Below are 144,179 nucleotides of genomic sequence, written 5' to 3'. Positions count from 1 at the left end.
GAATTTAAATATATTTTCACATCATGTGTGATGATCTTAGTCATACATCATACTTATGCCAAAAACAAGTAGAATACAATTTAAAGCTAAAAAAACGAAATTAAACATTTGTTCCGACCTTAATTCGAGATAGCATCACTTTTGCTTTAAAGTTTAGCGATTTCGTTACGGTGTTAAAAAATATAACATAGTTGAAGAAAGTACAAAGTAAAGAGTACAAAGGACGCGAGAACAAAATTGATGTCGTGAGCACTTACATAATATTGCCACCAAATGCGCGAACATAGAAACAAAGCTTACTCAGAAATTTGTTGCTGGTGATAGTTGAAACACTCAACTGGGAATAGACACGATAAGCCAACTTTATGAGTTCATGACTCACCAAGAAACTGATAACTACAATATAAAACAGACACTTTCTACTATTTTATATGTTCTTTGGAAAAAATAAGGAGGGTAGCGTAAGAAGTTGAAACAAATGAACAAAGAATAATATAGTACCAATTATCATGTTATCTAATGAGAGTGACTTAGCTAGAATTTTGGAACGTGGAGGTAGAGAAAGACTCGTGGAAACACAAATATTTGTTTGTATTTGATTTCTGGAGCTTTGGAAACTATACACATACTTTCTATCATATATATATATATATATATATATATATATATATATATATATATATATATATATATATATATATATATATATTTATAATAACTCCTTCTACAGGGACACTATGATATATTTTTTTTCAAAATATTATAAAAAAAAAACTATTGTAATGTATAAAGAGAGTTAGAGTGATGTTGTTTGAATAGCTAAAAAAATTAATATAAGGATAAAAAGAACTATACATAGTTGATGTAATTTATGATAGTCTTTTTTTAGTACATTTTTTTTAATATATTGCTTTTATTTAAAATTTAAGAAAAATCATTTAACTGTGTAGGTTTCACTTATTATTTTATAAGTATGTCTTCTGATTAATTTTATATTAAATCTTATTGAATAAAAGACTATAATTGGACACCCTAACAATTACATCAGCATTGCTTAAAAATTAAAATAACGATGAAACTCGGATATAAAGAGAGGGAATAAAAGAAATAAAGCCCGTGAGCTCATACTTGAAATTCACTATTTCTTTTCAAGGCTTTTACTTCTTGTACCCTCACATCGTCTCCGCGCACCCCTGAAACAGTGAAATGATATTTTGTCCTTCATAAAATAACTTTTAGATTACAACAAATTTTTCGGAATTTTCGAAATAATATTTTCGGAATAATTTTAATTGAAATAAAAATTTTCAAAACATGATTTTCGAAAGTTAATTTATGTGCTCTGGAATAAAATTTTTTTGGAATGAAATTTTTAAAATTAGCTTTTTGATACTCATATAATGCCTTTTAAAATGAATTTTCTGAAATATCCATTATGAAATATGTTTCAGATAGTTTTTCGAAACAAGTTTTTTCTACATTTTCTCTCTTCTTCTTACTGTATAATATTTTTTCTTTCCTTCTTCCTCCGCATTAGTTATGCGACAGTAGTAGTGAAAGCGGTGGCCGTGATGTTGTGTTTGATGAAGGGTGTTTAAGTCTTTTTACAGCACTGTGGGAGTGCAGTTAGTAATTGCAGGATTGGAAGAAGCAATAACCTCTTTTGGATCAGAGATTTAGGCCTGGGAAAGATAACCTAATGGGGTATGAACTAAGAATATGGCCCAACCTTATTGTTTTTCGCTGATTCGATGCTATTCAGTTTCCATTTTATGTACAACGAAAAAGAAAAATCTTCTTTTCTGTTATATTAAAATAAAAAATAAAAAATAAAAATAGGCCTTTTTATTCTCTTTTTATACAAAAAGACATAAATAAATACAGAGAAAATAGGAAGGATCAAACGTGAATATCACTGCCCATAATATTTTCTGAAAAAATATTAAGAAAATAAATATTTAAAGAACAACCCACATGCCCATATATATATATATATATATATATATATATATATATATATATATATATATATATGTATACCCTTTTCTAATTAAATTTAGCTTATTCATTTAAAAAAATAGGAAGGATCAAACGCGAATATCACTGGCCATAATATTTTCTGAAAAAATAGTAAGAAAATAAATATTTAAAGAACAACCCACATGCCCATATATATATATATATATATATATATATATATATATATATATATATATATATATATATATATATATATATATATATATATATATCCTTTTCGAATTAAATTTAGCTTATTCATTTTAAAATGCAAAACATGCCTTTTCTATATTTTATCTATTTTTTCTTGTGTGATTTTTACTAGCAGGCACATAGTAAATATTTTATTTTCACACTCTTATTATTTCTACGTAGTTCTTCTACTTAATTTTACGTTATAGAAATTTAAATAAATAATTACTACTAACTTTACTTTTCATTGATGTAAACTCTCTCTTTTCTTTCTATCTTGTTATTGGCGTCACTCTTTTTTTCCTTTTTTTTTATGTCTTGGGCTTACCATATGGGCCGGCCTTGTTATACCCTTCATATTACGTTACTTAAACTCAAATTTTTTTATAAAAAACAAAATTACAAACATAACCTAGTTTTAATGTAATGAAAATCTATTCTTCTGTTTTTTTTTGTTCTAACGACTATTTATGTAAACAATAATCTAAACAAGATGTCAGTGATAATGTAAAACATTGGAGAAATTGAAAAAGGGTTTTCTATAATTTTTTTTTTACCAACAAAACTCATGGAAAATTGAAGGTATCTATTCTTTGCTATGACAAAAGTTAAATTGAACATAAAAAGTGGAATCAGTTTAGCTTATCGAGAAACTTCTTAATCTTTAATTATTTATTTAAACTAATGAAAATGTGAAGTATCCAAACATTGGAAGTCACTAGATAGAAGCATGTGAGCTAATGACTAGCATTTACCTTTAAATAAAGACATAATCTATACTTAAATAATCATGTGAAAGTGACTCCATATTTTATTATTCAAATATTATTATTATAATATATAAACTATAGTATTATTTCTATTTGTGAACCTTTCATCCTAGATGTCAACCTCGCACTACCACTCAAACATTATTCCAAGTCTTTTTAGATTCATCATAACTTTGCTTTTAGGTTAGATTTTTTTTTTCACACATAAAGTTTATTATAAGTGTTAAATTTCTGTCTATGAAGAAAATTCCCTAACAAAGTAATTTATATAATCCATGATAGCATTATGTAACTGTTGACATTGCTAAAAAAGTGCACTGAAACTGTTTTTCTATGTTAATCATCATTATGGCTTTTTATATGAATGATTATGTGAAGAATTTATTGCGAAATTGTAGAGTGGGTGAACTGTTTTCACCTTAAATGTCCTTATAAAAGCAAGTTGAACCATCCAATGTTGTTTTTTTAGGATTGGTTCACGAGTTGACATATTAAGAACTAAAAGAAAATTGTTTAAGTGAAAAAATAATTGAAAAACAATTATTTTTATCATCACTTAATTAATGAATAATTTATATTAAAATTTTGTTATCATTAAATTATCCGTGCAAAAAATTAATTGATAAAGAACGAAAACGGTAACAATTATTTATGTATTTAATTATATAGATTTGAAAGATCAAAATAATGGGTCCATTGCATGTCAATTCCTGTTATAAAGTAGACTTATGTCGTCCCACAAACACAGCGGAACACTTTTAAGACACGATAAATCTCTTTTATAATAATAATAATATTATTATTATTATTTCTTGAATGAAAATATTAAAAATATGTCTCGGCTTATTTTTGCTAAATAAAAAAATCACATCAGACTAAGTGATTTAATAATAAATAAAATGACAAATTCAAAATTTATTATAATAAGTTTTTAATTAGCTTTTACTTCAACTTAAATTTTCCATATATAAAATTTTGTTTCTTAGTTCCAATATTTCGGCCAGGTTGTTTTTGTGTGTTTTCAACCTAATAAAAGTCGACTATTAAATAAAATTAGCAATGTCAAGAAGAATGAATAATTAGAGCAATTAATGATGAGATTAATTTCTTTACAAAATAATATTAATGTATATATAGATAAAAAATGTCAAAGTTTAATATTGTATCTCGAATTCAGATTCTCTATTAGTTTTTTTTGTGTGTTATTCTCTGTTAAATATTAAAAATATATTGTGTTGATATTTTAAATATTATTTTAATATATTTTAAAACAAAGTCAAAATTAATAATAATTAGTATATTATGAAAATACAGTAAAGAAACAGCATAAATAAACTCATAGAAAATCTAAATTTGCTGAGAACGAAAAAATACTTAAGAGACCAGAGAGCAAGAGAGATAGAGTTTTATTTTTTTCTCCAACTACAAACTTTTCTTGATCTATTAGTTTAAAAATTAATTTTATAGTATTGTTAGTAGGTGCCAATATAGTTCCAGGAAAATAGAAAATGGAAGTAGTTACATTTTGAAGTTGGTTTTATGATGAGTAATTCACTTTTTTTGTTAGTTTAAAATATAGTTAAAGATAAAATAAAAGTGTAAAATGTGTATAAAAAATAAAGAATCTCATGTTATAGATAATTGTTGTCCGTTTAATATTGTTTTAACAATGAAAAATCAAACACAAATTTGATATTATACACTATTATGTATTGTGCTATACTGTGCTATAGTTAAGTCTATTTATCATTCAGTATAATAAAAAAAAACCTTAAATTATATTAAATTGAGTTTTTTTTTATATATTTTTATCCAATCTAATATAACTCATTTTTACTCATATTTATGTTTTTAGACCAAATTAGATTTATCTAACCCAATAAAATTCCCATCATGAGGTTAATATTACCCCGTACAACTTCAATTATTGATCTGATTTTAATATCCTAAGAAGCATGCAATAAATGAAAATAAAAAAAGAATTGGCAAAAAACAAAAATGAATATAATAAATATATGGGGAACTTGCAAGTATACGTGTTGAAACCCTAATGAGTGTGGGTGTGGGGGTGGCTGAAATTGATATTGTGATTTTAGAAGGCTAGAATTAGGTAGGGGTTATTGTAGGCGTGCTTCACGTGAAGTTGCAATCTTTTGAGATCCTTACAAATCAAAATTGTTCAGCCACTTTTGTTGGAACACTTTTGCAGAGTGCAAACGTTAGGAATTCAAATCATTCAGATCACTGTTTTTCAGCCTTGTGTCTTGTTAGACAATTTTTTAATAAGTAAAAATTAAAGTTTATCTAACAGATCTTTTACCAAATTAAAAAAAAAAAAACAAATAGATCCAACATACTTTATTTTCTAAATTATATCAGCAAGGTTAAATTTCCTGATGTACGTTAAAGAAGGGAGACATGTTGATGTTGAAGTTTTTTATGATGTTCAAGTTAGGTTTTACTATAAATAAGTGTCTCACTTAGAAAGTTTTGTACGTGTCTTGTAAGTCTTACATGTGTAAAGCTAAGAATTAACTATTTTAATCAATGTGATAATCTATAAGTCTTAAATTGGGGTGCATTTTCAACATTTTCAAACATAACTATAAGAGTTGTCACCGATTAATCGATTAAGCTACATGTTAATTGATTAGAAATTTAATTAGTTGGATGATATTCATTTTATTTAAATGTGTCAGTTTATATCCGTTTTTAAAAAAATGTCAATTGAATATCAATTTTTGAAGAAATGCATCAATTAAGTTCTTTTTAGGAAAAAATTATTAACACCGTTAATGATATTGATATTTAAAGTTACTTACAAAATTAAGTATTGATATTTATATCAAAATTTAGTAGTAAAAGTCATGAATTAAGTTAAAGACTTTAGTAACTTTTGTCTGAAAAAGACCTGATTAAGACACTTTTTCAAGAGTTGAAACTAGATTTATACATTTTTAAAAGCGGATTCCAAACTGATATATTTAAACAGAAGTAAATATCATCCGACTAATTAAACCTTAATTATATTAAGATAACTGAGTAAGTATTTATTCCGGAATTAATCGGTTAGGTCCAATTATAATAAATTAACTTTGTAAATTGGTAAAGGTACAGCTTTCGCAAAATTAAATGATTAGGTACTTAATATAGTTGATTAAACCAGAAACATGAACCAAGTAGGTTTTCGCAGTTAATCGATTAGACCTAATATTAATCGATTAATATAAATTTCATCTAGTTCATGATTTTGTGAAAAAAACAAATTAATCGATCAGACTTTTAAGATAATTGATTAATTTATGCAGTTATGCTAATTTATTAAAATCTTGACATCCTTTTTCATTTGATTAATATATTTCGCTAAGTATCTTATAAAAAAACAAATTCGTTTTAAGATAAAATATTAACATATTTCGCTAATGATATTTTATTGGTTTGTTATTGTACTCCATCATTAATTTTCAACTTCTAACTAAACAAAATAATTTAACTATGTTTTATCTAATTTACTTTTCCTTGGGTAACTTAACTGGCAAGAATTTAAGTTTAGATTTCATAGATTTTATATTTAACATTAATTTATTTTCGAGGAATCTACACAAAAGCAATATCAGTTTAGTGTAGCCATTGGCTTCTTCAATAAAGTAATAGAAAATTCAATGTTATAGGTTATAATTCCAATGTAGTAATTTGAGACACCTATTAATTTAAAATTTTTCATCTAAATTATGGAAAATATTTTTCCAATGTTATATTTCTTGTAGTTTTTATTTTAATATACGTTTATTTATCATTGTATTTAAAAAGCTGGTAGTAGGAAAGGAAGAGAAAAAGTATATTACATAAATGATTTTTTAACGAAAGATTTCATATTAAATTTAATCATGTAAAAAAATTATCAAACACGTAGAAATTAGTATAAAAGGGTGTGAAGGTAAAGTCCATTTTCCCTTCAATTTAACCCATTTTACATCATATTTACACTTTTTTACATTTTTTTATAATGTAAAAAATATCTATTTTATATCTGAAAAGAATTAAAAAAAACTTGATTTATATATGTTGAAGTGTTAAAATATTGTAATATGATTCATATGGTATTTTAAAAATCTAATAAAAATTCATAAATATACAAACAAGAAAAAGAATGAAATTTAAATGTTCCATCCTTTATCTCAACCACACACCAACAGTGTATTCTGAACATATTTAAAATGAGTTGGTGTTAGGTGTCTGCAAAGTATTGTATTTACGAAAATATGTGGCCAACTTGTCACATGCAGAAAACACGTGAATAGAGATTTTATTTTAATAAAGTATAAGTAATTAGGATTAACAAACATGTATTAATTTATATTATTTTCCAATAACAATTGAAGCATATGAATCTGCTTCTTAAACTAGTTTTAACCCATGATACATTTATATTTTAATTTATCTCACGTATCTATGTTAACATGTATACGTATCAGATATGTATCTATCTATATATATATATATAAATGAATGAAGTATCTAATATATAGATCTAACGATAAATGAATGAAGTATTTAATATATAGATCTAACGATGATAATTTATAAAATTTTATGTTGAAAATATTTAATATATGTGATTTAAATTTAGATCCACATAACAATAATAACATATTTATTATGTTTAAAAAAATTGTGTATTTTTTAATATGTATATATAATGTATTGTGTCCTTATTATTTTTAAAATAATCGTATTAACGTATTTGATATATGTCATATATTATACAAGTATATTGTGTATCATAGATTTAAAAAAATCACAAGTACGATGAAACTTCTATATGATTCTCTTAATTATGTATTTTTTTTATATTGTCATAATTAAAATTTATTTGTACATGTCACAGATAAAAAAATAAAGATAAAGTAAAATTTAATTATTTTCATTCTTATTCAATTTATTTAATTTAATTTATTATATAAGTTTATAAACTTTTTTTCATAATAATGTTAAATATATTTTGAATTCATAAAATAAATTTAAATTCTTAGAATGTCTTCGTTTTTGTTTTAAAATCTTAATTGGGTCTTCATATTTCGTCCAAAATGTGTCATAATTTTTTAAAACGTGTTCCAATTTATCCCTTCTGTTAATATAATACTGACGACATTAATTATGTGCCACATATCAGCTCTTTTTTTAAAAAAAAAGAAAAACAAATGCCACATTTTAAATTAAGATTTTGTCATGTATGAGTTCATGATTTTTTTATCTTTTTATTATTAAAAAATTTGTCATGTTTCAACTTAAAATTTTGTCACGTGTCATTATTCTTTCTCAAAAATTTTCAAACACATCCTAATACAAGTCCATCCAAGGTAAAAATTAAACTAAATTATTCTTTAAGAAAAAGATTAATATAATTATACTTACTTTAGCACTAATTTCATCGAAATTGTAATGCTCCTCACATAATTTTTGTGTATCCTAACAATCTGTGAAGTGATTACATTTTTTTCATCTTTCTTTTGTTCCAAAAATGGTTGATTTTGAGAAAGCAAAAACCACTGAATCTGGACATGGAAAAAGAGATAAAGAAATATTAAAATAAGAAGGAAGTGGGAGAAGTGGAATAAAAATAAGATTGAGGATTAAATAAAAATAAAAGTTTGATTAAAAAAATGTTAGTGGGAGAAAACTACAGGAGAAATGTTAATAGAGTACTTTCCATGAATGGAAGAGAAGCATCCACGTCAGTGTTGGATTCAACCTCGTACGTCTTGCCGACAACGAATCCATAAAAAAGTAAACCAAACCAAACCTACTATCCTATTTAGCTTCACTCAAATTCAACCTTTACATTGTTTATTCCTAAATGGAAAAGACAATGATACTTTAACCTACTTTTTTTGACCCACTTTTAATCCACCACTTCAATTACCATTAGATTATCACATCACATCACTAAAAAAAATAAAAAAAGATGATCTAATGGTGATTAAAGCAATGGGTTAAAAGTGGGTCAAAAAAAGTGGGTTAAAATATCATTTTTTAAATGGAAATTACAACACTCTAATGTCCTTGTCAACATCTTCAAATTTCTATACATGTTTGAAATATAGTTAAAAAAATTAATTTTAGTCGAATGAAATTTAAAAAAAAAATTAATAAAAAAGTTTTATAATTTTATTTTGAAAACAATTCACAAATTAAAATTTAATGAAACAGACCAAAAGTATGTCAAATATTTATGACTTTCAATATAAAATAAATTTGGATTTGATCTGGCAGACAGAAAATCAAACATATATACTAATTAATCACTTATTTTGTATTTTAACACGCAAATTCTTTCACGATCTATAATCAATTTCACACAAAAATTGCTAAAATAATATATTTAAATTATTTTTCGTACAAAGTTAAAAAATTTACTATCTACATACATATTGTAAAGATCGTAAAAGTATGAGAGTTTTGATTTTTTAACGCACGTACTAATACTGTATCATTTTTATTTTCCATGTAAATAATGGTATAAATAAGTGTCTTTCTTAATCATCAGTAATATTGATTTTGATTTTATTTTTATGAAAAATATGATAAATAAAATTACAGAGTGATACTAAAACTATTCTCGTTTGAATAAAACCCCAAGAGAGAAAAAACCCTCTTTTTCTATTTGAATTAGGTTAAATATATATATTTTTTATTATATTTCATAAATTTTGATGCAAAATTATAATTTATTACTTTTTAAACATTGATATAATTTGGTTTTAAAATTTTAAAACATTAAAAAATATAATTATTGTAAGCTAATTATATAATTTCTTTTAATATGTTAAAAGATATTTCACGTTAGTATTTAATCGGTATTTAAATTGTTTATATTATTTGATACGTTTCAGAAGTTAAAAAAATTATATTTATTTATTTAAAAAATTTAAATTAAAATATTTTCAAATTTTAAAATAGAAACAAATATTAACTTCATATTTAATAAAAAAAATATATTTAATTCTTAATATAATATACACATCACATATATATTTTTTAAAAATATAAAATTAAGCATTAATATTTTATCTTGTTTTACATGTTATTATAAAATGAAAAACAAATTTGAAAGAGGTTTTTCATTTGTGTTGAATAAGAAGATAATATAAGGTTTGTTAGAAGCTGTACGACCGGCTATAACCGGTTGGGGTGTCAAATCGAAGTGTTGGGTTGACCGTATTACGAAGGTTACCCGAATTGGAAATGAAAGCTTAGCAAAAGGTTTTAAGGTAGAAGGATTACCGGAAGAGGAACTTGTAATTGTGCGAATAAAAAAAAGCATTATTGCCTCGTAAACCTCGTATTCTGGCTAATATTTATTGCCATTTGCCGAGTTTTTTTTATGTGTTTCCGCTGCCACGTGTAGGTATAGCTTTTTGGTCTTTCCCTATATTTGTATGGTTGGTTGCAGAAAGAAAATTCAGGAAGAAAGGTGGGACCAAAGGCACCTTTCACCCATTATTATTTTGTCCCATCATTCCACTTCGACAAGACATCTCTTTGCCCTTTTTTATTTACACCATCCACGCTGCTCTACTTATTTATCAGATTTAATTATGTTTTTGTCTATTTTTTAGTCAAAATCTTAAAATGATACTTAAACTTTTAAAAATTTTAAAATGGTTTTTTTTTTTAAATGTTTCACGTTTGTCTTTTTCGTTAAGTTAAAGTTGACGTCGTTAGAGGGAGTGTCACGTGTCAGTTCTTCGATTTTTCAATTTTTTTTTTTTAAATTTTTTTTATTTTGAATTTTTATTTTGAATTTTTTTAAAAAAATAAAAAAAATTGTCACGTGTCAAGCTGTCATCGTGCCACGCGGTAGTGACAGTGACACGTGTCAGTATTACGCCACGTATCATTTCCTTAGTCTCAATTTGGTCCCTTTATTTTAATTTGTCTCAATTTAGTCCTAATTTTTGTAAAAATTAGCAATTTTGTCCCTATCCAAATTGAAATCAAATTTAATTTCTATATAAATATACACAAATATTTTCATCAAAATTGATATTTCAAGTAAATATTTTTAACCAAATTAAGTTCATTTAATTAATATTTTGCATTGAACTTTATTTAAAATGGTTTAAAAGTTGTTAATAGAAAATAATGTTAATAGAAAAAAATTCATAAATTAACTAGTTCATGTAACGATAAAACACATATAAATTTAAAATTTGAAAACAATTTTAAGTAAAGTTGAATGTAAAACATAATTTTAAATAAACTTAGCTATGTTAAAAATATATAATAAAAATATCAATTTGAATAAAAATATCAAATTTAATAAAAATATTTGTATAACATTTATATAAAATTAATTTTTGTTTCAATTTGAAGAGGGACAAAATTGCTAATTTTTACAAAAATTGGGACTGAATTGAGACAACTTAAAATAAAGGGACCAAATTGAGACTAAGGAAATGACACGTGTCACTGTCACTGCCACGTGGCACGATGATAGTTTGACACGTGGCAATTTTTTGATTTTTAAAAAAAAATTCAAAAAATCGAAGAACTGACACGTGACACTACCTCTAACGGCGTCAACCTTGACTCAACGGAAAGGGCAAACGTGAGACGTTTCAACAAAAAAATGGACTATTTTGAGACTTTTAAAAATTTGAGTACCATTTTGAGATTTTGACTCCAAAATGGGGACCAAAGACATAATTAAACCTATTTATTACCCTCTTTTTCCTAACAAAAATATTAATAAACAAAATATTATTTACAAAAATACAAAGACTAAATAATAAATAATGTAATTTACTATGATTTATATGTTTCAACTTTCCGTAACAATCTCATTTTATCTTATGTTTTTTAACTAGTCGTAAATAAATGTAAGATCATTGTTGAACTATTAGGATGAGTATTTTTACGTCTTAACAATTATATTCGTCCTCTTTAAAATCTTTAAAATATTTATAGTACCTTGTTAAATTTTGATTATCAAATCCATAACATCAAACATAAACGCATGTATAACACTAATTATCCATAACACTAAATATTATAATGCATGTAAAATCTTCAAACATCACTAAATCATTACTTTTTCTTATATTAGATGAAATTATAAATTTGTTGAACTTACATCACTAAATCTCTTTCAATCTTTTTCCTTTTTTACATTTTACCTATTTTACCTCTTCTTACATATTAATTCCATTCGTCTCTCATTCTTATTTATAAGAATTAAAATAATCATTACTTTTAGTTTAAATTTAACAATATTTCATTAACACTATTTTTTTATATTTATTTTTATTATTTAGTTCCAGATTTGTTTCATTAATGATCATTAGATGAGATCAGGTTTGCAATTTTTTATGTGTAACCTTATCACTCTCTTTTTCTTTTATAAGTTATATAAACTAATAATTATGTTAAAAATAATTTTATAATATATATATATATATATACTATATTATTAATTTTACGTTTCTTATTTATTGAATTCTTTTATAACAAATGCAATTATGTGTGATTATTTGAAGTTATTAGTATTTAATTTGAAATATATTATTTTTATAATATCAATATTAAAATAATTGATATATATATATATATATATATATATATATATATATATATAAAACTAAACGTATAGTATAAACTTAATTAGTCCTCTATATTTATAATTATTATATTTATATATTTACAAATTATTTTTATAGATATATTGTTATTTATTGTAATAATATTTTTTGAATAATATATATATATATATATATTATTTTATTTTATTTTTTGGATGTTACAGCTTTACCTTATTTATTTTTTATTTCTGCCTTTTCTATTTCGTTTGGCATAAATATCAATTAGTCACACTTTCGAAAATGACATCCACTCTTTAGTTGAGAAAAATGAAAGCTCCATTTCTTATTTTATCTTTAAGATAAATAGTAGAAACTTAATAATTTTATCTTATTTCCCTTTTTAAATTTCGTTTTGCTTTAAAACAATTAACTTAACATGGAGGTTAAATACAGTGTATTGACACGTTATAAGATAATTAATAGGGGCCGAACTTTTAAGGGCCGGGTGCCATTACCCCTAAAATTTTCAATTTTTTTTATTATATGTTTATATATTATGAATTTTTCATGTTTTTAAAAAAATTTAAATTATATATAGTATATATTAAAAGTTAATGAAAATTAAATTATATATATTTTTATTTCTTTTATAAAAAATAATGTTTAAGGTTAACAATAAATAAAATATAAAATAAAATATAATTATTTATTAAAATATTTTTTATTTATCTTTTTTAGTTTTCCATAAATTTTACTCATTTTTTAGTAGAGACCTGTTATCTCTTAATTTCTTAAAAAAAATAGTGATTATCAAATAATATATTATTTTTCAATTTATTAATAAATTAAATAATAATTAAATATATAAATTTTAAGTTAAATATTTTCAGTTTCGAACATTGTTGGTGAATATCCAGTACCGTAATTAATGTAATAAAAAGTTGGTTGCATGCACACAACAACCCATAGTGAATAATAATGAGATTAACACAAAGGAAATTGTTGTTGGATGGTGGACTCAAAAAATAAGTTATGGGAGAAAATTGACCACACATCCCTTTATTAAAATTGTTTTTTATTTGTTCGATTAGAAAGTAGAAAACAATAGCATTAAGAAATGAAACATTGTAGCAGACAACAAAGGGAAAAAACAAGTGAGAGACAAGGATGAGGGGGGCATTTATAAGTGTCTCCACAACCAAGAATGAAGACGATATTTGAACACGTGTTTTTAGAGTCACTCTTTTGTTGCTGTATAACATGAGTTATGTAAAAGGTTTATGTGCCATTCGAAAAATACGTCAAAAATTATTTCTGACATTCATAACAAGATAATTGCAATGATTTTGAATTTTGTTTTAGTGTTTTGTTTTTCACCCACAATGTATTGCAATTCTACTTTTTAGCAAATGTTTCTTATGTTAAATGTGCTTCTTCTTTTTTATTACGTACATCATTTAATCTAACACAATTAAAACCAACTTAGAATTAAAATAAAATGTTTTCCATTTTTTTATATTTATGATGTCGAATATTATACGTATATGATGGGTCAATGTATTACTTTAAAAATAATTCTTAATATATATATATATATATATATATATATATATATATATCTCAAAGTTGTTAATATAAACAATTATAACATACTGTAATCATAAAAATACTATTGTTTTATTCATAAAAGTACTATTGTTTTATTGATTAAATACTTCATTAGTAAATATTAATGAATTATCTTAAAGTATCACATAATATATGTATATTAGAAAATATATAATAATTCTTAAAAATATAATAAATATATAATTGTTAGTGTGTGAATCTCAATTAAAATTATATATATATATATATATATATATATATATATATATATATATATATATATATCGAAGTTGTTAACATAAACAATTATAACCTATTATGATCATAAAAATACTATTGTTTTATTGATTAGATACTTTATTAGTAAGTGTTAGTGAATTATCTTAAAGTATCACATATACACGTGACCTAAATTGAAATATTAGTACCAACTTTTAAAAATAGTTAACATGATGATACTTCTTTATCAATAAATATTCATGATTAATATATTAACTTTTGGAAGATTCAAATATCCTCCTATTATAAGTCATATGAGAAGAAACATAAGACAAATTCTACGATAGAAAATTTTGAAAAATGTCATAAAAAAATAAAATATATTTATGATAAGAGAGAAAAGAATCACATCCAATAAAACAATAAAATAAATGATCACTTCAAAATAATAACTATCATTGATAAATTTCATTATAATATCATAAACAAAAGTGAATATTTCATTAGTTTTTAGTAATTATTCTGCATGTTGATTAAAATAAAATTAACATTATTATATGAAAGAATCACTAAAATGTTAAATTTACAAATTTAAAATAAATAAAAGGGATAAAAAGAGATTTTAAGTTTTAAATTTACACAGAAAAAAAATAAAAGGGATAAAAAGAGATTTTAAGTTTTAAATTTACACATAAAAAAGAAAAGATAAAAAATCATTACAAATTTTAAATTTATAAAACAGAAAAAATAGAACAAAATTAATTTTTTTGTTAGATACACGTCACGAATCTTAAAGATCATAATTACCTAAATTATTAATAAAATATAAATAAATCTAACGTAATTAAAATTTTATATTAAGACAATGTTCTTTTTTAATTTCGTTTATTGTATATGTGAATATTAATAAATACTAAATTAAATATTTAACCAAAAAATATTAAAATAATAAATTTATCAATGTTTATTTTTATTTAGGTTAAACATGATTTTGGTGTCTCACTTTTTAGTCAAAATTGAAATTCAAAACTTTGACAAAATTTTGTCTTTCAACTTTACAATTGTATAGACTTAGTGCTTTTGTCAAATTATTTTAAGTTGATTTAACGTTTAAACGCATTTCATAATAACACTTGAGTGAGTTGTTTACACTGTTTGATATATTTTACTTTCAATGTTAGCTGAAATAATATCATGAAACAACGCTTGAAATGTCAAATCTAGGGATGTCAAAAATATCCGTACCCGCGGGTATCCGTGGATAAAACTCGCAATGGATAGGAAACAAATATTAAAAATGGATACCCGCTACCCGTGGGTACAAGTATTTTAGTATCCGTATCCGTGGATACCCGTACCCGTTAAACTTTAATTCACAAAACTACCCTTATATATATATATATATATATATATATATATATATATATATATATATATATATATATATATATATATTAGTAAAAAATATTCTTACCTAATTTTTTCTCAGGAATCAATCGGATAAAATGGACTTGTTGATTAAAACACTAATTAAAGAATTTTCACTGTGTTAAACGTTATTTTATATTTATATTTTTATGACTTGAGTTTGTTTGAACTTTATTTAAAATTTATGACAAAGATGTATTTTATTTTATTTTATTTTATTTGAATTTATGATTAAATATTTATTTTTTAAATAATTTTGTAAATACCCGTGGGTATCCGTGGATACCCGCGGATATGAAAAAAATATACGGGTACCCGCATAACGGATACCCGACGAATATGGATATGGGTACGGAGCGAATATTTATTCAGCGGGTAAGGTACGGGAGAGCTACTACTCGTACCTTACCCGCCGCGTTGACATCCCTAGTCAAATCATATTAAAAAAAATGGGTAGAATGACCAAATCAGCCCACACATTTTTTAAATGGAAAGACTAAATTGGATCAAAATTTCAAGAGAAACAAAATCTAATTTTCACCGACCTAAAACATATTAACCTTTTTTATTTTATTCATTTTACTTAACTTTTAGCTAATACAAATACTTGAGCTGATTACTTGACCACTAATTCTTTTCACCCCAAATCTCAATGGACAAATTGCACCAAAAATATGAATCCAACAACTAATAGAATATGTATTATGATGCCGGTGTTGGATGTGAAATTGATGGATGGAAATCTGATGTTCTTTCTATTTTTACTTATTTGGACAATTTTAGAAGCTTTCATATCAAGCCCCCACTGCTTTCTCATCAAAGTGGCACTATGAAGATTCCGATTGATTTGAATTTAGGTTTGATCCAATGAATTTAGAAGATAACCTCTTCTCAAATGGATAAGTGGGGTTTTAGAGGTTTCATCCCTATGCGCACTTCCTATTGTGGGAATCACATTTTACCAACCATCACCATTTCCCATTACCATCATCTAATTATTGTCATCAGAAAATAAGAATCATAAAGTGGGTTTTCATTTGCGATCTATCAACATTTCTTTTAATTTAATGTTTAAGATTTTCTATTTGTATTATCATAATTAGGGATGTCAAAAATATCCGTATCTGTGGGTATCCGCGGATAAAATCCACAATGGGTAAGAAACGAATATTAAAAATAGATACCTGCTACATGCGGGTACGAATATTTTTGATACATGTTAATAGGACAGGTACGAGTATTTTTCATACCCGCTAAATTTTAATTTACAAAAATATCCTTTTATATATATATATATATATATATATATATATATATATATATATATATATATATATTAGTAAAAAATATTTTGATGTAATATTTTCTAAGTTGTACATCTTATCTTCTTCTGTCTTCATTCTTCCGACTCCAATTCACAAAAAAATGATATTATATAGTTATAATATCAAATGATACACAATTTATTTAATTTAATTTTAAATATTATGAAAAAATAAGTCTTTAAATGAAATGAAACAAACAAATGATAAATATTAAGTTTTAAATTACCCAATAAACTATTTGTTTTTAATAATTTTAAATAAGAGGTATATGATTTCTTAATAGAGTATAAAGTCAATAACTATGTTTTATTCCTTCAAAATTCTAGCAAAAATAAATAATTCTTCGATTTATTAAAATAAAGTCATTTCCCTGCTCTATGGCCGTCCCTTCTGTGAATTAATTATAATTATTAATTAAAATTAAATTTGTAAATTAGTGGTCCCGTTCTACCCTGTGCACGCGGGCTATGTGTACATAGAATACAACAACGTTGGTTTGTCTTATTTAATTATTTAATATAAACACCAAAACCCAAAAGTACAATTTAATAATTTATATAAGATAAATGAACTATATTATATTGGAAAAAATAGACCATTTTATTTTACTAGGGGCTGAACTAAATTTAGTTTTTAGTTGGTTCACTTATACACAGGAAAATAGTGAAATTATTGGTACTCATATTTTGGAGAAGAAGAAGAATACATGAATGAAGTAATAGTAAGATAGATAAATAAAAGTGGTAAGCATTATATAATTCAATGCACAATTGCAACGAAATGAACTCATTTATGTGACCAATGTTACTTACATCAATATCAACAAATGGGACCAAGAACTACGTACAAAATTGTATTTAGTTTAATATAAGATGACCCATCAACCATCCAATTCGTGTACCTTGTTTCAACATGTTTGATTACACGTGGTTTGTTTCCTAGATAGGTAGAAAACAAAGAGGGAGAGAAGGAAAGATGAAAAACATAATTTTAAGAAGATTTTTTCTCACAATCACATCTCAAATCTAAGAACCAAATTTTTAAAAGTTTAGATAAAAAAAAAAACAATCACATCTCAAATCTAAGAACCAAATTTTTAAAAGTTTAGATAAAAAAAAATTAAAATAGACAAAAACAAAATACATATTAATGTTTTAAGTTAAGAAAGTACGTATCATTTTTTTCTTTTGTTTAAAAATTTTCAACTTAAATATATATACATTCTTTTAATTTGATTTCACATCCTTGTTTAGGACATAGAGTATAGACCTAATGGTTTTCTAGATATGATAAAGACTAAATGATTACAAATTTAAATAGAGTACATTTTCTATAAGGTTTGAGATAAGTTTTCTGGATGCATGAAATTGGAGTTGCACACATGTATTGTTGGAAATTAAAGAAAAATAATATTTTTAAGGGGAAGTAAACTCAACATTCAATTTATTATTTTTCTAGAAAAATTAAACATTTCTATATAATTTTGTTGACAAAAATATAAATATTTTAATGAGATATAATATAACTATCCAAATTTCTCTGAATCTTATTATAATTATCATAATAAAATGTATCAAAATAATAAAGATATACTATAAAAATTCTTGTAATTAGGATTAATTAATATCAAAACAATGAGAGAGTAAATTTTTATGTCTAGATTTTGTTGCATTTGCATTGTAATATTTTACAAGTAGTTGAACTTTCTTTTATCAAAATTGGATGTAATCAATTCTAATTCTTCATACTTCTATTTCTTGGATATTTAATTATGTTTACATTCAATCTGTTTATGAATTAGTTTGTAGTTGTTGTTGGATGAACTGATCACTCGTTTTATTTCATTGACCTGGGATAGAGTAAATATTGGTTCCAAGTTGTGATCCAAATAATTCTCCTCCTGCATTTAGATGTTAGGAATATATCTATGTCTCTAGGTGGTTATAAAGTTCTGATTTTAATGCAAGTGATTCATTCAAGCAGTTATTGAGAGATAATAATAAAGTTTGATGATCTTAGGCTCTCAATGTCAGGAATGGACCTAGAGTTACATTTAAAGAGCACTCCCAAGATAGTGAATGATATGCGTAAGTACATAGACAAGATCAGTAGTGGTTTAGTGGAAAAGAATGAGATTAAATCTATTTATAACTTCTACTCCACTAAATATATATAATATAAAATATTATCAATATAATATAAATTATTACCAATATTTTCCAAATACAAAAAAAAAACTACCAATATGCTTGTTAAATCCTTGTGAATATGATAACCTCCATTCGATTGTACTACAAATGACTTGGTGCACTTGCCAATATGTCACACAGCTGGACAATTATTTTAAAACTTGATCTTGGGGATTTTGGAGCTCAAGCCCTTTGAATATAAAATCTTAACTCAAGATTTCCACCATTCAGGATAAGGAGGAGGCTCTACGGTGAGTTACTGTGAGCTCGATGGTGATGTGATGACAACTCAACGATGACGTGAAGGTGCACTAGTGATGCAGAGGTGTGACAACGATGGTTGTCAGAGTTAGAGAAGGAGGTGGTGGAGGAAGAGAAGAAGGACCAATCAGAGGTGGTGTGACGACTGCAATGACCTTGCGAGGAGGAGAGAAGAAAGAAAGTGAAGAAAAAAAAGAAAAGGAAGAGGAAGAGGAGGAAGAATAAGGAGACCCAATCGTGTATTTTACAAACGAATGTTTCAACGACTAGTATTTGTTACTGACAGATTTGTGACTATAGGTAATTCGACGATAATTGTCATATCTTTACCAATGATTATTCTACGGATAGATTTTTTACCATCAATAATCTTTTAGTAAACTCAATTTATGGACATATTTTTGATATTATTGACTAAGTGGACCCATAAATAATATGCGATTTTCTTGGCTAAAATTATATAAAATAAATCAATTAAAACAACAACTACCATTAATGATTTTTATAAATTAATAGATAAAAAAAAAACCTGTTTTATAATATATTTGTTTAATTCCAAATTCAAATTCTAAAAACCATTTTTACTTGTGAGGATCTTTATTAAGCTTCAAGCAGAAGTGGAAGTGTAATATTAAGTGGAATTATGATGGTTGGCCACCGAAGAAAACTGCACCATTAATGAGTTTGCACCAATAATTAACAAGTGTAAATACAAAGCAAAGTTTGCAGCATTTATGCCCTTCTGTCCAAACATGCCATAGAGTAGTTTGCTTTCAATAACATATTTTCAACTCTTTTTTATGAAAGAAAAAGAAAAGTGATAGTTAACCACGTGTTTAAGATGTTTCAAACAGTGTTTACCATGCAAATTTTTCTTTTTCAAGAAAAAGCAGAAAACTGTTTTAATCAGGCATGAAAATGAAAGATAGCTCTTTACTGAAACAATAATTGGCAAAAATCTAGAAAGTTAGGTCTTTCTAGAGATAATTACGATAAAGATACAACCTAAATTTTAAGACGATGAATTTATGAACTTTTATTTTTGAATGTTATTTAGTCCTTTTACTTTTAATTTTACTTAACGTGATACTTAAATTTACACTTTAATTTTCAATAAATTCCAACTTTAATACTACTGTAAGAGACTAATAACTTCTTTTTTACCCAAAATAATATATTAATATGACGTAATTTATATATTATTATGCGTAAAATTTGTTTAACCTTATTACAAGTTAAGACAAGTAATATTTTTTTTTTGAAGTGCGTTAAAATTATTAAATACCAAACTAGATAATATTTTTTCCGAATGGTGGTTTGGTGAACATGTATGATAATGAATAGTGAAATTTGTTAACTAGTACTGATGTATTTTCTGTAGATTAGACAAATGGTACTGTACACTGTTTGAGGATAAAGTAGCTTTGACACTGATGCATCTCATTTTGCTTATGCTTATACAGGAAAACAACAATCTATCCCAAATATCATTTTTTGGAAAGGAATGAGTGGCTTCAATTTTTTTTATAAAATTATTTAAGTTATATATATAAACACTAGTGTTACTAGGTAGAAAACGAAACAATGTTAAACAATAAAAAAATATATATGAAAACTAACATTTATAGCATATAACATTGTTAATTAATTTTCAAGTCGTTTATAAATTTAAATATTTTTAATTGATTTTTTTTAAAAGAATAGTTAAAATTTTATATCTTTTTATTGAGTTTTTGTTATTTAATTTGTTCGTTGATTAGGTGAAGGATTTCTTATTTTGTTTTTCACTTTAGTTCTTTATAATTTTAATATGATGTCACAAAGATGTTTTTGTATTTATAGAATGTTAACATCACAAAATTAATACAAAAAGATTTGTGGTTAATATTAAATAAAAAATTACATTTTATTATTTTCCTTAAAAATATTTTGAATAATGAGAAGTTGTTGTCACCTATGTCAATGATAGTGACAATAACAGTGATTACCAAAAAATATGACGATCACATTATTTATCTGTTTTCATTGAAAATAATAAATATCACTTATCATTTTATATTAATGGTGATATAATTTTATATTAATCACAAAATGTTATATTTTTCAACAATTGGAGGAAAGTAAAATTATTTACAGATACTTCTTATTTATTAGAATAGGGGACAAAAAAGAAAAAAAAAATGACCATAGAAATAAAAAAGAGTGAAGGAAAAAAAAACTTTATTACGAGAAAGATTAAAAAAAATTAAGAGGAAATTTTGTTTAAAATTACATGAGAGTTATTGTAATCAATACTTTTCTAAAAGATAATGTGCAAAGTATATGTAGATAAAATAATTATTTATGGGTTAAATATGTTTTTGGTCCCTCAAGTTTTAGTTAATTTTAGAATTAGTCCCTTTTCGAAACTTGATACTAATTTAGTACTTCATCTTTAGAAATGTATGGATTTAGTCCTTCTTATCAAATTTTGTGAAGTTTATCTTACATTTTAAGCACATTTCATGATTTCATGATAGTATTTAAATTGTTTACACCGTTTGACACACTTTGGTTTCAATGTTAACTTAAATATTATCATAAAATGCACTTAAAATGTCAAATGAAATTAATAAAATTTGGTAAGAATGACTAAATCCACACATTTCTAAAGATGAAAGACTAAATTGGTATCAAGTTTCGAAGATGGACTAATTCCAAAATTGATTTGAGGGATAAAAAACATATTTAACCCATTATTTATTAATAAGATACAAATGTAATAAATTTTAAATCTGTCCAAAATGATGACTAAAAAAAGATCATCTTTACCATTTATTATTTCAATATTAATAACTCCAAATTATTGCTAAGTGATACTCCGTTTTCCTATTCCTTCGGGAACACAAAATAGACCCTTAAATACATTTCTATCAATAACAAAACAAAATTTCAATTTAAAGTTTTTTCATTCTTGAAAATGACTTGGGCAGAACTTCAAAATGATGAAAAAAAAAATAGAAAAGAAAACGAATAGAAGAAACTAATGAAAAATAAAGCTAATAGATTGAAAAAAAAACTACTGAATTTTCTTTCCCACATTGAAAATATTAAAGTTTCTTGATTACACTGTACTACAAAAATAGTTATCCTTGGGGACAATACTTGCAAGGCAGAAGCAACAGTATTAAACCTCCGATTTAAGTTTCTGAATGTGAGCCCCAACTAATAATGTGAATTAAATTTCATTTAAGACGTGTTTATTGCTACGTTAAATATGAGTTTGATTGAAAGTATTTTTAGTCTCTATAATTAGACTATTTCGTAATTTTAGTCATAAATTTGGTTTTCAAGGTTTTTTAAAATTGAAAAACTTTAATTTATTATTAATATATAGTTCAATTATTATTTTTAAATGTTAGCATATTTGTCATATAATATGTAAATTTAATTGTCAAATTCTTTCAACTACTTTTTATTCTACGATTGTACTTTGTATTCGAATATTAGATTCAATACTTTTTTGTTAATTTTGTTATTTATTATTTATACAAATAAATGTACACATGTACAACTATTCTTTTACATAATGTTATGAATTTAATTAATATAATGTTTGTATAACAATATATTACGCGTCAGATATAGATAAATAGATATACAAAACAATAACAAAATGTCATTTGCCTTGAAATTATTATTTATATATATTGTGAACAAAAATATATTTTTTTAATCAGATTTAATTTTAAGGTAAAATTGTAATTTTGTTAATTATTGTATTTATAACTTTGTTAACTTAATTATAATTAAAATTTGCGAAGTAAACTAATAAGAGGGAGAATTTCATATAACTTAACTGAAAATGTGAATAAATTAAAGGGTTTAGTATGTTTTTACTCTCTCAACTTTGACGCGAAATTAGAATTTGTTCATGTCCAAAGTTTCAATACATTTTGGTCCACAAATTTTAAAAATGAATAAATATAATCTTTTTTAACTCAACTACATTAAACTTTATTGACATATCAAACATGTTCAATGCTAGCATTTAAAATTTTTTACACACTTTGTTATGTTTTCACATCAAAGTTAACTAAAAATCGCATTTGATTATTAAAAATAATAATGTAATTAAGTTAAAAAGACTATATTTAGATCCTTTGTTATGACATAGGAAGACCTTGGCCCACCATTCTTTTTATCTTTACATAAATTAATATATAATTTAAACTACTTTTAAAATAATTTTATATATTTGGCATCCTAAACAAATTTTATACATATGTATAAAGATTTTGACACTCCTAAAATATTCGTTGAAGATCTATTATTGACTATATTCATTTAATTTTAAAGTTTAAGAATAAAATATATCAAAATTTTGTAAAAAGATAAATTTTAATTTCGCAACAAAATTTAGAAACTAAAAGTATATTTAACTTTAATAATGTAAGAATATTGGTTTGTTAAAGTGAGAATATTTAAGAAAAATTAACAAGTGAGTTGTTATTGTTGACAATAAACCATCATTACTTATACCTAACAATTTTTTAGAACAACGATCTTTAATTAAAAAGCAAGTCAAACACAAACTTTTAAAATGTTGAATTCCTCGTTGCCACTACAAGTTATCCCTTAACTTTTGCAAAGATTCCTTAACATCTCCGTTAAATAGCTTTAAGAGTTGAATTTCTCAGTGTGAAAACATTTGCCCCATAAGTTGTATGATAACATTGTACTAAAACCTAAAGTTGCCCTAGAAAGTAAAAGGTTCTTCAAACTCCAAAAAAGTACCATGTATGAATGTTCTGCTCTTCTTTTTCTGTTATATCCTCATTCAATACTCACACACAATGCATTGCATTTTGTGTAAGCATCATTGCCTTTTAAAAATTATATTCATTTTTACTCAAGGAAGAATAGAGATAAATACTTTTCTTCTTTTTTTTCTCTCTTGAATATTTTAAAAACAAAATTTTCAAACTTCAAAACAGATAGTATTTTAACAATTTTGAAGTTGAAATATTATTCTTAAATTTTTCACACTATATAAAATTGTACTGTAAACTATTATATAATCTGGTCATTCAATATAAAAATAATTAATACAAAAATATATTTACTATAATTTGAATAATTGTGTATTTTTTTTTACAGAAGTTGAAACTCTTTGCTTTTTTCCATTATTGTTTGTTTCAACATAAAATGAATACTATTGGTATATATTTTTTCTATTTTTGTCATATTTTATAGGCCACCACTCATTTGGCATTATAAGGCATGGGTAAGGTACATAAAAAAGTTGTCGACAAACAAAACTGTAACTAATTATATATTTGACGGATCGTAGGATTCCAATCTTTATTTGCATGGTACGACTCCACTTTTTTCTTCCTTCTACTAAAGTAATGTTTGAAGCCACGAATATCTCGTGATTTTGAAGTGTGGGGTAGTTTCATTTTTAAATAGGATTAAAATATTATCAGTTTAACTTTTTATAAAATTGAAAAGAAATATTTAAGATATTCTTATTTAAATAAGTGTTTTATACTTTATTAAATTTTCACTCTTTTTTTTTTGCTCAATGTTTCATAAAAGAGAGACATTATTGATATGAAATCTTGAGATTTATTAGAACCTTATATGAGAGTATAAAAGAAGGTTCGCTAATATATACATTACTCCTAAAAGTGGAATTAATGTTATTATTATTATTATTATTTACCGTAAATGAATATTACAAATAAATATGTGAAGTGTAATATGATTATAGGAATTTATGAGCCTAAACATGAGATGCATATATTAGTGGAAGATTTAAGTTATAATGTTGAATGTAATAAAGTGTTTAGAAATGATAAAGTGACTTACTGGCTCGAGCCTAATCAACTTGACATTTGGTTTTGGTCTACTTGACTCAACATTTGGCATGTATAAACTCATTTTGAACTTCGATCAATATCAACTCATCTCAAATTTTAGTCAGGATTGACTCGTCTCAACCTTCTATCGGATCGACTCAACTATAATTTTTGCCCTTTGTTCGACCTGAGGCTCGACCTTTAACCCGAGCCTACTCTTCTCGGCTTTCGTCCCAATCCAACTCATCTCGATGGTCAACTCTTTTTGATCTTTGATTAAGATCAACTTGTCTTGACCTTCGCTTAGGCTAGACGAGTATCAACCTCTAGTTAAGCCGACTAGTCTCAACCTTTGGCCAGGATTGGCTAGACCTTCCGCTAGACCTTATGCTTGAGTCAACTCGACTGGACCTTCCACCTTAATCAACTTAGCTTGGTCCTTAAACTCATATCAGCTTAACTCAACCTTCGACGCTGAAGATCGAGTCGATTAAGCCTAGGATGAAGGATGAGCGGAGTCGAACATGACCAAGGGTCTATACAAGTTGGCTTGGACCAAAGGTCGAAACGAGCCATCTCAGGCTGAAGGGCAAGTAGAATCAACCCGATCCAAATATCGAGTCAAATATTTTTAAAATAAAATTTTGATTTAAAAGATAAATTCATTTGCTTTGTCCAAAAAAAAAATGAAATTCAACATATTTTAATTACTATATCCAAACAAATTACTTGAGAAGTGAAGATAATTCAATTGTAATTAATCTAAATACCATGTATTTTAATTTATGGAAATTATTAAAATTCTTTATCCAAACACAAGGTGAAACTTAAGTGTCAAAAACATTGAAACAATTCTCTTCCGTTTTGAATAGATAGCAGTCAAACAACAAAGTAATTGATCGATTGTAAAGTATTGACAAATGTGCACAGATTGAAATAAATCAATCTTTATGATATGTTACTCCTTGTAAATATATCAGTCATCATCGTTGTTTTATCGTCAAAGTGTATGATGAGAATGTTTCAAATTATATTATGATTTCATTAATTATAGTATTAAACTCAAGACTCATTAGATTATATATTATATATATATATATATATATATATATATATATATATATAATATAATATATCAAGAAGTTGTGAGAAGCTTATTAACATTATTATTGTATCAAGTTATCTACAATATGTGCTAGACACCACTTTAACATAAAGATCTAAGATTCATTTTTTAAGATTTTTTTTTTAAATAAAGTGTTTGCATTTATTAAAACATGTTTAATATGAGTCTTTTTAAAAGATGGTAAGTATATAAAGTTATACGCAGAGATATAATTGTCAAATCCTACTATTTGATTATTATTTTTTAAATTAGTTAACCCTTGTATATTTACAAAATTGATGTTATCATGTTTAATAGGTTTAACTAAGTTGAAGTTCAAATAAATTTGAATATTTTTAATTGAATTTATATATATTTTTTTGAATATTTGAAAATGATATATTTTTAAATGTGTATGTGTCATCCTACCATTTAATTTATTCAATAATTAGGTGACATTTATCTTAATATGACATGACATTTATCTTAATATAACATATTACTTATTTATTCTCATTTATTACGAAATTTTAAATTTTGTAGATATTATAAAACAATATTGTGGCCAATATAAAATGACAAGTACTTTTTTATTATTATTTATTTAAAACATGTTGAGTAACAGTCGTATTACTTAATTAATATAAAAAAATTAGATGATAGAAACTAAATTAAAAAATATAATTTTTTAAAAATAGATAGAAACAATTTAAGGAAATTCCATTAAACATATATAAATCTTCAAGAAATTTAAAACTTAATTAAGTCAGATTTAATAATATAACTTTTTGAAAAAAAATATCAAAATTGACAAATTATAAAATTAGGTAAGTTGTGGTTGGAAAGTATAATGTCGTCTTAAAGAAGTTGTGGTATACACACATAATTTTAAATCTTCATATTTTTTTAATTAAAATTTTGCTTAGTTATGATGTTAATTAGGTTCCAATTGGGAGCTATGAATTTATTCTTTAATATACCAATCTTTATTTAAACACTTACATCTTAATGAATATTCTTTTTCGTTATATAAATTTAGAGATTTAGAAAATAAAATTATGCACCAATCCCACTACATTATGTTGGAAACAAACAATGTAGAACATCATTATTCATTTTTTTACATATTTTTTGTAAAAATTATTCAGCGTATCCACTTAATAATTGGAACTTATCTCTAAAATTTTGTAAATCTATTAAAGTACTACAACACGTATTAATAACAAAATAGTACATCCTAATTTTATTTTTTAAACACGTACGTGTTTAATAAATATGTGTTGTCAGTAAAAAATTATACGTGAATAACTCAGAATTCAATTACGATGTAATTTTAAAAATAAATATTAGAAAAGTCGACAGTTTTAATATATAACTATTTATAATTAATTTCAAAACATAAAAAATTGACTTATATCTTTATATTAATCATTTCTTCAAAAGATGTCTATTTCAAGAGAATGGCTTTTAAAACTAATTAATTTCCTATTAAAGAAATATAAAACGTGTTTGCACTGTACAAAATTAAAAAAAAAAAAAAGCCTTAAAAGGTTGACGTGATTTAATTGTGAGACTCGGATTTTGAAAAAGGGTGGTTATGGTAAAAAAATTACAACTAGAAAATTAATTGTAAGATATGTAAAATGAAGTTAAATCTCCATTTTAATAGAAATTCGTGTAAGGCCCATTTTCTTTATTTTTTTTCTTTTTCAGCCCTAATGTCAGTGGGCCGTCCTTGTAGTTGGGCCTAAGGCCAGCCCAAACACATATACCCTTAGGTCTGCCCTAAACCTAAGGGGTACCCTACACTTTTCAGAGGCACCTCGTCCTTGCTTGGAGCTGCAGCCGTCATCCCTTTCCGCTAGGGCTCCGTTCGACTCTCACGTAAGTAACTTTAAACCTCTCGTGCTTACCTCCTAGGGCTTTACATTCGTTTTCCGCCGTTTAAGTCCGAATATAATTGTGCCCACCGCTGTTCTGCCAGTTCTAGGTCCATCACTCGAGCTTCTGTGCCCCCAAAGTTCCGCGTCAAAGTCCGTTAGCTCCTTTCCAGGTACGGGAAGTTAGGGTTATGGTTTCGAGTCTCTTTTTGAATGGTTTGTGCATTATTTGTTGAATGTATGGTGGGATCTGTCGTTTGGGTGTGTGAGAGTACCTTGCATGTGATGTTTGGCCGGAAATCATGGCCGTACAGTGAAGAACAGTGGCGAGACCTGTTAATCTCGCCCAAGCGAGTCCATCTCGCCTAGGCGAGATGAAACAGGGAGCTCGCCTAAGTTTTTTGCGCGAAACGTCGCCCGGGCGGCTCGCTCAATTTTTGAGCGAGCAGGCAACTCGCCCAAGCGAGAGGGATCTCGCTTAAGCGAGATCCCGCGTTGCCCAGGCCCTTGTTTTCTTCGAATCCTCGCCTAGGCGAAGGGGGGGCTCGCCTGAGCGAGCCTGTCTCGCCTGAGCGAGACCCTTCAGCCTGAGCGAGGGATTTGGGCGAGACAGAGTGGGTTGGATTGCGTTTTTGTCCTCTTGTGCTTGGATTTGTTTGGGCATGACTGTTATGATAAGATGCATGTACTGATGTATGAATATATGCCTAATGGGTTGCTATATATGTATGACATGATTCATAAATGATGAATGATGAGTGTGGTGGGGACTTAGCATGTGAAATGAGTATACGGTTTGGAACTAAAGGAACATGGTATGAATATGAGACGAGGCCCCAGACTCATCGGGGTGGTGATGATCAGAGGTATGGATTCAAAATGTGAGGCGTATGAGGAATAGATCTCATGGATGAGTATGAGGTTGTAAATATGTTTTCGATATTCTCCTAATGTTGTTTTATGAATGTTGGTCCGTGTCAGCGTGTAATTCCTTGGGGTCTCTCGGTGAGACCTCTGGGGTTGCGCTTCAGTGGTCGGGACGTAATTCCATGGCCCCTGCTAGTGGGTGTTCATGGTGGTGCCCCATCTGTATAACTAGGTAAGGATTCAAGGTAAGGTTGCATCCTGACACTCCGAGGAGCCAGTTAGTCTCACTTAGAGCGGACTGACTCTGGTGGTGGGAGTAGCAGGAGGCCTGAAACTCACTAAGGGCTAACCTTGTGGTGGGGGAGATTTGATTCATTGCAACACTGGTAATACATGGCTCAGGATCGAGCAGCTCAGGTTCGAGCAGGGGTACCCACACAAGTGCAAGCATCCGCTGAATCCGACCAAGTTATACGTATCCGGATGAGTCGAGTCGAGTCGAGTCGTAGTGTATTGAATGAAGAGTCATAACATGTTTGATTGCTATGTGGATGAGATGAGGATAAATGTATTTGATTGCATGTTGAATATGTTGATTGGCTCTAGCTTACCCGTTTTGTTGTATGTCTGTGTTGTATGTGGCCGTTTTCCTTGCGATGATCATCAACTTGGTTGATGGGAGCAGTTGGGCGAGGTTCTCATGGTCAACAAGCGAATGGGGATTCCGCAGCTTAGCCATCTGGGCTGGAGTTTCTTGTGTTTTATTTAGGGCTATGGCCCATGTATTTCTTTCCGTATTTCTACGCTACATTCTACGTTGTATTCGTATTCAGCTATCCTGTTTTGTTGGCATCGTGGTGTGCCTAGTTTCGTAGGGGTTGTGTTAGGGACCCCAAGATTACTCTGCAGTACTATTATCGCGTGACGTTTCCTTTAATTTCGATTATTAATTAAATGGGACGTTACATTTATGGTATCAGAGCGGTCATTCCTTAGGTCTGTGGACTTGGATGTCCGCTTAGCTTTCTCTGTGTCTTCTGAGTATTCTTAGTTAAATTCTTGCCTTTGTCGAGTCTAACCAAGTGATTTTCTGTGTGCCAGTGGATTATGGCACCTCCTCGCCGAGCTTCTCAGTCATCCCAGGGGGACTCACCAGATATCGCCAGAGCTTTAGAGGCGATGGTAGCAGCTATGACGCAGCAGAGTGCTGCGATGATGCAGCAGCACGAGGCATCTATGCAGCGACAGGCGGCGTCGCTTGAGCAGCAGCAGGCAGTGATGCAGCAGATGGAGGCTGCAAGGGTAGCTGCTGAGGATGCTCATAGGCAGCATATGGAGGCCCTCCGCCAGATGGAGGAGAGCAGGACGACGACACCTGTGGTTGGTCCTGAGCCACGACCTGCGGTCAGGGAGTGGAGCTTGGAGGACTTTTTGAAGCACCACCCAGCAAAGTTTGATGGGAAGGCTAGTCCTGACGCCGCAGACCAATGGCTGAAGGACTTGGAGTGCATCTACGACGCCAAGATGTGCCCTGTGGAGGACAGGTTGGCGTTCTCAGTTTATATGCTCACGGGAGAGGCAGAGCATTGGTGGAGCAGCACCAGATCCATCCTGGAGGAGAGGGATGACCCAGTGACATGGGAAACCTTCAGGGAGAGATTCCTCTCCGAGTACTTCCCAGACAGCATCCGATACGCCAAGGAGGTGGAGTTCCTCCAGTTGACCCAGGGAGGGAAGACTGTCACCGAGTATGCTGAGAGGTTTAAACACCTCAGCCGTTTCTACACCCTACCACTCGATGAGGAGTGGCGATGCAGGAAGTTCGAGAACGGGCTTCGCGGTGACATTCGCTTGATGGTGGCACCCTTGTCCATCAAGGATTTTGCCGCTCTGGTAGAGAAGGCCAGAGTGATGGAGAAGATGAAGCGCGAGGTGGAAGGCCAGCGCCCACCGCAGTCACAGCCACCCCAGAGGATTGGTGGACCATCTGGGTCCAGGCCCAGACATGAGGAGAGGAGGAGACCGTATGATAGACCACACCATCAGCCTCAGGAGTCTAGGAGCTTTCCTCCGCAGCAGGGTCGAGTTCGGTGTTACTCATGTGGAGGACCCCACCCGAGGTATGCGTGTCCACGTAGGGAGGGTTACCGTCGGTGCAACAACTGTGGCAGGGAAGGCCACTTTGGGAGAGATTGTCCCAACCTTGCCAGGGCAGCGACACGACCTCCAGTTCAGGCACCCCAGCAACATCAGGGGAGAGACAGAGGCAACAGGCCTCAGGCGACGGGCAGAGTGTACGCCATGTCAGGAGCAGAGGCGACTGGCTCAGGTAACTTGGTTATGGGTTGCTGCTTGATAGCTGGTGTATCTTGTTGTGTGTTGTATGATTCTGGAGCGACACACTCTTTTGTGTCAAATGCATGTGTGGAACGGTTGGGTCTGCCGGTGCGCGAGCTGCAGTGTGAGCTTGCGGTGTCTACTCCGGCGTCGGGTTTGGTCAGGACGTCGTCCTTGTGTGCTAGGCTTCCAGTGGAGGTAGAGGGGCGCAGGTACAAGGTGAACTTAATCTGCCTACCTCTACTGGAGTTGGAGGTGATCTTAGGGATGGATTGGCTCTCTGCTAATCGCATTCTGATAGATTGTCGGCAGAAGAAGCTGTTGTTTCCCGACTCGGAGGAGCATGAGTTGGTATCCTCCCAGGATGTTATGAGAGAGCTAAAGGACGGTGCGCAGTGCTACGTGATCTTCACACACATGGAGATGGAGAGAGGAGAGACGACGTCTGTGATACCAGTCGTCCAGGACTTTGTGGATGTGTTTACAAAAGAGGTACCAGGGTTGCCTCCCAGTAGAGAAGTGGAGTTCTCTATTGATCTAGTCCCAGGAACAGGCCCGGTCTCGATGGCCCCATATCGCATGGCTCCGGCAGAGTTGGTAGAGCTCAAGAAACAGATAGAAGACCTGATGGAGAAACAGTTCATCCGACCCAGCACTTCACCTTGGGGAGCACCAGCGTTGTTGGTGAAGAAGAAAGACGGGAGTTCGCGTCTGTGTGTGGACTACAGGCAGCTGAATAAGATGACTATCAAGAACAAGTACCCGCTCCCGAGGATTGACGACTTGATGGATCAGTTGCATGGGTCTTCAGTGTTTTCGAAGATAGATCTGCGATCAGGGTACCATCAGATTTTGGTAAAGGCCGACGATGTACAGAAGACAGCCTTCAGGTCGAGGTATGGCCACTATGAGTATGTGGTTATGCCGTTTGGTGTGACCAACGCTCCAGCAGTGTTCATGGACTACATGAACAGGATCTTCCGACCTTTCCTAGATAAGTTTGTCGTGGTCTTCATAGACGACATCCTTATCTATTCCAGGACTCAGGAGGAGCATGCAGAACACCTGAGGTTGGTGCTTGGTGTTTTGAGAGAGAAGCAGTTGTATGCCAAGTTGTCCAAGTGTGAGTTCTGGTTGGACGAAGTTCAGTTTTTGGGGCATGTGATATCAGCACAGGGGATTGCAGTGGATCCGGCAAAGGTAGAGGCAGTGATAAAGTGGGAAAATCCTAAGTCAGCCACAGAGATTAGGAGCTTTGTGGGGTTAGCAGGCTACTATAGGAGATTCATAGAGGGATTCTCCAAGATAGTGGCGCCTCTGACTTTGCTTACCCGGAAGGACCAACCCTTCACTTGGACGGATAAGTGTGAGGAGAGTTTCCAGGAACTGAAGAAGAGACTGACCAGTGCACCGATACTTGTGATTCCGGATGTCGGAAAACCGTTTGAAGTCTTCTGTGACGCCTCCCGCCTTGGACTTGGATGTGTTTTGATGCAGGAGAAGAAGGCGGTGGCGTATGCTTCACGACAGCTTAAGGTACATGAGCGTAACTATCCCACTCATGACCTGGAGTTGGCGGCTATAGTTTTTGCCTTGAAGATCTGGAGGCACTACCTTTATGGTGCTCAGTTCCGAGTGTTCAGCGATCATAAGAGCCTCAAGTACTTGTTTGACCAGAAGGAGCTTAACATGAGGCAGAGGAGGTGGATGGAGTTCCTGAAGGACTACGACTTTGAACTCCTATATCACCCAGGGAAGGCGAATGTGGTGGCAGATGCTCTGAGTAGGAAGACGGTACACGCAGCACATCTCATGATAAAAGAGGCAGAGCTACTAGAGAAGTTCAGAGACATGAGGATACAGGTGGAGTTGGAGTCCGAGTCCATTAGGTGTAGTACCCTTACTATCTCTAGTGACTTCTTGGGCTCGATCAGAGAGAGACAGTTGATGGATGCTAGTCTGAACAGAGTTAGAGAACAGCTTGGATCAGACGAGGCTAGAGACTTTGCTGTGAGTGATGATGGCATACTGAGGTTTCGAGGCAGAGTATGTATACCGGATGATGCTGGGCTGAGAAAGTTGATCCTTGAGGAAGGACACAAGAGTCGTCTTAGCTTGCATCCTGGCATGACTAAGATGTACCAAGACCTCAAGGAAACTTTTTGGTGGCAGGGGATGAAGAAGGATGTGGCTCAGTTTGTATCCGCATGTCTGACGTGTCAGAAGGCGAAGGTGGAGCATCAGAGACCCGGTGGCGTTCTACAGTCGTTGGAGGTACCGGTGTGGAAATGGGATAGCATCTCCATGGACTTTGTGACTCATCTTCCACGGACTTTCAGGGGACATGACACCATCTGGGTGATAGTGGATCGGTTGACCAAGAGTGCTCACTTTTTGGCGATGAACTTGAGGATGTCCATGGCCAAGTTGGCCCAGCTGTACGTCAAAGAGATTGTGAGGTTGCATGGAGTACCTTCGAGCATAGTTTCCGACAGAGACCCGCGGTTCACGTCCCGATTTTGGCAGACGTTACAGAGTGCTATGGGTAGCAAGCTCACCATGAGTTTAGCGTATCACCCTCAGACCGATGGCCAGTCTGAGAGGACGATCCAGTCGTTAGAGGATTTGTTGAGGACTTGCATATTGGATCACCTGGGAGCTTGGGATGAAGTGTTGCCTTTGATAGAGTTCACCTACAACAACAGTTTTCATGCAAGCATTGGCATGGCGCCATACGAGGCTCTTTACGGCAGGAGGTGTAGGACTCCTCTTTGTTGGTATCAGGATGGAGAGGCAGTGTTGGTCGGACCCGAGTTATTAGCCCAGACCACCGAGAAGGTGAGGATGGTGAGAGATAGGATGTTGGCTTCGCAGAGTAGACAGAAGGCCTATGCAGACCGTAGGAGGAGGCCGTTGGAGTTTGCAGCAGGAGATCATGTGTTCTTGAGGGTGACCCGAACCACGGGCGTGGGAAGGGCTCTCCGCTCCAGGAAGCTTTCACCCAAATTCCTTGGCCCGTATCAGATCACGAGGAGGATTGGACCAGTGGCTTATGAGATAGCCTTACCCCCGCAGTTGGCGAACCTTCATCCAGTATTCCATGTATCACAGCTGAGGAAGTACGTGTTCGATCCGGCTCACGTGTTGGAAGCGGAGGATATACAGATCAGGGAAGATCTCACAGTGGAAGTACCACCCATCGCTCTTGAGGATAGCAAGGTGGAGGAACGTCGTGGAAAGACCGTCAGTCTTGTCAAAGTCATCTGGGATCGGAGGACAGGCGACTCGACTTGGGAGTTAGAGGAGGACATGAGAAAATCACATCCACATCTGTTTACCTGGTGAGTCTTTATTTTCGAGGTCGAAAATTTTCTTGTTGGGGAGAATGTAAGGCCCATTTTCTTTATTTTTTTCTTTTTCAGCCCTAATGTCAGTGGGCCGTACTTGTAGTTGGGCCTAAGGCCAGCCCAAACACATATACCCTTAGGTCTGCCCTAAACCTAAGGGGTACCCTACACTTTTCAGAGGCACCTCGTCCTTGCTTGGAGCTGCAGCCGTCATCCCTTTCCGCTAGGGCTCCGTTCGACTCTCACGTAAGTAACTTTAAACCTCTCGTGCTTACCTCCTAGGGCTTTACATTCGTTTTCCGCCGTTTAAGTCCGAATATAATTGTGCCCACCGCTGTTCTGCCAGTTCTAGGTCCATCACTCGAGCTTCTGTGCCCCCAAAGTTCCGCGTCAAAGTCCGTTAGCTCCTTTCCAGGTACGGGAAGTTAGGGTTATGGTTTCGAGTCTCTTTTTGAATGGTTTGTGCATTATTTGTTGAATGTATGGTGGGATCTGTCGTTTGGGTGTGTGAGAGTACCTTGCATGTGATGTTTGGCCGGAAATCATGGCCGTACAGTGAAGAACAGTGGCGAGACCTGTTAATCTCGCCCAAGCGAGTCCATCTCGCCTAGGCGAGATGAAACAGGGAGCTCGCCTAAGTTTTTTGTGCGAAACGTCGCCCGGGCGGCTCGCTCAATTTTTGAGCGAGCAGGCAACTCGCCCAAGCGAGAGGGATCTCGCTTAAGCGAGATCCCGCGTTGCCCAGGCCCTTGTTTTCTTCGAATCCTCGCCTAGGCGAAGGGGGGGCTCGCCTGAGCGAGCCTGTCTCGCCTGAGCGAGACCCTTCAGCCTGAGCGAGGGATTTGGGCGAGACAGAGTGGGTTGGATTGCGTTTTTGTCCTCTTGTGCTTGGATTTGTTTGGGCATGACTGTTATGATAAGATGCATGTACTGATGTATGAATATATGCCTAATGGGTTGCTATATATGTATGACATGATTCATAAATGATGAATGATGAGTGTGGTGGGGACTTAGCATGTGAAATGAGTATACGGTTTGGAACTAAAGGAACATGGTATGAATATGAGACGAGGCCCCAGACTCATCGGGGTGGTGATGATCAGAGGTATGGATTCAAAATGTGAGGCGTATGAGGAATAGATCTCATGGATGAGTATGAGGTTGTAAATATGTTTTCGATATTCTCCTAATGTTGTTTTATGAATGTTGGTCCGTGTCAGCGTGTAATTCCTTGGGGTCTCTCGGTGAGACCTCTGGGGTTGCGCTTCAGTGGTCGGGACGTAATTCCATGGCCCCTGCTAGTGGGTGTTCATGGTGGTGCCCCATCTGTATAACTAGGTAAGGATTCAAGGTAAGGTTGCATCCTGACACTCCGAGGAGCCAGTTAGTCTCACTTAGAGCGGACTGACTCTGGTGGTGGGAGTAGCAGGAGGCCTGAAACTCACTAAGGGCTAACCTTGTGGTGGGGGAGATTTGATTCATTGCAACACTGGTAATACATGGCTCAGGATCGAGCAGCTCAGGTTCGAGCAGGGGTACCCACACAAGTGCAAGCATCCGCTGAATCCGACCAAGTTATACGTATCCGGATGAGTCGAGTCGAGTCGAGTCGTAGTGTATTGAATGAAGAGTCATAACATGTTTGATTGCTATGTGGATGAGATGAGGATAAATGTATTTGATTGCATGTTGAATATGTTGATTGGCTCTAGCTTACCCGTTTTGTTGTATGTCTGTGTTGTATGTGGCCGTTTTCCTTGCGATGATCATCAACTTGGTTGATGGGAGCAGTTGGGCGAGGTTCTCATGGTCAACAAGCGAATGGGGATTCCGCAGCTTAGCCATCTGGGCTGGAGTTTCTTGTGTTTTATTTAGGGCTATGGCCCATGTATTTCTTTCCGTATTTCTACGCTACATTCTACGTTGTATTCGTATTCAGCTATCCTGTTTTGTTGGCATCGTGGTGTGCCTAGTTTCGTAGGGGTTGTGTTAGGGACCCCAAGATTACTCTGCAGTACTATTATCGCGTGACGTTTCCTTTAATTTCGATTATTAATTAAATGGGACGTTACAATTCGTGATTTGAAGTGAATTTCTTTGTAAAATAGTTAAATCAACTTGATATTTTAAAGCCACTAAAATTTAAAGCATAAATAATTGACTTATAATACGTCAAGCATTTACATATTTTCTTGTTAATATAACAAAAAGAATTATAATCTTAGTATTAATAATTTTAAATCTATTCAAACTATTAATAACTAATATAAATTAACATATTTTTTGATTATAATAATTATCACTTGTGTTTATTAAATAAAAAAAATATTGCTTTTATATAGCTAATATTGATTTTTAAGAAGCTTTAAGAATTTTAAAATTTACAAAGCAATAATAAGTAGAGCGTAGAGGTTAATTTCATATCAATGTTATTTTTCCGTTCTAACAAATACAATTGACAATTCCTAAAAACTAAACATGTTCAATTACCTTAACTATCAGTAGAGATCAAACAAATATAACCAATGATTTTGCATAATTTATGAGACAAAGTATAATTTGTGATCAAAACTCAATATTGTGTACTATGAAAATTATACCTAATTTTCCCTACCTTTAGAATTTGCTTAATTAAACTTAAACTCCCAACTTTTGTATCTTCTCTGGAAAGCTAAAGATCCAAATATAATACCTTGATTAACAATTTAAACATACCATCACACTTATGAACTAATTGAATATTCATCTCCCAAGATCATCAACACATGTAAAACACTATCCCTAAACGTGTAAACTTTCACTTAAAACCAAGTCAAGAAAAAAAAAAGTAAAAATAAACTTACTAAAAAATTATTTCTAATATGGTAAAATTGTTCTATTTTTCAATAGGATTTTTAAGGTGAAATTGGACTTAAGAAAGGATAAACACCAAATTTAGAGAGACAAAAAAAAATTGTTTTAAAGAGATAGTATTTTTTAGGAAGAGAAGTTTAAATTGCTAAATTTTTTATTTATTAGTTTTTTGACTTAAATTATAAAATATTCACACTTCATCTCAATTAAACCATTTATTTTGTTAAGCAAATTAACTTGGTCTTTACATAAGAGAAAATTTTATTCTCAAAAATTCACTTACCAAGAAAGAAATACTACCTGACCTAACATCCCAAACTACTATCGTCATATTGATTAGAGATGTTAAAAGGGTTTTCACCCGTGAGGCAACTTAGCTCACCACGAGTTCGAGCCGAATTGGATTATAAAAATTTCAATTTATTTAAATGTGGGTTGAAATGAACCTAGCTCACCTAACACACGTGTTAAAAGGATTTTAGCTGCATTGAAGGTGAGCTGACCAATAACCCACTAACAACAACACTTTGTTAATATTTTTACCATTTTGTTTATAAGTTTTTTTTTAATATAATTGTCTATTATTTCTAATTATATAGGTTTTGATCTTTTTAAATACTAGATTGTTATTCAATAATGTTTGAATAGTTTGGATGCTTAATTTATTTGTTTGTCAAGTCATATACGTCAGTACTTTTATTTTCAACTACTATCTTTAAAATAATATTTGAAGAATTACATGAACACTTTCAAAATAAATCGAGTTAATCACTTTCATTATATTACAATAAATATATAAAATAAATTACAAAAAGAAAAGATTCATAGGTGAGTCAACCCACTAATCCATAAACTCGTAGTGAGTCAAATCAGATTACAAAATTTGTGACTCACTAAAAAGTGAGTCAAGTTGAACTGACCCTTTTTTAACTCGATCCACGGTGAGACAACCTTTGTGAGTCATGTTGATCCACTTTGACACCATTAATCTTGGTAGCCTTATCTCTGAGTTGGTTGATTTGATAATCCTCAATCCAAATTTACATAGTCTAAAAACAAATTCCTCCCTCACATGCACATTATTAAACTTTAAGACATGATTACGATTGGAAATGTACTTTCTAATTGGGATACATAAAACATGTTATGAATTGTTATTTACGTTATGACTATGAATTGTTATGAGTTTAAGGTGAAATTTTTGTGTGACCATGTATGATGTTAATGATGTTTAAGGAATTTCAAAGAAGAAATTCTTTGCGGTGATGAATGTGGTGGTATTGTTAGTGTATGACTTTACTTGTGGAGGTTCAAGAATGAGGTATCCTGAACTCTAATAATTATTCACACTCAAGTAATAGGTTAGGTGGTGAGAGTCGCAAGAGGTCATAGTCATTGGACTTATTTGGTCCTAGGGGTGAAAGAGACCTACTCTGTGTGTGGTTGAGTGATAACCCCTTAAGGCCAAGCTCTGCATAACCTAGGAACCACCACAAGTGCACACCTACACTAGGTCTGACATCATTGTCATGTATCCAGATAATTGAGTTTATTATTAGTTGTTCGTGTGCATATATATGATTCATTGTATTCATCCATGCTTAATTTGTATATGATTTATTGGTCATCAGAATAACCTTTTTGCAAGATTAGTTTACTCTTATTTTGTGATTCTGTCTTGTTTGATCTATCTCAGTCATGGAAGATATGAGTTGTTATCGTATTGTTGTTAGGTTGTTTTTCCTTCGTTCCTAGAGTCTTCATAAAAATTCTTAATTATTTGTTGTACCATAGATTCGTTAAAACTATGTCTTTTTATCTCATTTTATTATGATTATATCTTATAATAACTATAATAACAATTCTTTAAATTATGAATTACATAAATATTATTATGAAATATTTTATTTTATTAATTTTATGTTACTGAAACAAAATATTACACGTCAAATTATAATGAAGCATTACATTATTCAAATTTTTTAAAAATATATGATTAAAGATTCAATGGCTAATATTATATATATATATATATATATATATATATATATATATATATATATATATATATATATATATATATATATATATATATATTATGATATTAACTATGTTATTAAAAACTTTACTATTCAAATTTAATATATTTAAATATCTTAAAAATCGACAAATTTACTATCGTATCTAAAGGAAAAATAATCATTTTGATATTATAATTTTTTTTATATCTTATGTACTAGAAATTCTGAATCATATAAAGAAAATGTTGCGATCAACATTGTTTAAATTTATTCTATAAAGCCAAGGATTAGTTTTTAAAAACATGGCTCCGATTGAAAATGAATGAAGCAGAAGTTAAACATTTAAATTACTAAAAATAACTGAACAAGTTACCACTCAGACATAAATACCTTTGTAATCATGTCATTCACCATATTAATGGTTCAGTATTTTTTTTTCTTCTCATAACTCTCACATCCAAAATTAAAAAAAAAAAAAAATTCAACAAAGCGGATAGTTCCTTCAACAAGACGGTGACCCCTCGTAGAGAGAGAAAGAGCGAGGAAAAATATCTATTCCTATTGTAATATCGGTGACCGGTAACCGAACCAACGGGTCTTCATCATGAGAGAGAAAATGTTTATATATTCCTTCCCTCTTGAAATTAGTCTCAGTACAAAGAAAGTGTTTCTTCGCACCTCTCTCTCTCTTCCATGGAATCCAATAGTCGGCGATGCTTTCACTTTCTCCGGCGACAATGAACTCATCGCCGGCGAAGTGGGTTCGCGTTGCTCTCTTCTCACTCCTTCCATCGGTTCCTTCCTCTCACTCCTCCTTTTCCGGTCCTCGGAAAATTTACCCGGCGTCGTCACAAAGACCGAACGAATCGGAAAACTAAAAGCGATTCCGTTTTCTTCTTGACTTTTCTTTTCCTCTCTCTCTCTTTCTCGATCGCTAGCTCGCTTACATTCGGTTGTTTTCGATCGGATCCATTTCTTCGCCGGAAACACCGTCGCCGGTGACGTGGAAGCGTAGTTCAATAAGCCTTGACTGACGTTAGAAAACCTTAGGAATTATAAAAGAGAAAAGCGAAATTTAATAGTTAGTTTGGTTGTTTAGTTAGTTAACGTCTTGAACGGTGTAACTAAATATTAACGCGACGATGTTAGATCTTAATCTCAATGCGGAGTGGACCGATTCGGCTCGTGACGGCGACTCGCCGTTGCCGTTAGAGGAGTTTCCTGAAGGTTCGCGGAACCAAATGGCGGAATCAGGGACTTCTAATTCCTCTGTGGTGAATGCGGACGGGTCCAGTAACGGCGGTTGCGACGAGGACTCGTGCTCCACGCGCGCTGATGACGTGTACACCTTCAATTTCGATATCCTTAAAGTGGAAGGCGCGAACGACGTCATAACGAAGGAGCTGTTTCCGGCGAGTGGAGGAGTGGCAACGTCGTCGTTTTCGGCGAGAAAAAGTTTCGTGGATCTCGCGTTCGATCGTGAGGGAGGGAACAGTGAGATAAAGATGCTTCAGCCGCAGCCTCAGAGTCAGACTCAGACTCAGCAACCGGCGAAGAAGAGTAGGAGAGGACCAAGGTCTCGAAGCTCACAGTACAGAGGGGTTACCTTTTATAGAAGAACGGGAAGATGGGAATCGCACATCTGGTTAGTGAATTTTGGTAGTGATATGAATTTAGCTCGCTTTGGTTTCGTTTTAGTTGCGTTTTCATCCCTTTTTACGGGGAAGGGAATATAAGTTTGTGTGAAGTTTGGTTTTGGTGATTCATGGTTGAATTGCATCTGACTTTATGTTCTTTTGGTCTATTTTTGTAATTATTTGGTGTAGGGATTGCGGGAAACAAGTCTATTTGGGTATGGATTTTGAATTTATGAATTTTGTGAATTTCGGTGTTTTTAGGGTACATAGTTTTTGTACTATTTGAAATCTTATTCTATGGTTTACTATTTTAAGCATCTTTTGACGGAATTGGTATTTGAACTTGTAGGTGGATTTGACACGGCTCATGCTGCTGCTAGGTAGAGCTTTGTGCTTTTGGTTCTCTTTCTCATAAATTTGGGTTCATGAAACGATCCACCGTTTTTTTTATTTTGAGGATATTCCTCTGCTCGTCAACTGACTTGGGGTTTTCAATGTTAGAGCCTATGATCGAGCTGCTATTAAGTTCAGGGGAGTTGATGCTGACATCAATTTCAATCTGAGTGATTATGAGGATGATCTGAGACAGGTTAGAAAACTCAGAAGACTTGATGGACATTGAAACTAGATGGTGCTTATGATTTGATTTTTAACCTTTTTCTTACCTATGGACAGATGAAGAATTTGTCCAAGGAGGAATTCGTACATATACTGCGCCGCCAAAGTACTGGTTTCTCAAGAGGAAGTTCTAAATACCGAGGAGTTACTCTCCACAAGTGTGGCCGGTGGGAAGCTCGAATGGGACAATTCCTTGGCAAAAAGTGAGGACCTACTTTTATACATTAACTTAAGTAGTGATGTACTATGACTATTCTAGATGTTATGAATTCGAGTGCCTATTTTGTCAGCAAAATCGAATTGGTTTCAGCTTAGGTGTTAATGCATCTTTATGCATTTTTCCATGTTTGGAGAAACATGTCTAAGATGTAAGATGCATGTTTTCAACGAAACGATTGGAAGGTATTTTAGTTATAGAGATTGCAATGCTTTCATGCAGGTATATATATCTTGGATTATTCGACAGCGAAGTAGAAGCTGCAAGGTCCTAATGTTACATGAATTACTTTCTTCCTGTACTGAATTTATTACACTGAATTATCGAAACTCATTTGGTTCAATCCAACACGTATCTCCCTTTTGATTTTCTTAAAGCAGGGCTTATGACAAGGCAGCTATCAAATGTAACGGAAGGGAAGCAGTGACCAATTTTGAGCCAAGTACATACGAAGGAGAGATGAAATCTGCAGCCATTAATGAAGGTAACACTATTATGGCAAATATGTTCTATTTTTTTTAATTCCCAAGTGAACTTCTTAATGAAAAAATGTTCCTTTTCTGAAATCCGGTTATATTTTTTTGAACACAGTTGGCAATCATAATCTTGATCTCAATTTGGGCATAGCAACCCCAGGAACTGGTCCCAAAGAAAATTGGCAGCAACTTCAGTTCCCCTCTGTCCATTACAACACGCATGGTGGAATAAGATCAATGGTATAAGTGAACTTACGTATTTGTTTATTTTAGGTTTCTTCTAAATTATATGGAATGGAGGTGAATAACTTTGTTTTTCTCAAGTTGGGGCTAGCTTGAATACCTGTTCAGTTGAATTTATGGCATTTGAATCAAAATTGGAAAGTGGGAAAAGAGTAAAACAAACGAACTTATTTTAATAAAAACTCTTCATATCATGATACCCATTGACAAAATGTTTGTCTCGATAAAGACCGGTTGTATAGGTTCACATGTAGCTAATTACATCCTGTTTTCCTTTGACTTCATTGATCTTTGTAGAACTGTAGGTCTTTGGTATTTTTAATTAACTCTAGACGTGCAATTTAGTAATCATAATTGGCATGGTTCCCTTTATTTGCAGATGGAAACCAATGTTAATTCAGGAGTTGGTAATCCATCTTTGAAAAGACTGGTTGTGAGTGAAGATTGTCCTTCTGTATGGAATGGAATGTGTCCTAGTTTCTTTCCCAATGAGGTAATCCACATAGTGTTCATTTCTTGTTTCTTTATTAGGTACTTCATTTAAAACATTTACAATTGTTTTCTTGCTAGGATCTCCATTTTCATTAGAATACTGATGAATGCTTCACTTTTAAATGTGGTAATTCATGGCAAAATTTGGTTGTTTATGATCAGGATTTACTGATTAATATATACAACCTTTTGGTGTATTTTTTGTCATTGGAGCGGTATTCTGTTTATATATGTGTGTGTACCATGTTTACTTATTCTGTTAACAAAAATGAATTTGTCCAAAATATGTCTCAAAAGCATTACCTGGAACGGTCAATCTTTGACACGGTTTATTTTCTATTTTCTGTTCGGTAATGGATGGTCAATATATTCCTAAAGTAAGGTTAGAGTATGGCTTGAGTTTGAAAACATAGACCATCACAATATTGTGTGATTTTCGCCGGATGTTCTGTTAGGTTCATTTTATTCTTGTAACATTATTTGTACATTGAACTTTGAGAGTAAACAATTATTATAATTGTGGCATGTAGTTTTGTATGTGACTATTTAAGACTGTAAAAGATTGTCAATAATTTAGCAGGAAAAAACAGAAAGAACGAACACGGACCATTTGAAAGGAGTCCCCAATTGGGCATGGCAAACACATGCCCAGGTCAATGCTACCCCAGTACCAACGTTCTCAGCTGCAGCAGCATCATCAGGATTCTCAATTTCAGCCACCTTTCCTCCCACTGCCACCTTTCCAACAAGATCTATGAACTCCAATCCCCAAAGTCTCTGTTTTACTTCATCAAGCACACATTCATCTGAATACTATTACCAGGTTAAGCCCCCTCAGGCACCACTGTAGCGGATCTTGTTCTACACGTTAAAGCCAAACCACAAAAAGTGTTTGCGCTCAAAATTCTTTGTATAATTCAGTAACTGATTGGTGTATACTGAGATTTGATTCGACTCCTAATTGCTACCTCTTTGCTTAAACTATAATGCCCCCTATAATGCCCCCTGTTGTGATAAATCATCTCACGCAAAATGCTACTTTTAGTGCACTAGCAAAACGATGTAGCTGTTTTTCTCAAGTTTGACGGGAATCAAAATTGCTTAATGGCTTGCTCACCTATCTTTGAGATTATAGGTGCACTAGTTGTGCATCCCATAAATGGATAAAAGTTAAGTATTTTTGTTTTCGTTGTTTAGTATATTGTGAATATTGCCGGTGGGATTTGGATCTCTTCACCAGGTCAGGTTTGTCGTTTTCAGAATGGCAAGTTAAATCATATTCATTTGGCGACATTAACCTTGCTAATATTTTATCCTGGAAAATGAAACAAACCTAAAAAAAATGTTTAGAATTGAAAACACTATTCTTTTTAAGTTTTCTTTTCTTGATCTTCCTAATGGTCATTAATATTGTGGTTGGGTGATGGTGATATTTTCTGACCCATCATATCAAAATGATAAAGAGGAGAGAAAAATAGAACTGTATTGTGATTAGTAGTGAGTCATTCTGCAACTTTGTAGCAGCGAGGATGGGTCTTTGGTCCAATGAGTGACAAAAGTTATATTACACTTGTCAAGTTGACAAGTTACTAAATTGGTAACAGAGCAGTTTCATTCAAATTTGATAGCTATTACATAAGTGGAGCAGACCAAACCTAAACCTATGGGGAATTGAACAATGGTGTTACTATTTATATTGTACACTCACAAATGTGCAGTCAATGACAAAGTCTCTGTTTTTCCTGGTCCTAGGGTACAGTGTCCTAGTTTCAACCCCTCAAACCCTGTGAGGCAGCTCCATTAGGACACTTGTCAGATCACATCTTTCTGTATATAGAATGGTAAAAAACATAAATGTATTCAACTTCATGTTACATTGCTACCCAGAGAGTTTAAATCATTTTTTTCTGTGAAATACAATAGTTCGTTACAGCTTTTCCAGTTGACGGTATGGCATAAGAGGAGTTTTGTCAACTCGAAATATAATAAGAAAGCGACAATACATAATAAAATCACAAATTATATACATATTTTAAAATAGAGAGAAATAATATGGGTACATAAATTATTAGTATACTTTTTTTTTTTCGGTATAAGAAGACAAAATAACAATCTTATATACATTGCTTTTCTTTTCATTTCCCTGACTTTAGTAACGTGATTGCAATAAATCTAGACTCTATGTTTTCTTCAGGTAAACAATTGCGGCTCTGTTGTTTGAATTGTTATTGTCAACGAAAAATGTGCCCTGCAAAATTTTAATGCAACCACGTTGTTTATTTACAATGCAAGATGAACTTGGCTAATTTTTTTTTTTCTATTTTATATGTGTGAAATTAATCTCTTTTGTGGGAATATGAAAAAGTTAACAAATAAAATATGATTTATGGTGATTGGTATGTGAATGGATATGTTCTGGTATGGGCATCTATCAAAATGGAGACCATATTCTCCACTTCTTCCATCTCTAAGCTATTACTGCAATTCTGGCTGCTGCCAACTAAAGCTAACAAACCATGTCATTTTCATAAATTGACAAATTCAATTTGCACCACAAATGTAACAACTTTATATTCATTCTAAATACTCTATTTAATAGTTGAGGTAAATCGTAACATTTAGATTTTTATTTTTGTTTTTTTTGCCGGTGATGGGTAGGACTTGTTGATTCTTTCACTCGTATTATATATATATATATATATATATATATATATATATATATATATATATATATATATATATATATATATATATATATATATATATATATATATATATTTTATAGCACTTATTGCTTTTATTTTTTATATTTCTATATATTTCTCATTTTTTATATAGCAAATCCATTCCAGAATGAAATTAATCTTTTACTGATATCTACATATAACAAAACTAGGGAGTGAATATGTTCAGATAAAATAACAAAGATGGATAGATTCAACATTTAACTTCTGTTTGTACTTATAGAAATCATATTCGCGGAGGAACCAATATGCACTTAACTTCCCAAAATTGAAATGAAAAAAAAAATGGAAAAAGGAGATTGCCAAACACTTGTCTAATACACATCTATTATACTTTTTTTTATGATAAATTAAAAACATAAATATTAATAAGATAGTCCAATCCTAATCAATTTTGACAAAAAATTATAATAGATTATGATATATTAATACTTACTATTACAAAGATAAACTATAATTTTTCTATAAATTTTTAATAATTATATTATTAATATTTTATTAACTTATTATGTAATTAAATAAAAACATAAAATAAAATAAAACAATTTAATTCAATATTGTATTGATATGTTTTAAATTATAATATTTTGTACATTAATTATTTTAGTATAATTCATTTTTGAAATATAATTTTTTTTTATTTAATTTTTCAGTAATTTTTTATTAAAAAATTTATATTTTAAAAAAAAAATTATACCACATATTTTTAAAATTTTTATTTTTTAAATATATTAATATAAAAAATTATTTTATCCTATCCATAAATATCCATAACATCAAACTAGAAACTTTCCTCTCATCTCTCATATTCTTTTTCTTAATTCAAACAATCTCTTCTTCTTTTTCTTAATTCAAACTAGGATAAATATTTTGAAAGAAAATTATAAATATACCTGTAATGAAGTTAAATAAAGGGTAAAATAATAAAATTTAATGTGATTTTATATTATTAAAAGATTATTGTCGCAAATTTTAGTTACCGAGCTAGTGTCTATATTAAAATAAATTAGTAGTTAATAAGTTTTTAGTGACTACATGATATTTTAGAAATCTTTTTGTCATTTTTAATTTGGCTTGTCAGAATATAAGTGAAGTTTGATTAGGTAATAATTATCTAAAGGATTAAATTTGGAGAATGTTACATTGCCATTAGGTTGAATACATTATTGTCTCTAATTTTTGAAGTCTTATCACAAAATATGTATTTCTTACACCATTTTCTACATTTAAATAATTAAATGGATATCATATAATTACTAAGTGGTGAGAAAAAGTCATTTTCAAATATTTTTAAAACTTATGAACACTATAATTAATAAAAAAAATGTTAAATGATTAAAATGTTTTGTTGAAGTAGAAAAATGCTATATTATTCTTTGTTTATTTGATTTTATTTTGTTTTAAAAGTTTGGTCATGCCGTTTTATTGTTCAATAAATTAAAATTATTTATATTATATGATGCTACATTATTATATTATATACAAGAGATAAAAACGGTTTTTTTAACAACTCTTATAATACAGAATAGGATAAAGTTTAACATATCAAATATCAGGTGTTTAATAATTTGTTTGGTTGAAGGAAGAAAGTGAGAAAAAAAATTAAAGTAATTTAATCTTTTCATATTTATAAATCACCACTGCCAAATTTTTTTTCAAAGATTAAACCGTACATTTGAACTCTAAACTTTTTTTTCATACTTTAACTTTTTAAACTAGAAATATAATAAAAAAAACATTTGTTTTCATTCTCCCATCTTCTACCTTTCCAATCATACACTTTAGTTAACATATTTTACTAGATTCAATTGATAATTTGAAATATTTTTCGGTATTTATATAAGAATACTAATTATCATTAACATTATATAAAAATACTTTAAAACTCATTTTCATCTACGGACCTCCATTTTCTTTATTCAATTTCTCACTCATATTTCTTCTCACTCATATTTCATCTCAATCATCATCAAAGTTTGGGGTTATGATCACAACGAAGCTCTCTTCAAATTTAACTAAACAAAATTTTCATTTGGATAAATCAAAATTTTCGCTTCCTTTGATGTTCAATTTGCACATTTCAATTTCTTATTTTTTGTTGTGTTGCATGCGGTTCATTTTCATTCCAATGGACTCCCTGCATGTTTGGGTGTCTAACTATGTACTCAATTCATGTGTTCTTTTTTTATGAGTTTCATGGGTAGAAGCTGTAAAACTGTGTTAGTAGACTTCAAGAACTTCAATCAAAGCGATAGAGGGTAAAACTCCAATTATTATGTGATGAATTTCGTGTTTTTTTTTATTTGGAATTAATGCTGGCTTTTGTGATGTAATTGTAATGGGTGAGTTTAATTTGGTCTTTATGAGTATGAGACGAAGAATCCACAATTTGCATGTTTTAATATGAACTACATATATGGTAATGTTAGTTGGTTTGAGTTCTTTGACACAAATAGTGTGGTTGTAACTTGTATGAAGCTTGTAATGAGTTTGGTTCTTTTGGCACTGTCAAAATGTGCAGAATTTGCATTTATGCGTTACGCAGACAAAATTAATTTTGACAATGAGTTTTCCTCACTAGACGAGTTGGTTTTTCAAGCTCTGAATCATATCAAAAAAATTTGAATTCTTGCTTCTGAACTGTTGGATTAAGCTGAGACTTTTACAGCATATCATAGACATTTGATGCTTTGTTTTGACCATTCTGATATATTTTTGAAAGTCAATGGTTAAAGCAGTTTTCTTGTAAGGTTCCCATATATTAGGTTATTAACAGTTTTGACCTTTGTCACTTGTTTAATGTATAACTTTTTCTATAGGTATTCAATTAGGTTTATTTTTTTGCATTGAGTTATTGATTCAATTATCTTTAATTTTAATGTAAGAACATATTGGAGTTTTGTACAAGTTGCAGTTTTACTTTTAAAACCCCAACCAATTTGCATATGTGTTGTTAAGTTATTGTATAATATACTTGATGATTATGTGATTGTGTGAGGATGATATGAACTTTTGGAATATAATGATGTATGAAACTGTGATGATGATGACCTTGTCAATTAATATATGTGTTGTATATTGATGATATAATGTATAAGACTTTTTTTATGAGAATGATGAATGAATTTCAAGGAAAAATCCTTTTAAAGTAGGTGTGCTTTGGTGTGCATTGATGTAGGGACTCATAATTTGAAAGTTTGTCCTAACACTCTAGTAATCATTCAAACTCATGTAGAGGAGAATGAGTTACGAATGGAGAGTAGCAGGAGGTCCTAACTGGAAGAACCATTTGTAGTTTTAGAAACTAGTATAGGATTAACATTGTGGGTAGAAGTTATCCATCACAAGTGCCAAAACTTCCAAGTAGTTGAACACCAATGCTCGTTATCTGAATAATTGAGTCTAATTGGTCTTTTACGATGTGGCTTATTGATTAGCTTCTTAATATGATTTAATTTATGATTAATGACACATTTTGTTTTTATATTAGCTCATCCTCTCTTGTGTATGTGCTTCTTGTGATGTTTTTTTTTTGTAATGATCACCATATTTTGTGTGAGCAAATAAGGATTTAGGTTTTGGCCGCTGATGATCGTGACGACAATGTAGCATTTTAGTTCTTTAGATTTGCTTTCATTGCTAAGTTCTATCTTTTGAAAAACTTTTGTAAGGTATATCAATTGCCATTTTCGGTTAGAGTTTAAGGTTGTGACAGTATACCAGTTCTATATTTATGTTTTGGATAACTGTAATAGAAACTCCTTGATTATCTCCTAAAAGTATTAAATATGTGATATTTTAATTCAGTATAATTACTCTTTAAATGGAATGTTACCATTTATATAATTTTCATCTTCAAACAATTAAAAAAAAATCATTTAACTTTTCGGATTGGAGAGAAATGGTGGAAGAGAGAAGAAACAGAAATAAATATCCCTTTGAAAGAGGAAAAAATGGTGAAGAAAATAAACATGACATATAATCAGTAGAAAGAAAAAAGAAACTCTATTATATTCTTTTACTTTCCTAATTAACAATAATACTTTTTATTCACTTTTTTTAACTCTCATTTCTACACCAAACTGTGATATCTTTTACATCTTTATGGTTCATTTATGTTAAATTCTCTTAGTGTCACTTTCCTAAAAAAACTTGACAAAGGGATTAGTACTTTCAACCTATTTAGCCATAATAAATAAAAATTAATAATATAGAATACAAAATAAATTGTGTAATTTGACTACCCCAGAAACCATTTGCATGCAGAAATTCTCTAGTTAATTATCTTTTTTAATAAGAGTAACTGAAATGAAATAAATGTAGTTAATTACATTTTGAGTATTACAGTGTTTTAAATTTATGTTTTGAGTATAGGAACCTTCCTTTACTTTAGACTCTAATTTTTTTAGATAGAGTGGATAAATATGTGGATAGTTTTCAATATTTTAGGAGTGTAAATTTTTATTTATGTTGCAAAATATGTTTGGAGGAAGAATTTTCGGAGATTTTGGTTTGAAACTGATTAGCATGAAAGATTTCTTTTCACTCTAATGATAATTACCATTTATCATTTCTCATGCCATTCACTTAAAATGTGAGAAATTATATATAATGCATTTATAGCAATACTTCTTACATATATTAATAAAATCCAAAAGATATTTTACAAATGCTTTAGATGTATTTGTTTTACGGTATGATGTTGCATTATAAAAAATTCATTCTTAAAGGTATTTCAAATGGAATAGATATTTTTACTTGTATAGAATCTCGTTTAATGTTCCTAAAAACTAGCTTTTAAATTTGAAATGATTAAAATGAAAGTTACAAAAGGGTTATAAGGTATCCATTAGCATCCGAACCTTTGTTCTTATACTCCTATGATATATGTAATCTCATACTTGTTAGATTATGAATCCAAAAGATATCATAATAAGCATCAAACAATCCATATAATAAATTATCCTAACTATTAAGAGCAGTTTTTAATAATAATAATAATAATAATAATAGTATACAAAAATGTATTTGATCAGTAATTAATAACAATATAAATGAAAAGTGGTACCTGATATTCCAGACAGAATTAATGATAGATTAAAAGTGTTATGTGTGAAACAATACTAATATCTTTCTGGTAGAGTTTAGAACGTATCTTAGAATTGTGTTTTTACATTGTTTCATAAAATTGACTAATAGAATATCTGTTTTATTTACCACCAAAGATTAGGGACCTCTCAACAAGTTTATGAATACTTAAGTCTATCACTCATTAAACAATCCAACTCATCACAGACCGTCTATCAGAAATCCAATATGTATTATCCATAAACTAATACTAATTTTATAATATAATCGATATTTACAAATAATATAATTTATTAATTAATATTAATCTATAATAATAATAATAATAATAATAATAATAATAATAAATAGAAAATAATAATTTTATATAATAAAATTATATAAAATACAACGATACTAAGAGAAAACTAAAATACCCTTAAGTTATAATTTAATCACGACGCTGACCAAATTCTTTGTTCTCTCTTCATTGCACTCTCTTTCCAAATCACTGGACTGTAGTTGCACATAATCTTGTTTTTTAAACTTTCAGGATTATTTAACTGTGATTGTATGTGTATGTGTGCACATATGTGTGTATCAAGAGAAATTAACTGATTATTTAATTTTTCAATATGTATAATAATCAATTGATTAAAAATTAGTTGTAAAGGAAAAGAGGGATTAATTATATTTCTAATAACTATCAAGAAAACTACCCCTGCATTGCTTAAAATGTTTGCCATTTTGCAAACATTTCTACTCAATGGATAAATATAGAATCTAACTAGCCCAATATGTTCAATATCAAGATAGTGATATTAATATAGAAATTTCTTCCTGCACCCCTATGTTTTCATACTGCACCCCATAAGCAAGGTAAAAAGTCAATTTGTCCACTTCTTTTTCCTTCTTCCTCCCTCACAGCACCTCCATAGTTTTATTCACCTCTACCCCATCTTTTTCTTTCACCTCCGCTCTATATTCTTCCACCTCCAACTCCATCACCTCTACTATAAAAAAATATTCAAAATACCCATTAAAACAAATAGAAAGATCATAATAATACGAAGTGTATCAAAGAAGATGAGAATCAACGATGAAAAGATGTGAAATGTAAGTTATGAATTTCACAATCTATGTGCATTCTGAATTGTACAATCCAAAATACAAATTTAAATTACATTATAGATCGTATAATCTGAAATATAATTTTTTTATATTTTGAATTGTACAGTCCAAAATACAATTTTTTATTATGATTGTATAATCCAAAATATAATTTTGCATTACAGATTACACAATCAAAAACTATAAGTACGACAGGGGTATAATTAAAATTTAGAAAAATAAAATGGTGTAGGAAGAAAATATGGAGGTGCAAGAAGAAATTTTCTTCTAATATACTTATATTCTCAACACCATGGTGCCATGATTACGATTAGGCCTAAGAAAACAAAGTAAACCCAAGGAATATGGTAAATTTATATGTGATTTTAAGAATATTAATTAATCTTTATTTAAAAAAAATCATAAAACTTAGTGAGTTTCACATCTTATTTAATTTGCTGAGAAATAATACACAGACATTCAAAGTGCTATATGACGTTTTGAAAAAAAATAATACAGATATTATAAGTAATATGATATGGGAAAAGGATTATTAGGCCTTAAATGTTTAAAAATAACAAATACTCACATATCATTATTTACTTCCTCTTACTTTTTTCACTTGCAATAAATTTGAACTAATAAGAATATATATTAAACGAGAGACTTAATCAAGTTTCAATTTCATGATAATTTTTGGTAATTTCAATTAAGTTATTACCTTCTTTTTTATGTGAATTCCATCATTTTTTTTAATTATCTTCGCATATTATTATGTATTTTAATTTAATCGTAGTTTTGAAGTTAACATGACTAGTGTCTTTTATTGTTGGAAGAAGATAAACGAGAACTAAGAAAAAAAAAACAAAACAAAAGTCCAAATGAGATATTGAAAAAATCGCAGAACAATCGTGTTAAATGAGGATAAACGAAAACGAAAAGGAAAATAAAACAAAAAACTAAACATTTTTTTGCAAGACTACGATGGGATTGGAGTTGTCGGTGAAGGTGAAGGTCGTAGAGGACATCTAATAACAAAATTTAATGGTTGTTTTTCAGTAAAAAAAACGTGTACCCAACCCGAGTCATAGTTCTTGAACCTAAATCTCAACCAAGATGAACCAAACCATTATTCATTATGCCCACTTCATCATTTTCAAACTTCAAGTATATACTTTCAATTTCATCATTTGGATCCTCATTACCACTATTCATATCTAAATCATTACATTCTGAAGTATCTTTTCCCTTTCATTCTTATCAAAAAAACTAATGAATGGATGTGATGTTGCAAAACTAGATGACTCGCGGGATGTCATATGATTTTTTTTTGTAACACGTCCATCAAACGCATGTCCCTGGAAAGGGATAAAAAACTTTTGTTTTACTTTTATTCATCCTAGAGGTGTCACTTTTTTCTTTTTTTTTCTCTAAATTTGAATTTATCATTGACATTATTTAAGGGAATAATTTAGTTCTTATTCCATTTTGTTTACCTCATCCAACTTAATTACAAAATTACGTCATTTAATATTAACACAAAATAATTAGGGTAACAATGTGGGCTGATTAAACCCGTTTAGGACCGTCATGCACTTAGCTTCAAAATATAGGTCGGATTTCGACTCACTTTTTAAAAGCAGTTGAATGTTATAACATGTCTCACATCGTCTAGGATCGTGGATCATAGGTTGACCCACATTTTGCTTCACTATCTCTTTTCTTTTTAGGTTACGACTCCATGTTGGATGTGTTTTTGCTATGTATAAAGGCAATGGTACCAATGCACACACCTAACAAATAAAAATCAAGACTTTTGACGTTTGCGATTTCAGGAATAAAAAAATATCAATCTTTGAATTCCTGTACTTGAAGGGATTTTATTTGTAATAAGAAAATTTGTCAGAATTAGCATTTGAAAGACATGGTAAGAACTGACAACTTTTTACATGTCCTCCAACAATTTTTGAATTTTGTACCTTTTTTGCATCATCACAACACTTTCTTGATCCAAATTATGTTTTGTCGCTTCAAAGCTATATAATCATCCAATGTATTCCCCAAATTTAACGAAGACTTGCATACCTAATATACAAAAATAGAAGAATTAAATGAATAAGGTTAGAGAGAATGAGGAAAAGAGAGACCTAATTAAGTGGAGAATCAACGAAGAGGGAGGATGTCTCCATGCGAAAGATGGTTAGAGAGTGGAGAGTGACGATTTAAAAAACGGACGAGCAAATGTGTCCGCTCAATGTGCAATTATGCTGGTCGGGCTTTAGTGACCTTGCGGACTTAATATCAACTCGTCCCTTCCTGTGTTTTTTCTAGCCAATTATCCTTCTTTACCACTTGTAAAGATAATATATTAAACAAACAAGTAAGATGACAAAATAAAATACCAAGTATATCATCTAGTTAAAAAATAATAATAATATGCACAATTAAAAATATAATTTTTTTTAATTCTCAATAAAAAAAATTATAAAAACTTGATTAAAAATACCTTATTTTATCAATAATTTAAAACTTAATTAATCTAAAAGAAAGTACTTAGAAATATCTTTTCTTATCATCCTTATTTGTTGTTAGGAATAAATTTTTTTTGTATAGGCTACATAGCTGTATAATTTCCTCAATTGTAAATGACGCTTAATAGGATCAATTAGAAGTGAAATTGTTATATAAACCAAAATTATGTGGTGTAGAATAAGGCAATTTTCATAGCACGTATTAATTTTTTTAAAATTAAAAAAATAAAGTCACATATAATATAGAAATTGATAAGGACTTATGATCATATAGTCCTTAAACATACAATAATTCATCCTTCAATCCCTTGTTTGGTGTCTATTAAATTGAAATATGGGTGAAGGCAACAATAATTCCATCCCTAACTATGAGAAGTCAGCATTTTTTTTTTCTTTCACACCGTAATTTTTTACTACACCGCCACAATTTTTGAAATAACTATTTTACTATTTGTAAAAGTTATTTTCGGATTATTGTGTTGGAAATCTTCCCAAACAAACTTTCTTCAAACTGTTTTCTCGAACAAAAATTTTTGGCATGAATATGATATCTTCTGGAATGAGTTTTCTTGAACAAATTGTCAGAACAAATTTTTTTGAAACAATAGAAATATATTTCAGAAATGATTTGTAGAATAAGATTTTTGGAATACATGAAATACATTTCGAAACAAACTTTCCGGGATAAAGTTCTATTCTACTTCCTCTTCTCAAAGAGTGAAACTAAAATGAAGAATAAATGTATAGTTGGAAGTAGTGAGATGGTGGTGTTGGTAGTGGTGACAGAAGAGGTGACATGGCTATTTTAGTATTTTTCCGTATTAGTATAAAGGTGCGGGTGTTAGTAGGAATAAAAAGCCTTAGTTAGCATAGATAATGGGCCTAATCTATTGAGATAGTTCTTAAAAAAGGTTGAATTCTGAAGAAGAAACGTTGGTTAATTAGTTTACATAATAATAGAAACTGGACCTTATACAGGGTTTGGAATATTAACATTACCCCAAATGGATCTTCATTTTGTGATGACTAGATGAATTTGTTAAGAGTTGTTTTTTTTTTTAATATTTATGTTGTTTAATATGATTGTCAAATTTATTTATTTTTAAAAAGATTTTCATTTTTTATTATGCAAATCCTATCTATTTTTTTTAGTGTAAGTAATTATTTTAAAACTTTTTCATTTCACAAGTTTATACAAATCCATTTAACAACCTCTTAAATGTTTAATCTTTCAGCTCGATTATACCGGTCAAAATGCGACAACATACACATACACATATAATTAGAAAATTGTCACCCTCCTATTAAATATTTTTTGTTTAGGTGTATTTCACACGTTATTTTGGAAATTAGTTAAGAAAATTTATCTGTCATCTTCAAATTGTACTTTCTTTAATTATTTATTTTTTAGCCTTTTATCTCTTTCAATATATATTCTTTTACTACTATCTATAAACTGAATTTCAACTTTTTTAAGTTGAAATATATATATATATATATATATATATATATATATATAAAGAGAGAGAGAGTATAACTCAAAAAAAAAACTTGTCTACTATATATCTTATTATATATTTATCTAAATATGTTATACTTGTCTATCATCATAAAAATATGACTTTATATTTTTATCTTGGTCATTATTATCCTTTTTACTAATGTCATCCTCATTGTCAATACCAACATAATAATAATAACTATTACTCCTATTAATGTTACTACTATTATTATAATTTACATCACTATTATTTCAAACATTTTCATTATACTATCAACACCCTAATAAATGTTTATAAAGACAAGTAGACGAGAAGTAGAAAGTGATTACTCTTTACTCAAATTAACTCAAATTTAAAAGACATGTTAATGGACAAGACAAAAATCAGAAAAGTATGCACAGCTACAATCTGGACCAATTTGTCCTTGATCATCCAAACTTGTCAAAACAAACATTTAACCTAGGAGTTAAGAACATCATGGGTTACTACTAGACACTACTACTGCCAAAATTTGATGCAAAGGAGTACATCGCCCAATATTCATATTCATTCTTTCTTGCGTTTCTTGAGAACTTTGTGGCTTGAAAAAGGGTATATCCTTAAAATTTTGATGCTGGCAGCAGTTCACACATCCATCTTTTCCTCTGCGTTTGTTACTTGCCTCATGTTTAGCTAAACTTCAATAAACTCTGCAATTCTAGTTGAACTATTTTAAAAGCTAACATGGATGAAACGATAGCCACTATGAAACCCTTGTATGAATATTTCTAAAACATAAATGACAAAGGTAAAAATTCATTTTATTAAAATATAATTAATGGGTTGCGAAGACTATTCGACAACACTGGAATTGAAATTTCAACATTAAAAGCATTTTTTTTAAAAGACAAGAATTTATAATTTAATATAAACTGCATTGAAGAATTAAAAGCATGTTTTATATTAACTGGTTTATATTACCAAAATAAAATCAAATTTACTTAGGCTATTAAAGACAAATTTTATCCTCTCTTAATGTAAGGGGCAAACGAGAAGGGGGGGCACAGTAGGGACAAAGGAAAACCATCCTGCCAAAATGAACAATGTCAAAGTGACAGACTTGACAAATTTCCAATGACAATTAGGAGATATAACCAATCTCATTCAACAAAAATGAATTGGGTATCCCACAGCACACAAATGAATTGTGTAACCCAAAATAGACAGAAACCTTTTTAATAAATACATAACCGATCACTTCCAGAGAGCAATAATGTCCCCAACATTATGTTTATACACAAAGGTTTTCAGCTGCTCCGGAGAATGCAGAATAGAGACCGGTAATAGAGACATGCCCAAAGTTAATCATAACAAAGGCATGGGTCACGCCGTCCCTGCTGGTTATGTTAGTTTGAAGAACAGTATCAAAATCAGAAACCACCAATAATAACCAAGAAACCAAGAAACGGGGAACACAAAAATTTAGGGGGAAAAGCAGTGCATTAGGTGCAGCAGACACTTGTCTCGCGGTAAATATAAATGAAACGAATATAAGAATAACTTCACGGAAAAAGAGGAGGTAAATTTAATATTAACTATGAAAAACAACTGTAAAAGGAAAAATATGGCTATAAGCTATAACAGAGCGCAACAGTATTTCATTCACATCACATGGATCTTTCCAGTTAGAAAATGATCTATTTCATACCCAGCAGTAGACAAACTCTAGCATGTAAATCCACTTTTAAAAAAATTTTGCTTTCACTAGTCGCATCCAACCACTACCAACAAGGGTAGATAAAACTAAATGGTAAGTTACAACCAATAGATAAGACTGATCTACTTGATTTTGAATCAAGTTTCCATGCTCAGTAATATGAAGGAACACTCAACTATGATCTACCTGCCAGTTTGATCACGTTAGCACTGACAGTTGATATCTTAAAATCCCAAAACAGCTCACTTCAGCCAATCCAGAACTACAAAGAAAAGAGAGCGAAATGAGTACACAATCACCTAAAAAAAAGAAAACACCAATGGCATCTTGACATGGAAAACATGAAATCCAGTTCAAAAACGAATTACTTTTTTATATACAATCTCGTTTTGGCACAAGTAGGTAAACACACTTTCATGAACATCATGCAATATGAGCAACGCCACTTTAAGCCAATTAAATCATGAAAACGGAGCAAGTTTACTAATTACCAACTGTAGCCATAATTATACTTTGGGGAGCTTCATCATTAGGTAGCACAATACCCGCCAGCAAGAATAACTTCCATGATCCTCAGCAACACAAAAAATTGTTTGTCCATTTCTGCTAGGTTTTACCATTTCCAACAATAACAATGACACAACTAGCAAAAGGTCACATCCCAAATGTTCTGTTGTAGAGATCCCCGGAATTTGGCATCCGAAATTTGGAATCATCGTATCCTGAGTAAAATTTATTAAACCCAAGTCTTTCATTTCTCAAAAGCTCCGCCACACCCAAACCATTTCCAGTCTGCGCCTCATTCCACCCATCCCATTGCCCATTTGACAAGACTGCATTTGCAGACTGCTGCATAGACAGCTGTTGGAATGGAGCCAGACTACTGACTTGTGATTGATCTAACCTTGAAGCAACTGCAAAAGAATCACCAAGCTGAGAAAAAGTATTCCCAATTTCAGAAAATCTATGATTTTGCTGTGGTGAGAGAGATCTTTGCATCAACAATTGCAGTCTAGCATCATTTTCAAAGTAATTTAGTTGAGGCATAAAATTCGATCGAATGTCCAGTGCCGGGCTGTTCAGTGCACCTTGAAGTCTCCCTTTGCCAACTGCCAAAATAGCAGGGTCCATGTATTCAATATCCCCAGCACCACCAAGGTTTCCAGTTGAAGGTGACTGATATGAATTTCTCAAGAGGGAAGAATGATCAAGCAGAGAACTCCCTATCAAAAGAACTAATAAATTCAACTAACATATTAAAAAAAGGGTGTCTAGAAAAGATAATAAGAATCATAACTAACCAGAAATGGAGTCAAAAGCCTGCTCCACTCTCTCATTGGAAGAAAAACCAGGTGGTGGTGGCCTGCTTGGAATGGAAAAACCTGGTGGGGCTGAAACTTGCGCTCTTGAAATGGCTGTAACCAATAATAAAAGCAAGGTCATTACGTTAGATGAAAACAAAAATCTGAGACACCTGTAATCAATCTAACACATTGCCAGGTACAAATTCAGAGGAAAGTAAACATGCAGTACCATAAAAGTGGATACTTAACCATAGCTAATAGTTTTGAACTTTCTAACCTTACAGGAAGCAATCAAACAATAGAACCAGCAGCTGGTAAACCACATTTTGTTACAGTGGACATAATTTTCTTTCACATCCAGCAATTCAATAATCAAAAAATTGAATATTTAGGCTCTCCAGTTATTTTTCTCACTAAATTCTTGACAAATTGCTATCCAGTCGTCGATACCAAACTCAGCATACAAAACACTATTCAGCATTTTTAAAAGAGCAAAATAGGCATTGAAGTTCCCTTCCAGCTGAAGATTTTCACTACTTAGTTATTTAACTGCTGTGACGTTAAAATATTACTCAATATTGGCTCATTAGTTTCAGAAGCTAGCGGGTTGAAGACAATTACATCATAAGCCAAGAAAAATGTCATTTCTTAAAGTCTTCCAACCCTCTTGAAAAGTCAACACAAAGATACAACATTTCCCCTTTCCACGTACACAAATAGAATATCTTCAAAGCACAGTTGTGTAATCCAATACCACAAACAGCAAAAATAATCAGGTCGCAGACAACAAATATACACAGGCAACAGTAATTCAGAAAGTCAAGGAAGCTATAAATTTTCAAGGCAGAGAAAATTATAATATACAAAGGAAAATAAGCAAAATGCGTCTAAGATTACAATATCATGAAGAAATCTTTCAAATACATGTACGTTACAGTAGCAGAGGAAACAATAATAAGAAATGCAATTATATTAAAGAATATATACAAAAGTTATAGTAGGCTGCTAAAGGAGGATAGTATTACTCACCCGAAAGCTTATTAGATGAAATGAAATGACCACTAGCAATATTTTCAGCTTCCTCAAAGTTACTTGTTCGAAATCCATTCGCAATGCCCAACTTATCCATATACAAGTCTCTCTCTGAAAAATTCTGGAAAACTTTATTATTTGGACGTTGATGGTTTACACCATAAGAAGCATTCGCATCAAACATTTGGATTTTGGATTCCTCCTGCCTCGCAAAAGAAAACCTTGATTGATTGTTACTGTGAACTTTCCAAGAACTAGATTTGTTTAAAGGACCAGACTGGTTCTCAGTATTGTCACCCAACAATTTAGCTAAATTATGCGGTGATGTTAGTGAGTCATCCCAGGCATCAAAGTCCATGGACAAAATATTTGAAATTATACTACTTTCACCCTTATCCATAGTAACATCATGACCAGAATTTACTGCTTCACTAACTAATCTTTGAATGCTATGACCATTTCTTTCGTCATTAAGCAGACCATAGGAGCTGCTGCTGACCAATTTATCTGAGTGGTCGTTGCATAATATATTAGATGCATGTAATATAGATTCATCAACAGATACAGAACCTGCATTCATGGCATTACAACTTTCACCATGCTGCAGAAGACAAGGGCTGGAAAGGTTTGATACATGAAGGAAACCAGTTGACTTTGGCAAATAAGAACGACAAACAACTTCTGGATCCTTGAGTCTTTGATTGTCAAAAGATGTTACATCATCATCGAATTCCACAGCATTTGATGCTACTATAGATTGAGAATCCAATTTCCAATCACCCTGTTCCCTAGAATTACAAACCTCATTATCCGGCATAGCTTTACCAGCCACATTTGTAGTTATTACATCCCTAAATCTGTCTTTATATTGTGATCCTTGAATTTGGGGAGATTTAATCAAGACATAATCGGTAGGCGGGCTATTAGGTTTGGTTATACTGGAATGTTCCGCATTTCCATCAATGTTAATTGAGGACAAGTCAATGGACAACTTCGGAATTGTTTCAACGGTAGTAGGCATTGCTTCCTCGGGACCAGAGTTACAAGACTGTCCAGTAAGGTTAGTAGAATTTATTGTGTTTGCTGTAGTACAATTGCCATCACCATCTCGGGACAATGGTAGCGAAGACAACTGGCTGTTCAAATTCACAGGAACAGGAGAAGCATCAGAGGATGAAGATTTTTCTCCTGAACTAACCAAACTGTCCACACTATTGTTATATTGCTTAACAGGTTTCAACAATTCACTTTTCACTCTAGTTGTCATACTATGACTCCCATCACTCGATGGTGGTCTCTTTGTAACATCAGAAGCCTGAATTGAGCCTGTAACAGCTGCAGAAAATGCTAGCGAGCTGCTGCCTGTATCAGGTTTGGGCTTGGATGGCCCATTTGGATAAGATAGACCTCCAGCTGGGGGCTGACAACTTGTGGCCTGGGTACCCCTGTCAAATATAAACATAGCTTGGAACCATAATTACCTTTAGATAAGTTCAACCTTCAAAGCCAAATAAAAAATTATACACTGTACATACCACGCAGCACTAGCAGGGAGGGGAACATGTCTCTCATAGATTCCATTCGGAGGTGAACCTCTAACAGTGCTAACAGAGTTCTGCCTCGAAAATAAAATGAAATGTCAGTTTTAATGCATCATTGAGTGTGTGTGTGTGTGTGTACATGTAACCCAGTTCAGCCATTAAAGATAAAAATTCACAAGAGCTCTAAACATCAATATGGCAAAGGCTAATATGCAAACAAAATGGGTTTCAGGGAAGATTGAAAAATGTCTTACACTTGAAGGATTTTTCACAATAGGCTTTGCAGGAGTAGTATTCATATTGTCATCCAGTGGAGGAGGTAATACATTCCCTGATCGCCGTTGCATATTGTTAGTTGCACCAGTGATCTGCTGAACTCGACTTCTTCAAAATATCAAGGTGAATCAAGATATAATTATTTGAAAAACACTATATTCAGTGCAATCAATTACAAGTATTGGAAAGTACAGTCAGTAAACATGCTTCAGAACGCATCTTTTGTCCACCACAATATATTACATAATTTAAACACTATTCTTCCTTTTAACCAATTAAATAGCTTGAATACAAAGATCACAAACCTGGTGTAAGCTGAAATTATTTCATCTTTAGTAAAGCTATCTTCTTGAGAGCCAATCTCATGCAAATATAGACAATCCGGATTGCTGCAAGGCTGGTTATGGAGATCTCTCATCAATTATAAGCACAATTAAGCATAATTTGAAAGTTGTGTAGACTAGTAATTCTCATACCACACTTCGGAGCCATGCATGACAATATTTTGTGGTTCCAAAACAAGCCCTGAAATTTTAAATTCAAAAACATATTCCTAAGCATCCTATTTAAGACAAGTTTCAGTGAAAGCAAATATTTTGTACCTTAAAGGTCTACCCTCCAACACAAACCCATGTACATTTTGAATACAACGAATTGCTTCATCTTCCTTTGAATAAGTTATATATCTGAAACAGAAATCTTTTATTAGGAAATATGTTACTCATATTAATACAGTGTATGGTATAAGGATGAAGATAATCATTTTGCTAATATAGCAGCAAGAAATAAATGAAGAAAGAGAGAAGATGCCCCATTCTCAGTTCTTTTTAACCACGTGAAGCAGCTTTTTCGTGTTTTCCTTCCATGAACGAAAAAGATTACAGTACATGGACTTTTCTTATCTCTAGTTATTCCTCCCTTCTTGTGTGAAAAGAAATGTGCAATAACCCAAAGCTATTCAATTCATATCAATGACGACAAGATTAAACAGCTCAGATTCCATTTGCTCTGGCCAGCTAATAATTAACAGAATTCCACAATATTATCTGAAACCACAAACTTGAAGAGAATACACTTACACACTGCATGTATCATTTGGAAACTGTTGGATGACACCAGCTGCTGTTCGAGACATTGATACTTTTAAGACCTTCCCATACTGACCAAAATACTCTCTTCGCTGAAGAAGCTACACAATGAATGATTAAAATAAGAAGAAGATCCAGAAAAATCCAATAAAAAAGAGAACAAACGAGAAGATGGAAACATTCTGGTGCTCAAGAGAAAAGAAGGTGAAATTTTTACATCTTCGTCTGCAAGATTGAGAGGCAACCCAACTATGTAAACAAGGTTCCTCTGAATCACTCGCACACTGCTGAGCTGCTTGCGCCCATCAGATGATTTAGACTTCGCCTTCTGAGTCTTCATCTTTTTCTCCATAGTAACTTCATTCACCAATCTACAGGAAAAATAACATCACCATAAATGCACAAGAAAAAGCCTAATGTTTCCTCAGTATGCATAAAACCTGTAGAACAATAAGATCTGAGGAACAACAAATTCAGTTCTTTTGCTTCATATCAAGCAATGAAAGCTTCAGAGTTTCTAATATATATCTAATTGAATTCAACAGACTATTTTGACAAGTACAAGAAACATACTCTTGTTAATACATCAATACATTATCTACAATATGTTGAAAATTATTTAGAATGAAAAAATCGTTGGTAGTGCTATCACCATTTCCTGAGTTCTGATAAAACTCAACAAGTACTAAAGATTTTGTTGCAACCATTTCTCATTCTGACAAATAGTTATATAAATAAATTAACGCTTATTGAAAAAGGAGGTGACAAAAGAGAGCTTCAGAAACAATAACACAAAAAACAATCCTACACAAATAAAATAGGGCTCACAGAATAACCTCTCACAGTTTGCAGCCATCCCAACAATCTTTTCCTTATCATAAGGAGAACGACATGCTGGGCATCGCCCCTCGGTGTCATCCTTCTCAGCCATGTCCATAATGTGATGCCAGCACCAGACACAGATCTGCAATCAAGGAGAAATGAGACTGACATTAATCATAATGATGCTCTGTGATTAAGACATATCACCCAGAAACAGATCACAGACAGCATCTACATCACATCATGTACAAGTCAATTTCCAAAAGATGAAGTAATGAGGTTTTATTAGGGGTGAAATAATATCAAAAGTGCCGACTATTACGAGAAATAACACCAAAAAACAACATAATAGTTACACTAAATCAAAAGACACATGCTACTTAACACATTTTATTGGTTGAATAAAATAAGACAACTAATAAGATCAGCTAGAGGGAGAGAAAAATCATAAACTCTGGTAAACATTATATATTCTTTAGAAAACAAGGAAAACCCTTTTACAAACCAAAGAACAAGTCACTGACTTAATAAAAAAATTAATCCAAAAAATACATAGAATCAAACCTCATAACCACATTTGCAAGGCTTCAACTGTTGATCCGTCAAATCCATTTCTTCAGCACAGAGGGGACATGTTCTTTCTCCTTTGTCACTCATGATTGCCCTGGAGGAAAACAGGCATAAACAACAAACACTGATGTCAAATAAAAATAAAAAACCATGGCATCGAAAACTTAAACCAGAAAAAGAAATTATGAAAATCTTATCCAGCATACTCATAAAAAACTATCCAGACACAAAATATATGAGAAAAAAAAAACCACACCACAGCTGTGATACTGAAAACTATTATACACCTGTCAATACAACAAGCTCACAATGTTTTAGATTGTTAATCATTCACTGAACGAATATTGTAGCCAACAACATACAGGTAGAGATGGTGCATTTGCATGTAAATTTCAACATTAAGATGATGACTACAACAACAAGAATGATAATAGCATCGAGGAATCTAGACATAAATCCAAACAAAAACCCCCCCACAGTCTTTCGACTCTAACAACATTTAATTAATTAATAAAAACACCAAATCACTCCAAAAAAAAAATAATCTATGCATTGAAGTACGGCCCAGCCCAGACACCACAGATCAACTAAATCGTTAACCAAAACAGAGAGAATCCTGCAGACACACAATAATAAAACCCACAAAATCAACATACGAAATCCAATATGCAATGAAACGAGAGCTTCGAATATTTGACAACAAAAAGGGGAAAACACGGACGGCGAGAACATTAACCGTAATTCGAGAAGCAATTAGGGATCTAAGCAGAAATCGCATTGGATATGAGAAATTAGGGTTAGAAATTGGGAGTCGATGACTCACAGTGAGATCGAGAAGACGAAACTGTGAGGAGGAGATTGTCTGTGAAATCGATAAGAGGAGAGAGAGAGAGAGAAAGAGAGGGCAAAAAGTTAAGAGGGCAGAGAAAAACCACAGGGTGTCTTTTAAAAGAGAGAGAAGGGGCTGTTTGGATGATGGCGTTTTCGGTTTTTGGCTCTCTATCTCTATCTCTTGCGCGTTGCTGTCATTTGCTGAGACAAATAACCTCATCTTATTAGTTAATTACGTAAAATGCCCCTGCCTCTTTTCATTATATCTCTCCCTTTGGTTTTTCCAACACCTCAACTTGTTCCAGTGTTCCACTTCCTATACTACCCATACTCTTCACTCGCCTCAAAGCGGTGCATTAGATATGCGACACGTGTCTCGTCTTTTGATCCTACAAATGTGGTTGTCGAACAATTCTATGATATACTGGGATATGGATGCATAAATAAAATGAATTAATTCCATCTTTTAATTAATAGTCACTTTTCTAGACAAGAAAATTAAAATAATAGAAAACAAAAAATAGCTTTCTTATAAATATTATGCTAATACTAGTAAATGTTTTTTAAAGAAATATTTGTAATTGTTAAGATTATTACTATTAACTCTATAGATAACACGTGTGTTATTTATATTTACTTTATATTTAACTTTTAATATGTTTTATGCATGTATTTTAAACGATTTATTCGTTATATTATACGAGGTTAAATATGATTTTATTTTTTAATTTTTTATTAAAAATGATATTTAATATTTTTTGAAATTATAGATAATTTAGCTTTTTATTTTTAAAAATAGAATAAATTTAAATATTTTAATTCTAATTTTGTTAAATTTATTTGATATTTTAAATATATTATTTAATTAATATTAAAAAAGAAAAGTTAAACTATATGAATAATTTAAATATTATTATGAAATGTATTTAGAATGTTGAATAAATTAAAAAAAAATAGTTAAATACATTTTTAAAATTAAATGACTAAATTAATCTAAAATTTCAAAAATAAATTATTTCTATCTTTTTCAGTAAAAATATATTTAATTTTATTATAAGAAGATATTGCATGGTATTCATTTACCTCTGGTTTTTTAAAGTGTCGGGTTTTAAATATCATGCAAAAATTATAATGTATTTTAGATAACTATTAAGCTAAAAACTTGACAGATAGTTAATATTTGAGTTGATAAACAATATTTATCAAATCAGTTAAAATAAATCATATCAAGATTACTATAATAATTATTAAAATTTCTAGCTAAAATTAAATTATTTAATTTTCTGTTGTGATTTTAAACTACTTTACAAATAAAATATAATAAGTTGTGTAAGATGAGTTTCTTTTTATATATATACGTATCTGCAATTATATATAATTTATATTTTCTCTACACATTTTTTTTAATTTTAGTTATAATTATACTACCTATCTTCTAAAGTAACTTCACACACTTTAATTAATAATTATACAAACTTCAATCACTTTACAATACAGTTACGGCTTTCTCTTTCATGCAAATTTATGATTAATCTATATCTATAATAAAACATAATGCGATCTCATATACATGTTTAATATTTGTATTTTAACATGTTTATGTTTTAATTTTAAAAAATATAATCATCTATAAAAAGTAACAGTAGACAGTTACACTTATGCTTTCGCAATCCTACAAATTATACTCTATATCCTTCTTCTAGAATAATTTTATTCAAAATATAGATTGTGTATACAAAATAATCTATAGAATAATTTTTATTCAAAACCAGAAACGCATAAATACACGTCAACGGGATAACGCCTGTTTTTTCTAATAAAAATATTTATTTAATTCTAATTATGTGATCATTAATTATATATATTGGGTAATAAATTAATGAAAAATTATATTTGTATCAAATATAATTTTTCTACTAAAGAACATTTATTCCCGTATTAATATTTTGTATATCTATGTATATTATATATAAATTATTTTGGCTAGGAAAATTGTAATCACAACATTTCTTAATATATGCAAAACAAGTAAAAATCAATACATTTCACAATAGAGTTCCAAAACTAATTTTACTATTAATCAACCTCTGGCTCATGACACCAAAATCGTATACCAAAATTAATATATACCTTAAATTTCAAATCTCTTCTGTTGATCACCGTGTAATTTAAAAGTTTCAAGCAATTATCAAATCCAAACTAAAATTTGTGTTAAACTCTGTTTTCTGTTTTTTTTACTTTCTAATAAACAAAAACTCCTGCATAAGACAAAGCACTGCAAATATAAAAAAAAAATAGAAAACTTATACCAAAATATTGATTAGATAATGAACTTAGCGAAAAAACAACTTTATCCACTTATTAAAAACATGAAAAAAAATTTTATATATATATATATATATATATATATATATATATATATATATATATATATATATATAGGTGAGATATATTTAATTACCTTCTAACAACTAAAATCTAATTAGAAAAAAGATGAAAAATGACTTTAAAAAATTAAAAAAAAAATGTTAAGGAAAATTATAGAGTTTCTTTTTAAAGATATGGACTTTTAAAGATAAATAATCAAATAGTTAAATTTTAATTTATATTTAAAACGCAACTTAAAATTTTAGTATTTATAATTGTGGAATCATTTGTTTCAAACGGCCAAAATCATTTCTTACAATTGTGAAATCATGTAAAGAAATTGTAACATATCCATGAATTTTCTCACTGTAACACCCCCACACGGATTAGTAGAATTAATCTACTAATTTGAAGCATTTCATAATTGACATTAAAAAATATATATTTAAACATACAATATGTATTACAGTTTCCTCCATATATTTACATAAACAGTTTTTTCAAGCCATAATTCTGAATCAAAAGAAAGAGGAAAAAAATGCATTTCAAAACAAATTATACATATAGGTATATTTCAAAAAGACCTAAACTACTACAAACTCACTCACAAATAAAAACCTTCTTCTACATTATTTTGTGCTCCCGTTAAATTATACGATTATTGTAAAAAGAAACACAATAGCAAACCACACTAAGTTTGTATATTTCAAAAAATAATAAATACACAATCATTTAAATATGGATTTTACAAATCAAACATTAACATTCTTAACACATAGATTTACAAGAACTGTTATTTTTGGCTCCGAAGGATTTATGTAAGTTGAATAGGACTTAAGGCGCGTTCTTTTTTAGATGAATTATTTTTGGAAGGTGTTGGAGAACGATGATCGTATAGAATTTCATGTTTATTTTCGATGAATGCAAATAAATGAAAAACACTAATCTGCGAGATACCTCAACACTTTGCATCATGCTATTTTGAAGAAATTTGAGAGTGACCTTTGCCATTTACCAATATACCCCTCGTTGTTATGTTACAAAATGCAACATTGCACTCTTGTGACTGAGTTTTATGTACGTGGTGAGACCATATGGTTATTCTTAATTTTTTTTATGTGCCCTAACACTTCTTCCCTTTGATTTTGATGTTCCATAACACTTCCCTCCTTTTCCACCATTGTTGGTCAGTGACAAAGAACCACGAAGATAGCAACACGAAAGTTGAATTAGTTTGCTGAAATCATACGTGTTTTTAAAGAAGTGAATGGAACTTGATAAATTTTAGTTGAATCTGATTCCAACTTCCAAAGCTTTGGTACATTTACTTGGTTCCATTTTTGTTGTATCCCATTCCAAAAAGAAAAAAACTTTGATGCATTTACCCGATCCCATTTTCGTTGTATCTGATTCCAAATTCATGATCACAAATGTTTAATTTTTTTTTTTGCTTTAATAAAGAAAAAAACTTCAAATAATTAATTTTTGAAATCAATTATATCATAATATTTATTTTATTCAAATAATAAATATTATTATTACAAATGTATTTTTTGCATTAATAAAGAAAAAAAATAACTAATTTTTCAAATCAGTTGTATTATAATATTTATTTTATTTTAATAATATTTTTTCATCATTAAAAAAATTCAAAATTAATTACAACTTATATATATATATATATATATATATATATATATATATATAATTTTATATTACTTTTAAGATCAAAGACAATTTGGCAATCTTACTTTGTTATACACTCAATTTTATTTTTATTAGTCACGTGAGTAAAATTGTTCACAAACTTTCATAAAATTTACTTTCAAATTAACTTCACCATCACCTAAAATTCCGTTTTAAAAAAACAATATAAGCTTCATTATTAAATCCACCAAAATCAATCATCTCTCTCTTTCCCTCAAATCATTCCTCACAAAAGAACACATTTTTAGTGATTTTGCACTTGTCATATGGATCCCAATAAGTTTTGTTTTGTGATACTAGGGCTACCTAGCCCCACAGTAGGACCAAAGTCCATTCCATATGACAAGGTTAATTCATTATTACACGCTATAAAAGTTTTGTTTCAAAAACATTTTTTGCCATAGGAACCTCCATCGACGCAGAGCACCTGAGTATCTCTATATTTGAGTGGGTATACTTAGTAGAGTTTGATAATCCAACATAAAATCCTTATTAAATTCACCACAATACGTAAGAGTGAAAAACTTCCTTCTATGAAAGTCAATCCACTTTCATCATAACTCCATTACGGACATAACTTTACATATATATAATTCATCATATTTTCACATAATCTTAACTCGTCATAGAATGTTATAATATGTAATTTACCTTAATCCAAACACATTTCATAAAATTAATAACCTGTTATTTTAAATATTAATAATTCATCATTTAGTTTCTACTGCATTAGCATTTTTAAATACAATATTTTCATTAAGTACATCAAAACAACAAATATTCTAACCACAAACCTCTAATTGATGATTTCAATGATTAAAATGAAGAATCATGCACTACAAAAAAAAAAAAAGACAACATTAAACGAGACCACGAACATAAAGATGTGGTCTAAACATAGTAAAGGCAACGTTTATTTAGACGTGACTTAAAACTATTTTAAACAACATTTATATAAATGTTGCTTGTAAAATGTGTGGACTAATCCAGAAAAACGTGGTATAAAATACACTAAAATTAAAGCTTTAAGATTATATACACACACACACACACATATATATATATATATATATATATATATATATATATATATATATATATATATTCTATCCCTCTCGTTTGACTAAAAATGTAAAACTTAGTTCAAAAAACGCAAAAATTTGAATTTATTTCCTCCCTTTGATTTTAGATTGAAAACGCCAAGAACTCACAGTGTTGAAAATGTGAAGTTTTGAAAAACATGTTTATTAAAATTATTACCTTTTATGAAGATTTTAAGCAACGATTTTAAAATTATTGTTGTACTGAAAATCGTGACACCTACGACTATACTCACATAGACTACACCTAAAAAATTATTGTATAAACTTAACCCATGTTTTTTATTGTTTAACTTACAATTTTGTGTTGTTGCCTAACACAATTTTTATTGTACTGATGTTACTTTATTATATATATATATATATATATATATATATATATATATATATATAATCTCAGAAGAATTCAATATAAAATAAATAGATGTTATTTTATTAACTTCCATTACTTAAAAGATAATGTGTCTCACTGATTAAATAATTCCATAATATCTCATGAGCTTAAATTTAACTAACAATACTTTTAAAGTGTTAAGTGAATTAAATTTAAGACAAATGATTTTGAAGCCATTCTTTTGGACAGAAAACAAATGAAATGTGAGAAAGCAGAGAACACAAATGGTATAATGTCAAGAGTAATAGTGTGTGGACATAAATTGTGAGAAAATACATGTAGATTTAACTAAAAATATTTCAATTGTTTTATTTAAAAAATTATGAAAATACATCGAATGTGTGTTTTTTTTATAATTATAAAAACAAATATAAATAACTTTTATAATTTGATTATAGATCATTTTTATTTGTTTTTAAATAATTTTATTTATTTATTTTAAAAAATAGTTAAATAATTTTTTTTCCTTTTTATTTATTTATTAATAGTTACTTTTTTTTTATTCCATTAATCTCATATATTAATTTAATAATATTATAATATTATTATCTATTACTATAATATTATATATATTTAAAAATTACGTAGAGCAAAATAACTGTGTTTACGCTAATAACTAATAATGAAAATAACGTGCGTAAATATATATGTAAAAGAAAAAAGTGTTATATCACTTTTTCTATTAAGATTATATTTAGATAGTGTAAAGTGTTTTATCATTCTGTTATTAACTTCTAGCTTTTACAAAACCTATTGCAGTCTAACATTAAGTTTATATAAAAGAAGATCGTAACATTGCGCTTTTTTTTTCTAATTAAATTAATGAACGTTAAAATTTACATTTTAATTTATTTTTAGCAATGCTTCAATTCATAGTTGATTTTTTGGAAATGAGAAGAAAACCAAAAACTAAATTATGAGAGTGCTTCTGTTGGCATTCCTGTATTTAAAAAAAAAAAAAAATTAACTTGGAAGACATAATAAAGCTGTTAAAAACGCGTATAATGATTTATATAATGATATAAAAATATTATTTTGTATGTTTAAAACCATTATGATCTCAATCATGAGATTTTTAATTAAAATAGTGATTATATTTTATTGTTGATTCATGTATTTTCATTACCACATTTAATTTCATTACTTTTATGTGACAAACAAGAAACTACTTATAGTTGAACGTTTGAGATAATTGTAAATTAATTTCTCAAATCTTTGTCAATATTTAGTTTTTTCCGTCACAAAATCAAATTAAAGATTTAAACACTCATAATATTATCAAGAAATTTATATCGTGTTATATATGGTTATGCTATATTATTATATTGATCGTTACTAAAGTAACAAATAATCTAATTGAAGTAAAAATCGGGGTTGAAAAGAAAATTACCAATATGAACTACATTTCTATGATGTTCTATCTCTCATTTTCAATCTTCATAGTTGTTCAAACTTGCAAAGAGACAACATGTTACCATTGTCTCATACATATTATGAGAATTAATAAAAAAAAAACTACTAGAAAATGATGGATTATTAATTTATACTAAAGCCACCAGTGGTAATGAACAATTATATATAATAATTTTTAAAGTAAACACATGGTTTGAAAATTTTGAATATAAACTATCAAAGGTAAAAATTAATATAGTCTTTAAAAAGTTTTCTAAAACTTATTATAATAATAAAAATAAGAACAAGTGTATTAAATTTAACACTTAGCCAAATATGTATAATAATATAAATTGTTAATCATGTGTTAATATAAATTTATAATATTAATATGCAGGGCAATCTTTTTATTTCACTTCACTTTTCTGAAAAAGTTATCTTATTTGTTTTATTACCTATTCACATATTCTCACTCTCCAATTAATTAACTGAATTATACAATACTACTTGTTATAAGACATTTTGTATTCTTCAATAACATATTTTATTGGACTTACGTTGATTATCATTCTACAATTAAGTTAAGATATTATTTTTTTATTGAACTTTCTTTAAAAAATATTTTAGTTAAGTCGTATATTAACACTCTATTGACAAATAATTGTATAAAATTAGGAAAAAAAAAATTCTGTTAGAGTATAATATATTTTATTTCTACCAAACTATAAGAAAAATAACTATGCACTAATGATGATAAAAACTACCCCTCGACCACTTGCACGGTAATTATAACATTTTTTTTTTAATATTTATGCATATGTTACCGCTATAATTTATGTAACATCTTAAAATTTATAATGTGATATTGTTTTAACTTTGAGTGAATTTTTAAATTAGTCAATTTTGAATCACTTTTGTTTTTTATTTTTTAAAATACATAAATTTAGTAATTTTAATTAAATTTTGTTAGATTTAGTCATATATATATATATATATAGATATATATCAAAGGAAAAAATTTGAATATCACTCAATCTTGTAGTTTTTTTAATCGGATTTGGACATTCGGTAATGTTATTTTTAGGTGCATAGATGCTGAAAGTTAAAATAATATTTTAGATAGTTTTGTAAAATTTGGGGATGCTAAAGAGATTGCTCGAGGTGCAGGGAGAAAAAGTCTGATAACTGGCGGAAACTCAGGTTTTTATCTCCTGTACCCCACAATTTTTTCACTTACTTCTTCTAACTTTCAAAATGGCCATTTTACCTTTTATTACATATTTTGAAAATTTTTCTTAACAAGCTTTCGAGAGCCACATTTCTGGAACATAATTTTTGGTATAAAATTTCAGAATGTGATTTCGGAACAGAATTTCCGAAATGTGTTCAGAAATAAATTTTTCTACAATGTGAATTTTGGAAAAAAAAAACTGTAGAACTCATAAAATGCTCTGAAATGAGTTTTCAATAATACCTATCACACACGAAGTATGTTTTGAAAAAAAAAATTGGAATACATGTAATATATTATAAAAAAGAGTTTTCCGAATGAGTTTCTTTTTTCATTTTCTCTCTTCTTTTTCTATGCAGCATTCTTCCTCTGCAGTAGCGGTGCTGACAGTGGTAAAAGTGATAAAGTGATGGTGCGGTGTGGTGTAGTGGTGGTGATGAATGTTTTAGTCTTTTTCTAATATTAATAGCGTGTAATTAGTAACGTTGGGGGTGTAGGAAGCAATAGCCCAAAACTTATAATAAGATTGAACAAATATGGATTTTCTTCCTGAACCCAAACTGTACTATATGACAAAGGTGTCGTAGAATGCACAACCCTAAAATGATATCACATATATAGGTCAAATTTCTTCTAAAATTATAATTTTAGAAGTGACCATTTTCGTTGTTTAAGCCTAAGCACAATATATTGAGTTGTGATTTTATCCTTGGTTCAGTAGTTTAAGTTTCTTTTGATATGGTTTAAGTTTTCAACCTTTTAGATATATTTACTAGCTATTTTATAACATTAGGCTTTTCAGTTTTCAATTTTTTTTTAATGTTACTAAAATAAAACAGTGAATATTTTTTTACATGAGATTGTGATTAAAGGATATATATATATATATATATATATATATATATATATATATATATATATATATATATATATATATATATATTAAAAATAAACATGAAGTTTTTAACAAGTTTTTTTCAGATTACATCACATAAAAAATACTTAAATTTAATTTGTACTCAACATTTAAAATCCATTATTCATATACAAGTAGGACTTGTATATGACATTAATTAACACTTCATATAATTCCACGTTTTGTTAACATTTACATTCATCAAAAAAATTCCATTACTTAATAATTTAAAAGTTTTTAGACTTAAAACATCAAAATTAGACAATTGTTATAATATTTTTTGTAATTTAAATATTTATAAAACTTTATCTATATCTGTATTTATTTATCTTTCGTTGATAAAAATATGAATGACAACATAGAGATGGTGCGTTACGAGTTTAAATATTTTATTTTTCATCTCAAAATATAAATTTATTCATATTCTAATCTTTATATTTAAAGAGTATAATTTTTTTCATCTTATTCCTATTAGAAAACAAGTATATTTGTACCGCGAGAGCACCCAATTATTCAAAATATTAATTAAATATATTTTATATCAAAACAAAAATTATAATAAATAAAATATAATAGTATTAAATATATAATGTAAAAAAAAAAAATATGTTCATACTACACTCAATTGTCCTACATTGTTTAGAAGTCGAAGTCTAAGGCGGTTTAAATACACATTCCTCCTTCTACCATCTGAAACACATTTTTAATGACAAAACCATGATGGAGCACACGATCAAAAGCATACAATACATTAGATGCATAGTGATTGACAATGATTCTATCATCAGACTTGAGTGCAAAACATTGACATCCACCGTGAGGTCGAAAACTAGGTTCTAAGATGAACCATCGGTCCTTAAGCCCTCTATTGGGAGATGATATGTCATTCCCCTTACAACTTGTAAGACCCGTGAAATTTAATTAATTAATTAATTAATAAATGCGGGTAGTGGAATCTTTATGACATTAAATATTGATTGATGTGATGTGAAAAAGTACTAGCTCAAATGGTTGAGAGTATCTAATTGTTGTCATCATGAAATATGAATTGGTTGAGCATTGCTTTGGCATTGACATAGTTGTGGGTTCAAACCTTAGAGAACCCAAATTAAACTTTATTTTTGCTAAACTTAGTTTTGGCATGAATATGAAAGGGCAGATGAAACCCTAGTAGCCAAGGGGGCTGGAAACCGTTTCATAAGTGTGCTTGAATGGTAATTAACACTGCATTTGACATTGCTGCATAGGGAGAGGAGTGCGAAAATTGAGAGTTTCTATGAGGATCAAGTGAGGAGAGGAAAACTGAATTGGAAGAGAACCAAAGGGATACATTGTTGTTTGCGTTAATTTTCTGGGTTTCTGGACTTTTTCCAGAAACTGCCTGACGGGAGATGAATGTCCATTAGGTGACTCATCCTTGCCAAGCTAATTATGGGTTCCTGGAGAAGAACCGCCTGGCGGCAGAGTCCCGACCGCTAGGTGACGCAATGCTGAAACACATTTATAGGTTTTTCTTTATGCACTGCCTGGCGGTGATGAATAATCGCCAGGCGACGAAAGTCAATTCGACTTGATTTTGATGATTTTAAGGTTCTAGGTTGTTTCTAATCGGGAGAAAAGACAATACTAATTGTTTGGAAGTGATTTGAAGTCAGAATTCTTTGAATTATAGGTAATTGAATGTTCAAATTGGGTGAAGAATGCATGAACATGGTTTAGGGTTTGGGAATTAGGGACTTTTGTTAGGAAATCAATTTCATAGGGAATTGATTTGAGAAGTGAATTATTGTATGGGATGTTATCGTCTAAGTCTCATTAAATGCACAATATTGACGAAATGGCCAAAGGAGGAGGAAGACGAGCTTCGAACTGCAAGGTGCTGGAAACTCTGGAGACTTCCCATAATCTGTGTGCGTCGCCTGACGATACTATGGTTATCGCCAGGCGTTATACCAGAACAGAGTGGTTTTTGTGCACTTTGGCAGATAGTGGTGGTTGGGAAATTGATCAAGATCTTGTGAAGTATAAGTTTTGGAACTTGGGGGTTGTTATAGGGATTGGTCTAAGTGGGAACACTTGGGGTAGACGTTACTAATGTTAATTGTGATAAATTGGTAATTTAAGAACTGTGAGTAATGAGGAATGGTAACTATATGGGATTAGTTAGATGATCTATAGGTAAATCATTGTAAAGTACTGATGATGTGAGAAGTAAAGGTCATAAATACAATATATCTTATAGATTAGTTAGATAAGCTTTAAATTGTAAGCTATGGAATATGCCAAGTCTGATATAAATTAGATTATATTATGACCTGAGTGGTAATAATAGTGCTATGAAATAAATGTGGTGTTGGGTTATATGTTAGTGGTGAAAGTACAACATTAATTTAAGGATATGTGAGACTAAGAATCTTAATGACATGATTTTGATTGAGCAAATTCTCGAGATTTTAATTATGATGGTAGCCATGTGTTTAGGCACTTTTATGGGACAAAGATATGGTAGTTGGGTCTGCGAGTGGCTATGTGAATGAGGATGCTAATAGATGGTGCTTGAATCCAAACTATAACTAGTACTGCGCAAGTACTGGTGTGGCGCCTGACGACAGTATGAGAACCGCCAGGCGATAACAATGTTAGTGAGGGCAACCTTCACTCATGGTGCCTAGCGGCAGGGAGCTTTTCGCCAGGCGATAGCTAAGGCGATAGCTATAAAACAGTAGGCTACGAGGCGCTACGCGCCTGGCGGTATGGGTCCCCCGCCAAGCGATCTACTCAATCACACATCTTTTTCTTAATGCAGACTACCCCAACTTTATTTTCTTTCCCCCCTCGAATATACTAAAATTTGCTCCCTTTTATCCATTTTAAATTTCAAACATACCCTAAATGTGACATCCCAATTAATAAAATATTTTAATAAATAAAACATCACATAATTTAATAATATAGAGCAACAAGATGGATGTTCAAATTAACTATTACAGTCACCCATGAGTTTACTGTAATACTAAAAAAGAACTAAGGGCATCAATACGCCAAAGATCAAATTGTAACCATAACAATACAAAGTTTTTCAAAAAGAAAGACAAGAGTAAAGACCAACTAAAGCAATCTACTATAGACTACAACATCTTCGTCCACATGTTATACCTCAACATGTACTTTCTTACATGCTACCACCAATATTGGTGATCATCACAAAAAGAACAACCAAACAAGAAACAGGAACAGAGAGAAAGGGTAAGCTAGTGACATAATTTGAATAGGTAAATAAGCAGATTATGAGCAAGTTATTGAGCACAAACAACATGTGATAGCAACCAATAAAATACCCTCTAACCCAATTATTCGGATACATGTAATGGAATGAGATTCACTGGTTGGTGACCTCTACTGGTTGCTTATATTTGTGGTGACCTCTACTGGTTACTTAAGTCATTCCACACACTAATTTATCATTAAAGGGATTTCTCCATGAAATTCCCACACCAAGTCCACATGTTATCTCATAATAATAATCATCTTATGTTAACCCCATCAAATATAGTCCCAAAACACCTCGTCATACATGCACAACATTATACAACGTGCTCTTGAGAAGTGAAACAACCAATCATGGAAGGAATCAAGCAATTAAACACTTCCTGCACGAATCTTGCTTAAGCCAGAAGTCCTCGCATAGGTGAAAGGGATTCTTCTGCTCAAGCAAACCCTTCTCGCCTGAGCGAGAGTTCGAACGGTGGTATTGCAAGGTTTATGCGAGTTCTCGCTTAAGCGAGATTGCTGTTCACTTAAAATTGAAGCTCATCGCCTGAATGACAACTCGAGCAGAAGCAAGAGTGGATTTTCTGCTATTCTCGCTTAGGCGAGGGTTGCTCGCTTGGGCGAGAATGATAGATTTCTCACCTGCTCACGCATGCAAACCTAAAATCCAAACCAAAACAACTCTCAGTTCATTTTCACACAATAGTAAACATTCAACCAACATTTCAAGTACGATTCAAGACCAAAAACAAGCAAGACACTCAAAAAGTTTTTAAACTCTTGCTTCCTTTACCTTGACACATGTTAAAGTTTGAGGAGAAGAAAGTCCTAAGTGGAAGAGCATTAGAAAACTCAGATATAGCTTAAGAAGCTAACATACAAGAACACAGGAAAAGAAAAATGAGACTTTATCGAACTCAGACAGAGACAAGACTTCAGAGACTGAAAATGAAAGAGAACGAAACTGGGATTGACTTACCTGAAGGAAATAAACGTTTGGTTTGTTTCGACGAGAACTCCACGAAAGTTCCAGTTTCAATTTCTGCTTCATAAAATAATTGCGACTGAGTTAGAGAAAATGATAGAGGAAAAAGACAACAATAATGAAAAGTAAAAAAAAATGGGAGAATAAAATAAAGTGGAAAAGCTAAAAGATTTTTCTGAACAAGTGGGCTAAAAATTAACAGCTAGATAAATCACCATATGCTTAATAATTGTACAAATCCATATTTATATAACTTTGGGTTACTTTTGTCTTGTGATAGTTCATTTCTTTTGTTATATTTCTTTTGTGTTTCTATCCTAAAATTATTTATTGAGTTCATATAATTAATTATTTTATGTATTAATGTTTATAATATGGTTTATTTTATATTTAATCAATGGTCATTCTTAATATAGATTAAGTATGAAATGCAGAATTTCTATTAAGATAGAAAATGATTTCAGGATCCACGCTTCGCATGTGGCATCCTTAATTATAGTTTACCCTTCTTAGTTTTATAATAGTAAAAATATCTTTCGCAGAATTTATTGAATATCAATGATAAGTACTTTTATATATATATATATATATATATATATATATATATATATATATTATGAAATTATGTAGTCCATTAAAATAAAGAGTTATTTCAGGATCACCACTATTTTCACCGGGTACCCCAATGATACTTTACTTAGATGTTATAATATAAAAAAAGTTAATGCAGAAATCGTAGAATATCAATCACAATTGTGATAGATCTTTATGAAATACTGAATTTTATAAAGCATATAATTATTTCAACGTCACCTTTCCTCTAGTTTCAGGATCATCATTACATTAATTGGATATTTATAATTACATTAATTTGATATTTATAATGAAATTAATTTGATATTTATAATTACATTAATTTGATATTATAATTACATTAACTATATATTATAATTACATTAATGCATACAAATAGCTTGGACAGCACAAAAAGCCAAAATATCTACGTTGGAGAGCGATTCTATTGCATCAGCAAAGAAGGAGTGTGGAAGTGACTATACCTCACAGGTGACATTAATATTGCCCAAAATGGAATCTTCCGGAGTGGAACGCGTTCACACTTGCACTTTGAACATTTATTTTAGTTCAGCCACGCAAACCTACCCGCTCCGTTTTATACATATGATATCAAATTGCGAAAATACCCTTGCATGGAGACTCGCGCTGAACACAAATTTTAAATTATATGTTGCTTCTGAGATTAGGTATAATTAATTTAGTGTAAAATTAGGTACTAAGTAAAGATTTAGCAATATTTGATATTAAAAAAAATGTTTGACCATTAAGTTGTTTACTATCAGTTACTGTAAAAATAATAATTTACAGATAATTGTTTGAAAAGTTTAGTTATAAATTATATCATTTATCAATAAGTATTTTTACTGTTTTTCAAATTTTTTGGTATTAAATTTGTATTAAGACAATTTAACGCAGAATGACGTCTACATTTCTTTTTTTCTTTTTTTTTCTAGAACTAGGTTTAGCCAGATGCAAAACTTGCCTTTTAACCCGGTAACGAGGGTACCTTCGTCATTTACACACCAAATTTAATGGTCAAAGCATAACGCCAGGAAATCCGTTCTCACTTTTTCCGAAACAATACTCCAATCCAGAATGTCATCCTCTACGGTTTCCAAAGCAAACAGCACACCGTCCACATACAAATCCAACCGTTGCAATCCCACATACATATCATTTTATTGTGTAATGACTATTTGGATGGACCTGATTAATGCAATCCCAGTTGCGACTACACAGGATCAAAATCCAATCCATGACAATTTGTTTCTTTCTCTTTTATTTCTCTTGCACTGTACTGGTCAGTCATAAAAGCTTTCCTCACCTACCCCACGACCTGCACTGTGTAATTTACACGTGCAAATCCATCTCGGCCGTTGATTTCTTAAATCAACAAAAACAGCACATCAAAAAAATCATACGGTTCACAACCACCTACTAGAACTTTCTCCACTTCTCCCCATTATATCTACCTTGCTCCTCTCAGCTGCAATACTCACTGAGGCTTGTGGTCTGCTCGTGTCACTAGGGTTAACGTTTCATTTCTTCATCTCTCCACCAGTTCCTAGGTTCGTTCGTCGGAATCTTTTTCGAAAACTTGCACGAATCGACGATTCTGTTCATGATCCACATTCTAACTGATTGGTCTTTCTCTTGCATAATTCCTCGCGTTTTATGTGATTGATTTTTCGTTTTGTTTAGAATCGCAAGCCATGGGAAAATCTTACCCAACCGTCAGCGCCGATTACCAGAAGGCCATTGAGAAGGCAAAGAAGAAGCTCAGAGGCTTCATCGCTGAGAAGAGATGCGCTCCTTTGATGCTCCGTTTGGCGTACGTTCTCTCGTTTTGAGTTAGATCAACGTTAGGCAGCACTCTGACTTTTTGTGTTATCGTTTTGACTCGTTTTTGTGCGTTTTGTGTGTAGATGGCACTCTGCTGGTACCTTTGACGTCAGCACGAAGACCGGTGGTCCTTTTGGAACCATCAAGCACCCTGCCGAACTCGCTCACGGTGCCAACAACGGTCTTGATATCGCTGTTAGGCTATTGGAGCCAATTAAAGCGGAGTTTCCTATCTTGAGCTACGCAGATTTCTACCAGGTGAGATTTCATTGCTTGATTATATTTAGTTCAATTTTTAGATCTGAGAAGTGTTTTTTTATTTTTGGAGATTGTTAATGGTACTTGTGTAAAACGCAGTTGGCTGGCGTTGTCGCAGTTGAGGTCACTGGTGGACCTGAAGTTCCCTTCCACCCGGGCAGAGAGGTACAATTTTGCATGTTTTAATTGTTTTATGCCTGTTTATTATTTATGTTACGTTAACACCCTTATTTGGTAAAATGATATTAGTTGTGCTAGATCATGATTGTAGTGTGTAATTTTTATCAGTTTCATTGAGTTTCTGTTCATTTCCGCTGTTCATATTTTGTTTGATTCAAACTTAGTGCACATTTCAAAAATATGATCCAAAAATATGATCCATCGATTTTTCATTCAATCGTGTGTTGTTGGCTTTCTAGTCGCTGAAATTGTTTTCTTAAATTTCTATAATTCCATGTTTGTGATTGATGGATTGAGCTATTCTAATCTTGATTAAGGTTCCAGACTCGAACATGCTTTTTCATATATTTTATTTTATTAGCAAATTTCACAATTTATTTCACCAAATTTTGCTTTGATAATTTATCAATTTTTATTTCTTAGATGGTTACTTAGGGGACTATGTTCACAATGTTTTTTGTACTGTTGTGCACACGAATTTTAAATGAATTATTTAGAAATGGTATTATTCTGTGAATGATTTTTATGATGATTTTTATGATCAAATACGTGGTTAATGGTTCTATTTTCTTTCTGAACAGGACAAGCCAGAACCACCTCCAGAGGGTCGCTTGCCCGATGCAACCAAGGGTTAGTACTCTGTTGTCAAAAAATCTTTGCCATCCAGTGTTTGTGTTGCTTACGGTTGGCGCTCACTGATTGTTGCAGGGTCTGATCACCTAAGGGATGTGTTCGGCAAGGCTATGGGACTTAGTGATCAGGATATTGTTGCTCTATCTGGTGGCCACACCATTGTATGTTATGATTTTTAATTTGTGTTATTTTGAGTGTTGTCCGAGTCATATTGTAAATGACACTAGCACACTTAAATTTGTATCATTGCTGGTGCAATTCTAACTATGTATTTTTCAGGGTGCGGCACACAAGGAGCGTTCAGGATTTGAGGGCCCATGGACCTCAAACCCTCTTATTTTTGACAACTCATACTTTAAGTGAGTACTTTATGTTTCTCGCATCGCCTTTTATGTAGACAAGCCTTCTCTTTCCGTTTTAAAATTCTTCCATAACTCTTTATTGATGTCCAAAAATGTTTTAGGGAGTTGTTGAGTGGTGAAAAGGAAGGCCTCCTTCAGTTGCCTTCTGACAAGGCACTTTTGTCTGATCCTGTATTCCGCCCTCTTGTTGAAAAATATGCAGCGGTGTGTATATTTCACAATTATCTTAACATTGGTGATATGATTGATGAATCAAGTGCATCTAATCTTGGTTTTCTGATGATTTCAGGACGAAGATGCCTTCTTCGCTGATTACGCTGTTGCTCACCAAAAGCTTTCCGAGCTTGGGTGAGTCTTGATATACAGCGTTATTCTTATTTAAAACTTCTTTGTCAAACTTTACTTGAGTTGTTAAGTTCCTGAACTATCAATTATGTTCTGATATGTTTAATGAAATTTACCTCAGGTTTGCTGATGCGTAATCCACATATAGGCGGTTGGAGATTTAGAGATCTAAGGAATGTGGTTTTTAATGTCGATGTGAGGATGTGTTTTGCCCAGCCTTTATTTCACCATTGGCAAGTTGGATTGTTTTTTTCCTTTATTGTGGTTGATCCTTTTGTTAAATAACATTTCTAAGAGTTAATGGTTGAACTCATTGGGACCTCACGTCATTCTTACGTCTTATGGCTCGTGCGATGTTTCGTTGTTTGCGTTCTTACTATGTGCCTTTTTGCGTTTGCGAATTGTTATAATTAGACCGTTCTTAGTGTTCGTATAGGAAGTGCGATTTTTGATTAATAATCATATCTTTATTATGTTTATTATGTGGACTTTTTGTATTTTCCAAAAGTTCCACACGGTAATAGTAATTGTTGTTTAGCTAATTACATATCTATTTAATTATTGTTTCTTTATTAGGTGACCTTTTGTAGAGTTACCATTCGACAATTTTATGCATTTTGAATCTGGAAATATCATGCTAAGTGAAAAAAAGTATGTTCTATTCTCTGTTTGTGTACTCTTGCCACTCGTTTGTTTTACGATTAAGAGATTAATACGCATCTCAATTCGCCACGGGACTCTGCTCCAACTTAAGAAGTCCACAGAACTTTACAATCTATTGACTCTAAATTTAAAGTAGTTATAATTCTTAAACGTGTCTATAAATTATAATAAGAAATTATAATTTAACTTGAAAAAATCTTGGACAAGTATGTTGTGAATTTTAGATTTGCTTAGGCAAATAAATAATGAGCACTGACCGTTATGATACTTACAAATTTTGAAGGAAACAGAAATTGAGTTGTATTTTTTTAAAACCAAAATTTAATAGCACTGGTGATGCTCTCCATGTTACATCTTATTTCTTGAAATTATATTTTAATGTGGTATTAGTAAATTTATGATATATGTTATACTATATTGGTCCAACCTTCATTTTGTTTTTTGTTAGTATATAAAGTAACACACACAAGAGGAAACAACTTAGAATAAAACATTAAAGGTATCGATATCGTTATTTTGTTGATGGTAGTGTGGTTAATGATTGGATATTTATTTACTTTGTCTGGGGTTTGCCAATGATTTCGATTTCTCGTTATGTGTATATTAGTAACAAAGATGTCTAAACAAAGATAGAGTATATTAGTGTTTGAAGAGAGAAATATTGGCATAACTATTTTTCCCTCAAAAGTCTTGTAAAAGCAATTTGTTAAAATAATTATTGCAGAAAAAATTTAATTGATACATAAGGGTTTAGTATAATTTATGCTTCCTACAAGCTTCTATGCAGACTAACTTTTCTTCAACACTTCTATATGTACTATCTTTATTCAAATGTAACATAGCAAATAGACAAAATACAAATTAGTTTCAGCAATTTTTCCTTAAAATTAAGAATCAAAAATATATTTAACATTAATTCTAATTTTCAAGAACAAAAAATATATTTAACGTTTTTTTCCTATACCTTATTATTTCTTTTATGAGTTCAGGAATTTTTATTTTCAAGAAATCAATTACCCTCTCCTTTTACGAAAAACATTTTTTTGGAAGCTATTGGTGGAATGGAAGGTGAAATTTGATGGGGTGCAGAAAGCTTTAGCCCAATTTTGATTTCGGAAATAATTTAAAATGGCCCACATCTGCACCACCGTGGGGAAAGCCATTGTGTACGAGGTATACTTGTAATTTGAGAAAATGTTAGGGATTCTTATGCAATTTTCTACCAAAAATAGTGAAGTGTAACTTGTTTCTATTCTTGAAGAAATAATAGTGTATATTTGAAAACGAGAAATAAAATTTAAATATTTCATAGGTTTTAATTCATTCTAAAAATATTTAACTAATTCTTTAAATAATGTGAAATTTAGTTTTTTACTATATTATTTTAAAGAAATGTATTTTATTGTTAAAATGAAATATATTTTTTGGATTTTTATATTTTACATTTATTTTTCACTTCACATTTTTTATAAACCAATTTCGTTGAACTATTATACTTTCTAAAACAAAACGGCTATTAGGAATATTCAATTCTTCCAGGAACTTAAAAGAATAAAACAGGTTTTCTCTTCTTAAGTCTTATTAATATAATTGATAAAATATCGGAAAGTTTTTGATTTCTTATTAAATTAAAATTATTGATTATATTTTATTTTCATAAACATTTACTTATTTAATACAATAAAAGATGATTAAAAATATATGACAAGTAAATTTGACTAAGTTTACAAATGTTTCATTTAAGAAAAAGTAATTTAGGATATGGTCTAAACTTGCTTAAGTGTTTTTCATCATACTACATTCTATTCAAGTCATTTTCTTATGTTTTCTTTAGGATATGGTCAATTTATAATTTTAACACGAGAAAAAAATTTAAGTCTTTTTATTTAAGCATAAAAGGTTCATAAATAGTTGTACCTTTTATTAATTATTTATTAAACCCGAGATTAGTGTTAATTTAAATATCATGCCGAGGGCCCAGAAGTATAGAAGGGGATTTGGGGAAGATTCTTCATTGATGTAGATTGAAAAGGTTGACCAATAATAACTTCAGTTATTATTCAATCACTGCTTTAAGAATAAAATCAAAGAGTGTTTTTTTTTTTTATTTACAAATAAAGAATAATTACTATTAAACTCTTATTTCTAATTATGGACAAAAATTTAAATTTAGATTTTAAGTATAGGTAAGGCATCACGGCTATAAAAATACTGTTAAGTGTATACGGATTTAAATAAAAAGATACAAATAATGTAAAAGAAATTCACACTATCATTCAATAAAATTTAATTTTGGAATTTTATCCTTCTTTCAAACTAAAGACACGCAATAAAAAAATAAGATTATGTTCATATTTGTAGAGGAATTTCTCTTGAAGTTTATACTTAAAATTTCTTAAATACCGAAAAACAACCTCTTCATAGAAGAGTTGGAGTACTGAAAAATTAATTTTGTCTTTTGAGTTTAAACTTTCAGTAATAATACATCTTTTTGGGGTACACATAACGATAAAACAATATAATAAGACATATTATGTAATAATTCAGCTTCAAAATATTTCAATAGAAAACAAAAAATAATGAACTTAAACGAGACCTAAAGCAGTGGACTTTTTGGCATTGTCACTGGCACAGCTTTATCTAATGTAGTCGTTTAGTGATAGATTAACAAATAATGGATTTGTTTATTAGCCTAATCAATTATTTGCACATACTAAAAATAAATATTTATTTGCAGTGAAATGAAAGGGTCCAAAAAGCCCAAACTAGAGAATCAAATAATTTTATTTGTTATACATTAAATATATGGAAATAGGCACGAGTCAAAATTTGCACAAATAGTTACACGCTTCTGACTCAATTATTCAGTTTCTTCAGGCTAAGGATAACATTTGATATTTAATGTTATAGATTTATTTATTGATTTAAATCTTGAATATAAAATCCACGAGGTGGCTTTGACGAGCATACAATACAAATCACGTAATAATAGAAGAGGAAAGAAAGGTTGATGGCTGTTGAAATAATTGAACAAAGGGTGGCCGTAGATGAGAGGCGGCTGAAATCTGAGCCGTCCGATGGAGTCCCAAACGCGTCGCACGTGTGCGTGTGTGGTTCGTTCAGTTATTTTTCTTCTCATGGCGCGTTTTCGCCCCGTCTTCCTGGCACCTGCTCCGAAAGAGTGTGAAGACTCAACGTGCTTACCAGGCCGAGTTGACCGAGCGAAAGTAGTTACACGTACGCACGCACGCACACACTGACTCGGTGACTCACTCGTTGGATGGATACTATTTAAGTTAAAACCGCTCCACTCGCCTCTTCTACTCTCCATCTTCATCCTTTTCTTCTTTGACCGTTTCTAGAAAGAGAAAGTTTGTTAGAGGGAGAAAGTGCGGTGGTGCGGTTCGCGAGCGAGAAGAGAGAGAAAGCTCTTCTCTGAACGGTTTCTAGAGGGAGAAAGTTTCATTGAGAGAGAAAGTGATGGCCGGAGTTAATCCGAATGGCGTAGCTGATTTTCCGGCGGTTTCGACGCACGGCGGACAGTTCATTCAATACAACATATTCGGCAACCTCTTCGAGGTTACGGCGAAGTACCGTCCTCCAATCATGCCTATTGGACGCGGCGCGTATGGAATCGTTTGGTACTGCTTCGTTTTCTTCGAGTTATTGTGGTTTTGGAAACGCGATTGGTTTAATTGAGAGATTGTGTGGTTCTCTGATTGTATGAATCGGATTCTGTTGTGATGGAACGTCAGCTCGTGCGTTTTTTTATTTTTTTTATGATTTTGAGATTATGAAATCTGAATAGTTTGTTGATGTGATTTTTGAAGCTCGCTGTTGAATACGGAGACGAATGAGCTGGTGGCTGTTAAGAAGATAGCGAACGCTTTCGACAATCACATGGACGCTAAGCGAACGCTCCGTGAGATTAAGCTTCTTAAACATCTGGATCATGAAAATGTGAGTGATCTCTTCTGTGTGGAATTTGACTTTCAGATATATCGTATCATCGAATGATACAAATGTAATACATGCTTGGTTTTGGTTGGAGAAATTATTTTCTTAAACTGTTTTTATTGTGACACGTATTTAACTGAAATTTTCACTTTTTAATCAATTAAAATTGAATAAATGGAGTATGGACTCAGAAGTATCCTGATATACAGTAACAAATTAACATGATATTATTTCACTTTACAATATATTTATCATAATTAACAATCCTATCAGTCGTGTTTTCTGAGTAGTTGACATTTTTCGTACAAAATAAAAGTACATAGAAATTCAACCCATTAAAATTATGCTAATTACAACTTATATGATAAACTTCTTGAATTTTACGTAAGTATCTTCAAAATTATACCATTAGTTGACATTTTTATAGAGTAGTGAAGAAATTAAAACCTAAATTCTTATGAGATTTCGTATAACTTTTTTTACGAAAAGTTGTAGAAGCATAAAATGCCAGTAAAATACGAGTGGCGTGGCGACTTGTTTGTTGGGATTTAATAGAATCAAGTCCGAGATTGACCATGATATCTTAATTTGGGGAACACATGATGACATGTAACTGGGATTTGGTTATAAACTTTTCTATTCATAACATTGAATTTAATTTAACTTATGAAACAAGTTGGTTGTGTTGGTAAGCCTTTAAGGTTTGACTATAGTGAAAATCATCGAAGTCTCGATTAATAGAATACAAAAGCCGTGTCTAACCAGTTGTGACTAATTGTCTGTTTGGATATCAGGTAATTGGTTTGAGAGATGTTATTCCTCCACCATTGCGTAGAGAGTTTAATGATGTCTACATAGCCATGGAACTCATGGACACTGATCTTCATCATATCATTCGCTCTAATCAAAGTTTGTCGGAGGAGCACTGCCAAGTGAGTGCTCTCAAGCTGTTGTTTTTTAATTTCTATGTATCATAATTACTATGTTTTCAAATTGGAACCTTTTGTTTTTCTGATGATTGGATGCTCTTGTACTTGCAGTACTTTTTGTATCAGATTCTTCGTGGGCTAAAGTACATACATTCTGCAAACATAATCCATAGAGATTTAAAACCGAGCAACCTGTTGCTGAATTCTAATTGTGACTTGAAGATTATTGACTTTGGTCTTGCCCGACCAACTATGGAAAGTGACTTCATGACAGAATACGTAGTCACAAGATGGTACAGGGCTCCCGAATTGTTGTTGAACTCCTCAGATTACACCTCTGCGATAGATGTTTGGTCTGTTGGTTGCATCTTCATGGAGCTTATGAATAAAAAGCCTCTCTTCCCAGGCAAAGACCATGTGCATCAGATGCGCCTATTGACAGAGGTGAGATTGAAAAAACAATGACCTAAAAAATTGCATACAATGCTTGCCATAGCCTCTCTTAAAATACTACGATAACATGTGTTATTACTACATTACTACACCCAAAAAAGTCGAGACCAGGTTTAATATCCTTTCTTCTTTTTATCTTAGGTCTCGATTTTTAAGTGATATGTACTATTGAGTATAATAAGAATAACATGTTTCAAGTTATTTAATACCATGGATATAGTCAATAGTTCAATTTTAAAAGGTAATTTTATTTCCATGCTTATGCTTCTTGTCTTATCCACAGCTTCTTGGTACCCCAACTGATGCTGACCTTGGGTTGGTGAAAAATGAAGACGCAAGAAGATATATTAGACAGCTTCCTCAATATCCTCGCCAACCTTTAGCTCAGGTCTTCCCCCATGTTCATCCCGCAGCCATTGATCTTATTGATAAAATGTTGACAATTGATCCCACCAAAAGAATTACAGGTACCTTTCCCATTGCTGTCATTTTTTATTTTATAATTTTGTATCTGGATGAAGGCACATGTAGTTTCATTTTGAACATTGATAATATCTGCAAAGCTACATATTGAATGAAAATGGGCAAATTTTTTTATATATTTCTGTTCAAACATTGGCAGTTGAAGAAGCGCTTGCCCATCCATACCTTGAAAAACTGCATGATGTAGCTGATGAACCAATCTGCATGGAGCCATTCTCATTTGAGTTTGAGCAACAGCCATTGGATGAAGAGCAAATAAAAGAGATGATATACAGGGAAGCATTAGCACTCAATCCTGAGCATGCATAAAGCAGAAAGACTCAAGGACTTGTAAGTTGTATCTTTAGAAGGAAAAATAAAAAAATTCGTAATTTTTTCATCACTAAGTTCGCTTCTTACAAGCAGGAAAGTATCAAGTTGAATGAAAATTCAACCTTGTTCCCAACCAAGCTCCTTAGGTATTTTATTCAATCTGTGTGACTAGTTAGGTTCAACCACGTTTTGGTGAGTGCCCTTTTGTTGTAAAGTGTCATGCAACGATATTAAGCTCCACAAATTTTTTTAACCCTGATGGGTTATTATTATTATTATTATTTTTATTTTCTTTTGGGCTTGGGTAACTCATCATGTATCCTGCCTAAGTTATTTGCATTGTAACTTCTTGTATCTTAATTTTATCTATTTTCTGCTATATTATATGTATAGTGGATTTGAATTCAGTGAGCAAACCCTTTAGAGTAGTTCCTGTAATGGTTCAGAAAATTGAATGGATGAAACTTCGTCTGACTTTTCTAATTCCAAGTTTAACGTGTGATGATATATAGATTTACATTGCCATGTTTCTGTGACAAATAGTCTCAAAATATTATGTCTACGTTTATTCCACCTTTTCATCATCACTACTTAATTATAACTTTCCAGACATCTGGCCGAGTTTTTAAGTCAACGAAAAGGGTGTATGCAAGTAATCAGATTGAGGATGACTTAACATCTATTTAGAACCTCCTCTTTTATCTCATGGACATGATGAAAGCTTTTATAATTCTCAATTTCGGTTCATCTAAGTTCCCCCAAAACATAGATGCGGTATCCATTCTTAATAAAAAAAAATATACTTAAGAATAAAATTCACATGCTTGTTTGGATAACCTTTCCCTATCAATGAAAACATCATGCAAAAGAAGACCAAAATGAATGCAAAAAAAGTGGAGATTAGCCTTATTATATAGCTCGTGGGAAACTTCAAGAACAAAAGTTCTATGTAATAGTAAGTAGAAAACAAGTATCATTTACAATTCGAGTACAATCTGAATCAGAATACTATTTATTTATTGTGCATCTTCAGAGTGTGGCATAATTCTGGTAACCGGCAATTCTATATGCGTAGGAGAAAAAATGGTTAGTAATTAATAAGGAACTGAATCTCGGTTTTATTATGAACTGGATGGCTGGGTATTGTGTTTGGTACAATCAAAGGGTCCAATCGATTGATTCTTACGTCTCACCTGCAAAAAATAAAATTAAAAAATAAAAGAAATTAAAGTTACACACAATAATGTCAAAATACAAAGCAATGATAGAGATGAAAAGAGATACATGAACCCTATAGTTGTAAAAATGGTGTGCATATATGTTTCTTGAATCTTTTCTGGGTAAGAAGATTACCATTTGGTACATAATAATATTACGAGTTCTTTTTCTCCACACATTGATTTTCCACTTTTACATTTAACAATTATTTAAATATTGTTAATTTAAAAAAATCATTTTTATATATATTTAAAAAGTTGAGTCCAATTCAAAAATAGCAATCATTTGACTGTAACCCATAGGATTCACTTTTTTCCCATTTTCCTGCAATATCATGCTCACGGTTTGATTTCCAGACGTTTCGCCAGTTTTTTTTTCTCATCTTTACAAACTGCTCTGAGCTGGTAGCGCTTGTCCGATATCATCTAGGACGAAACTCGAGCAACTTCAGTAGAATTTCTCGAAAGTTTTAAAGACTCCATACTTTACGATTGCGCAGATTTTTTATGTTACATTACGTAAAGCTAATGAAAAGGGATTGAATTTACTTTATTATACACAATTCAGTTAGAGAATCCATAGGTATGTGAGTTTACTTTATTATCCGATTAAAAAAAAAAGTAAATTGTCATGCTAGATCACTACGTTTAAAACTTGAGTCAGGTTTAGAGGGCGAAGTATGAACCTACCGGGGACCAAGGACCAGGTTCGTGCTGAGTCTTCTCAGTGGGAGAATTTTGCACAGCACCGCCTTTCATCGTTAAGATCTCCTGTCAACACCAGGTGTAAAAATGAATCTAACATGGCAAAGAACAGACTTTATATAATGCCGTGATGCTAATTGAAAATAGGAAAACAACACTACGTGACATGAAAAATCGCGCCATGCAAAAATCTATTAATCAGTCATAAAAAATATCCAGTTCCGTCAAGAAATCTCTCACCTCTCCGGCGGCTTCAATTGCAGCTAACCATTCTTCAGAAAACGGAGCCGCATTTGGCGGAGGCTTCAATGTAGGAACTTCCAGCTTGCTTTTAGTTGCAGATTCCTGCCTGCCATTCAAAAAAATAATTTGCATCACTCAACTTTTCAAAGTATCAAAACCGTATCTCAGAAGTAGAAACGAAAGGATTGCCAAACTGTGATTATGAAATATTATCACGAACTAAGAAACTTACAAATGAATTATTTTGTTGCTGTCTTCTGCATAATAAATATCACCTTTTGACTTGTGCTCCATGCCGGTATTAGGAGACTCGTCTTTCTCAAAAATATTAGTTCCAGCTTCTTCTGAAAAGGTTGTAGAGTTCAACAAACTAATTTCACAGCTTGAACTTTCACTTGAACTATGCTCTTCAGGTTTCCAAGCAACTTCATCTGTAAAGGAGTCTTTGATCTCTTCTATAAAAGAATTGCATTCAGAAGATACAACGTTGTCTTTGAGTTGAACTTCAACTACTGGCAATATGTCTGAAGAACCTTTCTTCACATTATTCGTTTGCAAATGCTCTGCTCTCTCATCCGCGTAAAGATTTCCATCATTCGTTTGAATATGGTCATTGGAAGCATTGTACTCACCTGTACGGACATCACATCCTTTTACTGCATTTTCAGACAAATTTGTTTTCTCGATTTCTTCAGAAGAAACTATATTTGTGGACAGCCAATTACCATCCAAGTGTAACTGTATGTTATCAACATTCTGGGAATCTACACCAACAACAGCACAAGGCCCTTGAAAATCAGGAAGTTGAGAATTTTCATTTATATTGTCACTGTCGGCCAATGGAAACTTACTATCAGAAACAGCAAGACATTGTTTACTGTTGCAGTTGTATAATACTGGATGTTCAGCAAGTGTCTGCACTTGTGTGGTCAAATGTGATTCCTCAATTTCTCTGTTAGTCTGAATAAATTCCTCGACAAACTGACCCAGAAGGGAATGTTGTATATGGCCAGAAGGTTTTTCTGCTCCACTACCAATAGAATCTTTGGTGTTTGAAATGAAATCTGCAGATACTTCAGAAAATTCATTCTGATCACCCACGTGATCATGATTTGGCTCCAAACCCTTGTACTCACAAAGCATTTCTTCAGCTTTAGAAGCATCACAGTTAACATGATGCTGAATAGAAGCATCCCTGGAAGAACCAGCATCCCGAAGCTGCAACTCAAAAATGGTACAGCAGTTATTAGTTGATACATCGTTTACCCTCGAATCTAAATCTGCTTTCACCATTGGAAATAGTTGGGCTATAAAGTGTAGATTTACTCCATTCTCACTAAAAGGTCTGCTTTCCACAAAAAACATTGCTTACCTCAGTATCACAAGCAACAGTTTCCGGCATATCTCCACGGGGGGGATTTTGATTCAACTTCTACATTCGCAAAAAAAAAAAGAAGACCATAATTCAACACAGAATACGAAAAAATTATTATTATAAAAACGTTTAAAGCCCAAAAAAAAGCATCGTAAGAATTGAAAGCAGAAAAACAACGCTAAAGTGGCATGAAACACTACGATATGCAAAAAGCTATCATTAAGAACATGCACGTGCAATCGATAAATCTAAGTCACCTGTTCAGCGGAATCGGTTGCAGTAAACCATTCATCAGAAAAGGGAGCAGCATTTGTTGGAAGCTTCCCTGTAAGAACTTCCTGATTGCTTTTAAGAGCAGAGTCATGTCTGTCATTCAAACGATGTCTTAGATGTAGAAATGGAAGGGGTGTCAAAGCGTAATAGACCAAATAATATCACAAACTAAGATACTTACAAGTCAATTATTTTTCTGTTGTCTTCTGCAAAGTAAATGCCACCTTTGGACTGATATAGCATGTCAGTATCGGAAAATTCATCTAGATTGAAGGTTAGATGATCTGAAGCTGGTAAATTTGAACTTTCACTTAAAGAACAACGCTCCTCGGGTTTCCAGGCAACTACATCTGCAAAAGAATCTTTGTTCACTGCTGAAGAAAAAATGCGTTCAGAAGATATAATGTTGTCATTGGCTTGAACTTCAACTAAAGGCAATATGTCAGAAGAACATTCTTTTGAATCATCCATATCAAGATTTCCGTCATTGTTTTGAGACACATCCTGAATATTGTCATTGACTTGAACTTCAACTAAAGGCAACATGTCAGAAGAACCTTTAGCATAATCCATTTGCAAATCATCCATATAAAGATTTCTTTCACTGTTTTCATACATGGCCTGAATATTGTCATCGAGTTGAACTTCAACTAGAGGCAATGTGTCAGAAGAACCTTCTTTTGCATAGTCCATGTCAAGATTTTCATCATTGTTTCCAGAAATAGCCTGAATGTTGTCAATGAGTTGAACTTCAACCAAAGACGATATGTTAGAATAACATTCTTCTGAATCATCCATATCAACGTTTCCATCATTGTTTTCAGACATATCCTGAATGTTGTCATTGACTTGAACTTGAACTGAAGGAAACATGTCAGAAGAACCGTCTTTAATATCATCCATATCAAGATTTCCATCTTTGTTTTCAGTCATTTTCTGAATGTTGCCATTGAGTTCAAATTCAACTAAAGGCAATATGTTAGAATAACCTTCTTTTGCATCATCGATTGGCAAATCATCCGTACTAATATTTCCATCTTTGTTTTCAGGCATAGCTTGACTATGATTATGGGAATCATTGTTTTCACTTGTATAGATATCGCATAATGCACCCTCAAATAAAATTGTTTTCTCGATCTCTTCAGAAGGAGCAACATGTGTGGACATATCACCATTCAAGTCTAGTAGTATGCTATTAACATTATCTAAATCTGCAGTACCAACAGCACCAGACCTTTGAAAATCAGTATCATTTGTAACAAGGCAGTGTTTACTGTTGCAGTTGAATGGGGCTGGGTTTTCATTAAACGAACGCGCATGCACATCTTCCATTGATTTATTGACTTCTTCAGAAGAAGCAATATTTGTGGGCGCCCAGTCACTGTCAGAGTGTAGTATGTTATTACCGTTCTCAGGATCTGCACGAACAGCAGCACCGAGGCTTTGAATATCAGGAAGACTAGAATTTTCATTCATACTATTGTTATCTGCCAAGGGAAACTTATCGGTAATAAAAACATTTAAATGCTTACTATTGCTTTTGTATGGCGCTGGATTTTCATTAAGCAACCGCATTTGTGCTTCCACATGTGATCCTTTAATCTCTGTGTTAGAGTGATCAACTTCTCGGCCTAACCGAGTCAATATTGTATGCTGTAAGAAGCTAGAGGACTTTTCAGCTTCAGAACCTATAAAATCTTTGGTGTTTGAATTGATGTTTGCAGACACTTGAGAAAATTCACTCTGATCAAGCAAGTCACCATGATTTAACACTAAACTCACATCTTCACAGAGCATTTTGTTAACTTTAGAATATGTAATGTTGCTAGTTTGTTGCTCAAAGTTTCCAGGGAGATAACACGGAACATCATAGTGGATAGAAGCATCCCAAGAAGAACCCTCATCCCTATGTTGCAACTTGGAAATTGTACAGTGGTTATTGGTTGACATTTCATTTTCACCAGAAACAAAATCAGATTTTACCATTGGACATACTTGGGATGTAAGGAGAAGATTCTGTACATTATCCTCACGAAAAGGTCTGCCTTCCTGTGAAACATTGTTTAACTCAATGTTGCAAGTTGTTGCAGAAACGGTTCTGCAATCTTCACTCGACCTGTCCAATTCAAAGACTTGAGTACTATGATCCATTGCTTTTGAGGCGATAACCTTATCACATTGTTCTAACACTGGTATTGTCTGAATGAAACCTGACTGATCATCTACTGATAACTGACAGCCTTCAATTTTTGCTATTTTTGGTTCACTTGCTGCAAAACATTTGAATGAAACCTGACAACTATTTACATGAGATTCACTTTCCCTTGTTGACATGATTTCTCCCACCGTAACAACACTTGTAGTCTTAAGTTGTTCCCCTTGTAACTGTTGATTAACTGCCTCTAAATTACTTCCAGTGGTTTCGCTACAATTGACTGAAAGATTCCCATTCAATAAATGTTTTTGAGCATCTCCTCCATTTTTAACATGATCAGCAGCACCACCATGATAGTGAATCGATGGTGGTTCCTGCAATACAGATTGATACCCTTTTAACGAAACATCATGCTGACCAGTTTCTTTCTCCAACTGCACTTGAGTGTGACTCTCTGAAAGAAGCTTCTTTTCGTGTCTAGGGAATACCGCATCCTCCACTCTAGAAGCATTATTATTTCTACGTAGTTCTCCGTGTTCCTCATATGTTACGTTGACATGACCAAGAATGTTTTCAACCTTTTCTTGCTTGCTTATTTTTCCAGAGCCCACAGAATTATATTTCACTTCTACACAAGCCATCTGCTTATTATCCACTTGCATGCTCAGTTCTGACTTCACATCTAAAAGGCTTAACTCCTTAGTGCAATTCTCCCCTTTGACAATTTCAGACATCATAACAGGTGCATGTTGTAGTCTTGCCTCATTGACAGAATTTGTTTCTAAATTCTGTAATTTAAGAGTGTTACTCTGAGCTGGCTTGCAAGGTTTAGAAGTTTTCTGTAATTGGCTATGTGAACTGGGAGCTTTGGCCTGCAAATAAGTAATAAACATGAATTTGAAATCGTCACATGAGCATTATATTACTCATGACAAATCTACCTAAATATAAAAAAAGAACCAAATAAAATCACATACTATAGAAAAGAATCCCAATGAGGGAGATGGCATCCGAAGGCCTGATAATTTTGTTGTTTGAAGCTGTGTCTCTTGCTTTTTCTCACTAACGTCAGAGACGCCTCGTGGGAGACAAGTTTCTGACACCTTATTTGCTTCCGTTCCTGACTGAAGCTTTCTGGGTGGTGGATGTGTTTCAACTGAGTTATTCTGTTCAGACAAACAGTTTCAAGAGACGAATCATGAGACTAGTAGCTAAGTAAAAGGAATTGAAAACTTGATAAATGTTAAAAAATCACAGCCTCTAAAAGTTTAAAGTTCCTACTAAATGTTTCCCAGGTCGCGTGGCTAGTGTAACTGAACCTTTATCAGCATGAACAACTTTTGGGTTACTTGGGGTGATTTTAGGATTTTTTGACAAGGCTCTTACTCCAGCATGCTTCGGAGGATTAGTGGCTGCATAACAGAAACAAAATTAACTCAATATTACCAGTAAATTCATGTCATGTAAAAGTTAGAATTTGATGTTTGGTTACTCAAGAGAAACCTGCATTTGTGAAGTTCATTGAGATCACAACCTCAATCAAAAATAAATTAATTAGATGATCTATTTTCACATTGTATTATGCAACTGTACAATAAAAGTACTAGCAGTTTTTTCATAGGATAACAAGAAGAAACAAACGCGAGTTGCACAGTATACCAGGGTGTGCATTCTGATTTCTCTTAGAGAAACCTGGGGTCAAGATTCCACTCCTAGGGGTTGTTGTCCTTGCAGAAACATCCAATTTAGGACCAGGTGTCCTAGCGACTTTCACTTCTTTACTAGGCGCTTTCACTGTGCTAGGTCTTTTGAGTTTGCAAAGGGGTCAAGGTAAACACTTCCATAATTCGACAAATAAGAAAGAAAAGACAACTCAATTCCATTGCAGAATCACAGTATGTAAGACACTCCACTTAATATCTATCCTAAACAAGAAATGGCAAGGATATGAGGACGAAGCTACTGGCAGCCGCGGAGGACACGCATTGCGTTTAGGTCTGTTGCCAACGGAGTCATTGACAGTAAGTATTTTCCTCTTAGCCTAACAAACAAGTATCCAAAGTAACAAGTGACACACATCAGAAGAGTTCAATTTCTATACACTATCATCTTTCGCACAAAGAGTATAAAGACTGACCAAGGAAACCGGGGCTGTAGAAGCTTTGGCTAATGCCGCAGGCTTTGGAGAAAACCGCTTTGGAGAAAACCGAGATGCAGCACCGACCTTTCTATCTTCAAGAGGAAGAGCATCGGATGAATGCATAAACAAATTTTCTTCAATCTCCTGCAAATTTATCGAACTTCCTACGTACTCTTCTTCGTGGATCACTTCCAAATCCAACCCTGAATTAGAAGAGGCAGTGCCACTAATCATAGAAAGCTCCTCCGGATTCAAAACACCTGAAAAGTAAGATTCAGAACAAATCAACCAATTAAATAATTAATTAATCAATCAAATAATAGAACAATTAGAGTGATAGATTTTCATAGTTAATTAACGGATAATGGAGGGAAGAGAGTGCCTTCTTCAGTAAAGAAAGCTCGATTCCACGCCAAGCTCTTGCGCAAATTGTAACCGCCTCCTTTCTTCTTCCTCTTCATTTGATGAGGCTCCAAGCTGAGCTTCTGCGGTTTGTTCCAATCCGCGTTCTCTTTGTTCGCACTGTCATTCACCGAGGAATTTCGATTTTCAGAATCCGCAGCTCCACTTTCTGCAGATGCGTTGGGTAAATCAGTATTAAATCAACAATTATCCATAAAAAATCATCCAGAAATGGAAAACAAAAAGAGAGGATTCAATAGAAGAAAAAAACTAACCGGTTTGAAGAGGAATCGATCTGAGAGGTATGAGAGGGGAGCAAGAGAAGACCTCGGCGGTGGCCGGTGCAGAATCATCGAAGAGCAACGAATCGTCTTCGTCTAGAAGAGGAATGTTAGAAACAGAATCCATGATAATACGATATTATCACTCCTTTTCTGTTAGTTGTAGTTTTGTGTTTTCACGAATTGGTAATTGGATTTGGAATGAATCGATTACTGTGTCTGCTTCTGCAAATTTGTTCGCAATTTCAAACTACAGCGAGCGGGAGTGTTCCAACGGTAGAGTGGGTAATAACAAATGTAATTGGGTCACATGGGTTTGGTTTGGGCAATTACTTTCTGAAACTCCATATTTACTTCCTGCACTCCCCTTATTTTTAAAACTACCTCTATTTTGCCTCGTGTAGAGTGCTAGAACGAGCTAATCCGGTTATTCACCACGGATTTAATAAAATATAGTCGGTTCTATCGAGATACATTTTGATGACTCATAAATTTTGTAGTTCAATCTTATACTTTGATGTTTCAGAAATTTTGTACTTCAATGGAATTACATTTTGATGATTCAGAAATTTTGTAATTAATTTAATTTATCATTAATGGATTAAATGGATTGTTATTTGTTTTTTTTTAATTTATTTTATATATTTGTGTGCTTCCTTTGTTATTACATCTCTTTTATCGACAAAAATAATAAACATTTCTACAACACGAAATAAATATTTAGGTATTTTCCATTCGGTTTAAGATTAACTCATCTTATGTATTTATGGTTTTGAAATAATTTATGTTTTATTAGATGTAAAATAAGACCGTATGTACAGTGTTGTATCATCTCTTACAAAGCACTTGTATCTCTCATGATTTATTATGTATTAAGTCATAATATCTTTATGCTTAAGTGTATTTAGAACTTAAAAAAAAATCATAAAGTATTGATTTTTTTTCTCTAGTATGTGATAAATATGGATATAAATGATACAACTATGTACTTACAAAATAATATTATTAGTTATGATTTGTTATTTTTTTAATCGTTAACTTACTTTATGTTTGTCCTATAGTGAAAAGAATGTACCTAAATCTCATAAATAAACTACAGGATGGGAAAAAAGGTAAATCATAAAACATATACATATATAATTTTATATATATCTCATATTAATAAGAATTATATATATATATATATATATATATATATATATATATATATTATGCGCATTCTTATCCATTTATATTGGTTACTCTTGCATAATATATATCACAATAGTAACGATTACTAATGTTTGCAATTACTATACAATAATTAGTAGAATTTTCAAAAAGAACATTATAATTTTGAATTTATTTTTCAAACCTAAGGGTAGAAAGAGGAGAATACCAACAATGAAAAACTGCTATAACTTTATATATGTGCATATAAAGGGAGTCAATTGATTAGTTGTATTGATTTAAATTCTTTTCGATCTAAACTTATTATTTATTTGTTGTCTTTCTCATTAATTGTGGTTGTTCTTTTGAAAATTAGTGTGCAGAAATTCAATTTATTTTTGTTTGAAATAATGAATCATTAAACCCTTCTATTCTAATTATTTTCATCACTAAATATTTAACATTTATTTACTTGAAATAATGATTGACAAATAGTAATATTGTTACCCTTTTTGATAATGACCTAAATGTTTAAATCTTGGATGGTTTACCATAATATTGGTCTACAACTAAAATGCAATTTTCTAGAACATAATAATGCATAAAGATGTATTTTACAGTAAAAATATAAACTATTTTTTATTTATTTTTAAATACATGAAATTCTTTGAATTATTTTATATCCATAAAATCCTTTTAAATCTTATAACTTCATATTTAATAATTTTTTAAATTTAAATTACAGAATCTTATTAATAAAAATATTTTTAAAAATCTTCAAACTACCATGATAACTTACAAATTATTTTAAAACATACTTAAAAGGAGAAAAGAGAAAGGTTCTTCGAAATACTCGTGTAATTCTAATTTACAGACGCACCTATTTCAATCTTTTACCTCAAATCGGCAAAAATGATCGAAATGCTAGTTATTTTAGTTTCGGTGTGTCGGACAATTGTTTCTCTCTCCATAATGTAAATGACTAAACTAACTAATAACTATTTCTCATAAATTAATCTAATGAAATCACTCAGGTAATACCAAACCAGAGAGAACTGTGAATAAAAGTGATAAATAACCTATGCTTATATATTTTTTGTGGAAAAAAAAAATAAAGCACGATGAATAAATAAATTAAACCTGTCGGTAGGTGCCCCTAAAAAGGATATTTGGAACATCACTTTATTTTATTGCCACAGATACCAAACCAGATCACAGAGATGGTTCTATAACGTGATTAATCATTAATCATTACAAGAAAAAAATCAGAGTAAATGCCTACATGACTGCATCCTAGGAAGGCCCGCGCTACATTATGTGTGTATGTGTAACCCCAAATAACCAATAGATAAAACTATGATGGATTTCTTTTTACAAAATTAGTCTAACCATTCCTTTCCCTAATCTCTTCCCATTTTTCTACTCTAAGAAAGAAAAAGAAAAATTAGAAAGTAAATATTCTGTTACAGATGCCGTTCATTACTGTTGCTATAAATCTGTCACACCAGCATAGCCATGGGAAAATGAGCAGGATATTGTTGCTGAAGACAAATTATCAAGCAAATCCGGAACTTGTAGAATTGGATCCCACAATTTCTCATTGTGTTCCTTCTTCTACTTTTGTATATATACTTTGCACATATTTTGCCAACAGTGATCCAAGACAGACAAGAATGGATCAATTTTCATCCTCTGTTAAGGAAGCAAAGGAAAAAGGCCTGAACTTATATCCATCACCATGGTAAAATTTGTTCTGAAATTCCACCCAGTGAAGACGCAAGGCGTGAAGAAAAGCACTGAGACTCTCCATCATTAATAGTATAAAAGCAGTTGCAAAGGAAAAGACAGCTAGTCCCAGTAACCGAATGATAAGATTGTCATACCTGTTATAATTGCAGCCAGCGATGATATCAACAATTGAATATTAAAAACTGATACTAAAAGCGATAAATGCCAAAAAGGAAATGCAAACTTATCAGACTTTGCAAATGGCTCGTGCAAAATACATTACATAGAAGGCTCGACTGGTTTAATTAAGATAATTCTGTCAGCCATATGCACATGATCTGTTCAACAATGTTGCTCATTCCATACCATGATCTCAATCTACGAATACTAATTAAAATCTATAGATGTTACTTGCACAATATCAAGAAAATACATCAAAACTAATGCATGCTATTGCCATCATAGATCAAACATAAAACAGCAATTCAAAATAACAAAATCAAGCAATTTTTTGATAAATATAAATGATGCTATTTACATACAAAAAAATAAAATAAAAACAGTACTTCCTCCGTGTTCACACCAAAAAAATCACATCTTCCCGATGTTGTACTTTGAGTCTTCTCTGCTCAAAAATTCAAGTTTGGTTTTGTGGACTATGAAAACCTTCCTTTATTTGCTTTTCATGATAACCATTCAGAAAGCTTTAATTATAAATTACAATTTTTTCTTTAACAGGAGATAGTATGTCATATTAACGAAATAGTGTGAATCAAACTCACCCCCAAGCAAGTAGCAGGACTTTCTCATAAAAAACAGTAGAAAGTTCTGAGTGAGCCAAGCTGCACCGTGGTAAAAAATATCAACCAAGGATTAATATTTTTGATAAAATAAGGACCCAAGACAAATGAGTAAATCATAGCTGACCAAACCTTAATGCCCAAAGTCGTAGATATGAGGCCGTATTTGAAACTGAACCTAGAACAAACTCAATGGAGTGAATCATTTGGTGAACGAAGACTTCTGTGAAATTGAACTCATCGTCATGTTGTCTGGTAGAACCTGGTTCCATCTCAAGATCAACCTCAAAGGAATTAAGCACACCGTAAGTGCGTCCTTGAAATCTCTAGATTATCATAAAGGTATAAGATTAGTAATCTTCATAAATAAACTCCTGGCACTTCTTTAATAAGTAGCTGCTAACAGAAGTATAGGACAGGGGCAACTGTGTAGCTAAATATTGTCTGTATAGCCATTAGAGGTTGTAAGTGATTTGAAAGTTGCATATTTTAGTCTTTATAAAAATTATCTTATGATGGACCTCAGAGAGAATTAACTTGACAAATTTTATCAAAAGGGGAAAATCAAACCAACAAAGATATGTGCAATGTGAAAATATTAACACGTAAACAAAAAAATTGGTGAACAACGTTCTCAATTTCCAAGAAATAAAATCACACACATGGGAGGCAAAAGTGGCACCTCATTATGAAGCTTCTTTAGCATAAAAGGTTTTGGAAAGAGCATCCACGGAACTGCAATTACAGACAAAAGCAACAACACAACCTGCATATCATGAACAGTCACTCAGAATGATGTAAAACAGGAAAAGGAACAATTATTAAGCAATAAAGAAGCAAAGAAATGAATCATACTTGAAGTGGTCTTTGGCCCCAGAACAATTGATTCTCACCAAGATTGTCGAAAGGGCTTAAAAACATGTAAATCATTACATGATAAAGATCTGCCTGAGAGCCAGTGCACCACTTCACAATGATGAGAAGGGAAAGATACCCAAATAAACAATTAAGGAAAATCATCTGTGGCACAAACTGGTACCTAAAAACATCAAGAAGAGTAAATTACAGCATTATTACTCAAAGGAAAGCAAAAACATTAACTGTGGGAAGAAGTTAGAAGAAAAGTGAGCACCTTATATCCAGTGAGCTGCCAAAGAAATGAGCATTGAAATAACTTAATATAATTCCCAAGTTCATGTGCACCACACCAAACAGAATGGACATCTTCATCTTGAGAGAGTTTAGAAAAGGCAATTCTGATCGACTTCCTCGCCAGCTGGGATCCACACCAAATGGATATGGTTCTCGATATTTTACTAAGCCAGTAGTACGTGCATCCCTGGGATGGAAAGTGATAAAACAATACACATCACGTAAAAGCCTTCTTAGAAAACAACTTTGCAATATTTTGCAAGCTCTGACAATATAAAGTTTTGAAGGAGGATGGAGTGACCAAGAGCATAACCAAAGAGGGCAATTGTGGAAGTGATATAAATCAAATTATTCCTAATAATGCGAATTTGAAGGAAACATTTTTAAGTAAAATGAGAATCAATTTAAGAACTTTGTTTTCCAACGTAAGAGTCATAATATCAGTCATGATGTAGATTTGGAGATAATATCTTAGAACTAGGATGCAAGTGCATAAGTTATGAGTAGCAGAAAGATTTGTAAATTAAAAAAAAAAAAAGAATCTTCGTAATCAAGGAGTCATTACCAGGAATTGAATGGTTGATTATATGTTTCAAGTCTTTTTTTTTTTTTAAAAAAAAAAAGATAACCTAAAACACCAGAAACTAATGCATTGTGGATCCACATTATGGCACCCAAAAAACGAGAAAGAAATGAAACTGGCAATGGAAAGTAAGAAATAAAAGACACCTGCATGTATTATCTCGGCATTTGTAAGCAGAGGCACCAAATATGTGATAAGGAACAGAGAAGAATTCATTGTATATTAACCCACAATAAATAGAAAATAGTGACATCAAAAGTAGCACATAGCGCCCACCAAATAGCATCTCCATAAAGCTTCCAAGTCGCTGGAAGAAATCAAATTGAAGAGCTGTTACGCACACTTCAATTCCAATTCCAAGAGCAGAACAAAAGTAAAGGAAATTGTGCAACTCCTTTTGCACTTGTATGCAGTACAATAGAATTATTACCATACTTCATTTCGAGATTAAGGCCATAAAATCACAATAATCATAAAAAAAAGGTAACTTAATTATTGTGGTGTTTACCAACTAGAAAACATTGGACAATGACGATCCTACTATAATCAAATTGATAAACTATTGATCAAATTTGATATAACTCAATTTAATTTTTTTTTCACAAAGATTAACAGATGTCACTCATTTTTTGGCACAGCAACTTTATTTATGCCAAAGTTAGAATGAAATAACCTGGGTGCTGAGCTTGCTCTCACGTGCTATAAGAACCAATGCTCCCAGCAACAGGCAAATTCCATGACCCCAGTCGCCAAACATCACCGCAAAAAGAAAAGGGAATGTAATAACTGTATAAACTGCAGGATTTGCTTCTTGATATCTTGCAACACTGCCGAGTACCAGAGATCATTAGGACTAGGAGTCTTTTCAGTTTTTATAGCAAAATTGCAAAATAAGGGTTCCATACTAAACTGACTTTATCCAAATCTTGGTACATTAATAAGACATTCAATGATCTATTTACATGAGCTAGCACATTGCCATCATTTATTACTTCAAAGAAAGTAATTCGATTCAATACATTAACATATTGTGTTGCCACTAATAAATATATTAAATATTAGTCTCACCCATATGCATCAACAATTTCCTGATATGGACCTGTGAAATTGTTGGTCCTAAAATATGTAGGTGGTGATTCCAGTGCATCCATTGAATGAAAGATTATGTCAACCTCAGAATTGCTGTCAAAAGTTGCACGTTGCAGTGCCTCCTGAATCTGGTAAATTGAAAGATGTAATCTCTTTAATAGATAATATGAATAAAAGATGTTTTCAACTCCTCAAAAATCAAAGGGAAAAGAAATTGGTGAGGATCAAACAAAATTGAGGGAGGGGGAGGGGGATACCTGCGTTTTTGCAAATACAGGGCACCAGCCCTCTCCAACAAGACATTTTTTTGTGACATCAAAGTTTAACATGTTCAGTGTATCATACACAGACTTCTCTCTTCTTACCTAGCACAAGATGATAAGAATGAGAGCTGTTGGTTCATAATAAATGTCCATTCCTTGCAAAGGCTGATAAGGTATTAGTAATGCCTTGCAGATCCATCACAAGGAACATAAATGTATTCAGAAGCTAATTCTTACCATCTCCATCCATATTGTTAAAGGGCCTCCAACAGAAGCTAGAGCCTTGTTCCGATGCCTAATTCCAGCTTCTAGAGTTGTCTCTAAGTCTGCAAGGCGAGCCGAAACCTGTAGCCATAAACTATATTTTCTATTAGAATCACACAATCTCTATTATAATATCTAAACAAATATCCTTGGTATCACTAGTGCATCTTATAATACTTTCGAATATGATTAGAAAACCAAACACTCAAATACTCCATTCTACTACTTGATGTTAGACCTAGGCATCCAATAATACCGAGTTCCCTATCATAATATCTTATATATCTCTTTTATATTGATTCTTTATTCAATTAAACTAAGGAACATAGCATTCATCTTAATATTTGTCTATCACAATATTAAATTCAGATTATTCAATCTCCATTTTCACCCTTCCTTTTTAACACTATCTAAACATGATAATGAAGGAGTAATTTCACCATGGCACACTGTTCAGCTCCTGCATTTCCTTAAATATGGAGCTCCACCTTTATTTCCACGATTATTTTCTTCTTTCAATTTGTCATATCTCCTGCCATGTTCTACTGCTATCTCTATACACATTTGACTATTTTTCTCTTGGTTTAAGTGCATCTTTTTCAGCGTTATTATTCTCAATGTAAAGTTACCTTTTTTTCCTATTGATATTGTCCAACAGTCCACTAATGACCATACCAATTGTAACTTTTCTCCCATGATCATTCCAAATCGACTTTTTTTTTTACTGTATCTCACATCAACTACATATTTGTCCCCAGCATTCTAGCCCCAACATTGCTTCCAAGAGCAGTTTGATGCTATCTTTTGCCCCAAACTCTAATCCAAAACATAGTATGGCTCTATTTGTAGACATTGTTGACCTGCTGTCTACGTTGTTATACCTCTCATTTAGTCTCATCTGTGACTTCAATTGTAAGAACCTTAAAGTTCGATATACTCATGCTCTAAGAGGAGTGTTAGAATATCTAATAATATCATTATTATATCTCATACTAATTTGGAGTGTTTTACATAATCCCTTATGAATGGTTTCCATACTTCTTATGTTTCATAATTTCTTTCTTTAATTAATTAGTATATGAAATCTAGTAATCACTAAATTTGGGTTAACGTTTTATCAATAGTATCACATCAAATCCATCAATTTCACATTATTTAGTCTCTTTTTTCTCTTCTTCCTACACCTAAACCCAATAATTTGAACAGTTTCCTACTTCCCATTTTTCAGTCAACAATGATAACTTGTAATTATATAAAGGAACATTAAGAACTTGAAGAACAAAGCACTATGGTTTACATTTAAAGAATGGAAGTATTAAAGAACACCAAAAGACTATGTAGTTCAAATCAAGATTTAACTTGTAAAATCGTGCTATCCACGATTTTGCATAGTATTTCCGATTCAATTATCCCGCATGATCATGGCACAATAAAATCGCACGGATTGTCGAACAAAATTGTGAAATTGCATAAACCACCATTTTTTTCGATATTGTTCATTCCACTCTGTTCACCGTCTTAGGTGAATGGATTCGATTCAATTAAAACCTAAACTAAATTAAAAGTTAATTCGATTAAAAATTCAACCTGTTATTTGTGTTGTTAGCAGCAAAACTACCCAATTAAAAGTTAATGCAATTAGAATTCACGTTTTTTTTTCAGCCACAACAGCAAAACCACCCAATTAAAAGTTAATGCATTTAGAATTCACGTTTTTTTGCATCCACAACACCTGTTCACTTTCTTGGTGAATAGGAGTTTCAATTAAAAGAAATCGAAACCTAATTAAGAATTAAGGGTGTTTTTTACTGGCCCGTTCACCTTCTTGGTTGAATGAGTTTCAAATAAAATAAAACCCAATTAAGGCACTTGTAACTTACAATTTTGTAAACCCTTCATAATTCTAGTCATAATCTCAATTTTAACTACCTTGCCAAAACAAAGCCTCTCCTTGGATTGGGAAACAAGTTCTTTAGATAGATATTAGGGTAAAGATTGATATTTCTTCATAGAAATTTGGCTTATTGGCTATCTTTATCCACAAAACCATTTTGTAGGGAGAATCCACATAAGGTTTATAATAACTACAATAGTCATATCTCTGGTTTAATGAAATATTTAAACACATTCCCTCATGCCCAAAACTGTATATCAAAACCATCGACAAACATGGGTCACCCAATAACAACATTTCCTCATGCCTAGGAATAAACATCTATTGCAGACAAACATGAGTAATGTAACGAATCTGAGATAGACTCAAATACAATTTCAGAATTTGTAATTAGGGCTTAACTCACCACACAAAAATTGGCTTATATGGTAAGGAGTGTCCAAGCCTTATAAGGAATACATTAGTCATAATATACGATACATTTGTAGTTGATGTGGGATCAGAACAATATTATAATCTTGAATTTCAGACAATTTTCTCCCACAGAAACTGTAACAGCAAAAAGTTAAGTTTTGTCTAGAAACTAGATACACCTGGCTCCTATACTGTGATACAATTGTAAGAATAGTTCAGAGAGGAAAAATGTTCTTAATCTGATACATACCTCTGATGTTATTTGCCTCTGCTTACTTATATCTTCAGGGACAGGGTAACAATTTGCACCAAATGCTTCACAAATTTTCAGGATCTTTGTTCTTGCTTGCTCCCCAGAGAAGAACACAACAAAGACAATTTTCTCAACCTGGAAAGGACAGGAATCAGTCTAGTCATCAGGAGGACTGATAATAAATTATTAGGAAATAAAAAAACTAGCCAAGGGATTGGTGAAAGTAATAACATGTTAAGTACATATTAACAAAACTACAGCCTAATGATAAATATCTCTAAATCAATAAGGAAGATAACCATCTCATTTGAAATAGGATCTATGATTTGTTCATCAGCTGGTGCTTGATTGAAAAGCATATTCCCTCTTGTCGCTCGAAACAACATCCTTTCAAATCTAAGAACCTTGGATTTACAAATTATCCCACTGATAAATCTTAAACCAGAATGATTTGATGGTGCAGGCGTCATTTCCTGTAAAATAAACCATTTATAGCTCACTTACATCACAAGACAAAATAGAAAAAAAAAAAAAAGAAACTAGTAAAAGAATTTACACTAACTAGTAAAAGATATCCACAGTAATAAGAAATGTTACAAGGAACCTGTTCATATAAAAATGGCGTCTCGACATAGTTTCCAATTGAGAAAACATTCTCCTTCAATTCTCGCTCTTCTGAAATGACAGCACCATGGCTTGAAACAAGAAAACTACATGCCTGAAACATGGGCACGGTATTATATATCTTATATAAATGAGAAAAAGTATGTAGGAAGTATTCACTAATAAAAAGAACAGAATTACATCCATAGTTAAGAGTAAAATATCATTGACATTTGACAGAATACATTAAAATCAGAAGTATAATAGAAAAACAGATCAATAAAAAATATCTCCAACAACACACTAGTTCTGAGTTACATTCAAGCAGGAAAGACTTTGTAACCAAAAATCACAATTAGTGTATCGAAACTTCCAGTACTTTAAAAGAGAATGTGCTTATAGAAATATCCATGATACCTTTTCTAATACAATCTTGAACTCCAGCAGTTCATTATATGATTGCCGAAGTTTCTCACTGTTAGAGTTCATTTCAATTAGCTCATGTTCATGCTCAGCAAGTTGTATCTGTTTAAAGAGAAATCCAACAGAACTCACAATGTCAGATTAAATAGTGATAAGTGATAACCACCCACCAGAAGTTTTAAAATTGCAGACAACCAACTTAGGTTTCATCATGTTATTGATGGCAGCCAGACAATATGCATATATCGAGAACACCCTAAAGACAGTGATCACATACGATGGAGGAAAACCAATGAAATGGAGAAGGACCTCTAAATCCTCCAGATGAATATCTGATTGCAAGACCGAAGGAGAAGACATTAGACCAGCTTTATTGATTTGATCCTTGAAGAATCGTAGCTTTCTTGACATTTCTGCACATCGCTTTACCTGTCAAGCAAAATGCAGTTAATATTGGTAAATAAAAAATATATATTTGGAGAATATTACCGCAATCCGAACGTCTGCAGATAGATAACAATATGAAAAGAATCTATGAAAAGCTAATCTGTCTGTTAGAATATCTACAAATCTCATAATATTTTTTCAAAGACCTTTGAATATTTTAAAATATCATTGATGATCTCTTAGAGTGGTTCCATATTTCATTATCTGTTTCCGTATTTAATAAGGATTATGAGTCAAGTATATAAAGATTAGTACCTTGTCTTTTGAGTCACATATCACATCAATATACATTGGAAAATATATTCCGTACTCTCTTTTATATCTCTTACTATAATCCCAATAATTTAAACAATGACAAGATTTTATAAGCCAAATTCAGTTTAGTTCTAGAAAAATAAAGGGAAAACAAAAAATAAATTATTTCCTAAAGTTTGAACCAGTTTCTACCTTATTTTAATATGAATGTCGATATTTTGGAAATAATACTCTGATTAACATGAAATAAACTAGGTAATTAATAGAATCCTTTCTTTTCTAACTAGAAAATGGAAAGCATAGCGTCATAATATCTGTTCCCATAGGAGAACCTCATAACCGAACTGCATACAAAGTCCTAACCTCAAAAAATTATACTAATGAGTTACCACTCCAAAAGTTGACAAAATTAAGGAAATTCAAAATGCAATAGAATTTCTAATAATTAGCGCAGTGTAGACTACCTGGTTAACAAATGTTCTCTGGAAGGGGCTTTTTTCAGCATTTAACTACAAATGAGAAAACAAAAATCCATAAGAAATGCAATGATTAATATCAGAAGAATTCTAAAACAGAAATTTTAGAATACATGGCTGCAAAGGAAAAAGTAAAATCAACTTTGAAGATTTCCTAGCACACACACACCTGAAAATTTCCACCCAAAATATCATTTGTAATAGGACACAGGAATATATATGATATTGCGAAGAAGATACATTACTGAAAATCTAAATAACTTCACCACTTTTAGTTTGTCCATACAAAAATGCATGGAAAATAGACCATAATTGAACATTAATATCAAAGTTTTCACATATCCAGAAATACTCAGACCCACCAGGACCCTTGACCTGAAAGAGCAACAATTCTCTACACTTACAGAGATTCTCCCATGTTTCGTGTATGGTTCGCCACCAATTTTTACTCATATGATCAGACATAAAGAAACAACTTCTAAGGAGAGTCCTCTTATACAACAAAATACTTAAATAGTAATGAATAAAAATTTTAAACAGTATGGCTCTTTAACACAAGAGTAAGCCTCGGTGCAACAGTAAGACTTTTGTCTGTGACTTGAAGATCACGGGAGTAGCCTCTCAGTTTATGATCTGCCTGCTTATACCCTAAACCCTATTAGGTAAGAGCCTCGTGCACTAGGTCACCGTTTATAGTTATCTATCACTACTACGGACATAGTGAACCATTCATTAATAGAATTCACAAAATTACCCTCAGCGGCCTATAAAAAGAAACCACAAAATCAAGTTTCTAAATCTAGCCTTCTGAACATAAATTTATATGCAGCACAGAACAATGCAAGACACAGAGAGCAGCAATCTTATTTGGAATGAAGAAATAAAAACAAAACAAACCATCATCCTTGCCAATACCAGACAAACAAACTATTTTCTATTTTCCATCACTTACGTAGTTCAATTTATCCAAATCATCCTTATAGGAATCCAATCATAGATGCCTAAATTTTAAACACAAAATTAAACATAACTAATAAAGCAACTAAACTTTTCATCAACCAATCTCTCAAACCATAATTTGATTCGACAAAATACGAAATCTACACTCCAATGTTAAATCATATTCCATCTAAACTATGTGTGCATGCATCCATATCCAACTCAACCACACAACAAACAAAAAGAGAACACAAAACGTTCTAACATATCCGTCCAGCAGTTCCAGATTCCAAGAACTCATCATGCGAAAATAATGCCTTGAGAACTGGACTAATGCAGAGAAACATGTTTTCGCAGAACAAAAACAAAAGGAGAAAATAAAATTGAAAGAAATGAAAGAAGGTTGGATCTCAGAGAGTTACGTCTCGAAATTGGACGAGGCCGAGTTCGCCTAAATAGGTGATGGCGCGGTGCGAGGACTCTGCGGGGATGATGAGCTGAACGAAGGTCATCTTCTCCGAACGCATCAGATCCATTGGCGGCAAGTTGTCTACGAACCGATTCATTTTCCCGGCAATGGAAGTTCGGCGTTGGATCTGAGAAAACCGTTTTGTTGTGTGTTTCGCTTTGTTTGTTTGAATTTGAAGCGTGCTGTGTTGGTTTGTTAGACCGTACCACTCTGCTTCAGTTTCCCTTTGGCAACTGCCATTGCTTTAGAAATGGAAAATTCACATTAGTCCCACTGAATCTTATTCGCAAAAATAAAAAACTAAGCTTTTGGCATATAATTCCCAAGTGCAAGTGCCTTTTTCGTCTGTTAAGCACAAAGAAAGATAAAAAGTGCAGGTGCTTTTCTATAGTTGAATCTCTTTCTATCCTCATGACAAGTGTTTATTTTATTTTACTTTATTCAAGTGATTATTTTATTTTATTTTATTTTATTCAGCTCAATGATAAGTGTTTATTATAATAAAACAATTTAATTTAATTTAACTATATTAACAGTATAGCATTTTTTAAGCCATCATTTGACAATAGCTTCTCTTACATAGTGTTATAGTTCACTGTTGTAATAATTTTTTAAAAATTTTATATCTAAAAGGATTTTTAATTAATGAACAGAGTAATATTATATATATATATATATATAGACAGATTAAAATGAATATAAAATTACTATAATTTTGTTTTTATTTGGGAGAACTAAGTAGAAATAAATGTACTTTTAACATGGAAAAGTAAACATTGTTTTTTAACCATAGGCGCAACATTGTTCGGGCACTATTGAAGTCTATTTTTAAATATCTTGATTAAAAGGATTAAAATTAATTTCAGTGAAACTAACTATTGTTGGTGAGTTTCATGTATTTATATATTTTACTCACAAAATTTTGAATGCTATAAACAATTTTTTATATTGTATGATGGTGAACATCAACAAACTGGTGTATCAGTTACTATTGACCAACATCAGTTGCAAATTGTTTAGTTTGAGACACTAAATCAATAATTACATGTCTTAAATTCTTGTTTAGTTTGACTTTTATTTTCAAATTTATATTTTATTACATTAAATTTAATATAAATAACTAAATTTAGCGTGATAATATACATAATTATTTATTTATAAGAACTATAAATAATTTATTTATATAGATAATATATCCTTTTGAGATGTTAAATTTTCAGTTTTTTATATCATATTTTTATATCATATTATAAATTTTCAAGTTTAATACAAATTATAATCACTAAGCATTATTAACTTATAAAATAATTGATCAATTTACTAATTTGTATTGTCTTATTAGTAATAGATAAGTAACTTTGCTCGAAAGTTGTTCTATAAATATAAATTATTTTGTAATTTAAGGGTTATATTTTACTCATGTTTATCTCTATTATGGTTTTATTTTATTATTAAAGCTTTTGAAATTAAATCAATTTTTAAAATATTTAAAAACATGTTAAATGTGAAATTAGCATACTTTAGATTTTGTTTAAATTATATTTTATAAAGTAGTGTTTCAATAAAAACAAATGATAATATATTTTTTATACAAATATTGTAATAATCGTGAAATTATATTTATTTTTTTATAATTCACACAATTAGTGATTCAACCAATGTAGCTGTAAAAATGATTGCTTTATTACAAAATTAAAACAATAATTTACTAACTCAGTGTAACTTCCCAATTAATTAATGAGCGTAATTAAAAGAAAACGTCACATGATTATAATATAACAGCGCATTTCTGGAGTTTAAACATAAGACCTTACAACTAAGGCACACCACAGTGCCACCGAAAATAAAAGAGCATCATAAATAGTCTGTTGGAAACACAAGCATAAGAAAAGACTGACAAATACATAGGTCGTAGCCCTCAAGATATTCCAAGAAAGCTAAGCTGCAGAATCGCCTCTTGCCTGATGACCACGATTGTCCCTCGCATCTGCTCCCATCAATAAATTGATGATCACCGCAAAGATAGAAACACGACATACAAAGCAACCAACAAGAAAAGGGTAAGCTAGAGCCAATCAACATTTTTATCATACAGTTAAATATACTTTCATCATCCAATATCAATACAACATCCAAGCATGTCAAGACTTTTCAATCAATACACTACGACCCAACTCGACTCATCTGGATACGTATAACTTGGTCGGATTCAGCGGATGCCCGCACTTGTGGTGGATACCTCTGCTCACCCCCGAGCTACTAACCCCCGAGCTATATGTTACAAGTGTTACGATGGATCAATTTTCCCTCACCACAAGGTTAGCCCTTAATGAATTTTAGGCCTCCTGCTACTCTCACCACAGGAGTCAGTCCGCTCTAGGTGAGACTAACTGACTCCTCAGATGTCAGGATGCAACCTTACCTTGAATCTTTACCTAGTTATACAAATGGGGCACCACCATGGACACCCACTAACAGGTGCCATGAAATTACGTCCTGACTACTGAAGCGCGAGCCTGAAAGTCTCACCTAGAGACTCCAAGGAATTACGCACTGACACGGACCAACATATATAACAGCCAAGAATTTCCACATACATTACACATGAAATATCATACCAACATCCATAACCAATCCTCGTTTCTCATACATTGAATCAATACCAACTCGCTATTCCCAACCATGAGTAATGTGTTTCTCCTCATGCCAAAACCACGCCACTGGTCTACCAACCATCAGATCCATTGTAACTCATGCCAAATTCGTGACCACACGCACATACATATGTATCCAACTTCTCATGTACAACTCATATAAAAATCATGCCAAGCTCACAATCCCCCACATATAATCCCTTCCCAAACATGCATACTCATTCTCAATAAGCCATCACACAATAACCCATATAGCACAATTTAAACATCCAAGCATAGAGGAAACAACATCTCGGGACGTATCCTCGCCCAGCTCCTCGCTCAGGCTGGAGGGTCTCGCTCAAGCGAGAATGACTCTCGCTCAGGCGAGCTCCCCTCCGCCTAGGCGAGAGCTCGACGAAGAGAACAATAGCCCCTGCACGATCTCGCTTAGGCAAGACCCTCTTCGCCTAAGCGAGACGCTCGCTCGCTCAAAAAGAACAGCGGGTCGCCTGGGCGACCATTCGTGGAAAATTAGCTTAGGCGAGCCCCTGTTAACCTCGCCTAGGCGAGACCAAGTCACCTGGGCGAGTTTATCAGTGCCCGCCACTGTTTTCACCTGCAGCAGACTCGTGAGCGTACCCCAAACAACATTCCCACCATATCACACACCCATAACAGCAAGCAAACTCAAATAATCACAACCAACATCGAATAACAGACTCGTACCAAACAAGCAAGAGGGTTCTAGCTTCCCTTACCTGGAAAACCAGCTAGTAGTTGGATCCCTAGGCACCAACAGCGAACGCAACGACGCCTAGAGTGGATTAGTGAGCTGGAAAACAGTGTAACTAGATTAAAACGAGTTCACCCTGATTGACCCTAGTTGGAACCACGAAGAAGAAGCTAGATGGAACTAAGGTACGAGTTAGAACAGACTTACGTGAAGTGGAGTTCTGGTCGGAGTTCCCTTGGGGGTTGACGGCTAACCCTAGCAGAGCTCTGGAATGGAAAGGGAGGCAGTGTTTAGATTCAGATTGCAAAGTGAGGCTGAAAGGGAAACCCTAACAGCTTTAGGGCCTCTGCACCCTATGGGCCAGCCTTTAGGCTCAACAGATTAAGGCCAGCCTTTAGACATTAGGGCAGAAAAGGGAAAGCAGATTTTTAATGGACCTTACACTTCACCTGTCTATATACATAATAAATATGATAATTACACTTTCACTTTAAAAAAAAAAAAATTGTTTTACCTTATGTAAATCCCTATTAATTTATCTACGAACACTGATTTTATGTTTCTTATCAATAGAAACACTTTCTGCTATTATTCTAATGAATTGATAGAAGTCAAAATAATATAAAAATTCAAAGTCCATATAATTGTATTAAGTACAATTAAGTATAGTTCTATACAAGATTCAAAATCATACTTCAAAAAGGACCATTGTTTTAAAATGCGTGTCAATTTAAGGACAAAAAAAAATGTATTTATCAATCTGTCTTACATTTGTGTCATGTTATTTGTTTTGAATGCTTTCCAACATTGATGTTTTTGGGTCATTTCAACAAATAATTCAATTCAGTTGCATCCACCTAATAAAATTTTACAAAGGAGCACGTTAAATAATACAATTTGATGATTTTGTGAAATTACTTGAAAATAAAAAATATTACATTTCCTTCTTTAGTTTTAAATTTATAACTGTTTAGTAAACTAATTACAATGGATGAATTTTTTAAAGCAATGTTAATTAATTTTTCTGATTTTGTGTATATCTTACTAAACAAGCATTTATTTTTATTTTTGTCTAAAATATATTGAAAACATTGTTTAACTTTAATTGAACTTCAAGCGTAAGGAATGTTTACTTCCCATACACGCAATAAAATTATATTATTATTAATTCTAATATTAACCTATTCAATATATAATATAATCAATTAGTCATTATTAAAGTTAGATAAAACTTATTAGGAAAGACCTAACAGTTTGGAAGTTCTGGCAAACATTTAAGGCTTATTATGACCACAATCAGATTATTTTTGTTTTAAAAAAAGAATGAAGAGAGGGAAAGTTGATGTAACAAAGTCTACCTATAACATAACAGTATATATAACGAAAATTGCTTATATTTTTTCTTATGAACAAAGGAAATAATATGATACTATAGATATAATTTTTTTAAGATACCTATATTTGTGAAATTTATATTAAAATGTTATTTCTATTGATAAAAATATCTTATTGAATATACTTGTACCACTATTATTTGCATGAATATGTAAAATTAATGTTCAATTAAATTTTGAATTCTTGTTAAATGTCAATTTGGTAAATGTAATTATTTTAACCACTTGTTAAAAGTACGATTTTTGTAATTAATATAAAATAATATCGAAACAATAAAAATTACTTATAATTTTATATTAATTATAATATTATTTTATTACTCACAAAATCATCCTACATTTCTTAATATTTCTTAATATAAGATACAAGAAAATAATAATAAATCTCACGTCACCACTTAACAAAAAAAGCTTAATGAGATGGGAACTCACTTTAAAAAATATAGTACTTAAAAGATTTAATAAAGACCTAATTAAAAATATCTAAATCTAAGAAAGATTTAAAACTTAATTAAATCTAAATTAAAATTATAATAAGAAATATATCTAAATTTAAGAGACTCAAAAATTAATTAAACTTAAAATTAAATAATATATTACCAACTATGATTCTTTTAAATTTGGAAAATTGAAAGACCGAACTTACAATTACACTAATATTAATTAAGATTATATATTCACAAACTAAGAAAAACATTAAAAGTGAGTTTAAACATAAAAATAATGAATTTTAGTTATAGAAAGATGAAAACATTTTTTTACTGAAACTAAAATAAAACTCATTAATCTTTTAGATTAAACTTATATATTTAAGCTTTAATTAATCTATGTCCTCAAATATTTTGTATTATGTGAGGTATCAAATGAACTAAATCAAGTGATAGTAGTTAAGAAATATTTCAAGATATACTTTTTATTTATACTTTTGTTACAATAATTAATATATAATTTACTTACTCAAAATCATGTAATCAGTGTAATTTGTATCTCATTTATTCATAATTTTGTTATTTTCAAAGGCATAATGTTTATTTAACCTTTTTAGCATTATTTTTTGTCATGTTTCAGAAAAAAAAAATCAAGAACAATGACAATGGTTACAAAACTTTTGAAGGTCATTATTTTTTCTATTTCATTTTATCTATAAGTTTTTCAAGTTGAAATCTATACTGAATATGAATTCACTCATTTTGTGCACATATTTCCTGTTTTATTATTAATTACGTTTTAAAATATTACATTTTACAATGGTGAAGAAAAAAAAATAGTGAATATAAACTACTCACTCATTAAAAACTAGAAAATAATAACAAATATAAATTACTCATTCATTAAAAAATACTTTATACATTTTAAGTTTTTCACATTATAGTTATAACTTTTAAAATAATATAAATATTCAAGGTGAGTCAACTCCGTTTACAAGATTACTCACTTGAATTAAAAATAAGTGATTCAAACACAACTTATTTTGTATGTAATAAGTCATAATTTTTAAGATTTGTCTCATTAATTCATGTAAAAATAAAAAATAATTTCTTTTATCATTTCTAAATATTCAAATTTGCAAGATCGATTTAGAAGTAAAACTCATAAATTATCGATCCGAAATCAGAATAAAAAATTAAAAAAATTCAAACATTGAAAACATAAAATTTAAAAAGTGCTAATCAAAATTTCAACCCCATCACTGCTGATGAAATCTCCAAATTTTCTTGCACAGACCCTGAAACCAGAAAATGATTGTTATTGTTTGATTCACAGTCTATGATATGGAGCAAAGAATCCAAATACGAGAGGGAAGAAAAGGATAAAGCTTCGTACACCAAGATCTTAGCATCGACGCCAGGAGCACCGATGCAGAGGAGTACTGACGCCGATGATCACCGATGTGGGACAGCATCCATGCATACCAACGAACAAAACATGATGTTGGAGATGAAGCTATGTGTGGCGTGTACGAGGCTGAGGGAAGTTAGAGTTTGTTTTGGTTGTAGAAATATGAAGAAGAGGGAAATTAAATTATTTGAAGTTACATGTTTAATTTTAAGTATAATTGGTACCTAATTTTTGTTAAGTTGAATTTGGTTTCTATATTTTTTGTTTATTCAATTTAGTATCCCAATTATTTAAAAAGATTCAATTTGGTCCAACTTAACGGAGATGACCAAATTGAATCTTTTTAGATGATTGGAGTATTAAATTGAACAAACCAAAAGTATAAGGACTAAATTGAACTTAACCAAAAAATTGGGGTATCAAATCAGCAATTATACCCTAATTTTAAGGTGTGGGTTCTTTTGAAATATATGTACGTTGTGGTTCAGTTTACTATAAGCTGACTCAAACCCTCATAAACTTGTGAGTTAAATAAGTTGAATTCATTATGACTCATGATTGGTAAAAGTTTTTTTTTTAATTCAGTCTAATTCGAATATGTGATGAGTCGGGTTAACTCATGAGTTGTTGTAAGTCTCATATCGATTAAAGATAAGACAATCTCCTAGTATATAACTTGGGTACAAATCTCACGTAACATAGATTTTGGTTCACTTTGACATGTTCATCCTTTATTTATGTTCATGATTTGTTACATTACAATTTCACAATGGTATGTGCTAAGATTGATTTGAAATCTATATATTTTTGTATTAGATCAAAGTCTAAAAGTGAAAATAACTTTTGGGATCAAATGTAATTATTATGAATGTGTGTTTATTGATGATATATTGATTTACTTTTATGCTCATAATAAAAATGAACCACATTTGAGAACCATGTCAAGCATTTTGAAAGAGAAAATATTTTTTTTGCAAAATTGTTGAAGTGTGAATTTTGGATGTCAAAAGTTCAGTTTTGGTAGTATTTTAACTCAACCAAAGAGATTTTTATAGCTCATTCTAAAGTTGAAGTAGTTCTTTAGTAAAAGAGTCCTAAGACGATTTCAAATATAAAAATTTTGTTAAGTTGACTAGATATTACAAGAGATTCAGATAAAGATTCTCCAAGATAATAAATCCTCTAACTCAGTAACCATATATATTAACATTTTGTTTGAATAGAGAAGTATGATTTTCTTAGAGTTGAAATAGAGTTTGGGATCTGTATTTATGTAAGAAAAAAAATCGTCTTTTATGCTTTTTAACAATTAAAATTCATGAGAAAAAGTATTTACTTATTAAGTATAGTTGATTGTTGTGGTACTTACTTTAAAGATATGAAATCGTTATTTTTGTAGTGTTAAATTTAAATGCTTTTACTTTGAAGATGTTATTTGTGTTGTGCTAGATTTAATATGTTAAGTGATTGCAAGAGTTTGAAGTATTTGTTTAATTAGAAAGAGTTAAACATGCTAAAAAGAAGGTGATATGTCTTAAATGATATGTTTTATATGATAAATAAAAAGTTAGAGTTTATAAAAGCTTTTTGAGATATGAGTTTGGATGTAAGAATGGAATTTGATCATATTAGTTGCAATATGTTGGCCTTTTTTAAAAATACAAGTTAAGTAGGTTTTAAGCTTAAGTCAACCTCACAAAACCAACTTGTAAGGTGAGGTTTGCACCCAATTATATACTATGAAATTGTCTTATCTCTAGTCTATGTGGGACTTCCAACAATAATGGAGTTTGGTTATGGTTTCAAGAGGGGGAATATCAATATGATTTGGAAATGGATTGAATTTTATGTGTTGTGATGTTATAAGATTACTAGGAAGGAATGTCTGATGGCTATTGTAATGTTATGCATTGGACAGGGATCCTCTTTGTGAATTCGTCCTTACTCTACTAGACTCACAAACTCATATAGAGGATAAAGTCTAAGTAGTGAAAAGTAGAGGAGGTTCCTATAGTTGGATTTGGATTCAGGGACCCCTTTTGTTTTATAAGTGAACTTACACTGTCCTGAAGGATGAGGAACCATGTACCATTACTAGATTGTAATATTTTAGGATTTAAATATTTCATTTTACATGACAAGAGCAAGCCTTTTAGGGGCCCAAGTCAATGCATAAATCTAGATATTCAGTATAAAATGTGTATATACATGAGTTGTATTGAATGGAGTGTGCAAAACTGAGTATTCATTTGGCTTGATAATTTTATCATTTGAGAACATGTTATATGAAAGTTTATTTATGCATAGTCAAAGTTAACATTAGCTTACCCTTCTCACTTTGTTGGTCGTGTATTTTCTTTTGCAATAATCATTATTATGGTTATTATGGCGTGAGCAGATAGAGTTGCAGGTAATGGTGAAGTTAAGCCATAAGAGAGGTAGTAGCGTCCGGAGTGTTTTGCATTGTGTTTAAATGTATATGAACATTATGTATAGTGTAGTGGTACTATTTTCATTTAGAAATTATAAGTAAATGTATGTACTTATTTTGAACAAACTTTTATACCAAGAACTGTAACTACATTATATTTTCGATGTTCATCCGGTCAAGATTGTTCTATATCAATAATGTGATATATATATATATATATATATATATTGAGGTTGTTACATGATTTCTTAGCATGATCTTATAAAAATGGTTTCAAAGGACAAGAAATTTTGTTATTGGAAAAATAAGACTTGAGATTTTAATAAAGGTAATTTGTAAGTAGATAAATATATAAAAAAGCCTATAAGTAGGTTATAAGTATTCATCATTTGTTTCATTGGAGATTTTATCTCCTAAGCTCTATTATCTCTAAATGCTCTTTAAGTTAAAAGGATGATTGTTATATTGTTGATCTGACATAATACAACCATGAGGAGGTAGTAATGTGAGTGTTAAATTGAGACAATCTAATTATTGATTTGACAAGTAGTTCGTTTCTTACAGAGATTTAGTTTCCTTTCTTGTTCGTTTCGGTAAAAAGGATGTTGGTAAAAGATTTGACACTAAGATTACTATAAAGTCTTGTATATAATTTTTTATACATTGTATAAGAAAGATTTTACTTGTACACACATGTTACTTTTAGGTAAAAGAAGTTATTTAGATGTGGAAAAAACATATTAGTTGCATTAGTACATCATATGTATGATGAATTAGATTACAATATTGACATGTGATTATTAAGAATTTGTGTTTGTTAATATATGTGAAATTTATGAAAGTCTGTGATGGTGTAAGTAAAATAGTTTTTTTTTTTGTAATTATTGTAGTTTAAGCAGTGAGTATTTAATATATGCGTAATTTTATTCAAAAATTGCGTGATGCTTAAATCAAATGATAACTTGAAACTCTAGCAATAGAGATTATAAGTGAAGTTACTCAAACATCGAAATGAAAGACTTATTAATGATGAATATTATTTTTAGTTTCAATGAATTTTGAACCTAATCAAAATGTAGATGTAATTTATAATGAAATTATATGAACATATATGAAATTTAGATAATGATGTTATCAATTATGAAGTCTAAAACTTGTAGAATTGGAAAATGAAAATTTTGACATACAAAATTACCATTAGATTGAAAAAGACATAAAAATAGACATCACAAACAATAAAGTTTTATAACCTTTAAGAATTATCACAACAAATAGAAAATTCTTGATAAAATTAAAACAATTGAGGAAAAAATCTTAACAAAACATCTCTCTCATCTCAAATGATAATCAAATTTGTGGATATTTTATTCAAAGTCTAACAATTGGTCCTTCTCTTCTATTCCAAACAAACAATACATTGATTAGCATCTCCCTCCCATTAACCTTCATATGTTAAACCCTGCATCTCTATTATATATATATTAATTATCATCTTTTATGAAGTTCCTAGGTCAATTTAATTTTTATTGTTGTCATGGATTTTTTAACTCTTGTATTGAATTTTGAGCTTTCACTTAATCTTAAATATGGGTTTCATAGTTGTTAAGAGTTTGAGTTTGTTCAATGCATAAGATTCAAAGAAGTGTGAGACCATGAATTTCGTGATAATCATCAAGCATCATGTTTAAATATAACTTCAAATTTGAAAACATTTTTAAAAAAATTATACATACTAACTAAATAAACAAAAAGTGATTTATAAAATTCATTTAAATTAACTATTGAAAGATCAAGTTAATGATTGTGAAAGAAATTGAGCAAATACAAAAGAAATTAAAAAAAATATTTGAAGGAATAAAGACAAATGAATAAGAAAATTTATAGAAAAAATAAATTTAGTTTAAAAAACTAAAGGGTAAAAATAAATAGAAAATATATGAAAATTAGTTAGAAAAAAAGATGAAAAACAAGGAAAAATAGACAGAAAAAAGAAGAAGTACAAATGGGTAGAAAATTATATAAAATGGTAGAGAAATGAGTCTGTTGTTATTTTTCTTAAACAGTGTAAGTATAGAATACAAGTAGTGCTTTTCATCTTTACCATAATTTAAATATATATAACTAAAATAAACTTATATTTAATAAATTTTATCATTTAAGTTTTTAAGTTGCAAATATTAATTTCTAATTTATAAAATTTTATTTTATAAATCTTGGTTCATGTTAAAATCTTGCAACCATGAATGTAAAGAGAATGAAGAAGAAAATTAACCTTTCATGTCAAAAGCAGCACTGTTTGACACATCACATGCTATAAATAGTACTTTCATCTTCAATTTTCTCTGACGCAGTGGCATCGCAATTGTTCACCTCTACTTGCGCAATCTCTGTAACTGTGCGTCATTATCTGGTATAGCTTTGATTGATTCTTGCATTTTCTCTTTCTTTTCATTATTTTCACATATACCAATGTGTTCCAATTTAAATTCCAAGATACTGCAAGATTAGGTTTGATATATAACAAAACAAACAAGGTTTTTTTTTTTTTTCCATTATTTGAAGTTGGAGTTTAATAGTTTGCCCCCAAACTTCTTTCTCCGGAGACCATTTCTGATGAAAATAAATTAACATAAGTTTTAATAGGTAGAAACAAGATTACTCATCTCTTGACCCAATCGATGTATAAACGGTTGCAACCATTATTCATTCGACCAAATCCCTATAGAATGAAAGTTTAAACCTAAACACATCTATTTGATTTTCTGAATTATTTCTTCTCTTATGAAGTTGTTCTTGATTTTTATTTTCTGCTGTTGATGATTGAAGGTAATTTAGTTTTACCATCAGAAATTCTGATGTCTGGAGAAACATCTTCCAACTTAAACAAAAATTTGACAATTTGGATTTATACTAAATAACATATTGAGAACTGTAATGTCTTTGCGGATGTGTAGAAGAACCCCAAGCAATAATAGATTGTTTGTTTATTTTTCTCACACTTTTAAGGTATTGCATGTTGTACTTTAGCTATTAGAACATGAAATAGCACAATTGCTAGCTCTATGTGCCTTTCCCTTTTCTTTTCCTTTGGAGATTGTAGGTGATAATTTGGTTTAGATTTGTCCTAATTTGTTTTCACCATGCTAGCCTTCTTACTAGGATGAAGAAATCACGAGCAGATGAGAAGATTCTCGGCTACAATGATGTGGTGCTTAGACAATCAGATCTTGAAATCCTTAGTGGTCCATATTATTTGAATGATAGGATTATTGAGTTTTATTTCAGTTATCTTTGTTCAAGCCATTCCTCTGAGGATATACTGCTGGTTCCACCATCCATTGCATTTTGGATAATGCAATGTCCTGTGGTTGAGTCTCTCGGTGATTTCATAGAACCCCTGCATTTGTCTGATAAGGCACTGGTTATGTTCCCCATCAATGACAATGATGATGTTGACAGAGCTGAAGGTGGTTCTCATTGGAGCTTAGTTGCATATTGCCGCAATGCTAATGTGTTTGTTCACCATGATAGTTGCAGAGGTATGAATGCAGCACCTGCCAAGAAACTCTATAAAGCTGTTGCTGGATACATGGGATCCTCTGGATCAGCTTCTGAGGCTAGCTTTCAGGAATGCACTAATTCACCCATGCAAGATAATGGTTATGACTGTGGTTTATATGTGACAGCCACAGCAAGAACAATATGCAACTGGCATGCAAATCATAAGAATGCGGATATGAATGATTTGTGGTTTTCTGCTGTGAAGGATCAGGTTACTTCTTCTGCGGTTGCCAGCATGCGAGGTGAGATCCTGGCCTTGATCAGAGATCTAATGGCAAGACATTGAGAATGGCATGTTCCAGCTTAAAATCTGTCTTATTTTGTATTTGGAGTCTTAAAGTTAAGTTTGAGCTTTTCTATATCTTCATTTATGAGAAGTATGAACCACAAATTTGAACTTAAAAATTTCAACACTGTTGGGTCTATTTGACCCATTTGAAGCAATGCATAGGAACAGTGATGTCCGATTATGTCCGATTATTTAACATTCATCGTTAGTGAGATCATATCATTTTTAAGTCTTATTCACAATATTGATTATTTAACATTCAACATTAGTGAGATCATGTCATTTGTAAGTCTTATTTACAATATTTTTCAACATGAAAAATATGTTATTTATTCTTATAACCTACAGTCATATGTCTCTTACGAGTATTGATATACCATTCAATATTAGTAATATTAGTTATTGATCCTCATCTAATTATTTATCAAATTATGATAATGAGTTATATCTGATAAAGAAAAGCAATCAAACCGAATTTTAAATTTGATTAGTGAAGAGTACTTTTGTACACAGAGGGGCAGAACATGTGCAAACATTTCAGAGTGGGACAATTGGTAAAGAAAAAAAATATTTTAACTAACATTTAAAACGTAATAATAATAAAAAAAAAAGACATGGCTATTCATTGTAGCTAGATCTGAAAACATAGATAGCGGGCAGGGTGTCAAAATGTTAAGAAGCTTTTACATTTGATACAATTTCCTGTTCTGTATGAAGCAATCTAAACTCTGTATATCCATCAACATGATTTAACCACTGGAAGTACCACGTCGCACGCAAAAGCAATCCTATTCTGCATTCCTGCATCACCAAAAGCGTACAAAATTAATTTAATGAAAGGTACAGAATAAAATGCCCATCATAAACTATACATTTGAGTCCACAAACATGCTAAACCCAATAAAAAATATCTAGATTTTATTCCCAACAAAAGCAGTAATCTATTGGCAACATGTTACTCATTCAATTTTAACAATGAGAAACATCTATCAGAAAAAAAATATAATTTTTACATAGGATATCTTCTCTTTTTCTGGCAAGACGGAGGATGCATGACATCTTTAACTACAAGATTAGTTGTTTTGCAATAAAAGATAAGGTATACCAAAAGTTTCAAAATTGGAGGTTATTTACATTCGGTAAACTAATCTAATCTCAAAATTGTTCCGATACATGACCATACATGACCCTCACCTCTTTTGGAAATTATTCACGTCGAGCTAGTGTCCACTGGATAGCTCCCTAGCACTCGCAAGAATGTAGCAAACTCCTGTTATGTGTATCGGTTTTAGAATATGTACTCACCAGTAAAACTTTCAATGTGCTTTAAAGGGTTAAATTAAAACCAACCTTTAGATGCCTTAGGGCATTTTGTGCATTCTGATTAGCCATTGATTCTTCAAAATCAACATAAAAAAGATAATCAAAGTACCTGTATAAGATAAGAACTACGGTCATAACAATCACTAGCAATATACCTTTTTCTTTAAGACAACACTCATAATGATTTTAAGTTTTTAATTAATTAGTTTAAATGATGAATGTGTTAGAGTTTAGAAAAAGATAGCTATGACTTTCAGCAAATATACTTGGAATTGCTGCTATCATCTGCTGCTCGCAGAGGTTGGTTTCGCAGAGGACGGCTTTCAATCTGTTCAAAAAACAAATGAATTATATAACTAGAAAGGCCTAAAAAGCATGCTTGCTAACCTCCTCAAAAGATATAACAGGTGATGCCAAGAGAGACAACAAACCTTTGTAAGGTTAACCTGACGCAATGCAAAAACAGCAAGAGCCTTGAAAAGAACCCCAGGACCTTCTTCTAAAGAAAAAACTATGCTTGTCTGACAAATCAATAGCAATATTTAATATTGATTAGTAAGCATAAAAACCAATCAATGTAGGAATCCGGAGAAATATGATGTTTTCTGTTCAATAATTTCTTCTATTTATTCTGAGTACCTTAAATGGCCTATCAGTGCCTGGAATTATAGGTTCTCGGGCTAACATTAAAAATCGAGTGACATTATCACTATCATCCTGCAAATGCAAACCTATTAGCAATGAAATCTACTGCGAACCGAAACTTCCAATAACAGGTCAAACTGATGCCATCAACCCAGACCTGAATGTCTTCAGCAAGTATATTCAAGCCATAGATCTTTGCAGCAGAATAACTAGCGACTGCTCCTGCATCTTGTAGTCCGAGCAAGGCAACTTGCTACAATTTGTAACAATAGGATAAGTGATACTAAAAAACAAGTAGGCAGTAGCAATACAAATTGAATCTCAATCGAATACCCCAAGGTACAACATCTAATCATGTCGTCAGAAGATGACAAGAATATGCCAAAATTCTCAGCAGATTAGAATTTGACCAAGGATGGACCTACTTATAACTAAGGCCTCTGTTTGGGATGGTTGCAAGTTTTTGGTTTTTAGTTTTAAATGCAAATTTAAAACAAAACATCTTCAGACAAAATAAAGTTTAACTGGTTTTTTTTTACGTGATTTTAAATCACTCTTATCCTTAGTTTCCAAAACAATGCAAAAAGATTTTATTTTACTTCTCTTTTTTAATTTTATGGTGGTCCCTTACACAATAACCTAAGAATATCACACCACAGTATCACTTATTAAGGATCTTAACAAGTCGTTTTTCAGTGAAATCTTGGGAGAAAAGGTTCTACATGTTTGGATAGGGTCTAAATATACAAAATGCTCTCAAATATAAAGGAAAGAAGCATGTTTCCTAGAAAAAGTGGGAATTGTTCTAATGATGCCAAATTCTTTGCAGTACAAAAATTTAATAATAACCATTGCTCAACAGAAACACCAGAAATTATGTCAGCTACCTATCTTTTATTACAACATATGATAAATATCTTATATATCAATTTTTTTATTGGTAGAGCATCCTAATTGATCTCTTAGGGTGCGTTTGTTAAGACGAATAAGCTAGCTACTAGATTATAGACTAGTTTGACCGACTAAGTGTTGGGAAATCCTCAAATTAGCTTATTTTAAGAGTTTCTTATAAGCTACCCAGCAAGCTTCCATTTTTTAGCTTAATTAATTTTCTTCCCGTACTCTCTTGCATCTTAATACACTTCCTTATTATTTTTAAGATCATTTTAACTATTATTACTTATTTCAGTCTTATAGACACAATTAATTATTTATTGTATTTTCAATATTTTGTAGGGCTACTATTTTAATTTTGTATGCAGCTCAAATTAAAAAAAGACTTAACATCACAAATTAAATAAACAAATGTTTAATTACATGATACAATGTGAAAATAATAGAGAGAAATTCAATGTAACAGTAATTTTAATTACATGATACAATGTGAATATCATATCAAGAATATAAGAGCAAATCCTTAAATTATTTGTATTTATTGCCATTGATATCAATCTGGTGTAGTAGTTCAGACTCGTGGTTTCGAGGTCCCTTGAATGTATTTTTTTGTCTTTCAACATCTTTCAATAGTTCTACACTTACCTTAGCGGCACCAGCTGTATCATCAACTGCTTCTCGTACCAATCCCAATTTTGTCAGTGTGTTCTCACATTGAGCAAGAGCCTGAAAAAAAGTGTCAGTCTGGGACATGTTTGTCACTGGGAGAAGGTAAGACTTAAAACGTTAGAATCACACCTGTGGATGACTTAGAACCCGGTTCAAATCCTCAAGTTTAACACCATGGTTTGCCATCAAACAGTGACGAACAGCATATTTCACTTCTCCTACTATATGTAAACTATGCCGAAGTAAAAGGTCATAATTTCTGTGGATACTCCCTCCTAAAGAATTCTCAATTGGCAAAACTGCTCTGTCCACAATCCACCTTTCAACAGCCTAAAACAGAAAACCAAAAATGAGAGAAACAATGAGATTACACCTCTTGGAAAATGTCTATACAAAAAGGTTACCACAATAAGAAAAAAACAACAAGAATCTAAGACTAAGAGCTAAGAACTGGAATGTTTGATTTTGAATTTAAGGTGTTCGGGCAGTAATGAAAAAATAAGAGATAAAGTTCTCTGGACAAAAACTATACAGATTAAGATGAATTCCATGAAGAAAAACAGGGGAAACCAATAAAGAAACATAAAAAAGAGATTACAGATCAAGAAGAAAGGGTAACAATACTTTACATCAAAAGCGGTTTCAAATTGTTCACACGGCACAGCTTCACAATTTGGGTAGGCCTTATGTGCTGCTGATTCACTGTACGCACCATGAACCCCCTGAAAATGCAGTATTTAGCTATATGAAATCATAAACAATGGGTGTTAAACTTCAATTGCAAAACACCGATTTACACCCTCATTCAACATAAATTACCATCTACAGTACGATTGTCGACTCTCCAACGATAATTATACTGAAAAACAATCTATAAACTCTATATACAATTAGCTCAGTCACTCATACAATTGATAAATAAAAGAAAAAAAAGAATCAAATGAGAGTATAGAGTAGTTCATGCATGAGCACAGCCACACCTAGTAATAAACCTCAAGAAAGTAATGTCAATTAATTGTTTTAAAACAAGATCCACGGTCTATTTTATCGCTATTTTGATGATTGTGCTTGTATACAGTGAATTATGTAAGAATTGCTAGTTAGCGTACACAGACAACAAGAAAAAACGATTCCACTAATAATCATGCAATGTGACAAGCAAGCAAACACCTGATATGCAACACGAAGTCCAGAACCGTCAGAAACTGAAGCAGATAAAGGTCCTGAAAATTGAATCGCGAAAATCGTCAATTGTAATAGCTACCAGAAAGATAGAAAAAAAGAAAAGGAGAAAGCATGGAATAGGATGTAAATAGGTACGCGGAAGAATGAGCGGATCGCGGGAAACGACGTCGTTGGGGCTGGTTCGCAATTCGACTGAGTGAGGTTTATCAGCGAGATCGTTCTTCTTCTGCTTTCCCTCGTGAAGAGAAGCGCGAATGCTGAGGTTACGGTACCGTTTTGCGTGAAGCGTAAGGTTGAGGAACGGCACGGCGTCTGACGGCGAACATTGGCGGTGGAGATAGGGCGGAGGGTGGGCTACGATTCGCGACGCTGCCATCGAGACACAGTCAGAGACAGCGTTTGGTTTTGCAGAGTATGGACTCCAAAGTCCGTTTGTTTATTTATTTATTTACTTTTTTTCTAAGCTTTGTTTGACAACCCTCACTCCAGAGTTAAGAATGTTAGTTGAAAATGCTGCATTTTTCTTCTTTTTTTTTCATTTTAAAACAATATATAATATGCACATTTAATATATTTTTATTTTTAATAAATATTAAAATTACGATTATTCATTTTTTAGTTTGCAAGTAATCAAATTCACTAAACTGTCTTAGAAGTAACTCGTTGTCGTAGAAGATGAAGAAGTGATGTCTTGCAGTGTACATTTTAAAAAAATAGTATAAAATCAGTTAAAAGATAAGGACAACTGAGAAATATTTATATATTTTATTTGTATTGATAATATTATTTTGTACAAGTTTTATTAAAAAAATAAATAACATACATATTATATTACTAACAGGAAAGGATAACATGTCGGAGAAACAAATATTTTATATTTCCGTTAATAATAAAGGATTATTTATGACCACTTTTAATATGTTTTTTTTTATTGAATTCATAGTTTTTTAGAATATCTTATATAGTCTTTTTATCATTTCCTATTAATATTTTTAGAAGAAAAATATTAAAGTCATGAATTATCTTTCATCATATTTATTAAAATTTAATTATAAAATTATTCCAAGTAATACTTTTTATATTTGAGTCGAGAAAAAATATCTACATATTACTTCCATGTACAAGTGATTTTGTCTAACCATATTTAATATTTAATTAATATTGTGCTTAAACAAATCAAAACCGTCTTTTCTAGAATATCAATTTGAATACTAACGTTTTTGTATCTGTTTGCGAGTTCAACGGTTGTTAAGTGGTTAACCAAACAGAAATTAATAATGATATAATTTCTATGATAATTATTATTAATATGAATAATAATTTTGGAAAAAAAGTTATTCGATGTACTTTTATGTTACTTTTGATTTTAGTGTCTGTAGTTTCAAATTGATGAAATAGTTCTCATTTTTTCTAAAAAAAATAATGGATTTACTTCTTTTTAAAACATTATGATGATAAAAACAAAATAAAATTTCATGTTTTTTATAATTTGAACAAGTAATTTAATCATTTAAGGCTACATAGACAAAACGAGTTTGACAAAACCAAAAATATACTTTTTCTTATAAATTTAGTTTTCCAAACAGTTTTTATTTAAAATCAGGTATAATTACTTATTTGGTTCTATGCCTTTGGTTCTATGCCTTTTTGTTTAGTTCAACTTGTTTTCCATAATTTTTTTTTGTTTAATTTAGTGCCCTAATTAATTAGAAGGGTTCAATTTGGTCATCTTTCTTAGGTTAGAGTTAACATCATGTTCCAATTAGTACAAGACATGTGTTAAGCCTGTGAATTTTTTTATTTTTATTTATTTTTTCTAAAAATTTATAATCTATCACATGTCAAGTTACTGTCGTGCCATGTGGCAGTTTACAGTCATGACATATGACGTGACAATAGTAAAACTTGTTTTCAATTTAATTTTCTATTTAAAATTTTTTGTTCAATTTAGTATCTATTTTTTAAAACGGTCCAATCTTGTCATTTCCAATTTGAGACCAAATTAGTAAATAAAGTTAATTACAACTTATATATATATATATATATATATATGTTATAATAATTATTTTAATATATACATCAAATCACTTCACCTAAATACTCAAATCATTTTATGTTTTACATTTTTACCTTCATACTTTTTTACACTTTGAAAATTTTTACATTTGTAAAAAATAAAATAATTTTTTAAATCTTTACAGGAATATCATTTTTTTATAATAGTCTTAGATATATAATACATTCCATGAAGTATATGTTCTCTCGTATTCTCATGGAAATGTTTTATTGTGAGAATCATAACTCGATTTTAACTTTCTTTTAATCATTTCAAAATTTTAAAATATGCCTCATAATATTAAAACTTAACTAAGGACGCTTTTAAATGTTCATGATGAAATAAGCAATGACATTTTTATTTATGATACTTCGCCAATTCTGGTTGCTGAAAATACAAAATTGTTTCATGGAAGAAAAAAATAATCAATTAGAACAAATAATATTGCATCGTTAATTAAAATAAATAATATATTATAAAAATAGAACATGTAATTCAAACACCCGTTAATAATTACCACCAAACATATATAGATCAATTAATTGACAAAAGATTACTGAAGATTAATAAGTAATTTTGAGTTTAATTATTTTCTAAAAACACTTTTAGGCTTGATCATATAAATTATATTAAAATCTAGCTAGGGGAAACGTCATTGTTCAAGTTATTCTTATCCAAATTGATTACAAATAGTGCAATTTATATATAAAAATAAATAGTAATTGCTCCTCTTAAACGTACATACTAGCTTTTTTATGAATTGTTTTTAATAGTTTGCCCCTCATTTTTTTAGGTTTTGAATAAATAAAAAACACTCGAGGCAGGAAAAGTTGCAAACTGCAATTATTGGGCCCATTAATCTTCTTCGGACCAGGAAAAAGCCCATAAGAATGGAAAACGAAAGCCCATGAAGTACCCAATGGGCCTTTACTACGGACACCAGGAACCCACAAAACCGGTAAGCAAATAACCATATATTTGTCCATCATACTAAACAGAAGTATGTATTTTTTTTTGGAAGATGATATTTTGACTACTAAATTTTGACAACTTTATTTTATAACTTGATGTGTCATTTTTTAAATGGTTTTGAAATATTGAGAATGAAAAAATAGAAGAATGGAGAACCACTTAGAAGAAGATGTCACCTAAGGTTGTAAGAAAAAGTTGTTAAAATTTAGTAGTCAAAAAATCATTTTTCATTTTTTTTTCATTGTTTTTCACTTATTTGAAATTTTACTGAATTCAGTTCATATTCGATCTTTCTTTTGTGTGTATAACGCAAACATTGATTTGAAAATAAATTAATAAAATCAACTTAAAATTAATTTAATTTTTAATTTTATACGTACATTAAATCAGTAATACATTCCAAGTTTATTAGTGAGGCCACTTAAATATTATGGATTAAATATTTTTTTAATTATTAAATTTAAAAGAAAAATTAAAACTTATTTATATTTAAATTTTAATATACATTCTACTTCTTAAAATTTAAAATATATAAATATAATTATTTTAATCCAAAAATATTAATTTGTTAAGACCTAAACAACATTTCAAACGGATATAAACAATTAAACGCTAATTTAAAATGTGTTTGACACAAAAAAATTAAAATAATTGTATTAAAATTCAGATTAAATATGTTTTTGGTCCTTCAAGTTTTAGTATGATTTGGAATTAGTCCATTTCTGAAATTTTTGACCAATTTAGTCATTCATCTTTAAAAATGTGTGGTTAGTCATTTTAACCAAATTTTGTTAAGTTTATCTAATGTTTCAAGCGCATTTCATGATAGTATTAAAATTGTTTACCCCATTTAACACATTTTTTTCTTTAATGTTAACTCAAATATTATCGTAAAACGTATTTGAAATGTCAAATAAACTTAACAAAATTTGATTAAAATGACTAAATTCACATATTTATAAATATGAAGGATTAAATTGGTAAAACATTTTGAAGATGGACTAATTCCAAATTTCACTAAAACTTAAGGGACTAAAAACATATTTAACCCTTAAAATTATTATATCTATTAATTTTTTAAGTTTTAAAATCAAAATGTATAAAAATTTAAAACATGAATGGATTTCAATTTTGAAAGGTTTAGATACTAAAAAGCATATTAAAATTTCACGAGTTTTTCCTTTTAATATTTAATGCAAGTACACAACACATGCCTTTAATTAAACTATAAACCTAAAGTTAATACGAAAAAAAAAATGCTAGTCCAATGCGTTGTCGAAATAGAAGCAGTGGAAGCGTCAATGAGAAGCAGCTGAAACGTGATCATCATTAGAATATCATATCATAAATTAATTTATGTCGTAAAGAATGAGAGAAGAGAGAAAGTGGAGCATTTAGAAAAATGGGAACCTATAAAGATACGTGAATGTTTTGTATAGATTTGAATGGATATTCTTTGAAAATATCCTCCAATAAAAAACAATTACCAAATGGACAAAACAAACAACACAAGCATGCTCAGCTCACAAAATTTGAAGTGTGACACCAACGAAACAAAAACCACAACACAACAAATAAACAACACAGCTTAGACCGACAGATATATGCAATGTTCATTTTTATAATAGAGACACTTCACCTATAACAATAATAGTAGCAATCTTTTGTTGGTATTAAGAATCCAGTTTTATAATGTGGCATGAGGAACTATTATTGGTGCATGTAATTTTTGGATTTGCGGCTTTAATAACTACTACCAAAGGGATTGGGAAACAATACTTAATCATGAAGACTTGTCCTTTTTGGTTTCTTTCTGCTTAACCAATTTGGTACCATGTAATCAATAACATATTTAACATATTTAAACTCTAAGTTAGTAGAAATAATTAAAAATTATTTAGATCTTAATTAAAAACATTTTAAAATAAAAATAAAAATAAAGAATTAAAGATAAAAAAACATATAACAAGAGAGAAACAAAATAAATTCTTTTAAGATATTTGATAATTATTTTAAACAATCAAGTGGTACATTCATCCGTACCAGTAAACATTCACTTAAGTACTCATTATGATCTTGAGAGTTTGATGTTGACTTAATTAGCTTGCGGATTTATCAAATTTTAATAGTCATATTACGATGTGGAATATTAAGAATAATATAATTACAATATGAAATATTATAAGTGTTTGAAATTTGTAAAGAATGTGAAAATATGAGATATATGATAGATATAAAAGACATGTTGAAGAACTTGTTATTTTATTTTATTCACATACTTTCTCTATATAACAAAATGTAACATAATATAAAATATAAGTAATTGGTATGGACGAAGTTGAAATTAAGCAACACAATGTTATCTTCAAATCATTACAGAGTGTTATCAACTTTGATGTTAATATGAGTGAGTTGAAAGATTTCCTTATCTATCATTTGATCAATTAAATCAAGATAAGGTATCTTCTTCACCCTTCGTCACATTTTACAAAATGATCAATCGACAATTACACGTGAACAAATAAAAATAGTCATCAAAGTACTGTATGTGATTTTTTTTCTGAAAATAAAGTCACAATTATTGATCCGAAAATTTTTTCTTTTCAAATGCAGATTTATATGAGATGCAAACTTAAATGAGTGCAAACTTAAGGGAATGTCTACTGTACTCGTATACACATATATTCACTTATGCATGTAATAGAGAATATATACATGCATACAAGATTTAATTTTTAATAAATCTTTTTTTAATAACATTTTAGGTGTTTAAAATCAATATTAAGGGTGATTTTAACAAAGTTCACCCTTAAAATTGAACAAAGACACTTCCAACTTGAGTATGTAAATTTTATAGTTGCAAGAGAAGTCTTTTTATTTTTTTTTATCATTATTAAGTATATACTCAATAATATGTAAGAGTTCAATTCACTTTAAATGTATGTAGTAATTAGTACTATTCCAATTTATCTTAAACAAGTTTTATCCTTCACTAATTAGAGATATGAAGATGTAAAAATTGATAAATAAGTTGAAATATCTCGAATAAATATAAAAGATTTTATCACTAACAAACTAGAAGTAAGAGATCCGAAGCAAATATGCTAAATAATATAACAAGTGCTAATACAAATAACTATAATCAAGTAATCATTAGTTGAAGAAAGAAATAATAAAATGAGACAAAAATAAAATATATACAAACATTAACTTTAGGGGAAAAAAATTACAAGTTCAAAATGATACTTGATTACAAATTTGTCTTACTTGATTATAAATAAGATTAATAAAAGTAAGAGAAAATAACACTCTCTATAATACTTTAACAAAAGAAGTCATCATATCTTTTAACCAAAAGAGTAATTAACTACTACTTCTCTATACTTAAATATATAATACCTAATCATAGTGTAGCAGAAGGTTAAGATACACTATAACAACAAATCTTAACAGTGTTATCTATTCTTTAACTTTTGCTTGAAAAAAAAAATACATTTCAACTAAAAATCTTTATTAAAGATGAAATGAAAGGTTAAGAGTCATTTAAAAACGCCGACTATTGTTATATATATATAATTTTTATTTATTTTTTATATAAGGATTGGAAGGGGGGAAATATTTCAAACAAAAAACTTTATTAAAGGTTTTGAAACTACAACACTTCATTTAAGAACATTTCACGATTTATCAAAAAATATATAAAAAAGGTAAGTGAAATTTTCTTAAAATAACATTTAATCTTATCATACGATAATTGAAGAAATCAAAAGATGCATTAGAAATCCAATTTGAAACATGAAAAACGTAGAGCGTTAAATTGACCGACTGATAAGGTGAAATCTGAAAAGGATGAGATTCAAAGAAAAAAAGAGGCTGAATCCATTGAATTTGCACCATCACCGTATCATATTGAAAATGTTTGTTTGGAAGAAATAAAAAGGCATATCAATAACGATTTATTACAATAATGTATTATGTTGCTTTGAAAATATCTTATTAATTTTAAGAAATTCAAATTTGTTTTTTCTTCCATAATAATAATAATAATAATTTGGTCTATGAAGAAGATAATTCTATTCTAAAAAGAAAAATTAAAACTCAATTTAATCAAAATTTCAAATATAAAGACTAAATTTAATATAAAACCCTATGTGATATTCTAGACACTAACACTATTATATGAAATAACAATGATATGATATACGACAAAAAAAATCTTAAAAAATAAATCAAGTAAATAAATAAATTAAAAATACTAAGAATTGATACATGACGTTAATTAAATTATTTTAACAAAAATTAAAATTTAATTTAAAAAAAGTCCAGATTTAACAATTGAAACAAAAATTAGATACAAGTAAGGATTTTAGCATAATAATAATAATAATAATAAAGGTTTAGAAACTTAAATAAAAACTCAAAAAGTAAGTTTATCTTATTTTTATTTAATCATGTTTTATCATATAGTGAGTGAGATAGACTCTTAAGTCGTGTAATTTTTGGATTAAGAGAAAAGGCATGTATACAAAAACTAACTCTGGTTTAAAATTTTAAATCACGTGTGATCTTTTGAGGTGTACCCAAACCCCACAAAATGGTAAAATCTCTCTAGTAACAAATTTAATTAAAATTTAGCTTTTCCAGATTAAAAAAACACACATTAAAAAAAAATCATAATTGGACATGTTTATAGATTAGAAAGAAAAAAAAAACGGAGACCAATGGACATCATAACAATTGTGTTCATTGTTCATCATTTCCCACTTGAGAGACTACGATCAATTCGTTACCAAACACTACCACTCTCTTCCCAACCACCTTCTTCACAGTATTGATCTTTTAAGGACTTTATTGTAATAAAATAAAAGATGTCTGGATAATTTATTTATTTTTAAAAAGATAAATATGTTTTTGGTTTCTCAAGTTTTAGTGAAATTTGTAATTATTTATATTTTAAAATTTTTGACCAATTTAGTTCTTTATTTTTAAAAGTACGTGAATTTAATTTTTTTAACTAAATTTTGTTAAGTTTATCTAACGTTTCAAACACATCTCATAATAGTATTTGAATTGTTTACATTTTTTTGACACATTTTCACTTCAATATTAATTCAAATATTATCATAAAATGTGTTTAAAATATCAAATAAATTTAACAAAATTTGGTAAGAATGATTAAATCTATATATTTCTAAGAATAAAAAACTAAATTGGTATAAAATTTTAAAATAAATTAATTCTAAAATGTTTCAGAGAAAAAAAAAGATATTTAATCCATTTTTAAATTACATGTACCAAAATGCAAAAAAGAAAAGAAAAGAAGAACTATAGACATAGGGTTGTTGGAATTGGAGTGTGAGATTGAGATTCTTTGCTTGAGAAGAGAGGAGAAGTGAGTGTGGGTCCCAGCAACAGGGTCCAAGATTTGACAGTGCTATATTCTATTCTACTCTGTTCTATACTCTATTATTCTATGCTATGGTGTTTGTTTACTCATTCATCTAAAATTAGTGCATTTCACACTTTCTTTTTTTCTTTCTCTATAATGCACATTACTACTATCTATCTATCTATCTATTATTCACTGCACACTACTTCACTGTTCTTTGCTTCTTCCTCGTAAACTGCAATATTCTTCTTTCAAGCCGCATTTCCCATGCCACGTGTTCCAATCACACACTCCTGTCACATTCGCCGGGTCCCACCTCACACCGACCATAACCTTAAAAATCACTTTCCTCGCCGCGCGTAATTTGGTTTCAAACACGCCATTATTCTTAGTTCACACACATCATCTATGTCAAAACAATGTATATGTATACAATATTTCATATTATTTATGCTCCCATTTTTATGTGAATTTTATAAAATTGAGTATGAATAGCAGAAGATCTGAACTCGTGGAGGGATTAATTTTGTGCATCAACTCTTGACACCTAAAAGAAATAGAGAAAAATGAAATAAAAGGATGAATGTAAAAAATTCTGATTTCAGATTAATTAATATCGGTCATTGTATTTAAAATATTTTTTTAAGTTTAAAATTTTATCATAGTTTTATAATTTATAGATATTGTAAATTCGAAACTTCACCGTAATTTTGTTTTTGAAAGATATTCCAGATAAATAAAGGAAGAACATATATTAAAATGGTAAAAACTAAAAACTAAAAAACTGAAAAGTGTAAATTAAATATATAAATCTTATGTATGATTGCTCTTTTAGGAAGTAAATTTACTTGACTATTCACTTGGGAAGCAGAAATTGTTGTAATAATCACCAAACCAATCATAAATTACTGTAATGATTAAAACATTAACCAAAAAAAGCGAGAATATGGGAAACAAAACTTATGCTGCAAAACTAACACGTGTCAACATAGTCAGAACAATCTTAATCCACAAGTTATTGTTCATTCTCTGGATTTGATGTTAGGTAAGAAGTATGATATTAATGGAAGAAGGATAAATTCCTTTTATACTATTTATATTTCAAAAGTATAATTATTAAAATTAGTAACTAGTTAAAAACATTTGTTCTCGCAAACATGATTAGAATAGTAATTTTATTATCATAGCTTAATTATCACAAAATAGAGTTTTTCTTGATGCAAGTTTACAAAAATTAGTTTATATTCAAAAGAAAGTTTCATGCATATCGAATTTCTAGAATGTTTCTTTGGCATTCTGTGCAGAACAAGAAATAGTGTGTACTATTTCCAACATGCTCGGTATTTCCAAAAATGAGGCGCAATGACTTAAAGTAAATTTCAAATAGTATTCCCTCTTCAACAAAACATCGGAAACGGAACTCATTTTTTCCGTTCCTTCTTTAAAAAACTCTAACATTATTCATTCTTTTATTCAACAAAGTGATAGAATAAGGAAACATCACAAGTACTATACATCATAGATAGAAAACCAACATATTAAGATTTGATGTAACGCTTACTACATAATGAAACATTTAATAGACATCACCAAACATAACACTATATTACTGTTAAATTTTCCCACCAAAATAAAAAAACAGAGTTTCGGCGTTTGAGTAACAACGAGGGTTCGTCAGAACCGTAGTTAAAAAGCGTTGTCGATGCAAATTAACGACTTTTAACGTCGATGACTAATATCCCAACATCATTATTATCATTGTTATCTCGAAGTTGTTACGAAGCAAGAACGCGTTGTAATTGGCAAACATTTTTGTCTTTTCTGGTTCATTGGCTAGGCTAGTTCAACGAAATTGTATGCCACAAAAATATTATCCCACTTTCCAATTTGAAGTCTTCACAACAATCTTGCTTTTCTTTTCTTTATGTGATTGTGTTGATCCATTTATTTGTTTAAAATTTTGTTGCAAAGTATCTAACGAACCCATCACATCCTATAGTTGTTAATAATGAGAGTGGTTTATGTTTATTAAACACGAAGGAGCACACAAAATGAGATGACATATCAACCTCAACCATAGAGACAAAGATTCTGCGCGGAAGAAAGAAGTGGGAACACCAACCAGATTCTTTTCTTCACAGAAATGCTAATACAAACAACGTTACCGTATGTGTTGTGTGCCAAGGGGGTGTTTGGGCACAGTTTCCCATCACTCACTTTTACTTTTTTTTTGCTCTCAGTGTTTCCTTTGACTGTATAAATTTGACCAGTCAACAAACATGACTGATCCCTATGATGTTCATGCCTCATTGCCCCACCTACAATCCATGGCCCACCACAAATTTTTTTTTTTTATTTTTTTTTATTTTTTTTGCATTATTTTTCTCAAATATCCATTGCTCAACACACACATGTTCATTTCAATCACCACATGATAACTTATATTATTACTATATATCTATTCTTCTCTCTTTTCCTTTCAATCTATGGTTACTTTGAATACTAGCTAGCAAGGGACTCTTCTTGTAAGGTTACATAGGGTGCACTCAAAGCTAAATTTCTATGGGATCCAAAGGATATGTGTGAAAGTGGGATCAATCATTGTTTGCTAATTTTTTTCCACAAAGCGATAATGACACTATGAATTATAGTTAGTATATATATATTATACTATTTTCCCACCAGCCTCTCCAAAGAATCTGATGATACCAATGGCTACGGGGACATTACACCCAATTTAGCAACAAATCACACAGTATACAACGTACTACCATCACATAATTGGACCATTCTTCTACTTTTTTCTTTCCTCTTTTGAGTGGGGATAATCTATAGATTCTTATGTTGTGTAGCAAAGTTTTGAAAACGGTGTGCTAGTTCAGTTTTGTATATTAGCATCAAGGCTTTTGGGTGTTTCAAGTTTAAATTATATGAAGGAATGTAACAAATTTTTATTACAATTTTGAACCTTGATACTCATATATAATTTAGTTAAATTTTAAACATTATAGTTATATTATTGTTGTTCAGATCTTAAGATGGTTGAGATAACATTGTTATGTTCGATCATTATATATAATATTATCCGTTTTGAAACCTAAAACTTCTTTATTGTATTATCTTTAAAAGATATATCAGAAGATTGAACATAAAAAAGTATTTAAGTTGTCTTTGAAACTAGTGGTTGTATTAAAACAATTCTGATTGTAATTAACTTGGAATAATTAAGATCAAACAAAACTTATATATGGTTATATTTATTTCTCTTTTAACTATTATGCGGGATATCGACAGAATAGCTATGATTGTTAGGTTAGCAATCAGTTCATGTTGGTCTTAATTGTTGGAACTAAAGAGAAAGAAATAGTATGACCCATGATTCATGTAAACCAGTGATTAAATATTTATAAAATGCAATGATGATCGTTAACTTTTCTCTAATCATTTTTGGAACGGTTGTGGAAAAAAAAAAAAAAGGAAGTGGCTCTTTTTTTCACCAGCTAAGCGACAAAACGCCATGTGTGAGGAAATGAATCTGATTAATTAATCTTTAGATTGATTAAAGAAAACAAGAAGACGAAAATAATCATTCTCTTCTGCATTGTCAAATATTGGTAACTATTATTCAATCATTCCCTGTATATTTGGCTTCAGATGAATCTTCGAGTCTGTTGTTTTTCTAAATCAATCGTGTTCCTTACAGTTGCAAGAATTTGCCCTAAATAAAGTAAAGAAATGTTGTATAACTGAGCATATGCATCAAATTTACATTTCAAACTTTGCTCAAATAATTAGAATCTTTAGGTATTGTATCATCTAAACTGTACTTACAAGGGTATGTACCTACGATTGGGTATAAACCTACAAAAACATTCTGATGTTCAAATCAGTGTCTGTCGGAATTTGTAACAAATAGAATTTTAACTTCATAATCACTGTCTAATTATCTAATTAATATTTCATGTCGGTCAGTTAAGGATAACCTTACTTAAGGGGAAATCCTATAACGTACATAAACCCTAATCAGCTGTGGAACTAAACTAACACGTGATTTTTTTTTTTTGTATTTTTCTATGAAAGTATTGAAGATGAAGTTGTTAAGACAGTGTGAAAAGCAACCTTATTTTATTTTCTTTTACTTACTGATATGTTTAATCAGAGATGTATGGATGCAAAATGTGGATTCAGATTGAGCACGATTCTACAGTGAATGTCACGATCCCAACAAGATGAATCGATGAGTGAATGTGGTCTAAGAATCCACATGGATAGATATTCCAACAACCGCACAAACGGGATAAGACATGATGACAGTGGTTAGCAATGTAAAAAGATATACCTCAAATATTGCATGGTGTTTATTTTTCTCAAATCATTAACAGCAAAAGTGTTGTTCTATGTCAAATAAAAACCGTGAATTTAGTATATCGATTATGTTAAAAACATGTTATACTAAGAAGAAGAAGAAGAGTATTAATTAATTTTGGTAAAGTATCGAAGTGTTATAATAGGAAATAATGGGAAATGCGTGTGGAGTGAGAAGGAAAAGAAAGGGCATGCAGGAGGAATTGCATCAATCCAATAAGTGGGAGTTGAGTAAGACAAGTCAGTGACTGTGTTTCAGATTATTATTGATCATCATCAGTAAGAGGGACCACCAGCACCAAAATTGAAGGCCCAAGTGACCCCAAAACAGGTAAAGCAAAAATTGACTCATGAATATGGAGTGAGTGAGTGAGTTAGTGAGTGAATGAGTGAGTGAGTGGTGACAGTAGTACTTGTTAGGTGTGAAGAATCAACCAATAACTCTCAGCCACCAATATAACGTGTTAATTCCCTTCCATCTCTCTGTCTTTACGTTACTGTTATATGTATATATGTATATACTATATACACATATATACATAGTTTTCTTCAAACAAAAAAACATTATGCAGATCACACAGATACAGAATGTTTGAAGTATGGTTGATGGATAATGAGTTAAAAAGATGAAATTTTGTGATGTGGGGATTGAAGAAGAGGGTTGGAATGTGAAGAATTTTGGGGTTTGAAGAGGAAATGGAAAAGAAGGGAATGAAGAGAGGAAAAAGACGAAGCAAGGATGAAGATGAAAATGGAGATCCTCTGTCACTGTCATTAGTGTCCCCTTGCCTGTCCCCAACATCATTACAAATCCACATCACCCGGACATTCAACAAACGACGACAATCCTTCCCTTCCATCAATTTCAATTAATAATATCTTCTTCCTGCTACACCCTCTTGGTCCCACTTCATCATACTTACACACATACCAAACAAAATCCTTTTTTTTTTTTCCATTGCAGCAAACCCTTCTTCGTTTTATTTATTTATTGCTCTCTTTTCTTTACTTGAAAAGAAGAATTGGGTTTAGATTAGATTAGATGGAGGGAATGATTAAAATTTAAAAAAAAGAAGAAGAGACGAACATAGGGACACGAGAGGACGAGGTTTTGTGTTTGGGGGCTGAGAAGATCGCAGAGGTTTTGGTTTTTTTATTTTGTTTTTGATGTTTGGATTTTGTTAAGGTGGTGAAGTGGAGAGAGAGAGAGAGAGTGGTGGATGTGTGGGGACCTATGGTGAGGTGGGGTCCATTAATAGTTGCATCCACGCGAGAGAGGGACCTTGTGTGTTGGGTTTATGTTTATGTTTCTTTTTGTTTTTGTGTTTTTTTTTGGTTCGTATGAAACCGTTGCAGAACGGAATTGGGTAAGTAAGGAAGTGAGAATGCACTAGAATTTTCTTTCTTTCTTAATGCTTTCTCTGCGTGCAAGCCAACCTCATCCATCATCGTGTACGGCAAAAAACATCATTGCATTACACTCCCTTCTCTCTCTTCTCTTTCTCTCTCTTGGGATTGCTTGTGGGGTGCTTTATATATAACTAGTCCTACACAGGTTTCTATTACCTCACTTTGCATGGTCTCTCTTCTATACTCATCTTTCTCCACTTTCCCTTCTCTCTCAAGTACTCTCCTACACACACAAACACACCAAACTCCATACCCACATACACAATCTACCAAAAGCTCTTACCTTTCGAGTTCTTAAGTTATCACTTAGATCAGAAGTGCATATATTTTCTTTTGTATGGATGGATCCTTCCACCGGACAACACCAGGTAAATATAAAACAAAACAACGTATTTT

The 144,179-nt window shown here is 30.9% G+C and overlaps 10 protein-coding genes and 3 long non-coding RNA genes across 25 annotated transcripts in view; 7 read left to right on the top strand and 6 right to left on the bottom strand.

Annotated features, from left to right (window-relative positions):
• The first annotated feature begins 28,342 nt into the window (after positions 1–28,342).
• On the top strand, positions 28,343–30,090 carry LOC114168637. Its single transcript, XR_003600739.1, has 3 exons — positions 28,343–28,424; positions 28,525–28,593; positions 29,973–30,090. It is a non-coding gene; the product is annotated as an uncharacterized LOC114168637 (long non-coding RNA).
• A 5,045-nt stretch (positions 30,091–35,135) lies between these two features.
• LOC114168516 lies at positions 35,136–36,883 on the top strand. Its single transcript, XR_003600687.1, has 3 exons — positions 35,136–35,217; positions 35,318–35,386; positions 36,766–36,883. It is a non-coding gene; the product is annotated as an uncharacterized LOC114168516 (long non-coding RNA).
• A 3,614-nt stretch (positions 36,884–40,497) lies between these two features.
• On the top strand, positions 40,498–44,649 carry LOC114169590 (ethylene-responsive transcription factor RAP2-7). Of its 5 annotated transcripts, none has more exons than XM_028054821.1 (10): positions 40,498–41,493; positions 41,675–41,700; positions 41,835–41,865; positions 41,987–42,074; positions 42,161–42,306; positions 42,543–42,587; positions 42,701–42,804; positions 42,912–43,036; positions 43,419–43,532; positions 44,112–44,649. In XM_028054821.1, the coding sequence occupies exons 1-10, from the start codon at positions 40,991–40,993 to the stop codon at positions 44,379–44,381; spliced, it is 1,452 nt and encodes a 483-aa protein (XP_027910622.1). In that variant the 5' UTR covers positions 40,498–40,990; the 3' UTR covers positions 44,382–44,649. The 5 variants fall into 5 exon arrangements, with proteins under 5 accessions (XP_027910622.1, XP_027910621.1, XP_027910625.1 ...); XM_028054820.1 differs by having other exon boundaries at positions 44,109–44,649; XM_028054824.1 differs by lacking the exon at positions 42,543–42,587.
• Positions 44,650–57,473: 12,824 nt separating this feature from the next.
• LOC114170567 lies at positions 57,474–65,828 on the bottom strand. 4 transcript variants are annotated; one of them, XM_028056073.1, is made up of 15 exons: positions 65,638–65,828; positions 64,809–64,908; positions 64,259–64,386; positions 63,640–63,793; positions 63,414–63,523; positions 62,937–63,020; positions 62,811–62,859; positions 62,640–62,731; positions 62,313–62,442; positions 62,053–62,132; positions 60,515–61,962; positions 59,483–59,596; positions 58,673–59,404; positions 58,368–58,443; positions 57,474–57,861 (listed from the first exon to the last, which is right to left on the bottom strand). In XM_028056073.1, the coding sequence occupies exons 2-13, from the start codon at positions 64,899–64,901 to the stop codon at positions 58,836–58,838; spliced, it is 3,051 nt and encodes a 1,016-aa protein (XP_027911874.1). In that variant the 5' UTR covers positions 64,902–64,908; positions 65,638–65,828; the 3' UTR covers positions 57,474–57,861; positions 58,368–58,443; positions 58,673–58,835. The 4 variants fall into 4 exon arrangements, with proteins under 4 accessions (XP_027911874.1, XP_027911875.1, XP_027911873.1 ...); XM_028056074.1 differs by having other exon boundaries at positions 57,474–57,858; XM_028056072.1 differs by lacking the exon at positions 57,474–57,861 and having other exon boundaries at positions 58,026–58,443.
• Positions 65,829–80,875: 15,047 nt separating this feature from the next.
• Positions 80,876–83,543, top strand: LOC114169494 (L-ascorbate peroxidase, cytosolic). The gene is made up of 10 exons (XM_028054667.1): positions 80,876–81,151; positions 81,285–81,414; positions 81,509–81,683; positions 81,783–81,848; positions 82,445–82,493; positions 82,572–82,657; positions 82,776–82,855; positions 82,960–83,062; positions 83,148–83,206; positions 83,325–83,543. Exons 2-10 carry the CDS (start codon positions 81,296–81,298, stop codon positions 83,338–83,340), a joined length of 753 nt encoding a protein of 250 aa, XP_027910468.1. The 5' UTR covers positions 80,876–81,151; positions 81,285–81,295; the 3' UTR covers positions 83,341–83,543.
• A 3,492-nt stretch (positions 83,544–87,035) lies between these two features.
• On the top strand, positions 87,036–90,483 carry LOC114168226 (mitogen-activated protein kinase 3). Of its 2 annotated transcripts, XM_028052974.1 has the most exons (6): positions 87,041–87,507; positions 87,697–87,826; positions 88,618–88,755; positions 88,864–89,196; positions 89,489–89,672; positions 89,828–90,474. In XM_028052974.1, exons 1-6 carry the CDS (start codon positions 87,347–87,349, stop codon positions 89,995–89,997), a joined length of 1,116 nt encoding a protein of 371 aa, XP_027908775.1. In that variant the 5' UTR covers positions 87,041–87,346; the 3' UTR covers positions 89,998–90,474. The 2 variants fall into 2 exon arrangements, with proteins under 2 accessions (XP_027908776.1, XP_027908775.1); XM_028052975.1 differs by lacking the exon at positions 88,618–88,755 and having other exon boundaries at positions 87,036–87,507; positions 89,828–90,483.
• Positions 90,484–90,879: 396 nt separating this feature from the next.
• On the bottom strand, positions 90,880–97,825 carry LOC114168225. Of its 3 annotated transcripts, none has more exons than XM_028052972.1 (11): positions 97,628–97,825; positions 97,250–97,380; positions 96,946–97,134; positions 93,995–96,840; positions 93,798–93,906; positions 93,538–93,597; positions 93,017–93,383; positions 92,398–92,929; positions 92,163–92,271; positions 91,908–91,988; positions 90,880–91,193 (listed from the first exon to the last, which is right to left on the bottom strand). In XM_028052972.1, exons 3-11 carry the CDS (start codon positions 96,976–96,978, stop codon positions 91,122–91,124), a joined length of 4,209 nt encoding a protein of 1,402 aa, XP_027908773.1. In that variant the 5' UTR covers positions 96,979–97,134; positions 97,250–97,380; positions 97,628–97,825; the 3' UTR covers positions 90,880–91,121. The 3 variants fall into 3 exon arrangements, with proteins under 3 accessions (XP_027908773.1, XP_027908774.1, XP_027908772.1); XM_028052973.1 differs by having other exon boundaries at positions 92,398–93,383; positions 93,995–95,231; positions 95,346–96,840; XM_028052971.1 differs by having other exon boundaries at positions 92,398–93,383.
• Positions 97,826–98,375: 550 nt separating this feature from the next.
• Positions 98,376–99,249, bottom strand: LOC114168227. The gene is made up of 2 exons (XM_028052976.1): positions 98,786–99,249; positions 98,376–98,679 (listed from the first exon to the last, which is right to left on the bottom strand). The coding sequence occupies exons 1-2, from the start codon at positions 98,916–98,918 to the stop codon at positions 98,459–98,461; spliced, it is 354 nt and encodes a 117-aa protein (XP_027908777.1). The 5' UTR covers positions 98,919–99,249; the 3' UTR covers positions 98,376–98,458.
• A 1,857-nt stretch (positions 99,250–101,106) lies between these two features.
• LOC114169912 (V-type proton ATPase subunit a1-like) lies at positions 101,107–112,341 on the bottom strand. Of its 2 annotated transcripts, XM_028055302.1 has the most exons (18): positions 111,946–112,341; positions 110,573–110,617; positions 109,716–109,835; positions 109,401–109,508; positions 108,985–109,098; positions 108,680–108,853; positions 108,378–108,515; positions 105,793–105,900; positions 105,550–105,657; positions 105,272–105,420; positions 104,877–105,030; positions 104,350–104,510; positions 103,601–103,807; positions 103,324–103,507; positions 103,151–103,234; positions 102,601–102,794; positions 102,451–102,510; positions 101,107–101,823 (listed from the first exon to the last, which is right to left on the bottom strand). In XM_028055302.1, the coding sequence occupies exons 1-18, from the start codon at positions 112,087–112,089 to the stop codon at positions 101,619–101,621; spliced, it is 2,457 nt and encodes an 818-aa protein (XP_027911103.1). In that variant the 5' UTR covers positions 112,090–112,341; the 3' UTR covers positions 101,107–101,618. The 2 variants fall into 2 exon arrangements, with proteins under 2 accessions (XP_027911103.1, XP_027911104.1); XM_028055303.1 differs by lacking the exon at positions 111,946–112,341 and having other exon boundaries at positions 109,684–109,835.
• Positions 112,342–113,739: 1,398 nt separating this feature from the next.
• On the bottom strand, positions 113,740–115,769 carry LOC114168202. Its single transcript, XR_003600637.1, has 3 exons — positions 115,569–115,769; positions 115,387–115,460; positions 113,740–113,979 (listed from the first exon to the last, which is right to left on the bottom strand). It is a non-coding gene; the product is annotated as an uncharacterized LOC114168202 (long non-coding RNA).
• Positions 115,770–123,278: 7,509 nt separating this feature from the next.
• LOC114168687 (NEDD8-specific protease 1) lies at positions 123,279–125,109 on the top strand. Of its 2 annotated transcripts, none has more exons than XM_028053593.1 (2): positions 123,279–123,435; positions 124,173–125,109. In XM_028053593.1, the coding sequence occupies exon 2, from the start codon at positions 124,186–124,188 to the stop codon at positions 124,870–124,872; it is 687 nt and encodes a 228-aa protein (XP_027909394.1). In that variant the 5' UTR covers positions 123,279–123,435; positions 124,173–124,185; the 3' UTR covers positions 124,873–125,109. The 2 variants fall into 2 exon arrangements, with proteins under 2 accessions (XP_027909394.1, XP_027909395.1); XM_028053594.1 differs by having other exon boundaries at positions 123,307–123,435; positions 124,185–125,109.
• A 317-nt stretch (positions 125,110–125,426) lies between these two features.
• Positions 125,427–130,047, bottom strand: LOC114168400 (arogenate dehydratase/prephenate dehydratase 2, chloroplastic-like). Its single transcript, XM_028053194.1, has 12 exons — positions 129,727–130,047; positions 129,577–129,629; positions 129,036–129,128; positions 128,536–128,736; positions 128,383–128,463; positions 127,001–127,096; positions 126,838–126,915; positions 126,630–126,719; positions 126,465–126,526; positions 126,226–126,307; positions 126,070–126,145; positions 125,427–125,676 (listed from the first exon to the last, which is right to left on the bottom strand). Exons 1-11 carry the CDS (start codon positions 129,965–129,967, stop codon positions 126,086–126,088), a joined length of 1,137 nt encoding a protein of 378 aa, XP_027908995.1. The 5' UTR covers positions 129,968–130,047; the 3' UTR covers positions 125,427–125,676; positions 126,070–126,085.
• Positions 130,048–143,751: 13,704 nt separating this feature from the next.
• The window catches only part of LOC114170059 (dof zinc finger protein DOF2.1), a 1,954-nt gene continuing 1,526 nt past the window's right edge, over positions 143,752–144,179 (top strand). Inside the window, exon 1 of the mRNA XM_028055537.1 lies at positions 143,752–144,151. Coding sequence (XP_027911338.1) covers positions 144,125–144,151 — 27 coding nt within the window. The 5' untranslated portion in view covers positions 143,752–144,124. The remainder of the gene's footprint in view (positions 144,152–144,179) is intronic.

The sequence above is a fragment of the Vigna unguiculata genome, chromosome 11, assembly GCF_004118075.2.
Source record: "Vigna unguiculata cultivar IT97K-499-35 chromosome 11, ASM411807v1, whole genome shotgun sequence".
NCBI classification, from domain to species: domain Eukaryota; kingdom Viridiplantae; phylum Streptophyta; class Magnoliopsida; order Fabales; family Fabaceae; genus Vigna; species Vigna unguiculata.
This window is presented reverse-complemented; position numbering and strand designations above follow the sequence as displayed.

Excerpts from the sequence above, each read along its gene's own strand:
- LOC114168225 (XM_028052971.1), bottom strand. The coding sequence starts at position 96,978 with ATGCCATCTCCCTCATTGGGATTCTTTTCTATA. Across the intron at positions 93,598-93,797 it reads CAACCGATTCCGCTGAACAG|AAGTTGAATCAAAATCCCCC; the intron begins GTGACTTAGATT and ends TTGCGAATGTAG. Across the intron at positions 93,384-93,537 it reads CTGTTGCTTGTGATACTGAG|CTTCGGGATGCTGGTTCTTC; the intron begins GTAAGCAATGTT and ends TTTGAGTTGCAG.
- LOC114168226 (XM_028052974.1), top strand. The coding sequence starts at position 87,347 with ATGGCCGGAGTTAATCCGAATGGCGTAGCTGATTTTCCGGCGGTTTCG. Across the intron at positions 87,508-87,696 it reads GGCGCGTATGGAATCGTTTG|CTCGCTGTTGAATACGGAGA; the intron begins GTACTGCTTCGT and ends TGATTTTTGAAG. Across the intron at positions 87,827-88,617 it reads AACATCTGGATCATGAAAAT|GTAATTGGTTTGAGAGATGT; the intron begins GTGAGTGATCTC and ends TTTGGATATCAG.
- LOC114168227 (XM_028052976.1), bottom strand. The coding sequence starts at position 98,918 with ATGGATTCTGTTTCTAACATTCCTCTTCTAGACGAAGACGATTCGTTG. Across the intron at positions 98,680-98,785 it reads ATCGATTCCTCTTCAAACCG|AAAGTGGAGCTGCGGATTCT; the intron begins GTTAGTTTTTTT and ends ACGCATCTGCAG.
- LOC114168687 (XM_028053593.1), top strand. The coding sequence starts at position 124,186 with ATGAAGAAATCACGAGCAGATGAGAAGATTCTCGGCTACAATGATGTG.
- LOC114168400 (XM_028053194.1), bottom strand. The coding sequence starts at position 129,967 with ATGGCAGCGTCGCGAATCGTAGCCCACCCTCCGCCCTATCTCCACCGC. Across the intron at positions 129,630-129,726 it reads CGATCCGCTCATTCTTCCGC|GACCTTTATCTGCTTCAGTT; the intron begins GTACCTATTTAC and ends TTCAATTTTCAG. Across the intron at positions 126,308-126,464 it reads GATGATAGCAGCAATTCCAA|GTACTTTGATTATCTTTTTT; the intron begins GTATATTTGCTG and ends TATCTTATACAG.
- LOC114169494 (XM_028054667.1), top strand. The coding sequence starts at position 81,296 with ATGGGAAAATCTTACCCAACCGTCAGCGCCGATTACCAGAAGGCCATT. Across the intron at positions 81,849-82,444 it reads CCTTCCACCCGGGCAGAGAG|GACAAGCCAGAACCACCTCC; the intron begins GTACAATTTTGC and ends CTTTCTGAACAG. Across the intron at positions 83,063-83,147 it reads TTGTTGAAAAATATGCAGCG|GACGAAGATGCCTTCTTCGC; the intron begins GTGTGTATATTT and ends TGATGATTTCAG.
- LOC114169590 (XM_028054820.1), top strand. The coding sequence starts at position 40,991 with ATGTTAGATCTTAATCTCAATGCGGAGTGGACCGATTCGGCTCGTGAC. Across the intron at positions 41,866-41,986 it reads ACGGCTCATGCTGCTGCTAG|AGCCTATGATCGAGCTGCTA; the intron begins GTAGAGCTTTGT and ends TTTCAATGTTAG. Across the intron at positions 43,037-43,418 it reads ATGGTGGAATAAGATCAATG|ATGGAAACCAATGTTAATTC; the intron begins GTATAAGTGAAC and ends CTTTATTTGCAG.
- LOC114169912 (XM_028055302.1), bottom strand. The coding sequence starts at position 112,089 with ATGAATCGGTTCGTAGACAACTTGCCGCCAATGGATCTGATGCGTTCG. Across the intron at positions 109,509-109,715 it reads TTCATCTGGAGGATTTAGAG|ATACAACTTGCTGAGCATGA; the intron begins GTCCTTCTCCAT and ends CTCTTTAAACAG. Across the intron at positions 103,235-103,323 it reads GGGGCCAAAGACCACTTCAA|GTTGTGTTGTTGCTTTTGTC; the intron begins GTATGATTCATT and ends CATGATATGCAG.
- LOC114170567 (XM_028056073.1), bottom strand. The coding sequence starts at position 64,901 with ATGAGTGACAAAGGAGAAAGAACATGTCCCCTCTGTGCTGAAGAAATG. Across the intron at positions 62,133-62,312 it reads TTGTGAAAAATCCTTCAAGT|AACTCTGTTAGCACTGTTAG; the intron begins GTAAGACATTTT and ends TTTTCGAGGCAG. Across the intron at positions 61,963-62,052 it reads CTCCCTGCTAGTGCTGCGTG|GGGTACCCAGGCCACAAGTT; the intron begins GTATGTACAGTG and ends TATATTTGACAG.